Here is a 139534-nt window from a genome sequence, read left to right as displayed (position 1 = left end):
TCCTGGAGAGCTTGCAGAGCACTGGGGAAAGGCAGGCAGAGAATTCCCTTCTAGCACCTTCTCTGTGCCTGGGAAGCAGAAGTGTTCACATTGCTTCGCAGAATCGCTTTTGTGCAGAAAACATTAACACTTGTTCAGAACGAAAGAAAGCACAGAGCCCCAGATTTGCTGTTGTTCTGGAGAGCTTGCAGAGCACTGGGGAAAGGCAGGCAGAGAATTCCCTGCTAGCACCTTCTCTGTGCCTGGGAAGCAGAAGTGTTCACATTGCTTCGCAGAATCGCTTTTCTGCAGAAAACACTAACACTTGTGCAGAACGAAAGAAAGCACAGAGCCCCAGATTTGCTGTTGTCCTGGAGAGCTTGCAGAGCACTGGGGAAAGGCAGGCAGAGAATTCCCTGCTAGCACCTTCTCTGTGTCTGGGAAGCAGAAGTGTTCACATTGCTTCGCAGAATCGCTTTTCTGCAGAAAACACTAACACTTGTTCAGAACAAAAGAAAGCACAGAGCCCCAGATTTGCTGTTGTTCTGGAGAGCTTGCAGAGCACTGGGGAAAGGCAGGCAGAGAATTCCCTGCTAGCACCTTCTCTGTGCCTGGGAAGCAGAAGTGTTCACATTGCTTCGCAGAATCGCTTTTGTGCAGAAAACACTAACAGTTGTTCAGAACAAAAGAAAGCACAGAGCCCCAGATTTTATGTTGTCCTGGAGAGCTTGCAGAGCACTGGGGAAAGGCAGGCAGAGAATTCCCTGCTAGCACCTTCTCTGTGCCTGGGAAGCAGAAGTGTTCACATTGCTTCGCAGAATCGCCTTTGTGCAGAAAACACTAACACTTGTTCAGAACAAAAGAAAGCACAGAGCCCCAGATTCTATGTTGTCCTGGAGAGCTTGCAGAGCACTGGGGAAAGGCAGGCAGAGAATTCCCTGCTAGCACCTTCTCTGTGTCTGGGAAGCAGAAGTGTTCACATTGCTTCGCAGAATCGCTTTTCTGCAGAAAACACTAACAATTGTTCAGAACAAAAGAAAGCACAGAGCCCCAGATTTGCTGTTGTTCTGGAGAGCTTGCAGAGCACTGGGGAAAGGCAGGCAGAGAATTTCCTGCTAGCACCTTCTCTGTGCCTGGGAAGCAGAAGTGTTCACATTAGTTCGCAGAATCGCCTTTGTGCAGAAAACACTAACACTTGTTCAGAACAAAAGAAAGCACAGAGCCCCAGATTTGCTGTTGTCCTGGAGAGCTTGCAGAGCACTGGGGAAAGGCAGGCAGAGAATTCCCTGCTAGCACCTTCTCTGTGCCTGGGAAGCAGAAGTGTTCACATTGCTTCGCAGAATCGCCTTTGTGCAGAAAACACTAACACTTGTTCAGAACAAAAGAAAGCACAGAGCCCCAGATTTGCTGTTGTTCTGGAGAGCTTGCAGAGCACTGGGGAAAGGCAGGCAGAGAATTCCCTGCTAGCACCTTCTCTGTGTCTGGGAAGCAGAAGTGTTTACATTGCTTCGCAGAATCGCTTTTCTGCAGAAAACACTAACACTTGTGCAGAACAATAGAAAGCACAGAGCCCCAGATTTGCTGTTGTCCTGGAGAGCTTGCAGAGCACTGAGGAAAGGCAGGCAGAGAATTCCCTGCTAGCACCTTCTCTGTGCCTGGGAAGCAGAAGTGTTCACATTGCTTCGCAGAATCGCCTTTGTGCAGAAAACACTAACACTTGTTCAGAACAAAAGAAAGCACAGAGCCCCAGATTTGCTGTTGTTCTGGAGAGCTTGCAGAGCACTGGGGAAAGGCAGGCAGAGAATTCCCTGCTAGCACCTTCTCTGTGCCTGGGAAGCAGAAGTGTTTACGTTGCTTCGCAGAATCGCTTTTGTGCAGAAAACACTAACACTTGTTCAGAACGAAAGAAAGCACAGAGCCCCAGATTTGCTGTTGTTCTGGAGAGCTTGCAGAGCACTGGGGAAAGACAGGCAGAGAATTCCCTGCTAGCACCTTCTCTGTGCCTGGGAAGCAGAAGTGTTTACGTTGCTTCACAGAATCGCTTTTGTGCAGAAAACAGTAACACTTGTTCAGAACGAAAGAAAGCACAGAGCCCCAGATTTGATGTTGTCCTGGAGAGCTTGCAGAGCACTGGGGAAAGGCAGGCAGAGAATTCCCTGCTAGCCCCTTCTCTGTGCCTGGGAAGCAGAAGTGTTCACATTGCTTCGCAGAATCGCTTTTCTGCAGAAAACACTAACACTTGTTCAGAACAAAAGAAAGCACAGAGCCCCAGATTTTATGTTGTCCTGGAGAGCTTGCAGAGCACTGGGGAAAGGCAGGCAGAGAGTTCCCTGCTAGCACCTTCTCTGTGCCTGGGAAGCAGAAGTGTTCACATTGCTTCGCAGAATCGCCTTTGTGCAGAAAACACTAACACTTGTTCAGAACAAAAGAAAGCACAGAGCCCCAGATTTGCTGTTGTTCTGGAGAGCTTGCAGAGCACTGGGGAAAGGCAGGCAGAGAATTCCCTGCTAGCACCTTCTCTGTGCCTGGGAAGCAGAAGTGTTTACGTTGCTTCGCAGAATCGCTTTTGTGCAGAAAACACTAACACTTGTTCAGAACGAAAGAAAGCACAGAGCCCCAGATTTTATGTTGTCCTGGAGAGCTTGCAGAGCACTGGGGAAAGGCAGGCAGAGAATTCCCTGCTAGCACCTTCTCTGTGCCTGGGAAGCAGAAGTGTTCACATTGCTTCGCAGAATCGCTTTTCTGCAGAAAACACTAACACTTGTTCAGAACAAAAGAAAGCACAGAGCCCCAGATTTGCTGTTGTTCTGGAGAGCTTGCAGAGCACTGGGGAAAGGCAGGCAGAGAATTCCCTGCTAGCACCTTCTCTGTGCCTGGGAAGCAGAAGTGTTCACATTACTTCGCAGAATCGCCTTTGTGCAGAAAACACTAACACTTGTTCAGAACAAAAGAAAGCACAGAGCCCCAGATTTTATGTCCTCCTGGAGAGCTTGCAGAGCACTGGGGAAAGGCAGGCAGAGAATTCCCTGCTAGCCCCTTCTCTGTGCCTGGGAAGCAGAAGTGTTCACATTGCTTCGCAGAATCGCTTTTGTGCAGAAAACACTAACACTTGTTCAGAACAAAAGAAAGCACAGAGCCCCAGATTCTATGTTGTCCTGGAGAGCTTGCAGAGCACTGGGGAAAGGCAGGCAGAGAATTCCCTGCTAGCACCTTCTATGTGCCTGGGAAGCAGAAGTGTTCACATTGCTTCGCAGAATCGCTTTTGTGCAGAAAGCACTAACACTTGTTCAGAACAAAAGAAAGCACAGAGCCCCAGAATTGCTGTTGTCCTGGAGAGCTTACAGAACACTGGGGAAAGGCAGGCAGAGAATTCCCTGCTAGCACCTTCTCTGTGCCTGGGAAGCAGAAGTGTTCACATTGCTTCGCAGAATCGCTTTTCTGCAGAAAACACTAACACTTGTTCAGAACGAAAGAAAGCACAGAGCCCCAGATTTGCTGTTGTTCTGGAGAGCTTGCAGAGCACTGGGGAAAGGCAGGCAGAGAATTCCCTGCTAGCACCTTCTCTGTGCCTGGGAAGCAGAAGTGTTTACGTTGCTTCACAGAATCGCTTTTGTGCAGAAAACACTAACACTTGTTCAGAACGAAAGAAAGCACAGAGCCCCAGATTCTATGTTGTCCTGGAGAGCTTGCAGAGCACTGGGGAAAGGCAGGCAGAGAATTCCCTGCTAGCACCTTCTCTGTGCCTGGGAAGCAGAAGTGTTCACATTACTTCGCAGAATCGATTTGTGCAGAAAACAGTAACACTTGTTCAGAACGAAAGAAAGCACAGAGCCCCAGATTTGCTGTTGTTCTGGAGAGCTTGCAGAGCACTGGGGAAAGGCAGGCAGAGAATTCCCTGCTAGCACCTTCTCTGTGCCTGGGAAGCAGAAGTGTTCACATTGCTTCGCAGAATCGCTTTTCTGCAGAAAACACTAACACTTGTTCAGAACAAAAGAAAGCACAGAGCCCCAGATTTGCTGTTGTTCTGGAGAGCTTGCAGAGCACTGGGGAAAGGCAGGCAGAGAATTCCCTGCTAGCACCTTCTCTGTGTCTGGGAAGCAGAAGTGTTTACGTTGCTTCGCAGAATCGCTTTTGTGCAGAAAACACTAACACTTGTTCAGAACGAAAGAAAGCACAGAGCCCCAGATTTGCTGTTGTCCTGGAGAGCTTGCAGAGCACTGGGGAAAGGCAGGCAGAGAATTCCCTGCTAGCACCTTCTCTGTGTCTGGGAAGCAGAAGTGTTCACATTGCTTCGCAGAATCGCTTTTCTGCAGAAAACACTAACACTTGTTCAGAACAAAAGAAAGCACAGAGCCCCAGATTTGCTGTTGTTCTGGAGAGCTTGCAGAGCACTGGGGAAAGGCAGGCAGAGAATTCCCTGCTAGCACCTTCTCTGTGCCTGGGAAGCAGAAGTGTTCACATTAGTTCGCAGAATCGCCTTTGTGCAGAAAACACTAACACTTGTTCAGAACAAAAGAAAGCACAGAGCCCCAGATTTGCTGTTGTTCTGGAGAGCTTGCAGAGCACTGGGGAAAGGCAGGCAGAGAATTCCCTGCTAGCACCTTCTCTGTGCCTGGGAAGCAGAAGTGTTCACATTGCTTCGCAGAATCACCTTTGTGCAGAAAACACTAACACTTGTTCAGAACGAAAGAAAGCACAGAGCCCCAGATTTGCTGTTGTCCTGGAGAGCTTGCAGAGCACTGGGGAAAGGCAGGCAGAGAATTCCCTGCTAGCACCTTCTCTGTGCCTGGGAAGCAGAAGTGTTTACGTTGCTTCGCAGAATCGCCTTTGTGCAGAAAACACTAACACTTGTTCAGAACAAAAGAAAGCACAGAGCCCCAGATTCTATGTTGTCCTGGAGAGCTTGCAGAGCACTGGGGAAAGGCAGGCAGAGAATTCCCTGCTAGCACCTTCTCTGTGCCTGGGAAGCAGAAGTGTTTACGTTGCTTCGCAGAATCGCTTTTGTGCAGAAAACACTAACACTTGTTCAGAACGAAAGAAAGCACAGAGCCCCAGATTTGCTGTTGTTCTGGAGAGCTTGCAGAGCACTGGGGAAAGGCAGGCAGAGAATTCCCTGCTAGCACCTTCTCTGTGCCTGGGAAGCAGAAGTGTTTACGTTGCTTCGCAGAATCGCTTTTGTGCAGAAAACACTAACACTTGTTCAGAACGAAAGAAAGCACAGAGCCCCAGATTTTATGTTGTCCTGGAGAGCTTGCAGAGCACTGGGGAAAGGCAGGCAGAGAATTCCCTGCTAGCACCTTCTCTGTGCCTGGGAAGCAGAAGTGTTCACATTGCTTCGCAGAATCGCTTTTCTGCAGAAAACACTAACACTTGTTCAGAACAAAAGAAAGCACAGAGCCCCAGATTTGCTGTTGTTCTGGAGAGCTTGCAGAGCACTGGGGAAAGGCAGGCAGAGAATTCCCTGCTAGCACCTTCTCTGTGCCTGGGAAGCAGAAGTGTTCACATTAGTTCGCAGAATCGCCTTTGTGCAGAAAACACTAACACTTGTTCAGAACAAAAGAAAGCACAGAGCCCCAGATTTTATGTCCTCCTGGAGAGCTTGCAGAGCACTGGGGAAAGGCAGGCAGAGAATTCCCTGCTAGCACCTTCTCTGTGTCTGGGAAGCAGAAGTGTTCACATTGCTTCGCAGAATCGCTTTTCTGCAGAAAACACTAACACTTGTTCAGAACAAAAGAAAGCACAGAGCCCCAGATTTGCTGTTGTTCTGGAGAGCTTGCAGAGCACTGGGGAAAGGCAGGCAGAGAATTCCCTGCTAGCACCTTCTCTGTGCCTGGGAAGCAGAAGTGTTCACATTGCTTCGCAGAATCGCTTTTGTGCAGAAAACACTAACAGTTGTTCAGAACAAAAGAAAGCACAGAGCCCCAGATTTTATGTTGTCCTGGAGAGCTTGCAGAGCACTGGGGAAAGGCAGGCAGAGAATTCCCTGCTAGCACCTTCTCTGTGCCTGGGAAGCAGAAGTGTTCACATTGCTTCGCAGAATCGCCTTTGTGCAGAAAACACTAACACTTGTTCAGAACAAAAGAAAGCACAGAGCCCCAGATTCTATGTTGTCCTGGAGAGCTTGCAGAGCACTGGGGAAAGGCAGGCAGAGAATTCCCTGCTAGCACCTTCTCTGTGTCTGGGAAGCAGAAGTGTTTACGTTGCTTCGCAGAATCGCTTTTGTGCAGAAAACACTAACACTTGTTCAGAACGAAAGAAAGCACAGAGCCCCAGATTTGCTGTTGTCCTGGAGAGCTTGCAGAGCACTGGGGAAAGGCAGGCAGAGAATTCCCTGCTAGCACCTTCTCTGTGTCTGGGAAGCAGAAGTGTTCACATTGCTTCGCAGAATCGCTTTTCTGCAGAAAACACTAACAATTGTTCAGAACAAAAGAAAGCACAGAGCCCCAGATTTGCTGTTGTTCTGGAGAGCTTGCAGAGCACTGGGGAAAGGCAGGCAGAGAATTTCCTGCTAGCACCTTCTCTGTGCCTGGGAAGCAGAAGTGTTCACATTAGTTCGCAGAATCGCCTTTGTGCAGAAAACACTAACACTTGTTCAGAACAAAAGAAAGCACAGAGCCCCAGATTTGCTGTTGTCCTGGAGAGCTTGCAGAGCACTGGGGAAAGGCAGGCAGAGAATTCCCTGCTAGCACCTTCTCTGTGCCTGGGAAGCAGAAGTGTTCACATTGCTTCGCAGAATCGCCTTTGTGCAGAAAACACTAACACTTGTTCAGAACAAAAGAAAGCACAGAGCCCCAGATTTGCTGTTGTTCTGGAGAGCTTGCAGAGCACTGGGGAAAGGCAGGCAGAGAATTCCCTGCTAGCACCTTCTCTGTGTCTGGGAAGCAGAAGTGTTTACATTGCTTCGCAGAATCGCTTTTCTGCAGAAAACACTAACACTTGTGCAGAACAATAGAAAGCACAGAGCCCCAGATTTGCTGTTGTCCTGGAGAGCTTGCAGAGCACTGAGGAAAGGCAGGCAGAGAATTCCCTGCTAGCACCTTCTCTGTGCCTGGGAAGCAGAAGTGTTCACATTGCTTCGCAGAATCGCCTTTGTGCAGAAAACACTAACACTTGTTCAGAACAAAAGAAAGCACAGAGCCCCAGATTTGCTGTTGTTCTGGAGAGCTTGCAGAGCACTGGGGAAAGGCAGGCAGAGAATTCCCTGCTAGCACCTTCTCTGTGCCTGGGAAGCAGAAGTGTTTACGTTGCTTCGCAGAATCGCTTTTGTGCAGAAAACACTAACACTTGTTCAGAACGAAAGAAAGCACAGAGCCCCAGATTTGCTGTTGTTCTGGAGAGCTTGCAGAGCACTGGGGAAAGACAGGCAGAGAATTCCCTGCTAGCACCTTCTCTGTGCCTGGGAAGCAGAAGTGTTTACGTTGCTTCACAGAATCGCTTTTGTGCAGAAAACAGTAACACTTGTTCAGAACGAAAGAAAGCACAGAGCCCCAGATTTGATGTTGTCCTGGAGAGCTTGCAGAGCACTGGGGAAAGGCAGGCAGAGAATTCCCTGCTAGCCCCTTCTCTGTGCCTGGGAAGCAGAAGTGTTCACATTGCTTCGCAGAATCGCTTTTCTGCAGAAAACACTAACACTTGTTCAGAACAAAAGAAAGCACAGAGCCCCAGATTTTATGTTGTCCTGGAGAGCTTGCAGAGCACTGGGGAAAGGCAGGCAGAGAGTTCCCTGCTAGCACCTTCTCTGTGCCTGGGAAGCAGAAGTGTTCACATTGCTTCGCAGAATCGCCTTTGTGCAGAAAACACTAACACTTGTTCAGAACAAAAGAAAGCACAGAGCCCCAGATTTGCTGTTGTTCTGGAGAGCTTGCAGAGCACTGGGGAAAGGCAGGCAGAGAATTCCCTGCTAGCACCTTCTCTGTGCCTGGGAAGCAGAAGTGTTTACGTTGCTTCGCAGAATCGCTTTTGTGCAGAAAACACTAACACTTGTTCAGAACGAAAGAAAGCACAGAGCCCCAGATTTTATGTTGTCCTGGAGAGCTTGCAGAGCACTGGGGAAAGGCAGGCAGAGAATTCCCTGCTAGCACCTTCTCTGTGCCTGGGAAGCAGAAGTGTTCACATTGCTTCGCAGAATCGCTTTTCTGCAGAAAACACTAACACTTGTTCAGAACAAAAGAAAGCACAGAGCCCCAGATTTTATGTCCTCCTGGAGAGCTTGCAGAGCACTGGGGAAAGGCAGGCAGAGAATTCCCTGCTAGCCCCTTCTCTGTGCCTGGGAAGCAGAAGTGTTCACATTGCTTCGCAGAATCGCTTTTGTGCAGAAAACACTAACACTTGTTCAGAACAAAAGAAAGCACAGAGCCCCAGATTCTATGTTGTCCTGGAGAGCTTGCAGAGCACTGGGGAAAGGCAGGCAGAGAATTCCCTGCTAGCACCTTCTATGTGCCTGGGAAGCAGAAGTGTTCACATTGCTTCGCAGAATCGCTTTTGTGCAGAAAGCACTAACACTTGTTCAGAACAAAAGAAAGCACAGAGCCCCAGAATTGCTGTTGTCCTGGAGAGCTTACAGAACACTGGGGAAAGGCAGGCAGAGAATTCCCTGCTAGCACCTTCTCTGTGCCTGGGAAGCAGAAGTGTTCACATTGCTTCGCAGAATCGCTTTTCTGCAGAAAACACTAACACTTGTTCAGAACGAAAGAAAGCACAGAGCCCCAGATTTGCTGTTGTTCTGGAGAGCTTGCAGAGCACTGGGGAAAGGCAGGCAGAGAATTCCCTGCTAGCACCTTCTCTGTGCCTGGGAAGCAGAAGTGTTCACATTACTTCGCAGAATCGATTTGTGCAGAAAACAGTAACACTTGTTCAGAACGAAAGAAAGCACAGAGCCCCAGATTTGCTGTTGTTCTGGAGAGCTTGCAGAGCACTGGGGAAAGGCAGGCAGAGAATTCCCTGCTAGCACCTTCTCTGTGCCTGGGAAGCAGAAGTGTTCACATTGCTTCGCAGAATCGCTTTTCTGCAGAAAACACTAACACTTGTTCAGAACAAAAGAAAGCACAGAGCCCCAGATTTGCTGTTGTTCTGGAGAGCTTGCAGAGCACTGGGGAAAGGCAGGCAGAGAATTCCCTGCTAGCACCTTCTCTGTGTCTGGGAAGCAGAAGTGTTTACGTTGCTTCGCAGAATCGCTTTTGTGCAGAAAACACTAACACTTGTTCAGAACGAAAGAAAGCACAGAGCCCCAGATTTGCTGTTGTCCTGGAGAGCTTGCAGAGCACTGGGGAAAGGCAGGCAGAGAATTCCCTGCTAGCACCTTCTCTGTGTCTGGGAAGCAGAAGTGTTCACATTGCTTCGCAGAATCGCTTTTCTGCAGAAAACACTAACACTTGTTCAGAACAAAAGAAAGCACAGAGCCCCAGATTTGCTGTTGTTCTGGAGAGCTTGCAGAGCACTGGGGAAAGGCAGGCAGAGAATTCCCTGCTAGCACCTTCTCTGTGCCTGGGAAGCAGAAGTGTTCACATTAGTTCGCAGAATCGCCTTTGTGCAGAAAACACTAACACTTGTTCAGAACAAAAGAAAGCACAGAGCCCCAGATTTGCTGTTGTTCTGGAGAGCTTGCAGAGCACTGGGGAAAGGCAGGCAGAGAATTCCCTGCTAGCACCTTCTCTGTGCCTGGGAAGCAGAAGTGTTCACATTGCTTCGCAGAATCACCTTTGTGCAGAAAACACTAACACTTGTTCAGAACGAAAGAAAGCACAGAGCCCCAGATTTGCTGTTGTCCTGGAGAGCTTGCAGAGCACTGGGGAAAGGCAGGCAGAGAATTCCCTGCTAGCACCTTCTCTGTGCCTGGGAAGCAGAAGTGTTTACGTTGCTTCGCAGAATCGCCTTTGTGCAGAAAACACTAACACTTGTTCAGAACAAAAGAAAGCACAGAGCCCCAGATTCTATGTTGTCCTGGAGAGCTTGCAGAGCACTGGGGAAAGGCAGGCAGAGAATTCCCTGCTAGCACCTTCTCTGTGCCTGGGAAGCAGAAGTGTTTACGTTGCTTCGCAGAATCGCTTTTGTGCAGAAAACACTAACACTTGTTCAGAACGAAAGAAAGCACAGAGCCCCAGATTTGCTGTTGTTCTGGAGAGCTTGCAGAGCACTGGGGAAAGGCAGGCAGAGAATTCCCTGCTAGCACCTTCTCTGTGCCTGGGAAGCAGAAGTGTTTACGTTGCTTCGCAGAATCGCTTTTGTGCAGAAAACACTAACACTTGTTCAGAACGAAAGAAAGCACAGAGCCCCAGATTTTATGTTGTCCTGGAGAGCTTGCAGAGCACTGGGGAAAGGCAGGCAGAGAATTCCCTGCTAGCACCTTCTCTGTGCCTGGGAAGCAGAAGTGTTCACATTGCTTCGCAGAATCGCTTTTCTGCAGAAAACACTAACACTTGTTCAGAACAAAAGAAAGCACAGAGCCCCAGATTTGCTGTTGTTCTGGAGAGCTTGCAGAGCACTGGGGAAAGGCAGGCAGAGAATTCCCTGCTAGCACCTTCTCTGTGCCTGGGAAGCAGAAGTGTTCACATTAGTTCGCAGAATCGCCTTTGTGCAGAAAACACTAACACTTGTTCAGAACAAAAGAAAGCACAGAGCCCCAGATTTTATGTCCTCCTGGAGAGCTTGCAGAGCACTGGGGAAAGGCAGGCAGAGAATTCCCTGCTAGCCCCTTCTCTGTGCCTGGGAAGCAGAAGTGTTCACATTGCTTCGCAGAATCGCTTTTGTGCAGAAAACACTAACACTTGTTCAGAACGAAAGAAAGCACAGAGCCCCAGATTTGCTGTTGTTCTGGAGAGCTTGCAGAGCACTGGGGAAAGGCAGGCAGAGAATTCCCTGCTAGCTCCTTCTCTGTGCCTGGGAAGCAGAAGTGTTCACATTGCTTCGCAGAATCGCCTTTGTGCAGAAAACACTAACACTTGTTCAGAACGAAAGAAAGCACAGAGCCCCAGATTTGCTGTTGTCCTGGAGAGCTTGCAGAGCACTGGGGAAAGGCAGGCAGAGAATTCCCTGCTAGCACCTTCTCTGTGCCTGGGAAGCAGAAGTGTTTACGTTGCTTCGCAGAATCGCCTTTGTGCAGAAAACACTAACACTTGTTCAGAACAAAAGAAAGCACAGAGCCCCAGCTTCTATGTTGTCCTGGAGAGCTTGCAGAGCACTGGGGAAAGGCAGGCAGAGAATTCCCTGCTAGCACCTTCTCTGTGCCTGGGAAGCAGAAGTGTTCACATTGCTTCGCAGAATCGCCTTTGTGCAGAAAACACTAACACTTGTTCAGAACAAAAGAAAGCACAGAGCCCCAGATTTGCTGTTGTTCTGGAGAGCTTGCAGAGCACTGGGGAAAGGCAGGCAGAGAATTCCCTGCTAGCACCTTCTCTGTGTCTGGGAAGCAGAAGTGTTTACGTTGCTTCGCAGAATCGCTTTTGTGCAGAAAACACTAACACTTGTTCAGAACGAAAGAAAGCACAGAGCCCCAGATTTGCTGTTGTCCTGGAGAGCTTGCAGAGCACTGGGGAAAGGCAGGCAGAGAATTCCCTGCTAGCACCTTCTCTGTGTCTGGGAAGCAGAAGTGTTCACATTGCTTCGCAGAATCGCTTTTCTGCAGAAAACACTAACACTTGTTCAGAACAAAAGAAAGCACAGAGCCCCAGATTTGCTGTTGTTCTGGAGAGCTTGCAGAGCACTGGGGAAAGGCAGGCAGAGAATTCCCTGCTAGCACCTTCTCTGTGCCTGGGAAGCAGAAGTGTTCACATTAGTTCGCAGAATCGCCTTTGTGCAGAAAACACTAACACTTGTTCAGAACGAAAGAAAGCACAGAGCCCCAGATTTGCTGTTGTCCTGGAGAGCTTGCAGAGCACTGGGGAAAGGCAGGCAGAGAATTCCCTGCTAGCACCTTCTCTGTGCCTGGGAAGCAGAAGTGTTTACGTTGCTTCGCAGAATCGCCTTTGTGCAGAAAACACTAACACTTGTTCAGAACAAAAGAAAGCACAGAGCCCCAGCTTCTATGTTGTCCTGGAGAGCTTGCAGAGCACTGGGGAAAGGCAGGCAGAGAATTCCCTGCTAGCACCTTCTCTGTGCCTGGGAAGCAGAAGTGTTTACGTTGCTTCGCAGAATCGCTTTTGTGCAGAAAACACTAACACTTGTTCAGAACGAAAGAAAGCACAGAGCCCCAGATTTGCTGTTGTTCTGGAGAGCTTGCAGAGCACTGGGGAAAGGCAGGCAGAGAATTCCCTGCTAGCACCTTCTCTGTGTCTGGGAAGCAGAAGTGTTCACATTGCTTCGCAGAATCGCTTTTCTGCAGAAAACACTAACACTTGTTCAGAACAAAAGAAAGCACAGAGCCCCAGATTTGCTGTTGTTCTGGAGAGCTTGCAGAGCACTGGGGAAAGGCAGGCAGAGAATTCCCTGCTAGCACCTTCTCTGTGTCTGGGAAGCAGAAGTGTTTACATTGCTTCGCAGAATCGCTTTTGTGCAGAAAACACTAACAATTGTTTAGAACTAAAGAAAGCACAGAGCCCCAGATTTGCTGTTGTTCTGGAGAGCTTGCAGAGCACTGGGGAAAGGCAGGCAGAGAATTCCCTGCTAGCACCTTCTCTGTGTCTGGGAAGCAGAAGTGTTTACATTGCTTCGCAGAATCGCTTTTCTGCAGAAAACACTAACACTTGTTCAGAACAAAAGAAAGCACAGAGCCCCAGATTTGCTGTTGTCCTGGAGAGCTTGCAGAGCACTGGGGAAAGGCAGGCAGAGAATTCCCTGCTAGCACCTTCTCTGTGCCTGGGAAGCAGAAGTGTTTACGTTGCTTCACAGAATCGCTTTTGTGCAGAAAACACTAACACTTGTTCAGAACAAAAGAAAGCACAGAGCCCCAGATTCTATGTTGTCCTGGAGAGCTTGCAGAGCACTGGGGAAAGGCAGGCAGAGAATTCCCTGCTAGCACCTTCTCTGTGCCTGGGAAGCAGAAGTGTTTACGTTGCTTCGCAGAATCGCTTTTGTGCAGAAAACACTAACACTTGTTCAGAACGAAAGAAAGCACAGAGCCCCAGATTTTATGTTGTCCTGGAGAGCTTGCAGAGCACTGGGGAAAGGCAGGCAGAGAATTCCCTGCTAGCACCTTCTCTGTGCCTGGGAAGCAGAAGTGTTCACATTGCTTCGCAGAATCGCTTTTCTGCAGAAAACACTAACACTTGTTCAGAACAAAAGAAAGCACAGAGCCCCAGATTTGCTGTTGTTCTGGAGAGCTTGCAGAGCACTGGGGAAAGGCAGGCAGAGAATTCCCTGCTAGCACCTTCTCTGTGCCTGGGAAGCAGAAGTGTTCACATTAGTTCGCAGAATCGCCTTTGTGCAGAAAACACTAACACTTGTTCAGAACAAAAGAAAGCACAGAGCCCCAGATTTTATGTCCTCCTGGAGAGCTTGCAGAGCACTGGGGAAAGGCAGGCAGAGAATTCCCTGCTAGCCCCTTCTCTGTGCCTGGGAAGCAGAAGTGTTCACATTGCTTCGCAGAATCGCTTTTGTGCAGAAAACACTAACACTTGTTCAGAACGAAAGAAAGCACAGAGCCCCAGATTTGCTGTTGTTCTGGAGAGCTTGCAGAGCACTGGGGAAAGGCAGGCAGAGAATTCCCTGCTAGCACCTTCTCTGTGCCTGGGAAGCAGAAGTGTTCACATTAGTTCGCAGAATCGCCTTTGTGCAGAAAACACTAACACTTGTTCAGAACAAAAGAAAGCACAGAGCCCCAGATTTGCTGTTGTTCTGGAGAGCTTGCAGAGCACTGGGGAAAGGCAGGCAGAGAATTCCCTGCTAGCTCCTTCTCTGTGCCTGGGAAGCAGAAGTGTTCACATTGCTTCGCAGAATCGCCTTTGTGCAGAAAACACTAACACTTGTTCAGAACGAAAGAAAGCACAGAGCCCCAGATTTGCTGTTGTCCTGGAGAGCTTGCAGAGCACTGGGGAAAGGCAGGCAGAGAATTCCCTGCTAGCACCTTCTCTGTGCCTGGGAAGCAGAAGTGTTTACGTTGCTTCGCAGAATCGCCTTTGTGCAGAAAACACTAACACTTGTTCAGAACAAAAGAAAGCACAGAGCCCCAGCTTCTATGTTGTCCTGGAGAGCTTGCAGAGCACTGGGGAAAGGCAGGCAGAGAATTCCCTGCTAGCACCTTCTCTGTGCCTGGGAAGCAGAAGTGTTCACATTGCTTCGCAGAATCGCCTTTGTGCAGAAAACACTAACACTTGTTCAGAACAAAAGAAAGCACAGAGCCCCAGATTTGCTGTTGTTCTGGAGAGCTTGCAGAGCACTGGGGAAAGGCAGGCAGAGAATTCCCTGCTAGCACCTTCTCTGTGTCTGGGAAGCAGAAGTGTTTACGTTGCTTCGCAGAATCGCTTTTGTGCAGAAAACACTAACACTTGTTCAGAACGAAAGAAAGCACAGAGCCCCAGATTTGCTGTTGTCCTGGAGAGCTTGCAGAGCACTGGGGAAAGGCAGGCAGAGAATTCCCTGCTAGCACCTTCTCTGTGTCTGGGAAGCAGAAGTGTTCACATTGCTTCGCAGAATCGCTTTTCTGCAGAAAACACTAACACTTGTTCAGAACAAAAGAAAGCACAGAGCCCCAGATTTGCTGTTGTTCTGGAGAGCTTGCAGAGCACTGGGGAAAGGCAGGCAGAGAATTCCCTGCTAGCACCTTCTCTGTGCCTGGGAAGCAGAAGTGTTCACATTAGTTCGCAGAATCGCCTTTGTGCAGAAAACACTAACACTTGTTCAGAACGAAAGAAAGCACAGAGCCCCAGATTTGCTGTTGTCCTGGAGAGCTTGCAGAGCACTGGGGAAAGGCAGGCAGAGAATTCCCTGCTAGCACCTTCTCTGTGCCTGGGAAGCAGAAGTGTTTACGTTGCTTCGCAGAATCGCCTTTGTGCAGAAAACACTAACACTTGTTCAGAACAAAAGAAAGCACAGAGCCCCAGCTTCTATGTTGTCCTGGAGAGCTTGCAGAGCACTGGGGAAAGGCAGGCAGAGAATTCCCTGCTAGCACCTTCTCTGTGCCTGGGAAGCAGAAGTGTTTACGTTGCTTCGCAGAATCGCTTTTGTGCAGAAAACACTAACACTTGTTCAGAACGAAAGAAAGCACAGAGCCCCAGATTTGCTGTTGTTCTGGAGAGCTTGCAGAGCACTGGGGAAAGGCAGGCAGAGAATTCCCTGCTAGCACCTTCTCTGTGTCTGGGAAGCAGAAGTGTTCACATTGCTTCGCAGAATCGCTTTTCTGCAGAAAACACTAACACTTGTTCAGAACAAAAGAAAGCACAGAGCCCCAGATTTGCTGTTGTTCTGGAGAGCTTGCAGAGCACTGGGGAAAGGCAGGCAGAGAATTCCCTGCTAGCACCTTCTCTGTGTCTGGGAAGCAGAAGTGTTTACATTGCTTCGCAGAATCGCTTTTGTGCAGAAAACACTAACAATTGTTTAGAACTAAAGAAAGCACAGAGCCCCAGATTTGCTGTTGTTCTGGAGAGCTTGCAGAGCACTGGGGAAAGGCAGGCAGAGAATTCCCTGCTAGCACCTTCTCTGTGTCTGGGAAGCAGAAGTGTTTACATTGCTTCGCAGAATCGCTTTTCTGCAGAAAACACTAACACTTGTTCAGAACAAAAGAAAGCACAGAGCCCCAGATTTGCTGTTGTCCTGGAGAGCTTGCAGAGCACTGGGGAAAGGCAGGCAGAGAATTCCCTGCTAGCACCTTCTCTGTGCCTGGGAAGCAGAAGTGTTTACGTTGCTTCACAGAATCGCTTTTGTGCAGAAAACACTAACACTTGTTCAGAACAAAAGAAAGCACAGAGCCCCAGATTCTATGTTGTCCTGGAGAGCTTGCAGAGCACTGGGGAAAGGCAGGCAGAGAATTCCCTGCTAGCACCTTCTCTGTGCCTGGGAAGCAGAAGTGTTCACATTGCTTCGCAGAATCGCTTTTGTGCAGAAAACAGTAACACTTGTTCAGAACGAAAGAAAGCACAGAGCCCCAGATTTGCTGTTGTTCTGGAGAGCTTGCAGAGCACTGGGGAAAGGCAGGCAGAGAATTCCCTGCTAGCACCTTCTCTGTGCCTGGGAAGCAGAAGTGTTCACATTGCTTCGCAGAATCGCTTTTCTGCAGAAAACACTAACACTTGTGCAGAACGAAAGAAAGCACAGAGCCCCAGATTTGCTGTTGTCCTGGAGAGCTTGCAGAGCACTGGGGAAAGGCAGGCAGAGAATTCCCTGCTAGCCCCTTCTCTGTGCCTGGGAAGCAGAAGTGTTCACATTGCTTCGCAGAATCGCTTTTGTGCAGAAAGCACTAACACTTGTTCAGAACAAAAGAAAGCACAGAGCCCCAGATTTGCTGTTGTCCTGGAGAGCTTGCAGAGCACTGGGGAAAGGCAGGCAGAGAATTCCCTGCTAGCCCCTTCTCTGTGCCTGGGAAGCAGAAGTGTTCACATTGCTTCGCAGAATCGCTTTTCTGCAGAAAACACTAACACTTGTTCAGAACGAAAGAAAGCACAGAGCCCCAGATTTGCTGTTGTTCTGGAGAGCTTGCAGAGCACTGGGGAAAGACAGGCAGAGAATTCCCTGCTAGCACCTTCTCTGTGCCTGGGAAGCAGAAGTGTTTACGTTGCTTCGCAGAATCGCTTTTGTGCAGAAAACAGTAACACTTGTTCAGAACGAAAGAAAGCACAGAGCCCCAGATTCTATGTTGTCCTGGAGAGCTTGCAGAGCACTGGGGAAAGGCAGGCAGAGAATTCCCTGCTAGCACCTTCTCTGTGCCTGGGAAGCAGAAGTGTTCACGTTGCTTCGCAGAATCGCTTTTGTGCAGAAAACACTAACACTTGTTCAGAACGAAAGAAAGCACAGAGCCCCAGATTTGCTGTTGTCCTGGAGAGCTTGCAGAGCACTGGGGAAAGGCAGGCAGAGAATTCCCTGCTAGCACCTTCTCTGTGTCTGGGAAGCAGAAGTGTTCACATTGCTTCGCAGAATCGCTTTTCTGCAGAAAACACTAACACTTGTTCAGAACAAAAGAAAGCACAGAGCCCCAGATTTGCTGTTGTTCTGGAGAGCTTGCAGAGCACTGGGGAAAGGCAGGCAGAGAATTCCCTGCTAGCACCTTCTCTGTGCCTGGGAAGCAGAAGTGTTTACGTTGCTTCGCAGAATCGCCTTTGTGCAGAAAACACTAACACTTGTTCAGAACAAAACAAAGCACAGAGCCCCAGCTTCTATGTTGTCCTGGAGAGCTTGCAGAGCACTGGGGAAAGGCAGGCAGAGAATTCCCTGCTAGCACCTTCTCTGTGTCTGGGAAGCAGAAGTGTTTACGTTGCTTCGCAGAATCGCTTTTGTGCAGAAAACACTAACACTTGTTCAGAACGAAAGAAAGCACAGAGCCCCAGATTTGCTGTTGTCCTGGAGAGCTTGCAGAGCACTGGGGAAAGGCAGGCAGAGAATTCCCTGCTAGCACCTTCTCTGTGCCTGGGAAGCAGAAGTGTTCACATTAGTTCGCAGAATCGCCTTTGTGCAGAAAACACTAACACTTGTTCAGAACAAAAGAAAGCACAGAGCCCCAGATTTGCTGTTGTCCTGGAGAGCTTGCAGAGCACTGGGGAAAGGCAGGCAGAGAATTCCCTGCTAGCACCTTCTCTGTGCCTGGGAAGCAGAAGTGTTCACGTTGCTTCGCAGAATCGCCTTTGTGCAGAAAACACTAACACTTGTTCAGAACGAAAGAAAGCACAGAGCCCCAGATTTGCTGTTGTTCTGGAGAGCTTGCAGAGCACTGGGGAAAGGCAGGCAGAGAATTCCCTGCTAGCACCTTCTCTGTGCCTGGGAAGCAGAAGTGTTTACGTTGCTTCGCAGAATCGCCTTTGTGCAGAAAACACTAACACTTGTTCAGAACAAAAGAAAGCACAGAGCCCCAGATTTGCTGTTGTCCTGGAGAGCTTGCAGAGCACTGGGGAAAGGCAGGCAGAGAATTCCCTGCTAGCACCTTCTCTGTGCCTGGGAAGCAGAAGTGTTTACGTTGCTTCGCAGAATCGCTTTTGTGCAGAAAACACTAACACTTGTTCAGAACGAAAGAAAGCACAGAGCCCCAGATTTGCTGTTGTTCTGGAGAGCTTGCTGAGCACTGGGGAAAGGCAGGCAGAGAATTCCCTGCTAGCACCTTCTCTGTGCCTGGGAAGCAGAAGTGTTCACATTGCTTCGCAGAATCGCTTTTGTGCAGAAAACACTAACACTTGTTCAGAACAAAAGAAAGCACAGAGCCCCAGATTTGCTGTTGTTCTGGAGAGCTTGCAGAGCACTGGGGAAAGGCAGGCAGAGAATTCCCTGCTAGCACCTTCTCTGTGTCTGGGAAGCAGAAGTGTTTACATTGCTTCGCAGAATCGCTTTTCTGCAGAAAACACTAACACTTGTGCAGAACAATAGAAAGCACAGAGCCCCAGATTTGCTGTTGTCCTGGAGAGCTTGCAGAGCACTGGGGAAAGGCAGGCAGAGAATTCCCTGCTAGCACCTTCTCTGTGCCTGGGAAGCAGAAGTGTTCACATTGCTTCGCAGAATCGCCTTTGTGCAGAAAACACTAACACTTGTTCAGAACAAAAGAAAGCACAGAGCCCCAGATTTGCTGTTGTTCTGGAGAGCTTGCAGAGCACTGGGGAAAGGCAGGCAGAGAATTCCCTGCTAGCACCTTCTCTGTGCCTGGGAAGCAGAAGTGTTTACGTTGCTTCGCAGAATCGCTTTTGTGCAGAAAACACTAACACTTGTTCAGAACGAAAGAAAGCACAGAGCCCCAGATTTGCTGTTGTCCTGGAGAGCTTGCAGAGCACTGGGGAAAGGCAGGCAGAGAATTCCCTGCTAGCACCTTCTCTGTGCCTGGGAAGCAGAAGTGTTCACATTGCTTCACAGAATCGCTTTTGTGCAGAAAACAGTAACACTTGTTCAGAACGAAAGAAAGCACAGAGCCCCAGATTCTATGTTGTCCTGGAGAGCTTGCAGAGCACTGGGGAAAGGCAGGCAGAGAATTCCCTGCTAGCCCCTTCTCTGTGCCTGGGAAGCAGAAGTGTTCACATTGCTTCGCAGAATCGCTTTTCTGCAGAAAACACTAACAGTTGTTCAGAACAAAAGAAAGCACAGAGCCCCAGATTTTATGTTGTCCTGGAGAGCTTGCAGAGCACTGGGGAAAGGCAGGCAGAGAGTTCCCTGCTAGCACCTTCTCTGTGCCTGGGAAGCAGAAGTGTTCACATTGCTTCGCAGAATCGCCTTTGTGCAGAAAACACTAACACTTGTTCAGAACAAAAGAAAGCACAGAGCCCCAGATTTGCTGTTGTTCTGGAGAGCTTGCAGAGCACTGGGGAAAGGCAGGCAGAGAATTCCCTGCTAGCACCTTCTCTGTGCCTGGGAAGCAGAAGTGTTTACGTTGCTTCGCAGAATCGCTTTTGTGCAGAAAACACTAACACTTGTTCAGAACGAAAGAAAGCACAGAGCCCCAGATTTTATGTTGTCCTGGAGAGCTTGCAGAGCACTGGGGAAAGGCAGGCAGAGAATTCCCTGCTAGCACCTTCTCTGTGCCTGGGAAGCAGAAGTGTTCACATTGCTTCGCAGAATCGCTTTTCTGCAGAAAACACTAACACTTGTTCAGAACAAAAGAAAGCACAGAGCCCCAGATTTGCTGTTGTTCTGGAGAGCTTGCAGAGCACTGGGGAAAGGCAGGCAGAGAATTCCCTGCTAGCACCTTCTCTGTGCCTGGGAAGCAGAAGTGTTCACATTACTTCGCAGAATCGCCTTTGTGCAGAAAACACTAACACTTGTTCAGAACAAAAGAAAGCACAGAGCCCCAGATTCTATGTTGTCCTGGAGAGCTTGCAGAGCACTGGGGAAAGGCAGGCAGAGAATTCCCTGCTAGCACCTTCTATGTGCCTGGGAAGCAGAAGTGTTCACATTGCTTCGCAGAATCGCTTTTCTGCAGAAAACACTAACACTTGTTCAGAACAAAAGAAAGCACAGAGCCCCAGATTTGCTGTTGTTCTGGAGAGCTTGCAGAGCACTGGGGAAAGGCAGGCAGAGAATTCCCTGCTAGCACCTTCTCTGTGCCTGGGAAGCAGAAGTGTTCACATTGCTTCGCAGAATCGCTTTTCTGCAGAAAACACTAACACTTGTTCAGAACGAAAGAAAGCACAGAGCCCCAGATTTGCTGTTGTTCTGGAGAGCTTGCAGAGCACTGGGGAAAGGCAGGCAGAGAATTCCCTGCTAGCACCTTCTCTGTGCCTGGGAAGCAGAAGTGTTTACGTTGCTTCACAGAATCGCTTTTGTGCAGAAAACACTAACACTTGTTCAGAACGAAAGAAAGCACAGAGCCCCAGATTTGCTGTTGTCCTGGAGAGCTTGCAGAGCACTGGGGAAAGGCAGGCAGAGAATTCCCTGCTAGCACCTTCTCTGTGTCTGGGAAGCAGAAGTGTTCACATTGCTTCGCAGAATCGCTTTTCTGCAGAAAACACTAACACTTGTTCAGAACAAAAGAAAGCACAGAGCCCCAGATTTGCTGTTGTTCTGGAGAGCTTGCAGAGCACTGGGGAAAGGCAGGCAGAGAATTCCCTGCTAGCACCTTCTCTGTGCCTGGGAAGCAGAAGTGTTCACATTAGTTCGCAGAATCGCCTTTGTGCTGAAAACACTAACACTTGTTCAGAACAAAAGAAAGCACAGAGCCCCAGATTTGCTGTTGTTCTGGAGAGCTTGCAGAGCACTGGGGAAAGGCAGGCAGAGAATTCCCTGCTAGCACCTTCTCTGTGCCTGGGAAGCAGAAGTGTTCACATTGCTTCGCAGAATCACCTTTGTGCAGAAAACACTAACACTTGTTCAGAACGAAAGAAAGCACAGAGCCCCAGATTTGCTGTTGTCCTGGAGAGCTTGCAGAGCACTGGGGAAAGGCAGGCAGAGAATTCCCTGCTAGCACCTTCTCTGTGCCTGGGAAGCAGAAGTGTTTACGTTGCTTCGCAGAATCGCCTTTGTGCAGAAAACACTAACACTTGTTCAGAACAAAAGAAAGCACAGAGCCCCAGATTCTATGTTGTCCTGGAGAGCTTGCAGAGCACTGGGGAAAGGCAGGCAGAGAATTCCCTGCTAGCACCTTCTCTGTGCCTGGGAAGCAGAAGTGTTTACGTTGCTTCGCAGAATCGCTTTTGTGCAGAAAACACTAACACTTGTTCAGAACGAAAGAAAGCACAGAGCCCCAGATTTGCTGTTGTTCTGGAGAGCTTGCAGAGCACTGGGGAAAGGCAGGCAGAGAATTCCCTGCTAGCACCTTCTCTGTGCCTGGGAAGCAGAAGTGTTTACATTGCTTCGCAGAATCGCTTTTGTGCAGAAAACACTAACAATTGTTTAGAACTAAAGAAAGCACAGAGCCCCAGATTTGCTGTTGTTCTGGAGAGCTTGCATAGCACTGGGGAAAGGCAGGCAGAGAATTCCCTTCTAGCACCTTCTCTGTGTCTGGGAAGCAGAAGTGTTTACATTGCTTCGCAGAATCGCTTTTCTGCAGAAAACACTAACACTTGTGCAGAACAATAGAAAGCACAGAGCCCCAGATTTGCTGTTGTCCTGGAGAGCTTGCAGAGCACTGGGGAAAGGCAGGCAGAGAATTCCCTGCTAGCACCTTCTCTGTGCCTGGGAAGCAGAAGTGTTCACATTGCTTCGCAGAATCGCCTTTGTGCAGAAAACACTAACACTTGTTCAGAACAAAAGAAAGCACAGAGCCCCAGATTTGCTGTTGTTCTGGAGAGCTTGCAGAGCACTGGGGAAAGGCAGGCAGAGAATTCCCTGCTAGCACCTTCTCTGTGCCTGGGAAGCAGAAGTGTTTACGTTGCTTCGCAGAATCGCTTTTGTGCAGAAAACACTAACACTTGTTCAGAACGAAAGAAAGCACAGAGCCCCAGATTTTATGTTGTCCTGGAGAGCTTGCAGAGCACTGGGGAAAGGCAGGCAGAGAATTCCCTGCTAGCACCTTCTCTGTGCCTGGGAAGCAGAAGTGTTTACGTTGCTTCACAGAATCGCTTTTGTGCAGAAAACAGTAACACTTGTTCAGAACGAAAGAAAGCACAGAGCCCCAGATTCTATGTTGTCCTGGAGAGCTTGCAGAGCACTGGGGAAAGGCAGGCAGAGAATTCCCTGCTAGCCCCTTCTCTGTGCCTGGGAAGCAGAAGTGTTCACATTGCTTCGCAGAATCGCTTTTCTGCAGAAAACACTAACACTTGTGCAGAACAAAAGAAAGCACAGAGCCCCAGATTTGCTGTTGTCCTGGAGAGCTTGCAGAGCACTGGGGAAAGGCAGGCAGAGAATTCCCTGCTAGCACCTTCTCTGTGCCTGGGAAGCAGAAGTGTTCACATTGCTTCGCAGAATCGCTTTTCTGCAGAAAACACTAACACTTGTTCAGAACAAAAGAAAGCACAGAGCCCCAGATTTGCTGTTGTTCTGGAGAGCTTGCAGAGCACTGGGGAAAGGCAGGCAGAGAATTCCCTGCTAGCACCTTCTCTGTGCCTGGGAAGCAGAAGTGTTTACGTTGCTTCGCAGAATCGCTTTTGTGCAGAAAACACTAACACTTGTTCAGAACGAAAGAAAGCACAGAGCCCCAGATTTTATGTTGTCCTGGAGAGCTTGCAGAGCACTGGGGAAAGGCAGGCAGAGAATTCCCTGCTAGCACCTTCTCTGTGCCTGGGAAGCAGAAGTATTCACATTGCTTCGCAGAATCGCTTTTCTGCAGAAAACACTAACACTTGTTCAGAACAAAAGAAAGCACAGAGCCCCAGATTTGCTGTTGTTCTGGAGAGCTTGCAGAGCACTGGGGAAAGGCAGGCAGAGAATTCCCTGCTAGCACCTTCTCTGTGCCTGGGAAGCAGAAGTGTTCACATTAGTTCGCAGAATCGCCTTTGTGCAGAAAACACTAACACTTGTTCAGAACAAAAGAAAGCACAGAGCCCCAGATTTTATGTCCTCCTGGAGAGCTTGCAGAGCACTGGGGAAAGGCAGGCAGAGAATTCCCTGCTAGCCCCTTCTCTGTGCCTGGGAAGCAGAAGTGTTCACATTGCTTCGCAGAATCGCTTTTGTGCAGAAAACACTAACACTTGTTCAGAACGAAAGAAAGCACAGAGCCCCAGATTTGCTGTTGTTCTGGAGAGCTTGCAGAGCACTGGGGAAAGGCAGGCAGAGAATTCCCTGCTAGCACCTTCTCTGTGCCTGGGAAGCAGAAGTGTTCACATTAGTTCGCAGAATCGCCTTTGTGCAGAAAACACTAACACTTGTTCAGAACAAAAGAAAGCACAGAGCCCCAGATTTGCTGTTGTTCTGGAGAGCTTGCAGAGCACTGGGGAAAGGCAGGCAGAGAATTCCCTGCTAGCACCTTCTCTGTGCCTGGGAAGCAGAAGTGTTCACATTGCTTCGCAGAATCGCCTTTGTGCAGAAAACACTAACACTTGTTCAGAACGAAAGAAAGCACAGAGCCCCAGATTTGCTGTTGTCCTGGAGAGCTTGCAGAGCACTGGGGAAAGGCAGGCAGAGAATTCCCTGCTAGCACCTTCTCTGTGCCTGGGAAGCAGAAGTGTTTACGTTGCTTCGCAGAATCGCCTTTGTGCAGAAAACACTAACACTTGTTCAGAACAAAAGAAAGCACAGAGCCCCAGCTTCTATGTTGTCCTGGAGAGCTTGCAGAGCACTGGGGAAAGGCAGGCAGAGAATTCCCTGCTAGCACCTTCTCTGTGCCTGGGAAGCAGAAGTGTTCACATTGCTTCGCAGAATCGCCTTTGTGCAGAAAACACTAACACTTGTTCAGAACAAAAGAAAGCACAGAGCCCCAGATTTGCTGTTGTTCTGGAGAGCTTGCAGAGCACTGGGGAAAGGCAGGCAGAGAATTCCCTGCTAGCACCTTCTCTGTGTCTGGGAAGCAGAAGTGTTTACGTTGCTTCGCAGAATCGCTTTTGTGCAGAAAACACTAACACTTGTTCAGAACGAAAGAAAGCACAGAGCCCCAGATTTGCTGTTGTCCTGGAGAGCTTGCAGAGCACTGGGGAAAGGCAGGCAGAGAATTCCCTGCTAGCACCTTCTCTGTGTCTGGGAAGCAGAAGTGTTCACATTGCTTCGCAGAATCGCTTTTCTGCAGAAAACACTAACACTTGTTCAGAACAAAAGAAAGCACAGAGCCCCAGATTTGCTGTTGTTCTGGAGAGCTTGCAGAGCACTGGGGAAAGGCAGGCAGAGAATTCCCTGCTAGCACCTTCTCTGTGCCTGGGAAGCAGAAGTGTTTACGTTGCTTCGCAGAATCGCTTTTGTGCAGAAAACACTAACACTTGTTCAGAACGAAAGAAAGCACAGAGCCCCAGATTTGCTGTTGTCCTGGAGAGCTTGCAGAGCACTGGGGAAAGGCAGGCAGAGAATTCCCTGCTAGCACCTTCTCTGTGTCTGGGAAGCAGAAGTGTTTACATTGCTTCGCAGAATCGCTTTTGTGCAGAAAACACTAACAATTGTTTAGAACTAAAGAAAGCACAGAGCCCCAGATTTGCTGTTGTTCTGGAGAGCTTGCAGAGCACTGGGGAAAGGCAGGCAGAGAATTCCCTGCTAGCACCTTCTCTGTGTCTGGGAAGCAGAAGTGTTTACATTGCTTCGCAGAATCGCTTTTCTGCAGAAAACACTAACACTTGTTCAGAACAAAAGAAAGCACAGAGCCCCAGATTTGCTGTTGTCCTGGAGAGCTTGCAGAGCACTGGGGAAAGGCAGGCAGAGAATTCCCTGCTAGCACCTTCTCTGTGCCTGGGAAGCAGAAGTGTTTACGTTGCTTCACAGAATCGCTTTTGTGCAGAAAACACTAACACTTGTTCAGAACAAAAGAAAGCACAGAGCCCCAGATTCTATGTTGTCCTGGAGAGCTTGCAGAGCACTGGGGAAAGGCAGGCAGAGAATTCCCTGCTAGCACCTTCTCTGTGCCTGGGAAGCAGAAGTGTTTACGTTGCTTCGCAGAATCGCTTTTGTGCAGAAAACACTAACACTTGTTCAGAACGAAAGAAAGCACAGAGCCCCAGATTTTATGTTGTCCTGGAGAGCTTGCAGAGCACTGGGGAAAGGCAGGCAGAGAATTCCCTGCTAGCACCTTCTCTGTGCCTGGGAAGCAGAAGTGTTCACATTGCTTCGCAGAATCGCTTTTCTGCAGAAAACACTAACACTTGTTCAGAACAAAAGAAAGCACAGAGCCCCAGATTTGCTGTTGTTCTGGAGAGCTTGCAGAGCACTGGGGAAAGGCAGGCAGAGAATTCCCTGCTAGCACCTTCTCTGTGCCTGGGAAGCAGAAGTGTTCACATTAGTTCGCAGAATCGCCTTTGTGCAGAAAACACTAACACTTGTTCAGAACAAAAGAAAGCACAGAGCCCCAGATTTTATGTCCTCCTGGAGAGCTTGCAGAGCACTGGGGAAAGGCAGGCAGAGAATTCCCTGCTAGCCCCTTCTCTGTGCCTGGGAAGCAGAAGTGTTCACATTGCTTCGCAGAATCGCTTTTGTGCAGAAAACACTAACACTTGTTCAGAACGAAAGAAAGCACAGAGCCCCAGATTTGCTGTTGTTCTGGAGAGCTTGCAGAGCACTGGGGAAAGGCAGGCAGAGAATTCCCTGCTAGCACCTTCTCTGTGCCTGGGAAGCAGAAGTGTTCACATTAGTTCGCAGAATCGCCTTTGTGCAGAAAACACTAACACTTGTTCAGAACAAAAGAAAGCACAGAGCCCCAGATTTGCTGTTGTTCTGGAGAGCTTGCAGAGCACTGGGGAAAGGCAGGCAGAGAATTCCCTGCTAGCTCCTTCTCTGTGCCTGGGAAGCAGAAGTGTTCACATTGCTTCGCAGAATCGCCTTTGTGCAGAAAACACTAACACTTGTTCAGAACGAAAGAAAGCACAGAGCCCCAGATTTGCTGTTGTCCTGGAGAGCTTGCAGAGCACTGGGGAAAGGCAGGCAGAGAATTCCCTGCTAGCACCTTCTCTGTGCCTGGGAAGCAGAAGTGTTTACGTTGCTTCGCAGAATCGCCTTTGTGCAGAAAACACTAACACTTGTTCAGAACAAAAGAAAGCACAGAGCCCCAGCTTCTATGTTGTCCTGGAGAGCTTGCAGAGCACTGGGGAAAGGCAGGCAGAGAATTCCCTGCTAGCACCTTCTCTGTGCCTGGGAAGCAGAAGTGTTCACATTGCTTCGCAGAATCGCCTTTGTGCAGAAAACACTAACACTTGTTCAGAACAAAAGAAAGCACAGAGCCCCAGATTTGCTGTTGTTCTGGAGAGCTTGCAGAGCACTGGGGAAAGGCAGGCAGAGAATTCCCTGCTAGCACCTTCTCTGTGTCTGGGAAGCAGAAGTGTTTACGTTGCTTCGCAGAATCGCTTTTGTGCAGAAAACACTAACACTTGTTCAGAACGAAAGAAAGCACAGAGCCCCAGATTTGCTGTTGTCCTGGAGAGCTTGCAGAGCACTGGGGAAAGGCAGGCAGAGAATTCCCTGCTAGCACCTTCTCTGTGTCTGGGAAGCAGAAGTGTTCACATTGCTTCGCAGAATCGCTTTTCTGCAGAAAACACTAACACTTGTTCAGAACAAAAGAAAGCACAGAGCCCCAGATTTGCTGTTGTTCTGGAGAGCTTGCAGAGCACTGGGGAAAGGCAGGCAGAGAATTCCCTGCTAGCACCTTCTCTGTGCCTGGGAAGCAGAAGTGTTCACATTAGTTCGCAGAATCGCCTTTGTGCAGAAAACACTAACACTTGTTCAGAACGAAAGAAAGCACAGAGCCCCAGATTTGCTGTTGTCCTGGAGAGCTTGCAGAGCACTGGGGAAAGGCAGGCAGAGAATTCCCTGCTAGCACCTTCTCTGTGCCTGGGAAGCAGAAGTGTTTACGTTGCTTCGCAGAATCGCCTTTGTGCAGAAAACACTAACACTTGTTCAGAACAAAAGAAAGCACAGAGCCCCAGCTTCTATGTTGTCCTGGAGAGCTTGCAGAGCACTGGGGAAAGGCAGGCAGAGAATTCCCTGCTAGCACCTTCTCTGTGCCTGGGAAGCAGAAGTGTTTACGTTGCTTCGCAGAATCGCTTTTGTGCAGAAAACACTAACACTTGTTCAGAACGAAAGAAAGCACAGAGCCCCAGATTTGCTGTTGTTCTGGAGAGCTTGCAGAGCACTGGGGAAAGGCAGGCAGAGAATTCCCTGCTAGCACCTTCTCTGTGTCTGGGAAGCAGAAGTGTTCACATTGCTTCGCAGAATCGCTTTTCTGCAGAAAACACTAACACTTGTTCAGAACAAAAGAAAGCACAGAGCCCCAGATTTGCTGTTGTTCTGGAGAGCTTGCAGAGCACTGGGGAAAGGCAGGCAGAGAATTCCCTGCTAGCACCTTCTCTGTGTCTGGGAAGCAGAAGTGTTTACATTGCTTCGCAGAATCGCTTTTGTGCAGAAAACACTAACAATTGTTTAGAACTAAAGAAAGCACAGAGCCCCAGATTTGCTGTTGTTCTGGAGAGCTTGCAGAGCACTGGGGAAAGGCAGGCAGAGAATTCCCTGCTAGCACCTTCTCTGTGTCTGGGAAGCAGAAGTGTTTACATTGCTTCGCAGAATCGCTTTTCTGCAGAAAACACTAACACTTGTTCAGAACAAAAGAAAGCACAGAGCCCCAGATTTGCTGTTGTCCTGGAGAGCTTGCAGAGCACTGGGGAAAGGCAGGCAGAGAATTCCCTGCTAGCACCTTCTCTGTGCCTGGGAAGCAGAAGTGTTTACGTTGCTTCACAGAATCGCTTTTGTGCAGAAAACACTAACACTTGTTCAGAACAAAAGAAAGCACAGAGCCCCAGATTCTATGTTGTCCTGGAGAGCTTGCAGAGCACTGGGGAAAGGCAGGCAGAGAATTCCCTGCTAGCACCTTCTCTGTGCCTGGGAAGCAGAAGTGTTCACATTGCTTCGCAGAATCGCTTTTGTGCAGAAAACAGTAACACTTGTTCAGAACGAAAGAAAGCACAGAGCCCCAGATTTGCTGTTGTTCTGGAGAGCTTGCAGAGCACTGGGGAAAGGCAGGCAGAGAATTCCCTGCTAGCACCTTCTCTGTGCCTGGGAAGCAGAAGTGTTCACATTGCTTCGCAGAATCGCTTTTCTGCAGAAAACACTAACACTTGTGCAGAACGAAAGAAAGCACAGAGCCCCAGATTTGCTGTTGTCCTGGAGAGCTTGCAGAGCACTGGGGAAAGGCAGGCAGAGAATTCCCTGCTAGCCCCTTCTCTGTGCCTGGGAAGCAGAAGTGTTCACATTGCTTCGCAGAATCGCTTTTGTGCAGAAAGCACTAACACTTGTTCAGAACAAAAGAAAGCACAGAGCCCCAGATTTGCTGTTGTCCTGGAGAGCTTGCAGAGCACTGGGGAAAGGCAGGCAGAGAATTCCCTGCTAGCCCCTTCTCTGTGCCTGGGAAGCAGAAGTGTTCACATTGCTTCGCAGAATCGCTTTTCTGCAGAAAACACTAACACTTGTTCAGAACGAAAGAAAGCACAGAGCCCCAGATTTGCTGTTGTTCTGGAGAGCTTGCAGAGCACTGGGGAAAGACAGGCAGAGAATTCCCTGCTAGCACCTTCTCTGTGCCTGGGAAGCAGAAGTGTTTACGTTGCTTCGCAGAATCGCTTTTGTGCAGAAAACAGTAACACTTGTTCAGAACGAAAGAAAGCACAGAGCCCCAGATTCTATGTTGTCCTGGAGAGCTTGCAGAGCACTGGGGAAAGGCAGGCAGAGAATTCCCTGCTAGCACCTTCTCTGTGCCTGGGAAGCAGAAGTGTTCACGTTGCTTCGCAGAATCGCTTTTGTGCAGAAAACACTAACACTTGTTCAGAACGAAAGAAAGCACAGAGCCCCAGATTTGCTGTTGTCCTGGAGAGCTTGCAGAGCACTGGGGAAAGGCAGGCAGAGAATTCCCTGCTAGCCCCTTCTCTGTGTCTGGGAAGCAGAAGTGTTCACATTGCTTCGCAGAATCGCTTTTCTGCAGAAAACACTAACACTTGTTCAGAACAAAAGAAAGCACAGAGCCCCAGATTCTATGTTGTCCTGGAGAGCTTGCAGAGCACTGGGGAAAGGCAGGCAGAGAATTCCCTGCTAGCACCTTCTCTGTGTCTGGGAAGCAGAAGTGTTTACGTTGCTTCGCAGAATCGCTTTTGTGCAGAAAACACTAACACTTGTTCAGAACGAAAGAAAGCACAGAGCCCCAGATTTGCTGTTGTCCTGGAGAGCTTGCAGAGCACTGGGGAAAGGCAGGCAGAGAATTCCCTGCTAGCACCTTCTCTGTGTCTGGGAAGCAGAAGTGTTCACGTTGCTTCGCAGAATCGCTTTTCTGCAGAAAACACTAACACTTGTTCAGAACAAAAGAAAGCACAGAGCCCCAGATTTGCTGTTGTTCTGGAGAGCTTGCAGAGCACTGGGGAAAGGCAGGCAGAGAATTCCCTGCTAGCACCTTCTCTGTGCCTGGGAAGCAGAAGTGTTCACATTAGTTCGCAGAATCGCCTTTGTGCAGAAAACACTAACACTTGTTCAGAACAAAAGAAAGCACAGAGCCCCAGATTTGCTGTTGTCCTGGAGAGCTTGCAGAGCACTGGGGAAAGGCAGGCAGAGAATTCCCTGCTAGCACCTTCTCTGTGCCTGGGAAGCAGAAGTGTTCACGTTGCTTCGCAGAATCGCCTTTGTGCAGAAAACACTAACACTTGTTCAGAACGAAAGAAAGCACAGAGCCCCAGATTTGCTGTTGTTCTGGAGAGCTTGCAGAGCACTGGGGAAAGGCAGGCAGAGAATTCCCTGCTAGCACCTTCTCTGTGCCTGGGAAGCAGAAGTGTTTACGTTGCTTCGCAGAATCGCCTTTGTGCAGAAAACACTAACACTTGTTCAGAACAAAAGAAAGCACAGAGCCCCAGCTTCTATGTTGTCCTGGAGAGCTTGCAGAGCACTGGGGAAAGGCAGGCAGAGAATTCCCTGCTAGCACCTTCTCTGTGCCTGGGAAGCAGAAGTGTTTACGTTGCTTCGCAGAATCGCTTTTGTGCAGAAAACACTAACACTTGTTCAGAACGAAAGAAAGCACAGAGCCCCAGATTTGCTGTTGTTCTGGAGAGCTTGCAGAGCACTGGGGAAAGGCAGGCAGAGAATTCCCTGCTAGCACCTTCTCTGTGCCTGGGAAGCAGAAGTGTTCACATTGCTTCGCAGAATCGCTTTTGTGCAGAAAACACTAACACTTGTTCAGAACAAAAGAAAGCACAGAGCCCCAGATTTGCTGTTGTTCTGGAGAGCTTGCAGAGCACTGGGGAAAGGCAGGCAGAGAATTCCCTGCTAGCACCTTCTCTGTGTCTGGGAAGCAGAAGTGTTTACATTGCTTCGCAGAATCGCTTTTCTGCAGAAAACACTAACACTTGTGCAGAACAATAGAAAGCACAGAGCCCCAGATTTGCTGTTGTCCTGGAGAGCTTGCAGAGCACTGGGGAAAGGCAGGCAGAGAATTCCCTGCTAGCACCTTCTCTGTGCCTGGGAAGCAGAAGTGTTCACATTGCTTCGCAGAATCGCCTTTGTGCAGAAAACACTAACACTTGTTCAGAACAAAAGAAAGCACAGAGCCCCAGATTTGCTGTTGTTCTGGAGAGCTTGCAGAGCACTGGGGAAAGGCAGGCAGAGAATTCCCTGCTAGCACCTTCTCTGTGCCTGGGAAGCAGAAGTGTTTACGTTGCTTCGCAGAATCGCTTTTGTGCAGAAAACACTAACACTTGTTCAGAACGAAAGAAAGCACAGAGCCCCAGATTTGCTGTTGTCCTGGAGAGCTTGCAGAGCACTGGGGAAAGGCAGGCAGAGAATTCCCTGCTAGCACCTTCTCTGTGCCTGGGAAGCAGAAGTGTTCACATTGCTTCACAGAATCGCTTTTGTGCAGAAAACAGTAACACTTGTTCAGAACGAAAGAAAGCACAGAGCCCCAGATTCTATGTTGTCCTGGAGAGCTTGCAGAGCACTGGGGAAAGGCAGGCAGAGAATTCCCTGCTAGCCCCTTCTCTGTGCCTGGGAAGCAGAAGTGTTCACATTGCTTCGCAGAATCGCTTTTCTGCAGAAAACACTAACAGTTGTTCAGAACAAAAGAAAGCACAGAGCCCCAGATTTTATGTTGTCCTGGAGAGCTTGCAGAGCACTGGGGAAAGGCAGGCAGAGAGTTCCCTGCTAGCACCTTCTCTGTGCCTGGGAAGCAGAAGTGTTCACATTGCTTCGCAGAATCGCCTTTGTGCAGAAAACACTAACACTTGTTCAGAACAAAAGAAAGCACAGAGCCCCAGATTTGCTGTTGTTCTGGAGAGCTTGCAGAGCACTGGGGAAAGGCAGGCAGAGAATTCCCTGCTAGCACCTTCTCTGTGCCTGGGAAGCAGAAGTGTTTACGTTGCTTCGCAGAATCGCTTTTGTGCAGAAAACACTAACACTTGTTCAGAACGAAAGAAAGCACAGAGCCCCAGATTTTATGTTGTCCTGGAGAGCTTGCAGAGCACTGGGGAAAGGCAGGCAGAGAATTCCCTGCTAGCACCTTCTCTGTGCCTGGGAAGCAGAAGTGTTCACATTGCTTCGCAGAATCGCTTTTCTGCAGAAAACACTAACACTTGTTCAGAACAAAAGAAAGCACAGAGCCCCAGATTTGCTGTTGTTCTGGAGAGCTTGCAGAGCACTGGGGAAAGGCAGGCAGAGAATTCCCTGCTAGCACCTTCTCTGTGCCTGGGAAGCAGAAGTGTTCACATTACTTCGCAGAATCGCCTTTGTGCAGAAAACACTAACACTTGTTCAGAACAAAAGAAAGCACAGAGCCCCAGATTCTATGTTGTCCTGGAGAGCTTGCAGAGCACTGGGGAAAGGCAGGCAGAGAATTCCCTGCTAGCACCTTCTATGTGCCTGGGAAGCAGAAGTGTTCACATTGCTTCGCAGAATCGCTTTTGTGCAGAAAGCACTAACACTTGTTCAGAACAAAAGAAAGCACAGAGCCCCAGATTTGCTGTTGTTCTGGAGAGCTTGCAGAGCACTGGGGAAAGGCAGGCAGAGAATTCCCTGCTAGCACCTTCTCTGTGCCTGGGAAGCAGAAGTGTTCACATTGCTTCGCAGAATCGCTTTTCTGCAGAAAACACTAACACTTGTTCAGAACGAAAGAAAGCACAGAGCCCCAGATTTGCTGTTGTTCTGGAGAGCTTGCAGAGCACTGGGGAAAGGCAGGCAGAGAATTCCCTGCTAGCACCTTCTCTGTGCCTGGGAAGCAGAAGTGTTTACGTTGCTTCACAGAATCGCTTTTGTGCAGAAAACACTAACACTTGTTCAGAACGAAAGAAAGCACAGAGCCCCAGATTTGCTGTTGTCCTGGAGAGCTTGCAGAGCACTGGGGAAAGGCAGGCAGAGAATTCCCTGCTAGCACCTTCTCTGTGTCTGGGAAGCAGAAGTGTTCACATTGCTTCGCAGAATCGCTTTTCTGCAGAAAACACTAACACTTGTTCAGAACAAAAGAAAGCACAGAGCCCCAGATTTGCTGTTGTTCTGGAGAGCTTGCAGAGCACTGGGGAAAGGCAGGCAGAGAATTCCCTGCTAGCACCTTCTCTGTGCCTGGGAAGCAGAAGTGTTCACATTAGTTCGCAGAATCGCCTTTGTGCTGAAAACACTAACACTTGTTCAGAACAAAAGAAAGCACAGAGCCCCAGATTTGCTGTTGTTCTGGAGAGCTTGCAGAGCACTGGGGAAAGGCAGGCAGAGAATTCCCTGCTAGCACCTTCTCTGTGCCTGGGAAGCAGAAGTGTTCACATTGCTTCGCAGAATCACCTTTGTGCAGAAAACACTAACACTTGTTCAGAACGAAAGAAAGCACAGAGCCCCAGATTTGCTGTTGTCCTGGAGAGCTTGCAGAGCACTGGGGAAAGGCAGGCAGAGAATTCCCTGCTAGCACCTTCTCTGTGCCTGGGAAGCAGAAGTGTTTACGTTGCTTCGCAGAATCGCCTTTGTGCAGAAAACACTAACACTTGTTCAGAACAAAAGAAAGCACAGAGCCCCAGATTCTATGTTGTCCTGGAGAGCTTGCAGAGCACTGGGGAAAGGCAGGCAGAGAATTCCCTGCTAGCACCTTCTCTGTGCCTGGGAAGCAGAAGTGTTTACGTTGCTTCGCAGAATCGCTTTTGTGCAGAAAACACTAACACTTGTTCAGAACGAAAGAAAGCACAGAGCCCCAGATTTGCTGTTGTTCTGGAGAGCTTGCAGAGCACTGGGGAAAGGCAGGCAGAGAATTCCCTGCTAGCACCTTCTCTGTGCCTGGGAAGCAGAAGTGTTTACATTGCTTCGCAGAATCGCTTTTGTGCAGAAAACACTAACAATTGTTTAGAACTAAAGAAAGCACAGAGCCCCAGATTTGCTGTTGTTCTGGAGAGCTTGCATAGCACTGGGGAAAGGCAGGCAGAGAATTCCCTTCTAGCACCTTCTCTGTGTCTGGGAAGCAGAAGTGTTTACATTGCTTCGCAGAATCGCTTTTCTGCAGAAAACACTAACACTTGTGCAGAACAATAGAAAGCACAGAGCCCCAGATTTGCTGTTGTCCTGGAGAGCTTGCAGAGCACTGGGGAAAGGCAGGCAGAGAATTCCCTGCTAGCACCTTCTCTGTGCCTGGGAAGCAGAAGTGTTCACATTGCTTCGCAGAATCGCCTTTGTGCAGAAAACACTAACACTTGTTCAGAACAAAAGAAAGCACAGAGCCCCAGATTTGCTGTTGTTCTGGAGAGCTTGCAGAGCACTGGGGAAAGGCAGGCAGAGAATTCCCTGCTAGCACCTTCTCTGTGCCTGGGAAGCAGAAGTGTTTACGTTGCTTCGCAGAATCGCTTTTGTGCAGAAAACACTAACACTTGTTCAGAACGAAAGAAAGCACAGAGCCCCAGATTTTATGTTGTCCTGGAGAGCTTGCAGAGCACTGGGGAAAGGCAGGCAGAGAATTCCCTGCTAGCACCTTCTCTGTGCCTGGGAAGCAGAAGTGTTTACGTTGCTTCACAGAATCGCTTTTGTGCAGAAAACAGTAACACTTGTTCAGAACAAAAGAAAGCACAGAGCCCCAGATTCTATGTTGTCCTGGAGAGCTTGCAGAGCACTGGGGAAAGGCAGGCAGAGAATTCCCTGCTAGCCCCTTCTCTGTGCCTGGGAAGCAGAAGTGTTCACATTGCTTCGCAGAATCGCTTTTCTGCAGAAAACACTAACACTTGTGCAGAACAAAAGAAAGCACAGAGCCCCAGATTTGCTGTTGTCCTGGAGAGCTTGCAGAGCACTGGGGAAAGGCAGGCAGAGAATTCCCTGCTAGCACCTTCTCTGTGCCTGGGAAGCAGAAGTGTTCACATTGCTTCGCAGAATCGCTTTTCTGCAGAAAACACTAACACTTGTTCAGAACAAAAGAAAGCACAGAGCCCCAGATTTGCTGTTGTTCTGGAGAGCTTGCAGAGCACTGGGGAAAGGCAGGCAGAGAATTCCCTGCTAGCACCTTCTCTGTGCCTGGGAAGCAGAAGTGTTTACGTTGCTTCGCAGAATCGCTTTTGTGCAGAAAACACTAACACTTGTTCAGAACGAAAGAAAGCACAGAGCCCCAGATTTTATGTTGTCCTGGAGAGCTTGCAGAGCACTGGGGAAAGGCAGGCAGAGAATTCCCTGCTAGCACCTTCTCTGTGCCTGGGAAGCAGAAGTGTTCACATTGCTTCGCAGAATCGCTTTTCTGCAGAAAACACTAACACTTGTTCAGAACAAAAGAAAGCACAGAGCCCCAGATTTGCTGTTGTTCTGGAGAGCTTGCAGAGCACTGGGGAAAGGCAGGCAGAGAATTCCCTGCTAGCACCTTCTCTGTGCCTGGGAAGCAGAAGTGTTCACATTAGTTCGCAGAATCGCCTTTGTGCAGAAAACACTAACACTTGTTCAGAACAAAAGAAAGCACAGAGCCCCAGATTTTATGTCCTCCTGGAGAGCTTGCAGAGCACTGGGGAAAGGCAGGCAGAGAATTCCCTGCTAGCCCCTTCTCTGTGCCTGGGAAGCAGAAGTGTTCACATTGCTTCGCAGAATCGCTTTTGTGCAGAAAACACTAACACTTGTTCAGAACGAAAGAAAGCACAGAGCCCCAGATTTGCTGTTGTTCTGGAGAGCTTGCAGAGCACTGGGGAAAGGCAGGCAGAGAATTCCCTGCTAGCACCTTCTCTGTGCCTGGGAAGCAGAAGTGTTCACATTAGTTCGCAGAATCGCCTTTGTGCAGAAAACACTAACACTTGTTCAGAACAAAAGAAAGCACAGAGCCCCAGATTTGCTGTTGTTCTGGAGAGCTTGCAGAGCACTGGGGAAAGGCAGGCAGAGAATTCCCTGCTAGCACCTTCTCTGTGCCTGGGAAGCAGAAGTGTTCACATTGCTTCGCAGAATCGCCTTTGTGCAGAAAACACTAACACTTGTTCAGAACGAAAGAAAGCACAGAGCCCCAGATTTGCTGTTGTCCTGGAGAGCTTGCAGAGCACTGGGGAAAGGCAGGCAGAGAATTCCCTGCTAGCACCTTCTCTGTGCCTGGGAAGCAGAAGTGTTTACGTTGCTTCGCAGAATCGCCTTTGTGCAGAAAACACTAACACTTGTTCAGAACAAAAGAAAGCACAGAGCCCCAGCTTCTATGTTGTCCTGGAGAGCTTGCAGAGCACTGGGGAAAGGCAGGCAGAGAATTCCCTGCTAGCACCTTCTCTGTGCCTGGGAAGCAGAAGTGTTCACATTGCTTCGCAGAATCGCCTTTGTGCAGAAAACACTAACACTTGTTCAGAACAAAAGAAAGCACAGAGCCCCAGATTTGCTGTTGTTCTGGAGAGCTTGCAGAGCACTGGGGAAAGGCAGGCAGAGAATTCCCTGCTAGCACCTTCTCTGTGTCTGGGAAGCAGAAGTGTTTACGTTGCTTCGCAGAATCGCTTTTGTGCAGAAAACACTAACACTTGTTCAGAACGAAAGAAAGCACAGAGCCCCAGATTTGCTGTTGTCCTGGAGAGCTTGCAGAGCACTGGGGAAAGGCAGGCAGAGAATTCCCTGCTAGCACCTTCTCTGTGTCTGGGAAGCAGAAGTGTTCACATTGCTTCGCAGAATCGCTTTTCTGCAGAAAACACTAACACTTGTTCAGAACAAAAGAAAGCACAGAGCCCCAGATTTGCTGTTGTTCTGGAGAGCTTGCAGAGCACTGGGGAAAGGCAGGCAGAGAATTCCCTGCTAGCACCTTCTCTGTGCCTGGGAAGCAGAAGTGTTCACATTAGTTCGCAGAATCGCCTTTGTGCAGAAAACACTAACACTTGTTCAGAACAAAAGAAAGCACAGAGCCCCAGATTTGCTGTTGTTCTGGAGAGCTTGCAGAGCACTGGGGAAAGGCAGGCAGAGAATTCCCTGCTAGCACCTTCTCTGTGCCTGGGAAGCAGAAGTGTTTACGTTGCTTCGCAGAATCGCTTTTGTGCAGAAAACACTAACACTTGTTCAGAACGAAAGAAAGCACAGAGCCCCAGATTTGCTGTTGTCCTGGAGAGCTTGCAGAGCACTGGGGAAAGGCAGGCAGAGAATTCCCTGCTAGCACCTTCTCTGTGCCTGGGAAGCAGAAGTGTTTACGTTGCTTCGCAGAATCGCCTTTGTGCAGAAAACACTAACACTTGTTCAGAACAAAAGAAAGCACAGAGCCCCAGCTTCTATGTTGTCCTGGAGAGCTTGCAGAGCACTGGGGAAAGGCAGGCAGAGAATTCCCTGCTAGCACCTTCTCTGTGCCTGGGAAGCAGAAGTGTTTACGTTGCTTCGCAGAATCGCTTTTGTGCAGAAAACACTAACACTTGTTAAGAACGAAAGAAAGCACAGAGCCCCAGATTTGCTGTTGTTCTGGAGAGCTTGCAGAGCACTGGGGAAAGGCAGGCAGAGAATTCCCTGCTAGCACCTTCTCTGTGCCTGGGAAGCAGAAGTGTTCACATTGCTTCGCAGAATCGCTTTTGTGCAGAAAACACTAACACTTGTTCAGAACAAAAGAAAGCACAGAGCCCCAGATTTGCTGTTGTTCTGGAGAGCTTGCAGAGCACTGGGGAAAGGCAGGCAGAGAATTCCCTGCTAGCACCTTCTCTGTGCCTGGGAAGCAGAAGTGTTCACATTGCTTCGCAGAATCGCTTTTGTGCAGAAAACACTAACAATTGTTTAGAACTAAAGAAAGCACAGAGCCCCAGATTTGCTGTTGTTCTGGAGAGCTTGCAGAGCACTGGGGAAAGGCAGGCAGAGAATTCCCTGCTAGCACCTTCTCTGTGTCTGGGAAGCAGAAGTGTTTACATTGCTTCGCAGAATCGCTTTTCTGCAGAAAACACTAACACTTGTTCAGAACAAAAGAAAGCACAGAGCCCCAGATTTGCTGTTGTCCTGGAGAGCTTGCAGAGCACTGGGGAAAGGCAGGCAGAGAATTCCCTGCTAGCACCTTCTCTGTTCCTGGGAAGCAGAAGTGTTTACGTTGCTTCACAGAATCGCTTTTGTGCAGAAAACACTAACACTTGTTCAGAACAAAAGAAAGCACAGAGCCCCAGATTCTATGTTGTCCTGGAGAGCTTGCAGAGCACTGGGGAAAGGCAGGCAGAGAATTCCCTTCTAGCACCTTCTCTGTGCCTGGGAAGCAGAAGTGTTCACATTGCTTCGCAGAATCGCTTTTGTGCAGAAAACAGTAACACTTGTTCAGAACGAAAGAAAGCACAGAGCCCCAGATTTGCTGTTGTTCTGGAGAGCTTGCAGAGCACTGGGGAAAGGCAGGCAGAGAATTCCCTGCTAGCACCTTCTCTGTGCCTGGGAAGCAGAAGTGTTCACATTGCTTCGCAGAATCGCTTTTCTGCAGAAAACACTAACACTTGTGCAGAACGAAAGAAAGCACAGAGCCCCAGATTTGCTGTTGTCCTGGAGAGCTTGCAGAGCACTGGGGAAAGGCAGGCAGAGAATTCCCTGCTAGCACCTTCTCTGTGTCTGGGAAGCAGAAGTGTTCACATTGCTTCGCAGAATCGCTTTTCTGCAGAAAACACTAACACTTGTTCAGAACAAAAGAAAGCACAGAGCCCCAGATTTGCTGTTGTTCTGGAGAGCTTGCAGAGCACTGGGGAAAGGCAGGCAGAGAATTCCCTGCTAGCACCTTCTCTGTGCCTGGGAAGCAGAAGTGTTCACATTGCTTCGCAGAATCGCTTTTGTGCAGAAAACACTAACACTTGTTCAGAACAAAAGAAAGCACAGAGCCCCAGATTTTATGTTGTCCTGGAGAGCTTGCAGAGCACTGGGGAAAGGCAGGCAGAGAATTCCCTGCTAGCACCTTCTCTGTGCCTGGGAAGCAGAAGTGTTCACATTGCTTCGCAGAATCGCCTTTGTGCAGAAAACACTAACACTTGTTCAGAACAAAAGAAAGCACAGAGCCCCAGATTCTATGTTGTCCTGGAGAGCTTGCAGAGCACTGGGGAAAGGCAGGCAGAGAATTCCCTGCTAGCACCTTCTCTGTGCCTGGGAAGCAGAAGTGTTTACGTTGCTTCGCAGAATCGCTTTTGTGCAGAAAACACTAACACTTGTTCAGAACGAAAGAAAGCACAGAGCCCCAGATTTGCTGTTGTTCTGGAGAGCTTGCAGAGCACTGGGGAAAGGCAGGCAGAGAATTCCCTGCTAGCACCTTCTCTGTGTCTGGGAAGCAGAAGTGTTCACATTGCTTCGCAGAATCGCTTTTCTGCAGAAAACACTAACAATTGTTCAGAACAAAAGAAAGCACAGAGCCCCAGATTTGCTGTTGTTCTGGAGAGCTTGCAGAGCACTGGGGAAAGGCAGGCAGAGAATTTCCTGCTAGCACCTTCTCTGTGCCTGGGAAGCAGAAGTGTTCACATTAGTTCGCAGAATCGCCTTTGTGCAGAAAACACTAACACTTGTTCAGAACAAAAGAAAGCACAGAGCCCCAGATTTGCTGTTGTTCTGGAGAGCTTGCAGAGCACTGGGGAAAGGCAGGCAGAGAATTCCCTGCTAGCACCTTCTCTGTGCCTGGGAAGCAGAAGTGTTCACATTGCTTCGCAGAATCGCCTTTGTGCAGAAAACACTAACACTTGTTCAGAACAAAAGAAAGCACAGAGCCCCAGATTTGCTGTTGTTCTGGAGAGCTTGCAGAGCACTGGGGAAAGGCAGGCAGAGAATTCCCTGCTAGCACCTTCTCTGTGTCTGGGAAGCAGAAGTGTTTACATTGCTTCGCAGGATCGCTTTTGTGCAGAAAACACTAACAATTGTTTAGAACTAAAGAAAGCACAGAGCCCCAGATTTGCTGTTGTTCTGGAGAGATTGCATAGCACTGGGGAAAGGCAGGCAGAGAATTCCCTGCTAGAACCTTCTCTGTGTCTGGGAAGCAGAAGTGTTTACATTGCTTCGCAGAATCGCTTTTCTGCAGAAAACACTAACACTTGTGCAGAACAATAGAAAGCACAGAGCCCCAGATTTGCTGTTGTCCTGGAGAGCTTGCAGAGCACTGAGGAAAGGCAGGCAGAGAATTCCCTGCTAGCACCTTCTCTGTGCCTGGGAAGCAGAAGTGTTCACATTGCTTCGCAGAATCGCCTTTGTGCAGAAAACACTAACACTTGTTCAGAACAAAAGAAAGCACAGAGCCCCAGATTTGCTGTTGTTCTGGAGAGCTTGCAGAGCACTGGGGAAAGGCAGGCAGAGAATTCCCTGCTAGCACCTTCTCTGTGCCTGGGAAGCAGAAGTGTTTACGTTGCTTCGCAGAATCGCTTTTGTGCAGAAAACACTAACACTTGTTCAGAACGAAAGAAAGCACAGAGCCCCAGATTTGCTGTTGTTCTGGAGAGCTTGCAGAGCACTGGGGAAAGACAGGCAGAGAATTCCCTGCTAGCACCTTCTCTGTGCCTGGGAAGCAGAAGTGTTTACGTTGCTTCACAGAATCGCTTTTGTGCAGAAAACAGTAACACTTGTTCAGAACGAAAGAAAGCACAGAGCCCCAGATTCTATGTTGTCCTGGAGAGCTTGCAGAGCACTGGGGAAAGGCAGGCAGAGAATTCCCTGCTAGCCCCTTCTCTGTGCCTGGGAAGCAGAAGTGTTCACATTGCTTCGCAGAATCGCTTTTCTGCAGAAAACACTAACACTTGTTCAGAACAAAAGAAAGCACAGAGCCCCAGATTTTATGTTGTCCTGGAGAGCTTGCAGAGCACTGGGGAAAGGCAGGCAGAGAGTTCCCTGCTAGCACCTTCTCTGTGCCTGGGAAGCAGAAGTGTTCACATTGCTTCGCAGAATCGCCTTTGTGCAGAAAACACTAACACTTGTTCAGAACAAAAGAAAGCACAGAGCCCCAGATTTGCTGTTGTTCTGGAGAGCTTGCAGAGCACTGGGGAAAGGCAGGCAGAGAATTCCCTGCTAGCACCTTCTCTGTGCCTGGGAAGCAGAAGTGTTTACGTTGCTTCGCAGAATCGCTTTTGTGCAGAAAACACTAACACTTGTTCAGAACGAAAGAAAGCACAGAGCCCCAGATTTTATGTTGTCCTGGAGAGCTTGCAGAGCACTGGGGAAAGGCAGGCAGAGAATTCCCTGCTAGCACCTTCTCTGTGCCTGGGAAGCAGAAGTGTTCACATTGCTTCGCAGAATCGCTTTTCTGCAGAAAACACTAACACTTGTTCAGAACAAAAGAAAGCACAGAGCCCCAGATTTGCTGTTGTTCTGGAGAGCTTGCAGAGCACTGGGGAAAGGCAGGCAGAGAATTCCCTGCTAGCACCTTCTCTGTGTCTGGGAAGCAGAAGTGTTCACATTACTTCGCAGAATCGCCTTTGTGCAGAAAACACTAACACTTGTTCAGAACAAAAGAAAGCACAGAGCCCCAGATTTTATGTCCTCCTGGAGAGCTTGCAGAGCACTGGGGAAAGGCAGGCAGAGAATTCCCTGCTAGCCCCTTCTCTGTGCCTGGGAAGCAGAAGTGTTCACATTGCTTCGCAGAATCGCTTTTGTGCAGAAAACACTAACACTTGTTCAGAACAAAAGAAAGCACAGAGCCCCAGATTCTATGTTGTCCTGGAGAGCTTGCAGAGCACTGGGGAAAGGCAGGCAGAGAATTCCCTGCTAGCACCTTCTATGTGCCTGGGAAGCAGAAGTGTTCACATTGCTTCGCAGAATCGCTTTTGTGCAGAAAGCACTAACACTTGTTCAGAACAAAAGAAAGCACAGAGCCCCAGAATTGCTGTTGTCCTGGAGAGCTTACAGAACACTGGGGAAAGGCAGGCAGAGAATTCCCTGCTAGCACCTTCTCTGTGCCTGGGAAGCAGAAGTGTTCACATTGCTTCGCAGAATCGCTTTTCTGCAGAAAACACTAACACTTGTTCAGAACGAAAGAAAGCACAGAGCCCCAGATTTGCTGTTGTTCTGGAGAGCTTGCAGAGCACTGGGGAAAGGCAGGCAGAGAATTCCCTGCTAGCACCTTCTCTGTGCCTGGGAAGCAGAAGTGTTTACGTTGCTTCACAGAATCGCTTTTGTGCAGAAAACACTAACACTTGTTCAGAACGAAAGAAAGCACAGAGCCCCAGATTCTATGTTGTCCTGGAGAGCTTGCAGAGCACTGGGGAAAGGCAGGCAGAGAATTCCCTGCTAGCACCTTCTCTGTGCCTGGGAAGCAGAAGTGTTCACATTACTTCGCAGAATCGATTTGTGCAGAAAACAGTAACACTTGTTCAGAACGAAAGAAAGCACAGAGCCCCAGATTTGCTGTTGTTCTGGAGAGCTTGCAGAGCACTGGGGAAAGGCAGGCAGAGAATTCCCTGCTAGCACCTTCTCTGTGCCTGGGAAGCAGAAGTGTTCACATTGCTTCGCAGAATCGCTTTTCTGCAGAAAACACTAACACTTGTTCAGAACAAAAGAAAGCACAGAGCCCCAGATTTGCTGTTGTTCTGGAGAGCTTGCAGAGCACTGGGGAAAGGCAGGCAGAGAATTCCCTGCTAGCACCTTCTCTGTGTCTGGGAAGCAGAAGTGTTTACGTTGCTTCGCAGAATCGCTTTTGTGCAGAAAACACTAACACTTGTTCAGAACGAAAGAAAGCACAGAGCCCCAGATTTGCTGTTGTCCTGGAGAGCTTGCAGAGCACTGGGGAAAGGCAGGCAGAGAATTCCCTGCTAGCACCTTCTCTGTGTCTGGGAAGCAGAAGTGTTCACATTGCTTCGCAGAATCGCTTTTCTGCAGAAAACACTAACACTTGTTCAGAACAAAAGAAAGCACAGAGCCCCAGATTTGCTGTTGTTCTGGAGAGCTTGCAGAGCACTGGGGAAAGGCAGGCAGAGAATTCCCTGCTAGCACCTTCTCTGTGCCTGGGAAGCAGAAGTGTTCACATTAGTTCGCAGAATCGCCTTTGTGCAGAAAACACTAACACTTGTTCAGAACAAAAGAAAGCACAGAGCCCCAGATTTGCTGTTGTTCTGGAGAGCTTGCAGAGCACTGGGGAAAGGCAGGCAGAGAATTCCCTGCTAGCACCTTCTCTGTGCCTGGGAAGCAGAAGTGTTCACATTGCTTCGCAGAATCACCTTTGTGCAGAAAACACTAACACTTGTTCAGAACGAAAGAAAGCACAGAGCCCCAGATTTGCTGTTGTCCTGGAGAGCTTGCAGAGCACTGGGGAAAGGCAGGCAGAGAATTCCCTGCTAGCACCTTCTCTGTGCCTGGGAAGCAGAAGTGTTTACGTTGCTTCGCAGAATCGCCTTTGTGCAGAAAACACTAACACTTGTTCAGAACAAAAGAAAGCACAGAGCCCCAGATTCTATGTTGTCCTGGAGAGCTTGCAGAGCACTGGGGAAAGGCAGGCAGAGAATTCCCTGCTAGCACCTTCTCTGTGCCTGGGAAGCAGAAGTGTTTACGTTGCTTCGCAGAATCGCTTTTGTGCAGAAAACACTAACACTTGTTCAGAACGAAAGAAAGCACAGAGCCCCAGATTTGCTGTTGTTCTGGAGAGCTTGCAGAGCACTGGGGAAAGGCAGGCAGAGAATTCCCTGCTAGCACCTTCTCTGTGCCTGGGAAGCAGAAGTGTTTACGTTGCTTCGCAGAATCGCTTTTGTGCAGAAAACACTAACACTTGTTCAGAACGAAAGAAAGCACAGAGCCCCAGATTTTATGTTGTCCTGGAGAGCTTGCAGAGCACTGGGGAAAGGCAGGCAGAGAATTCCCTGCTAGCACCTTCTCTGTGCCTGGGAAGCAGAAGTGTTCACATTGCTTCGCAGAATCGCTTTTCTGCAGAAAACACTAACACTTGTTCAGAACAAAAGAAAGCACAGAGCCCCAGATTTGCTGTTGTTCTGGAGAGCTTGCAGAGCACTGGGGAAAGGCAGGCAGAGAATTCCCTGCTAGCACCTTCTCTGTGCCTGGGAAGCAGAAGTGTTCACATTAGTTCGCAGAATCGCCTTTGTGCAGAAAACACTAACACTTGTTCAGAACAAAAGAAAGCACAGAGCCCCAGATTTTATGTCCTCCTGGAGAGCTTGCAGAGCACTGGGGAAAGGCAGGCAGAGAATTCCCTGCTAGCCCCTTCTCTGTGCCTGGGAAGCAGAAGTGTTCACATTGCTTCGCAGAATCGCTTTTGTGCAGAAAACACTAACACTTGTTCAGAACGAAAGAAAGCACAGAGCCCCAGATTTGCTGTTGTTCTGGAGAGCTTGCAGAGCACTGGGGAAAGGCAGGCAGAGAATTCCCTGCTAGCACCTTCTCTGTGCCTGGGAAGCAGAAGTGTTCACATTAGTTCGCAGAATCGCCTTTGTGCAGAAAACACTAACACTTGTTCAGAACAAAAGAAAGCACAGAGCCCCAGATTTGCTGTTGTTCTGGAGAGCTTGCAGAGCACTGGGGAAAGGCAGGCAGAGAATTCCCTGCTAGCACCTTCTCTGTGCCTGGGAAGCAGAAGTGTTCACATTGCTTCGCAGAATCGCCTTTGTGCAGAAAACACTAACACTTGTTCAGAACGAAAGAAAGCACAGAGCCCCAGATTTGCTGTTGTCCTGGAGAGCTTGCAGAGCACTGGGGAAAGGCAGGCAGAGAATTCCCTGCTAGCACCTTCTCTGTGCCTGGGAAGCAGAAGTGTTTACGTTGCTTCGCAGAATCGCCTTTGTGCAGAAAACACTAACACTTGTTCAGAACAAAAGAAAGCACAGAGCCCCAGCTTCTATGTTGTCCTGGAGAGCTTGCAGAGCACTGGGGAAAGGCAGGCAGAGAATTCCCTGCTAGCACCTTCTCTGTGCCTGGGAAGCAGAAGTGTTCACATTGCTTCGCAGAATCGCCTTTGTGCAGAAAACACTAACACTTGTTCAGAACAAAAGAAAGCACAGAGCCCCAGATTTGCTGTTGTTCTGGAGAGCTTGCAGAGCACTGGGGAAAGGCAGGCAGAGAATTCCCTGCTAGCACCTTCTCTGTGTCTGGGAAGCAGAAGTGTTTACGTTGCTTCGCAGAATCGCTTTTGTGCAGAAAACACTAACACTTGTTCAGAACGAAAGAAAGCACAGAGCCCCAGATTTGCTGTTGTCCTGGAGAGCTTGCAGAGCACTGGGGAAAGGCAGGCAGAGAATTCCCTGCTAGCACCTTCTCTGTGTCTGGGAAGCAGAAGTGTTCACATTGCTTCGCAGAATCGCTTTTCTGCAGAAAACACTAACACTTGTTCAGAACAAAAGAAAGCACAGAGCCCCAGATTTGCTGTTGTTCTGGAGAGCTTGCAGAGCACTGGGGAAAGGCAGGCAGAGAATTCCCTGCTAGCACCTTCTCTGTGCCTGGGAAGCAGAAGTGTTCACATTAGTTCGCAGAATCGCCTTTGTGCAGAAAACACTAACACTTGTTCAGAACGAAAGAAAGCACAGAGCCCCAGATTTGCTGTTGTCCTGGAGAGCTTGCAGAGCACTGGGGAAAGGCAGGCAGAGAATTCCCTGCTAGCACCTTCTCTGTGCCTGGGAAGCAGAAGTGTTTACGTTGCTTCGCAGAATCGCCTTTGTGCAGAAAACACTAACACTTGTTCAGAACAAAAGAAAGCACAGAGCCCCAGCTTCTATGTTGTCCTGGAGAGCTTGCAGAGCACTGGGGAAAGGCAGGCAGAGAATTCCCTGCTAGCACCTTCTCTGTGCCTGGGAAGCAGAAGTGTTTACGTTGCTTCGCAGAATCGCTTTTGTGCAGAAAACACTAACACTTGTTCAGAACGAAAGAAAGCACAGAGCCCCAGATTTGCTGTTGTTCTGGAGAGCTTGCAGAGCACTGGGGAAAGGCAGGCAGAGAATTCCCTGCTAGCACCTTCTCTGTGCCTGGGAAGCAGAAGTGTTCACATTGCTTCGCAGAATCGCTTTTCTGCAGAAAACACTAACACTTGTTCAGAACAAAAGAAAGCACAGAGCCCCAGATTTGCTGTTGTTCTGGAGAGCTTGCAGAGCACTGGGGAAAGGCAGGCAGAGAATTCCCTGCTAGCACCTTCTCTGTGTCTGGGAAGCAGAAGTGTTTACATTGCTTCGCAGAATCGCTTTTGTGCAGAAAACACTAACAATTGTTTAGAACTAAAGAAAGCACAGAGCCCCAGATTTGCTGTTGTTCTGGAGAGCTTGCAGAGCACTGGGGAAAGGCAGGCAGAGAATTCCCTGCTAGCACCTTCTCTGTGTCTGGGAAGCAGAAGTGTTTACATTGCTTCGCAGAATCGCTTTTCTGCAGAAAACACTAACACTTGTTCAGAACAAAAGAAAGCACAGAGCCCCAGATTTGCTGTTGTCCTGGAGAGCTTGCAGAGCACTGGGGAAAGGCAGGCAGAGAATTCCCTGCTAGCACCTTCTCTGTGCCTGGGAAGCAGAAGTGTTTACGTTGCTTCACAGAATCGCTTTTGTGCAGAAAACACTAACACTTGTTCAGAACAAAAGAAAGCACAGAGCCCCAGATTCTATGTTGTCCTGGAGAGCTTGCAGAGCACTGGGGAAAGGCAGGCAGAGAATTCCCTGCTAGCACCTTCTCTGTGCCTGGGAAGCAGAAGTGTTCACATTGCTTCGCAGAATCGCTTTTGTGCAGAAAACAGTAACACTTGTTCAGAACGAAAGAAAGCACAGAGCCCCAGATTTGCTGTTGTTCTGGAGAGCTTGCAGAGCACTGGGGAAAGGCAGGCAGAGAATTCCCTGCTAGCACCTTCTCTGTGCCTGGGAAGCAGAAGTGTTCACATTGCTTCGCAGAATCGCTTTTGTGCAGAAAACACTAACACTTGTTCAGAACGAAAGAAAGCACAGAGCCCCAGATTTGCTGTTGTCCTGGAGAGCTTGCAGAGCACTGGGGAAAGGCAGGCAGAGAATTCCCTGCTAGCCCCTTCTCTGTGCCTGGGAAGCAGAAGTGTTCACATTGCTTCGCAGAATCGCTTTTGTGCAGAAAGCACTAACACTTGTTCAGAACAAAAGAAAGCACAGAGCCCCAGATTTGCTGTTGTCCTGGAGAGCTTGCAGAGCACTGGGGAAAGGCAGGCAGAGAATTCCCTGCTAGCCCCTTCTCTGTGCCTGGGAAGCAGAAGTGTTCACATTGCTTCGCAGAATCGCTTTTCTGCAGAAAACACTAACACTTGTTCAGAACGAAAGAAAGCACAGAGCCCCAGATTTGCTGTTGTTCTGGAGAGCTTGCAGAGCACTGGGGAAAGACAGGCAGAGAATTCCCTGCTAGCACCTTCTCTGTGCCTGGGAAGCAGAAGTGTTTACGTTGCTTCGCAGAATCGCTTTTGTGCAGAAAACAGTAACACTTGTTCAGAACGAAAGAAAGCACAGAGCCCCAGATTCTATGTTGTCCTGGAGAGCTTGCAGAGCACTGGGGAAAGGCAGGCAGAGAATTCCCTGCTAGCACCTTCTCTGTGCCTGGGAAGCAGAAGTGTTCACGTTGCTTCGCAGAATCGCTTTTGTGCAGAAAACACTAACACTTGTTCAGAACGAAAGAAAGCACAGAGCCCCAGATTTGCTGTTGTCCTGGAGAGCTTGCAGAGCACTGGGGAAAGGCAGGCAGAGAATTCCCTGCTAGCACCTTCTCTGTGTCTGGGAAGCAGAAGTGTTCACATTGCTTCGCAGAATCGCTTTTCTGCAGAAAACACTAACACTTGTTCAGAACAAAAGAAAGCACAGAGCCCCAGATTTGCTGTTGTTCTGGAGAGCTTGCAGAGCACTGGGGAAAGGCAGGCAGAGAATTCCCTGCTAGCACCTTCTCTGTGCCTGGGAAGCAGAAGTGTTCACATTGCTTCGCAGAATCGCCTTTGTGCATAAAACACTAACACTTGTTCAGAACAAAAGAAAGCACAGAGCCCCAGATTCTATGTTGTCCTGGAGAGCTTGCAGAGCACTGGGGAAAGGCAGGCAGAGAATTCCCTGCTAGCACCTTCTCTGTGTCTGGGAAGCAGAAGTGTTTACGTTGCTTCGCAGAATCGCTTTTGTGCAGAAAACACTAACACTTGTTCAGAACGAAAGAAAGCACAGAGCCCCAGATTTGCTGTTGTCCTGGAGAGCTTGCAGAGCACTGGGGAAAGGCAGGCAGAGAATTCCCTGCTAGCACCTTCTCTGTGTCTGGGAAGCAGAAGTGTTCACGTTGCTTCGCAGAATCGCTTTTCTGCAGAAAACACTAACACTTGTTCAGAACAAAAGAAAGCACAGAGCCCCAGATTTGCTGTTGTTCTGGAGAGCTTGCAGAGCACTGGGGAAAGGCAGGCAGAGAATTCCCTGCTAGCACCTTCTCTGTGCCTGGGAAGCAGAAGTGTTCACATTAGTTCGCAGAATCGCCTTTGTGCAGAAAACACTAACACTTGTTCAGAACAAAAGAAAGCACAGAGCCCCAGCTTCTATGTTGTCCTGGAGAGCTTGCAGAGCACTGGGGAAAGGCAGGCAGAGAATTCCCTGCTAGCACCTTCTCTGTGCCTGGGAAGCAGAAGTGTTTACGTTGCTTCGCAGAATCGCTTTTGTGCAGAAAACACTAACACTTGTTCAGAACGAAAGAAAGCACAGAGCCCCAGATTTGCTGTTGTCCTGGAGAGCTTGCAGAGCACTGGGGAAAGGCAGGCAGAGAATTCCCTGCTAGCACCTTCTCTGTGCCTGGGAAGCAGAAGTGTTCACATTGCTTCACAGAATCGCTTTTGTGCAGAAAACACTAACACTTGTGCAGAACAATAGAAAGCACAGAGCCCCAGATTCTATGTTGTCCTGGAGAGCTTGCAGAGCACTGGGGAAAGGCAGGCAGAGAATTCCCTGCTAGCCCCTTCTCTGTGCCTGGGAAGCAGCAGTGTTCACATTGCTTCGCAGAATCGCTTTTCTGCAGAAAACACTAACAGTTGTTCAGAACAAAAGAAAGCACAGAGCCCCAGATTTTATGTTGTCCTGGAGAGCTTGCAGAGCACTGGGGAAAGGCAGGCAGAGAGTTCCCTGCTAGCACCTTCTCTGTGCCTGGGAAGCAGAAGTGTTCACATTGCTTCGCAGAATCGCCTTTGTGCAGAAAACACTAACACTTGTTCAGAACAAAAGAAAGCACAGAGCCCCAGATTTGCTGTTGTTCTGGAGAGCTTGCAGAGCACTGGGGAAAGGCAGGCAGAGAATTCCCTGCTAGCACCTTCTCTGTGCCTGGGAAGCAGAAGTGTTTACGTTGCTTCGCAGAATCGCTTTTGTGCAGAAAACACTAACACTTGTTCAGAACGAAAGAAAGCACAGAGCCCCAGATTTTATGTTGTCCTGGAGAGCTTGCAGAGCACTGGGGAAAGACAGGCAGAGAATTCCCTGCTAGCACCTTCTCTGTGCCTGGGAAGCAGAAGTGTTCACATTACTTCGCAGAATCGATTTGTGCAGAAAACAGTAACACTTGTTCAGAACGAAAGAAAGCACAGAGCCCCAGATTTGCTGTTGTTCTGGAGAGCTTGCAGAGCACTGGGGAAAGGCAGGCAGAGAATTCCCTGCTAGCACCTTCTCTGTGCCTGGGAAGCAGAAGTGTTCACATTGCTTCGCAGAATCGCTTTTCTGCAGAAAACACTAACACTTGTTCAGAACAAAAGAAAGCACAGAGCCCCAGATTTGCTGTTGTTCTGGAGAGCTTGCAGAGCACTGGGGAAAGGCAGGCAGAGAATTCCCTGCTAGCACCTTCTCTGTGTCTGGGAAGCAGAAGTGTTTACGTTGCTTCGCAGAATCGCTTTTGTGCAGAAAACACTAACACTTGTTCAGAACGAAAGAAAGCACAGAGCCCCAGATTTGCTGTTGTCCTGGAGAGCTTGCAGAGCACTGGGGAAAGGCAGGCAGAGAATTCCCTGCTAGCACCTTCTCTGTGTCTGGGAAGCAGAAGCGTTCACATTGCTTCGCAGAATCGCTTTTCTGCAGAAAACACTAACACTTGTTCAGAACAAAAGAAAGCACAGAGCCCCAGATTTGCTGTTGTTCTGGAGAGCTTGCAGAGCACTGGGGAAAGGCAGGCAGAGAATTCCCTGCTAGCACCTTCTCTGTGCCTGGGAAGCAGAAGTGTTCACATTAGTTCGCAGAATCGCCTTTGTGCAGAAAACACTAACACTTGTTCAGAACAAAAGAAAGCACAGAGCCCCAGATTTGCTGTTGTTCTGGAGAGCTTGCAGAGCACTGGGGAAAGGCAGGCAGAGAATTCCCTGCTAGCACCTTCTCTGTGCCTGGGAAGCAGAAGTGTTCACATTGCTTCGCAGAATCACCTTTGTGCAGAAAACACTAACACTTGTTCAGAACGAAAGAAAGCACAGAGCCCCAGATTTGCTGTTGTCCTGGAGAGCTTGCAGAGCACTGGGGAAAGGCAGGCAGAGAATTCCCTGCTAGCACCTTCTCTGTGCCTGGGAAGCAGAAGTGTTTACGTTGCTTCGCAGAATCGCCTTTGTGCAGAAAACACTAACACTTGTTCAGAACAAAAGAAAGCACAGAGCCCCAGATTCTATGTTGTCCTGGAGAGCTTGCAGAGCACTGGGGAAAGGCAGGCAGAGAATTCCCTGCTAGCACCTTCTCTGTGCCTGGGAAGCAGAAGTGTTTACGTTGCTTCGCAGAATCGCTTTTGTGCAGAAAGCACTAACACTTGTTCAGAACAAAAGAAAGCACAGAGCCCCAGATTTGCTGTTGTTCTGGAGAGCTTGCAGAGCACTGGGGAAAGGCAGGCAGAGAATTCCCTGCTAGCACCTTCTCTGTGCCTGGGAAGCAGAAGTGTTCACATTGCTTCGCAGAATCGCTTTTCTGCAGAAAACACTAACACTTGTTCAGAACGAAAGAAAGCACAGAGCCCCAGATTTGCTGTTGTTCTGGAGAGCTTGCAGAGCACTGGGGAAAGGCAGGCAGAGAATTCCCTGCTAGCACCTTCTCTGTGCCTGGGAAGCAGAAGTGTTTACGTTGCTTCACAGAATCGCTTTTGTGCAGAAAACACTAACACTTGTTCAGAACGAAAGAAAGCACAGAGCCCCAGAATCTATGTTGTCCTGGAGAGCTTGCAGAGCACTGGGGAAAGGCAGGCAGAGAATTCCCTTCTAGCACCTTCTCTGTGCCTGGGAAGCAGAAGTGTTCACATTACTTCGCAGAATCGATTTGTGCAGAAAACAGTAACACTTGTTCAGAACGAAAGAAAGCACAGAGCCCCAGATTTGCTGTTGTTCTGGAGAGCTTGCAGAGCACTGGGGAAAGGCAGGCAGAGAATTCCCTGCTAGCACCTTCTCTGTGCCTGGGAAGCAGAAGTGTTCACATTGCTTCGCAGAATCGCTTTTCTGCAGAAAACACTAACACTTGTTCAGAACAAAAGAAAGCACAGAGCCCCAGATTTGCTGTTGTTCTGGAGAGCTTGCAGAGCACTGGGGAAAGGCAGGCAGAGAATTCCCTGCTAGCACCTTCTCTGTGTCTGGGAAGCAGAAGTGTTTACGTTGCTTCGCAGAATCGCTTTTGTGCAGAAAACACTAACACTTGTTCAGAACGAAAGAAAGCACAGAGCCCCAGATTTGCTGTTGTCCTGGAGAGCTTGCAGAGCACTGGGGAAAGGCAGGCAGAGAATTCCCTGCTAGCACCTTCTCTGTGTCTGGGAAGCAGAAGTGTTCACATTGCTTCGCAGAATCGCTTTTCTGCAGAAAACACTAACACTTGTTCAGAACAAAAGAAAGCACAGAGCCCCAGATTTGCTGTTGTTCTGGAGAGCTTGCAGAGCACTGGGGAAAGGCAGGCAGAGAATTCCCTGCTAGCACCTTCTCTGTGCCTGGGAAGCAGAAGTGTTCACATTAGTTCGCAGAATCGCCTTTGTGCAGAAAACACTAACACTTGTTCAGAACAAAAGAAAGCACAGAGCCCCAGATTTGCTGTTGTTCTGGAGAGCTTGCAGAGCACTGGGGAAAGGCAGGCAGAGAATTCCCTGCTAGCACCTTCTCTGTGCCTGGGAAGCAGAAGTGTTCACATTGCTTCGCAGAATCACCTTTGTGCAGAAAACACTAACACTTGTTCAGAACGAAAGAAAGCACAGAGCCCCAGATTTGCTGTTGTCCTGGAGAGCTTGCAGAGCACTGGGGAAAGGCAGGCAGAGAATTCCCTGCTAGCACCTTCTCTGTGCCTGGGAAGCAGAAGTGTTTACGTTGCTTCGCAGAATCGCCTTTGTGCAGAAAACACTAACACTTGTTCAGAACAAAAGAAAGCACAGAGCCCCAGATTCTATGTTGTCCTGGAGAGCTTGCAGAGCACTGGGGAAAGGCAGGCAGAGAATTCCCTGCTAGCACCTTCTCTGTGCCTGGGAAGCAGAAGTGTTTACGTTGCTTCGCAGAATCGCTTTTGTGCAGAAAACACTAACACTTGTTCAGAACGAAAGAAAGCACAGAGCCCCAGATTTGCTGTTGTTCTGGAGAGCTTGCAGAGCACTGGGGAAAGGCAGGCAGAGAATTCCCTGCTAGCACCTTCTCTGTGCCTGGGAAGCAGAAGTGTTCACATTGCTTCGCAGAATCGCTTTTGTGCAGAAAACACTAACAATTGTTTAGAACTAAAGAAAGCACAGAGCCCCAGATTTTATGTTGTTCTGGAGAGCTTGCATAGCACTGGGGAAAGGCAGGCAGAGAATTCCCTTCTAGCACCTTCTCTGTGTCTGGGAAGCAGAAGTGTTTACATTGCTTCGCAGAATCGCTTTTCTGCAGAAAACACTAACACTTGTGCAGAACAATAGAAAGCACAGAGCCCCAGATTTGCTGTTGTCCTGGAGAGCTTGCAGAGCACTGGGGAAAGGCAGGCAGAGAATTCCCTGCTAGCACCTTCTCTGTGCCTGGGAAGCAGAAGTGTTCACATTGCTTCGCAGAATCGCCTTTGTGCAGAAAACACTAACACTTGTTCAGAACAAAAGAAAGCACAGAGCCCCAGATTTGCTGTTGTTCTGGAGAGCTTGCAGAGCACTGGGGAAAGGCAGGCAGAGAATTCCCTGCTAGCACCTTCTCTGTGCCTGGGAAGCAGAAGTGTTTACGTTGCTTCGCAGAATCGCTTTTGTGCAGAAAACACTAACACTTGTTCAGAACGAAAGAAAGCACAGAGCCCCAGATTTTATGTTGTCCTGGAGAGCTTGCAGAGCACTGGGGAAAGGCAGGCAGAGAATTCCCTGCTAGCACCTTCTCTGTGCCTGGGAAGCAGAAGTGTTTACGTTGCTTCACAGAATCGCTTTTGTGCAGAAAACAGTAACACTTGTTCAGAAGGAAAGAAAGCACAGAGCCCCAGATTCTATGTTGTCCTGGAGAGCTTGCAGAGCACTGGGGAAAGGCAGGCAGATAATTCCCTGCTAGCCCCTTCTCTGTGCCTGGGAAGCAGAAGTGTTCACATTGCTTCGCAGAATCGCTTTTGTGCAGAAAACACTAACACTTGTGCAGAACAAAAGAAAGCACAGAGCCCCAGATTTGCTGTTGTCCTGGAGAGCTTGCAGAGCACTGGGGAAAGGCAGGCAGAGAATTCCCTGCTAGCACCTTCTCTGTGCCTGGGAAGCAGAAGTGTTCACATTGCTTCGCAGAATCGCTTTTCTGCAGAAAACACTAACACTTGTTCAGAACAAAAGAAAGCACAGAGCCCCAGATTTTATGTCCTTCTGGAGAGCTTGCAGAGCACTGGGGAAAGGCAGGCAGAGAATTCCCTGCTAGCACCTTCTCTGTGCCTGGGAAGCAGAAGTGTTTACGTTGCTTCGCAGAATCGCTTTTGTGCAGAAAACACTAACACTTGTTCAGAACGAAAGAAAGCACAGAGCCCCAGATTTTATGTTGTCCTGGAGAGCTTGCAGAGCACTGGGGAAAGGCAGGCAGAGAATTCCCTGCTAGCACCTTCTCTGTGCCTGGGAAGCAGAAGTGTTCACATTGCTTCGCAGAATCGCTTTTCTGCAGAAAACACTAACACTTGTTCAGAACAAAAGAAAGCACAGAGCCCCAGATTTGCTGTTGTTCTGGAGAGCTTGCAGAGCACTGGGGAAAGGCAGGCAGAGAATTCCCTGCTAGCACCTTCTCTGTGCCTGGGAAGCAGAAGTGTTCACATTAGTTCGCAGAATCGCCTTTGTGCAGAAAACACTAACACTTGTTCAGAACAAAAGAAAGCACAGAGCCCCAGATTTTATGTCCTGCTGGAGAGCTTGCAGAGCACTGGGGAAAGGCAGGCAGAGAATTCCCTTCTAGCACCTTCTCTGTGTCTGGGAAGCAGAAGTGTTTACATTGCTTCGCAGAATCGCTTTTCTGCAGAAAACACTAACACTTGTGCAGAACAATAGAAAGCACAGAGCCCCAGATTTGCTGTTGTCCTGGAGAGCTTGCAGAGCACTGGGGAAAGGCAGGCAGAGAATTCCCTGCTAGCACCTTCTCTGTGCCTGGGAAGCAGAAGTGTTCACATTGCTTCGCAGAATCGCCTTTGTGCAGAAAACACTAACACTTGTTCAGAACAAAAGAAAGCACAGAGCCCCAGATTTGCTGTTGTTCTGGAGAGCTTGCAGAGCACTGGGGAAAGGCAGGCAGAGAATTCCCTGCTAGCACCTTCTCTGTGCCTGGGAAGCAGAAGTGTTTACGTTGCTTCGCAGAATCGCTTTTGTGCAGAAAACACTAACACTTGTTCAGAACGAAAGAAAGCACAGAGCCCCAGATTTGCTGTTGTTCTGGAGAGCTTGCAGAGCACTGGGGAAAGGCAGGCAGAGAATTCCCTGCTAGCACCTTCTCTGTGCCTGGGAAGCAGAAGTGTTCACATTGCTTCGCAGAATCGCTTTTCTGCAGAAAACACTAACACTTGTTCAGAACAAAAGAAAGCACAGAGCCCCAGATTTGCTGTTGTTCTGGAGAGCTTGCAGAGCACTGGGGAAAGGCAGGCAGAGAATTCCCTGCTAGCACCTTCTCTGTGTCTGGGAAGCAGAAGTGTTTACGTTGCTTCGCAGAATCGCTTTTGTGCAGAAAACACTAACACTTGTTCAGAACGAAAGAAAGCACAGAGCCCCAGATTTGCTGTTGTCCTGGAGAGCTTGCAGAGCACTGGGGAAAGGCAGGCAGAGAATTCCCTGCTAGCACCTTCTCTGTGTCTGGGAAGCAGAAGTGTTCACATTGCTTCGCAGAATCGCTTTTCTGCAGAAAACACTAACACTTGTTCAGAACAAAAGAAAGCACAGAGCCCCAGATTTGCTGTTGTTCTGGAGAGCTTGCAGAGCACTGGGGAAAGGCAGGCAGAGAATTCCCTGCTAGCACCTTCTCTGTGCCTGGGAAGCAGAAGTGTTCACATTAGTTCGCAGAATCGCCTTTGTGCAGAAAACACTAACACTTGTTCAGAACAAAAGAAAGCACAGAGCCCCAGATTTGCTGTTGTTCTGGAGAGCTTGCAGAGCACTGGGGAAAGGCAGGCAGAGAATTCCCTGCTAGCACCTTCTCTGTGCCTGGGAAGCAGAAGTGTTCACATTGCTTCGCAGAATCACCTTTGTGCAGAAAACACTAACACTTGTTCAGAACGAAAGAAAGCACAGAGCCCCAGATTTGCTGTTGTCCTGGAGAGCTTGCAGAGCACTGGGGAAAGGCAGGCAGAGAATTCCCTGCTAGCACCTTCTCTGTGCCTGGGAAGCAGAAGTGTTTACGTTGCTTCGCAGAATCGCCTTTGTGCAGAAAACACTAACACTTGTTCAGAACAAAAGAAAGCACAGAGCCCCAGATTCTATGTTGTCCTGGAGAGCTTGCAGAGCACTGGGGAAAGGCAGGCAGAGAATTCCCTGCTAGCACCTTCTCTGTGCCTGGGAAGCAGAAGTGTTTACGTTGCTTCGCAGAATCGCTTTTGTGCAGAAAACACTAACACTTGTTCAGAACGAAAGAAAGCACAGAGCCCCAGATTTGCTGTTGTTCTGGAGAGCTTGCAGAGCACTGGGGAAAGGCAGGCAGAGAATTCCCTGCTAGCACCTTCTCTGTGCCTGGGAAGCAGAAGTGTTTACATTGCTTCGCAGAATCGCTTTTGTGCAGAAAACACTAACAATTGTTTAGAACTAAAGAAAGCACAGAGCCCCAGATTTTATGTTGTTCTGGAGAGCTTGCATAGCACTGGGGAAAGGCAGGCAGAGAATTCCCTTCTAGCACCTTCTCTGTGTCTGGGAAGCAGAAGTGTTTACATTGCTTCGCAGAATCGCTTTTCTGCAGAAAACACTAACACTTGTGCAGAACAATAGAAAGCACAGAGCCCCAGATTTGCTGTTGTCCTGGAGAGCTTGCAGAGCACTGGGGAAAGGCAGGCAGAGAATTCCCTGCTAGCACCTTCTCTGTGCCTGGGAAGCAGAAGTGTTCACATTGCTTCGCAGAATCGCCTTTGTGCAGAAAACACTAACACTTGTTCAGAACAAAAGAAAGCACAGAGCCCCAGATTTGCTGTTGTTCTGGAGAGCTTGCAGAGCACTGGGGAAAGGCAGGCAGAGAATTCCCTGCTAGCACCTTCTCTGTGCCTGGGAAGCAGAAGTGTTTACGTTGCTTCGCAGAATCGCTTTTGTGCAGAAAACACTAACACTTGTTCAGAACGAAAGAAAGCACAGAGCCCCAGATTTTATGTTGTCCTGGAGAGCTTGCAGAGCACTGGGGAAAGGCAGGCAGAGAATTCCCTGCTAGCACCTTCTCTGTGCCTGGGAAGCAGAAGTGTTTACGTTGCTTCACAGAATCGCTTTTGTGCAGAAAACAGTAACACTTGTTCAGAAGGAAAGAAAGCACAGAGCCCCAGATTCTATGTTGTCCTGGAGAGCTTGCAGAGCACTGGGGAAAGGCAGGCAGAGAATTCCCTGCTAGCCCCTTCTCTGTGCCTGGGAAGCAGAAGTGTTCACATTGCTTCGCAGAATCGCTTTTCTGCAGAAAACACTAACACTTGTGCAGAACAAAAGAAAGCACAGAGCCCCAGATTTGCTGTTGTCCTGGAGAGCTTGCAGAGCACTGGGGAAAGGCAGGCAGAGAATTCCCTGCTAGCACCTTCTCTGTGCCTGGGAAGCAGAAGTGTTCACATTGCTTCGCAGAATCGCTTTTCTGCAGAAAACACTAACACTTGTTCAGAACAAAAGAAAGCACAGAGCCCCAGATTTGCTGTTGTTCTGGAGAGCTTGCAGAGCACTGGGGAAAGGCAGGCAGAGAATTCCCTGCTAGCACCTTCTCTGTGCCTGGGAAGCAGAAGTGTTTACGTTGCTTCGCAGAATCGCTTTTGTGCAGAAAACACTAACACTTGTTCAGAACGAAAGAAAGCACAGAGCCCCAGATTTTATGTTGTCCTGGAGAGCTTGCAGAGCACTGGGGAAAGGCAGGCAGAGAATTCCCTGCTAGCACCTTCTCTGTGCCTGGGAAGCAGAAGTGTTCACATTGCTTCGCAGAATCGCTTTTCTGCAGAAAACACTAACACTTGTTCAGAACAAAAGAAAGCACAGAGCCCCAGATTTGCTGTTGTTCTGGAGAGCTTGCAGAGCACTGGGGAAAGGCAGGCAGAGAATTCCCTGCTAGCACCTTCTCTGTGCCTGGGAAGCAGAAGTGTTCACATTAGTTCGCAGAATCGCCTTTGTGCAGAAAACACTAACACTTGTTCAGAACAAAAGAAAGCACAGAGCCCCAGATTTTATGTCCTCCTGGAGAGCTTGCAGAGCACTGGGGAAAGGCAGGCAGAGAATTCCCTTCTAGCACCTTCTCTGTGTCTGGGAAGCAGAAATGTTTACATTGCTTCGCAGAATCGCTTTTCTGCAGAAAACACTAACACTTGTGCAGAACAATAGAAAGCACAGAGCCCCAGATTTGCTGTTGTCCTGGAGAGCTTGCAGAGCACTGGGGAAAGGCAGGCAGAGAATTCCCTGCTAGCACCTTCTCTGTGCCTGGGAAGCAGAAGTGTTCACATTGCTTCGCAGAATCGCCTTTGTGCAGAAAACACTAACACTTGTTCAGAACAAAAGAAAGCACAGAGCCCCAGATTTGCTGTTGTTCTGGAGAGCTTGCAGAGCACTGGGGAAAGGCAGGCAGAGAATTCCCTGCTAGCACCTTCTCTGTGCCTGGGAAGCAGAAGTGTTTACGTTGCTTCGCAGAATCGCTTTTGTGCAGAAAACACTAACACTTGTTCAGAACGAAAGAAAGCACAGAGCCCCAGATTTGCTGTTGTTCTGGAGAGCTTGCAGAGCACTGGGGAAAGACAGGCAGAGAATTCCCTGCTAGCACCTTCTCTGTGCCTGGGAAGCAGAAGTGTTTACGTTGCTTCACAGAATCGCTTTTGTGCAGAAAACAGTAACACTTGTTCAGAACGAAAGAAAGCACAGAGCCCCAGATTCTATGTTGTCCTGGAGAGCTTGCAGAGCACTGGGGAAAGGCAGGCAGAGAATTCCCTGCTAGCCCCTTCTCTGTGCCTGGGAAGCAGAAGTGTTCACATTGCTTCGCAGAATCGCTTTTCTGCAGAAAACACTAACACTTGTTCAGAACAAAAGAAAGCACAGAGCCCCAGATTTTATGTTGTCCTGGAGAGCTTGCAGAGCACTGGGGAAAGGCAGGCAGAGAGTTCCCTGCTAGCACCTTCTCTGTGCCTGGGAAGCAGAAGTGTTCACATTGCTTCGCAGAATCGCCTTTGTGCAGAAAACACTAACACTTGTTCAGAACAAAAGAAAGCACAGAGCCCCAGATTTGCTGTTGTTCTGGAGAGCTTGCAGAGCACTGGGGAAAGGCAGGCAGAGAATTCCCTGCTAGCACCTTCTCTGTGCCTGGGAAGCAGAAGTGTTTACGTTGCTTCGCAGAATCGCTTTTGTGCAGAAAACACTAACACTTGTTCAGAACGAAAGAAAGCACAGAGCCCCAGATTTTATGTTGTCCTGGAGAGCTTGCAGAGCACTGGGGAAAGGCAGGCAGAGAATTCCCTGCTAGCACCTTCTCTGTGCCTGGGAAGCAGAAGTGTTCACATTGCTTCGCAGAATCGCTTTTCTGCAGAAAACACTAACACTTGTTCAGAACAAAAGAAAGCACAGAGCCCCAGATTTGCTGTTGTTCTGGAGAGCTTGCAGAGCACTGGGGAAAGGCAGGCAGAGAATTCCCTGCTAGCACCTTCTCTGTGCCTGGGAAGCAGAAGTGTTCACATTGCTTCGCAGAATCGCCTTTGTGCAGAAAACACTAACACTTGTTCAGAACAAAAGAAAGCACAGAGCCCCAGATTTTATGTCCTCCTGGAGAGCTTGCAGAGCACTGGGGAAAGGCAGGCAGAGAATTCCCTGCTAGCCCCTTCTCTGTGCCTGGGAAGCAGAAGTGTTCACATTGCTTCGCACAATCGCTTTTGTGCAGAAAACACTAACACTTGTTCAGAACAAAAGAAAGCACAGAGCCCCAGATTCTATGTTGTCCTGGAGAGCTTGCAGAGCACTGGGGAAAGGCAGGCAGAGAATTCCCTGCTAGCACCTTCTATGTGCCTGGGAAGCAGAAGTGTTCACATTGCTTCGCAGAATCGCTTTTGTGCAGAAAGCACTAACACTTGTTCAGAACAAAAGAAAGCACAGAGCCCCAGATTTGCTGTTGTCCTGGAGAGCTTACAGAACACTGGGGAAAGGCAGGCAGAGAATTCCCTGCTAGCACCTTCTCTGTGCCTGGGAAGCAGAAGTGTTCACATTGCTTCGCAGAATCGCTTTTCTGCAGAAAACACTAACACTTGTTCAGAACGAAAGAAAGCACAGAGCCCCAGATTTGCTGTTGTTCTGGAGAGCTTGCAGAGCACTGGGGAAAGGCAGGCAGAGAATTCCCTGCTAGCACCTTCTCTGTGCCTGGGAAGCAGAAGTGTTCACATTAGTTCGCAGAATCGCCTTTGTGCAGAAAACACTAACACTTGTTCAGAACGAAAGAAAGCACAGAGCCCCAGATTCTATGTTGTCCTGGAGAGCTTGCAGAGCACTGGGGAAAGGCAGACAGAGAATTCCCTTCTAGCACCTTCTCTGTGCCTGGGAAGCAGAAGTGTTCACATTGCTTCGCAGAATCGCTTTTCTGCAGAAAACACTAACACTTGTTCAGAACAAAAGAAAGCACAGAGCCCCAGATTTGCTGTTGTTCTGGAGAGCTTGCAGAGCACTGGGGAAAGGCAGGCAGAGAATTCCCTGCTAGCACCTTCTCTGTGCCTGGGAAGCAGAAGTGTTCACATTGCTTCGCAGAATCGCTTTTGTGCAGAAAACACTAACAATTGTTTAGAACTAAAGAAAGCACAGAGCCCCAGATTTGCTGTTGTTCTGGAGAGCTTGCAGAGCACTGGGGAAAGGCAGGCAGAGAATTCCCTGCTAGCACCTTCTCTGTGTCTGGGAAGCAGAAGTGTTTACATTGCTTCGCAGAATCGCTTTTCTGCAGAAAACACTAACACTTGTTCAGAACAAAAGAAAGCACAGAGCCCCAGATTTGCTGTTGTCCTGGAGAGCTTGCAGAGCACTGGGGAAAGGCAGGCAGAGAATTCCCTGCTAGCACCTTCTCTGTGCCTGGGAAGCAGAAGTGTTTACGTTGCTTCGCAGAATCGCTTTTGTGCAGAAAACACTAACACTTGTTCAGAACGAAAGAAAGCACAGAGCCCCAGATTTTATGTTGTCCTGGAGAGCTTGCAGAGCACTGGGGAAAGGCAGGCAGAGAATTCCCTGCTAGCACCTTCTCTGTGCCTGGGAAGCAGAAGTGTTTACGTTGCTTCACAGAATCGCTTTTGTGCAGAAAACAGTAACACTTGTTCAGAAGGAAAGAAAGCACAGAGCCCCAGATTCTATGTTGTCCTGGAGAGCTTGCAGAGCACTGGGGAAAGGCAGGCAGAGAATTCCCTGCTAGCCCCTTCTCTGTGCCTGGGAAGCAGAAGTGTTCACATTGCTTCGCAGAATCGCTTTTCTGCAGAAAACACTAACACTTGTGCAGAACAAAAGAAAGCACAGAGCCCCAGATTTGCTGTTGTCCTGGAGAGCTTGCAGAGCACTGGGGAAAGGCAGGCAGAGAATTCCCTGCTAGCACCTTCTCTGTGCCTGGGAAGCAGAAGTGTTCACATTGCTTCGCAGAATCGCTTTTCTGCAGAAAACACTAACACTTGTTCAGAACAAAAGAAAGCACAGAGCCCCAGATTTGCTGTTGTTCTGGAGAGCTTGCAGAGCACTGGGGAAAGGCAGGCAGAGAATTCCCTGCTAGCACCTTCTCTGTGCCTGGGAAGCAGAAGTGTTTACGTTGCTTCGCAGAATCGCTTTTGTGCAGAAAACACTAACACTTGTTCAGAACGAAAGAAAGCACAGAGCCCCAGATTTTATGTTGTCCTGGAGAGCTTGCAGAGCACTGGGGAAAGGCAGGCAGAGAATTCCCTGCTAGCACCTTCTCTGTGCCTGGGAAGCAGAAGTGTTCACATTGCTTCGCAGAATCGCTTTTCTGCAGAAAACACTAACACTTGTTCAGAACAAAAGAAAGCACAGAGCCCCAGATTTGCTGTTGTTCTGGAGAGCTTGCAGAGCACTGGGGAAAGGCAGGCAGAGAATTCCCTGCTAGCACCTTCTCTGTGCCTGGGAAGCAGAAGTGTTCACATTAGTTCGCAGAATCGCCTTTGTGCAGAAAACACTAACACTTGTTCAGAACAAAAGAAAGCACAGAGCCCCAGATTTTATGTCCTCCTGGAGAGCTTGCAGAGCACTGGGGAAAGGCAGGCAGAGAATTCCCTTCTAGCACCTTCTCTGTGTCTGGGAAGCAGAAGTGTTTACATTGCTTCGCAGAATCGCTTTTCTGCAGAAAACACTAACACTTGTGCAGAACAATAGAAAGCACAGAGCCCCAGATTTGCTGTTGTCCTGGAGAGCTTGCAGAGCACTGGGGAAAGGCAGGCAGAGAATTCCCTGCTAGCACCTTCTCTGTGCCTGGGAAGCAGAAGTGTTCACATTGCTTCGCAGAATCGCCTTTGTGCAGAAAACACTAACACTTGTTCAGAACAAAAGAAAGCACAGAGCCCCAGATTTGCTGTTGTTCTGGAGAGCTTGCAGAGCACTGGGGAAAGGCAGGCAGAGAATTCCCTGCTAGCACCTTCTCTGTGCCTGGGAAGCAGAAGTGTTTACGTTGCTTCGCAGAATCGCTTTTGTGCAGAAAACACTAACACTTGTTCAGAACGAAAGAAAGCACAGAGCCCCAGATTTGCTGTTGTTCTGGAGAGCTTGCAGAGCACTGGGGAAAGACAGGCAGAGAATTCCCTGCTAGCACCTTCTCTGTGCCTGGGAAGCAGAAGTGTTTACGTTGCTTCACAGAATCGCTTTTGTGCAGAAAACAGTAACACTTGTTCAGAACGAAAGAAAGCACAGAGCCCCAGATTCTATGTTGTCCTGGAGAGCTTGCAGAGCACTGGGGAAAGGCAGGCAGAGAATTCCCTGCTAGCCCCTTCTCTGTGCCTGGGAAGCAGAAGTGTTCACATTGCTTCGCAGAATCGCTTTTCTGCAGAAAACACTAACACTTGTTCAGAACAAAAGAAAGCACAGAGCCCCAGATTTTATGTTGTCCTGGAGAGCTTGCAGAGCACTGGGGAAAGGCAGGCAGAGAGTTCCCTGCTAGCACCTTCTCTGTGCCTGGGAAGCAGAAGTGTTCACATTGCTTCGCAGAATCGCCTTTGTGCAGAAAACACTAACACTTGTTCAGAACAAAAGAAAGCACAGAGCCCCAGATTTGCTGTTGTTCTGGAGAGCTTGCAGAGCACTGGGGAAAGGCAGGCAGAGAATTCCCTGCTAGCACCTTCTCTGTGCCTGGGAAGCAGAAGTGTTTACGTTGCTTCGCAGAATCGCTTTTGTGCAGAAAACACTAACACTTGTTCAGAACGAAAGAAAGCACAGAGCCCCAGATTTTATGTTGTCCTGGAGAGCTTGCAGAGCACTGGGGAAAGGCAGGCAGAGAATTCCCTGCTAGCACCTTCTCTGTGCCTGGGAAGCAGAAGTGTTCACATTGCTTCGCAGAATCGCTTTTCTGCAGAAAACACTAACACTTGTTCAGAACAAAAGAAAGCACAGAGCCCCAGATTTGCTGTTGTTCTGGAGAGCTTGCAGAGCACTGGGGAAAGGCAGGCAGAGAATTCCCTGCTAGCACCTTCTCTGTGCCTGGGAAGCAGAAGTGTTCACATTGCTTCGCAGAATCGCCTTTGTGCAGAAAACACTAACACTTGTTCAGAACAAAAGAAAGCACAGAGCCCCAGATTTTATGTCCTCCTGGAGAGCTTGCAGAGCACTGGGGAAAGGCAGGCAGAGAATTCCCTGCTAGCCCCTTCTCTGTGCCTGGGAAGCAGAAGTGTTCACATTGCTTCGCACAATCGCTTTTGTGCAGAAAACACTAACACTTGTTCAGAACAAAAGAAAGCACAGAGCCCCAGATTCTATGTTGTCCTGGAGAGCTTGCAGAGCACTGGGGAAAGGCAGGCAGAGAATTCCCTGCTAGCACCTTCTATGTGCCTGGGAAGCAGAAGTGTTCACATTGCTTCGCAGAATCGCTTTTGTGCAGAAAGCACTAACACTTGTTCAGAACAAAAGAAAGCACAGAGCCCCAGATTTGCTGTTGTCCTGGAGAGCTTACAGAACACTGGGGAAAGGCAGGCAGAGAATTCCCTGCTAGCACCTTCTCTGTGCCTGGGAAGCAGAAGTGTTCACATTGCTTCGCAGAATCGCTTTTCTGCAGAAAACACTAACACTTGTTCAGAACGAAAGAAAGCACAGAGCCCCAGATTTGCTGTTGTTCTGGAGAGCTTGCAGAGCACTGGGGAAAGGCAGGCAGAGAATTCCCTGCTAGCACCTTCTCTGTGCCTGGGAAGCAGAAGTGTTCACATTAGTTCGCAGAATCGCCTTTGTGCAGAAAACACTAACACTTGTTCAGAACGAAAGAAAGCACAGAGCCCCAGATTCTATGTTGTCCTGGAGAGCTTGCAGAGCACTGGGGAAAGGCAGACAGAGAATTCCCTTCTAGCACCTTCTCTGTGCCTGGGAAGCAGAAGTGTTCACATTACTTCGCAGAATCGATTTGTGCAGAAAACAGTAACACTTGTTCAGAACGAAAGAAAGCACAGAGCCCCAGATTTGCTGTTGTTCTGGAGAGCTTGCAGAGCACTGGGGAAAGGCAGGCAGAGAATTCCCTGCTAGCACCTTCTCTGTGCCTGGGAAGCAGAAGTGTTCACATTGCTTCGCAGAATCGCTTTTCTGCAGAAAACACTAACACTTGTTCAGAACAAAAGAAAGCACAGAGCCCCAGATTTGCTGTTGTTCTGGAGAGCTTGCAGAGCACTGGGGAAAGGCAGGCAGAGAATTCCCTGCTAGCACCTTCTCTGTGCCTGGGAAGCAGAAGTGTTCACATTGCTTCGCAGAATCGCTTTTCTGCAGAAAACACTAACACTTGTTCAGAACAAAAGAAAGCACAGAGCCCCAGATTTGCTGTTGTTCTGGAGAGCTTGCAGAGCACTGGGGAAAGGCAGGCAGAGAATTCCCTGCTAGCACCTTCTCTGTGCCTGGGAAGCAGAAGTGTTCACATTAGTTCGCAGAATCGCCTTTGTGCTGAAAACACTAACACTTGTTCAGAACAAAAGAAAGCACAGAGCCCCAGATTTGCTGTTGTTCTGGAGAGCTTGCAGAGCACTGGGGAAAGGCAGGCAGAGAATTCCCTGCTAGCACCTTCTCTGTGCCTGGGAAGCAGAAGTGTTCACATTGCTTCGCAGAATCACCTTTGTGCAGAAAACACTAACACTTGTTCAGAACGAAAGAAAGCACATAGCCCCAGATTTGCTGTTGTCCTGGAGAGCTTGCAGAGCACTGGGGAAAGGCAGGCAGAGAATTCCCTGCTAGCACCTTCTCTGTGCCTGGGAAGCAGAAGTGTTTACGTTGCTTCGCAGAATCGCCTTTGTGCAGAAAACACTAACACTTGTTCAGAACAAAAGAAAGCACAGAGCCCCAGATTCTATGTTGTCCTGGAGAGCTTGCAGAGCACTGGGGAAAGGCAGGCAGAGAATTCCCTGCTAGCACCTTCTCTGTGCCTGGGAAGCAGAAGTGTTTACGTTGCTTCGCAGAATCGCTTTTGTGCAGAAAACACTAACACTTGTTCAGAACGAAAGAAAGCACAGAGCCCCAGATTTGCTGTTGTTCTGGAGAGCTTGCAGAGCACTGGGGAAAGGCAGGCAGAGAATTCCCTGCTAGCACCTTCTCTGTGCCTGGGAAGCAGAAGTGTTTACATTGCTTCGCAGAATCGCTTTTGTGCAGAAAACACTAACAATTGTTTAGAACTAAAGAAAGCACAGAGCCCCAGATTTGCTGTTGTCCTGGAGAGCTTGCAGAGCACTGGGGAAAGGCAGGCAGAGAATTCCCTGCTAGCACCTTCTCTGTGCCTGGGAAGCAGAAGTGTTCACATTGCTTCGCAGAATCGCCTTTGTGCAGAAAACACTAACACTTGTTCAGAACAAAAGAAAGCACAGAGCCCCAGATTTGCTGTTGTTCTGGAGAGCTTGCAGAGCACTGGGGAAAGGCAGGCAGAGAATTCCCTGCTAGCACCTTCTCTGTGCCTGGGAAGCAGAAGTGTTTACGTTGCTTCGCAGAATCGCTTTTGTGCAGAAAACACTAACACTTGTTCAGAACGAAAGAAAGCACAGAGCCCCAGATTTTATGTTGTCCTGGAGAGCTTGCAGAGCACTGGGGAAAGGCAGGCAGAGAATTCCCTGCTAGCACCTTCTCTGTGCCTGGGAAGCAGAAGTGTTTACGTTGCTTCACAGAATCGCTTTTGTGCAGAAAACAGTAACACTTGTTCAGAACGAAAGAAAGCACAGAGCCCCAGATTCTATGTTGTCCTGGAGAGCTTGCAGAGCACTGGGGAAAGGCAGGCAGAGAATTCCCTGCTAGCCCCTTCTCTGTGCCTGGGAAGCAGAAGTGTTCACATTGCTTCGCAGAATCGCTTTTCTGCAGAAAACACTAACACTTGTGCAGAACAAAAGAAAGCACAGAGCCCCAGATTTGCTGTTGTCCTGGAGAGCTTGCAGAGCACTGAGGAAAGGCAGGCAGAGAATTCCCTGCTAGCACCTTCTCTGTGCCTGGGAAGCAGAAGTGTTCACATTGCTTCGCAGAATCGCTTTTCTGCAGAAAACACTAACACTTGTTCAGAACAAAAGAAAGCACAGAGCCCCAGATTTGCTGTTGTTCTGGAGAGCTTGCAGAGCACTGGGGAAAGGCAGGCAGAGAATTCCCTGCTAGCACCTTCTCTGTGCCTGGGAAGCAGAAGTGTTTACGTTGCTTCGCAGAATCGCTTTTGTGCAGAAAACACTAACACTTGTTCAGAACGAAAGAAAGCACAGAGCCCCAGATTTTATGTTGTCCTGGAGAGCTTGCAGAGCACTGGGGAAAGGCAGGCAGAGAATTCCCTGCTAGCACCTTCTCTGTGCCTGGGAAGCAGAAGTGTTCACATTGCTTCGCAGAATCGCTTTTCTGCAGAAAACACTAACACTTGTTCAGAACAAAAGAAAGCACAGAGCCCCAGATTTGCTGTTGTTCTGGAGAGCTTGCAGAGCACTGGGGAAAGGCAGGCAGAGAATTCCCTGCTAGCACCTTCTCTGTGCCTGGGAAGCAGAAGTGTTCACATTAGTTCGCAGAATCGCCTTTGTGCAGAAAACACTAACACTTGTTCAGAACAAAAGAAAGCACAGAGCCCCAGATTTTATGTCCTCCTGGAGAGCTTGCAGAGCACTGGGGAAAGGCAGGCAGAGAATTCCCTGCTAGCCCCTTCTCTGTGCCTGGGAAGCAGAAGTGTTCACATTGCTTCGCAGAATCGCTTTTGTGCAGAAAACACTAACACTTGTTCAGAACGAAAGAAAGCACAGAGCCCCAGATTTGCTGTTGTTCTGGAGAGCTTGCAGAGCACTGGGGAAAGGCAGGCAGAGAATTCCCTGCTAGCACCTTCTCTGTGCCTGGGAAGCAGAAGTGTTCACATTAGTTCGCAGAATCGCCTTTGTGCAGAAAACACTAACACTTGTTCAGAACAAAAGAAAGCACAGAGCCCCAGATTTGCTGTTGTTCTGGAGAGCTTGCAGAGCACTGGGGAAAGGCAGGCAGAGAATTCCCTGCTAGCACCTTCTCTGCGCCTGGGAAGCAGAAGTGTTCACATTGCTTCGCAGAATCGCCTTTGTGCAGAAAACACTAACACTTGTTCAGAACGAAAGAAAGCACAGAGCCCCAGATTTGCTGTTGTCCTGGAGAGCTTGCAGAGCACTGGGGAAAGGCAGGCAGAGAATTCCCTGCTAGCACCTTCTCTGTGCCTGGGAAGCAGAAGTGTTCACATTAGTTCGCAGAATCGCCTTTGTGCAGAAAACACTAACACTTGTTCAGAACGAAAGAAAGCACAGAGCCCCAGATTTGCTGTTGTTCTGGAGAGCTTGCAGAGCACTGGGGAAAGGCAGGCAGAGAATTCCCTGCTAGCACCTTCTCTGTGCCTGGGAAGCAGAAGTGTTCACATTGCTTCGCAGAATCGCCTTTGTGCAGAAAACACTAACACTTGTTCAGAACAAAAGAAAGCACAGAGCCCCAGATTTGCTGTTGTTCTGGAGAGCTTGCAGAGCACTGGGGAAAGGCAGGCAGAGAATTCCCTGCTAGCACCTTCTCTGTGCCTGGGAAGCAGAAGTGTTTACGTTGCTTCGCAGAATCGCTTTTGTGCAGAAAACACTAACACTTGTTCAGAACGAAAGAAAGCACAGAGCCCCAGATTTGCTGTTGTTCTGGAGAGCTTGCAGAGCACTGGGGAAAGGCAGGCAGAGAATTCCCTGCTAGCACCTTCTCTGTGTCTGGGAAGCAGAAGTGTTCACATTGCTTCGCAGAATCGCTTTTCTGCAGAAAACACTAACACTTGTTCAGAACAAAAGAAAGCACAGAGCCCCAGATTTGCTGTTGTTCTGGAGAGCTTGCAGAGCACTGGGGAAAGGCAGGCAGAGAATTCCCTGCTAGCACCTTCTCTGTGCCTGGGAAGCAGAAGTGTTCACATTAGTTCGCAGAATCGCCTTTGTGCAGAAAACACTAACACTTGTTCAGAACAAAAGAAAGCACAGAGCCCCAGATTTGCTGTTGTTCTGGAGAGCTTGCAGAGCACTGGGGAAAGGCAGGCAGAGAATTCCCTGCTAGCACCTTCTCTGTGCCTGGGAAGCAGAAGTGTTTACGTTGCTTCGCAGAATCGCTTTTGTGCAGAAAACACTAACACTTGTTCAGAACGAAAGAAAGCACAGAGCCCCAGATTTGCTGTTGTCCTGGAGAGCTTGCAGAGCACTGGGGAAAGGCAGGCAGAGAATTCCCTGCTAGCACCTTCTCTGTGCCTGGGAAGCAGAAGTGTTTACGTTGCTTCGCAGAATCGCCTTTGTGCAGAAAACACTAACACTTGTTCAGAACAAAAGAAAGCACAGAGCCCCAGCTTCTATGTTGTCCTGGAGAGCTTGCAGAGCACTGGGGAAAGGCAGGCAGAGAATTCCCTGCTAGCACCTTCTCTGTGCCTGGGAAGCAGAAGTGTTTACGTTGCTTCGCAGAATCGCTTTTGTGCAGAAAACACTAACACTTGTTCAGAACGAAAGAAAGCACAGAGCCCCAGATTTGCTGTTGTTCTGGAGAGCTTGCAGAGCACTGGGGAAAGGCAGGCAGAGAATTCCCTGCTAGCACCTTCTCTGTGCCTGGGAAGCAGAAGTGTTCACATTGCTTCGCAGAATCGCTTTTGTGCAGAAAACACTAACACTTGTTCAGAACAAAAGAAAGCACAGAGCCCCAGATTTGCTGTTGTTCTTGAGAGCTTGCAGAGCACTGGGGAAAGGCAGGCAGAGAATTCCCTGCTAGCACCTTCTCTGTGCCTGGGAAGCAGAAGTGTTCACATTGCTTCGCAGAATCGCTTTTGTGCAGAAAACACTAACAATTGTTTAGAACTAAAGAAAGCACAGAGCCCCAGATTTGCTGTTGTTCTGGAGAGCTTGCAGAGCACTGGGGAAAGGCAGGCAGAGAATTCCCTGCTAGCACCTTCTCTGTGCCTGGGAAGCAGAAGTGTTTACATTGCTTCGCAGAATCGCCTTTGTGCAGAAAACACTAACACTTGTTCAGAACAAAAGAAAGCACAGAGCCCCAGATTCTATGTTGTCCTGGAGAGCTTGCAGAGCACTGGGGAAAGGCAGGCAGAGAATTCCCTGCTAGCACCTTCTCTGTGCCTGGGAAGCAGAAGTGTTTACGTTGCTTCACAGAATCGCTTTTGTGCAGAAAACACTAACACTTGTTCAGAACAAAAGAAAGCACAGAGCCCCAGATTCTATGTTGTCCTGGAGAGCTTGCAGAGCACTGGGGAAAGGCAGGCAGAGAATTCCCTTCTAGCACCTTCTCTGTGCCTGGGAAGCAGAAGTGTTCACATTGCTTCGCAGAATCGCTTTTGTGCAGAAAACAGTAACACTTGTTCAGAACGAAAGAAAGCACAGAGCCCCAGATTTGCTGTTGTTCTGGAGAGCTTGCAGAGCACTGGGGAAAGGCAGGCAGAGAATTCCCTGCTAGCACCTTCTCTGTGCCTGGGAAGCAGAAGTGTTCACATTGCTTCGCAGAATCGCTTTTCTGCAGAAAACACTAACACTTGTGCAGAACGAAAGAAAGCACAGAGCCCCAGATTTGCTGTTGTCCTGGAGAGCTTGCAGAGCACTGGGGAAAGGCAGGCAGAGAATTCCCTGCTAGCACCTTCTCTGTGTCTGGGAAGCAGAAGTGTTCACATTGCTTCGCAGAATCGCTTTTCTGCAGAAAACACTAACACTTGTTCAGAACAAAAGAAAGCACAGAGCCCCAGATTTGCTGTTGTTCTGGAGAGCTTGCAGAGCACTGGGGAAAGGCAGGCAGAGAATTCCCTGCTAGCACCTTCTCTGTGCCTGGGAAGCAGAAGTGTTCACATTGCTTCGCAGAATCGCTTTTGTGCAGAAAACACTAACAGTTGTTCAGAACAAAAGAAAGCACAGAGCCCCAGATTTTATGTTGTCCTGGAGAGCTTGCAGAGCACTGGGGAAAGGCAGGCAGAGAATTCCCTGCTAGCACCTTCTCTGTGCCTGGGAAGCAGAAGTGTTCACATTGCTTCGCAGAATCGCCTTTGTGCAGAAAACACTAACACTTGTTCAGAACAAAAGAAAGCACAGAGCCCCAGATTCTATGTTGTCCTGGAGAGCTTGCAGAGCACTGGGGAAAGGCAGGCAGAGAATTCCCTGCTAGCACCTTCTCTGTGTCTGGGAAGCAGAAGTGTTTACGTTGCTTCGCAGAATCGCTTTTGTGCAGAAAACACTAACACTTGTTCAGAACGAAAGAAAGCACAGAGCCCCAGATTTGCTGTTGTTCTGGAGAGCTTGCAGAGCACTGGGGAAAGGCAGGCAGAGAATTTCCTGCTAGCACCTTCTCTGTGCCTGGGAAGCAGAAGTGTTCACATTAGTTCGCAGAATCGCCTTTGTGCAGAAAACACTAACACTTGTTCAGAACAAAAGAAAGCACAGAGCCCCAGATTTGCTGTTGTCCTGGAGAGCTTGCAGAGCACTGGGGAAAGGCAGGCAGAGAATTCCCTGCTAGCACCTTCTCTGTGCCTGGGAAGCAGAAGTGTTCACATTGCTTCGCAGAATCGCCTTTGTGCAGAAAACACTAACACTTGTTCAGAACAAAAGAAAGCACAGAGCCCCAGATTTGCTGTTGTTCTGGAGAGCTTGCAGAGCACTGGGGAAAGGCAGGCAGAGAATTCCCTGCTAGCACCTTCTCTGTGCCTGGGAAGCAGAAGTGTTCACATTGCTTCGCAGAATCGCCTTTGTGCAGAAAACACTAACACTTGTTCAGAACAAAAGAAAGCACAGAGCCCCAGATTTGCTGTTGTTCTGGAGAGCTTGCAGAGCACTGGGGAAAGGCAGGCAGAGAATTCCCTGCTAGCACCTTCTCTGTGCCTGGGAAGCAGAAGTGTTTACGTTGCTTCGCAGAATCGCTTTTGTGCAGAAAACACTAACACTTGTTCAGAACGAAAGAAAGCACAGAGCCCCAGATTTTATGTTGTCCTGGAGAGCTTGCAGAGCACTGGGGAAAGGCAGGCAGAGAATTCCCTGCTAGCACCTTCTCTGTGCCTGGGAAGCAGAAGTGTTTACGTTGCTTCACAGAATCGCTTTTGTGCAGAAAACACTAACACTTGTTCAGAACAAAAGAAAGCACAGAGCCCCAGATTCTATGTTGTCCTGGAGAGCTTGCAGAGCACTGGGGAAAGGCAGGCAGAGAATTCCCTGCTAGCCCCTTCTCTGTGCCTGGGAAGCAGAAGTGTTCACATTGCTTCGCAGAATCGCTTTTCTGCAGAAAACACTAACACTTGTGCAGAACAAAAGAAAGCACAGAGCCCCAGATTTGCTGTTGTCCTGGAGAGCTTACAGAACACTAGGGAAAGGCAGGCAGAGAATTCCCTGCTAGCACCTTCTCTGTGCCTGGGAAGCAGAAGTGTTCACATTGCTTCGCAGAATCGCTTTTCTGCAGAAAACACTAACACTTGTTCAGAACAAAAGAAAGCACAGAGCCCCAGATTTGCTGTTGTTCTGGAGAGCTTGCAGAGCACTGGGGAAAGGCAGGCAGAGAATTCCCTGCTAGCACCTTCTCTGTGCCTGGGAAGCAGAAGTGTTTACGTTGCTTCGCAGAATCGCTTTTGTGCAGAAAACACTAACACTTGTTCAGAACGAAAGAAAGCACAGAGCCCCAGATTTTATGTTGTCCTGGAGAGCTTGCAGAGCACTGGGGAAAGGCAGGCAGAGAATTCCCTGCTAGCACCTTCTCTGTGCCTGGGAAGCAGAAGTGTTCACATTGCTTCGCAGAATCGCTTTTCTGCAGAAAACACTAACACTTGTTCAGAACAAAAGAAAGCACAGAGCCCCAGATTTGCTGTTGTTCTGGAGAGCTTGCAGAGCACTGGGGAAAGGCAGGCAGAGAATTCCCTGCTAGCACCTTCTCTGTGCCTGGGAAGCAGAAGTGTTCACATTAGTTCGCAGAATCGCCTTTGTGCAGAAAACACTAACACTTGTTCAGAACAAAAGAAAGCACAGAGCCCCAGATTTTATGTCCTCCTGGAGAGCTTGCAGAGCACTGGGGAAAGGCAGGCAGAGAATTCCCTGCTAGCCCCTTCTCTGTGCCTGGGAAGCAGAAGTGTTCACATTAGTTCGCAGAATCGCCTTTGTGCAGAAAACACTAACACTTGTTCAGAACGAAAGAAAGCACAGAGCCCCAGATTTGCTGTTGTCCTGGAGAGCTTGCAGAGCACTGGGGAAAGGCAGGCAGAGAATTCCCTGCTAGCACCTTCTCTGTGCCTGGGAAGCAGAAGTGTTTACGTTGCTTCGCAGAATCGCCTTTGTGCAGAAAACACTAACACTTGTTCAGAACAAAAGAAAGCAGAGAGCCCCAGCTTCTATGTTGTCCTGGAGAGCTTGCAGAGCACTGGGGAAAGGCAGGCAGAGAATTCCCTGCTAGCACCTTCTCTGTGCCTGGGAAGCAGAAGTGTTCACATTGCTTCGCAGAATCGCCTTTGTGCAGAAAACACTAACAGTTGTTCAGAACAAAAGAAAGCACAGAGCCCCAGATTTGCTGTTGTTCTGGAGAGCTTGCAGAGCACTGGGGAAAGGCAGGCAGAGAATTCCCTGCTAGCACCTTCTCTGTGCCTGGGAAGCAGAAGTGTTTACGTTGCTTCGCAGAATCGCTTTTGTGCAGAAAACACTAACACTTGTTCAGAACGAAAGAAAGCACAGAGCCCCAGATTTGCTGTTGTCCTGGAGAGCTTGCAGAGCACTGGGGAAAGGCAGGCAGAGAATTCCCTGCTAGCACCTTCTCTGTGTCTGGGAAGCAGAAGTGTTCACATTGCTTCGCAGAATCGCTTTTCTGCAGAAAACACTAACACTTGTTCAGAACAAAAGAAAGCACAGAGCCCCAGATTTGCTGTTGTTCTGGAGAGCTTGCAGAGCACTGGGGAAAGGCAGGCAGAGAATTCCCTGCTAGCACCTTCTCTGTGCCTGGGAAGCAGAAGTGTTCACATTAGTTCGCAGAATCGCCTTTGTGCAGAAAACACTAACACTTGTTCAGAACAAAAGAAAGCACAGAGCCCCAGATTTGCTGTTGTTCTGGAGAGCTTGCAGAGCACTGGGGAAAGGCAGGCAGAGAATTCCCTGCTAGCACCTTCTCTGTGCCTGGGAAGCAGAAGTGTTTACGTTGCTTCGCAGAATCGCTTTTGTGCAGAAAACACTAACACTTGTTCAGAACGAAAGAAAGCACAGAGCCCCAGATTTGCTGTTGTCCTGGAGAGCTTGCAGAGCACTGGGGAAAGGCAGGCAGAGAATTCCCTGCTAGCACCTTCTCTGTGCCTGGGAAGCAGAAGTGTTTACGTTGCTTCGCAGAATCGCCTTTGTGCAGAAAACACTAACACTTGTTCAGAACAAAAGAAAGCACAGAGCCCCAGCTTCTATGTTGTCCTGGAGAGCTTGCAGAGCACTGGGGAAAGGCAGGCAGAGAATTCCCTGCTAGCACCTTCTCTGTGCCTGGGAAGCAGAAGTGTTTACGTTGCTTCGCAGAATCGCTTTTGTGCAGAAAACACTAACACTTGTTCAGAACGAAAGAAAGCACAGAGCCCCAGATTTGCTGTTGTTCTGGAGAGCTTGCAGAGCACTGGGGAAAGGCAGGCAGAGAATTCCCTGCTAGCACCTTCTCTGTGCCTGGGAAGCAGAAGTGTTCACATTGCTTCGCAGAATCGCTTTTGTGCAGAAAACACTAACACTTGTTCAGAACAAAAGAAAGCACAGAGCCCCAGATTTGCTGTTGTTCTTGAGAGCTTGCAGAGCACTGGGGAAAGGCAGGCAGAGAATTCCCTGCTAGCACCTTCTCTGTGCCTGGGAAGCAGAAGTGTTCACATTGCTTCGCAGAATCGCTTTTGTGCAGAAAACACTAACAATTGTTTAGAACTAAAGAAAGCACAGAGCCCCAGATTTGCTGTTGTTCTGGAGAGCTTGCAGAGCACTGGGGAAAGGCAGGCAGAGAATTCCCTGCTAGCACCTTCTCTGTGTCTGGGAAGCAGAAGTGTTTACATTGCTTCGCAGAATCGCTTTTCTGCAGAAAACACTAACACTTGTTCAGAACAAAAGAAAGCACAGAGCCCCAGATTTGCTGTTGTCCTGGAGAGCTTGCAGAGCACTGGGGAAAGGCAGGCAGAGAATTCCCTGCTAGCACCTTCTCTGTGCCTGGGAAGCAGAAGTGTTTACGTTGCTTCACAGAATCGCTTTTGTGCAGAAAACACTAACACTTGTTCAGAACAAAAGAAAGCACAGAGCCCCAGATTCTATGTTGTCCTGGAGAGCTTGCAGAGCACTGGGGAAAGGCAGGCAGAGAATTCCCTTCTAGCACCTTCTCTGTGCCTGGGAAGCAGAAGTGTTCACATTGCTTCGCAGAATCGCTTTTGTGCAGAAAACAGTAACACTTGTTCAGAACGAAAGAAAGCACAGAGCCCCAGATTTGCTGTTGTTCTGGAGAGCTTGCAGAGCACTGGGGAAAGGCAGGCAGAGAATTCCCTGCTAGCACCTTCTCTGTGCCTGGGAAGCAGAAGTGTTCACATTGCTTCGCAGAATCGCTTTTCTGCAGAAAACACTAACACTTGTTCAGAACGAAAGAAAGCACAGAGCCCCAGATTTGCTGTTGTTCTGGAGAGCTTGCAGAGCACTGGGGAAAGGCAGGCAGAGAATTCCCTGCTAGCACCTTCTCTGTGTCTGGGAAGCAGAAGTGTTCACATTGCTTCGCAGAATCGCTTTTCTGCAGAAAACACTAACACTTGTTCAGAACAAAAGAAAGCACAGAGCCCCAGATTTGCTGTTGTTCTGGAGAGCTTGCAGAGCACTGGGGAAAGGCAGGCAGAGAATTCCCTGCTAGCACCTTCTCTGTGCCTGGGAAGCAGAAGTGTTCACATTGCTTCGCAGAATCGCTTTTGTGCAGAAAACACTAACAGTTGTTCAGAACAAAAGAAAGCACAGAGCCCCAGATTTTATGTTGTCCTGGAGAGCTTGCAGAGCACTGGGGAAAGGCAGGCAGAGAATTCCCTGCTAGCACCTTCTCTGTGCCTGGGAAGCAGAAGTGTTCACATTGCTTCGCAGAATCGCCTTTGTGCAGAAAACACTAACACTTGTTCAGAACAAAAGAAAGCACAGAGCCCCAGATTCTATGTTGTCCTGGAGAGCTTGCAGAGCACTGGGGAAAGGCAGGCAGAGAATTCCCTGCTAGCACCTTCTCTGTGCCTGGGAAGCAGAAGTGTTTACGTTGCTTCGCAGAATCGCTTTTGTGCAGAAAACACTAACACTTGTTCAGAACGAAAGAAAGCACAGAGCCCCAGATTTGCTGTTGTTCTGGAGAGCTTGCAGAGCACTGGGGAAAGGCAGGCAGAGAATTTCCTGCTAGCACCTTCTCTGTGCCTGGGAAGCAGAAGTGTTCACATTAGTTCGCAGAATCGCCTTTGTGCAGAAAACACTAACACTTGTTCAGAACAAAAGAAAGCACAGAGCCCCAGATTTGCTGTTGTCCTGGAGAGCTTGCAGAGCACTGGGGAAAGGCAGGCAGAGAATTCCCTGCTAGCACCTTCTCTGTGCCTGGGAAGCAGAAGTGTTCACATTGCTTCGCAGAATCGCCTTTGTGCAGAAAACACTAACACTTGTTCAGAACAAAAGAAAGCACAGAGCCCCAGATTTGCTGTTGTTCTGGAGAGCTTGCAGAGCACTGGGGAAAGGCAGGCAGAGAATTCCCTGCTAGCACCTTCTCTGTGTCTGGGAAGCAGAAGTGTTTACATTGCTTCGCAGGATCGCTTTTGTGCAGAAAACACTAACAATTGTTTAGAACTAAAGAAAGCACAGAGCCCCAGATTTGCTGTTGTTCTGGAGAGCTTGCATAGCACTGGGGAAAGGCAGGCAGAGAATTCCCTGCTAGCACCTTCTCTGTGTCTGGGAAGCAGAAGTGTTTACATTGCTTCGCAGAATCGCTTTTCTGCAGAAAACACTAACACTTGTGCAGAACAATAGAAAGCACAGAGCCCCAGATTTGCTGTTGTCCTGGAGAGCTTGCAGAGCACTGAGGAAAGGCAGGCAGAGAATTCCCTGCTAGCACCTTCTCTGTGCCTGGGAAGCAGAAGTGTTCACATTGCTTCGCAGAATCGCCTTTGTGCAGAAAACACTAACACTTGTTCAGAACAAAAGAAAGCACAGAGCCCCAGATTTGCTGTTGTTCTGGAGAGCTTGCAGAGCACTGGGGAAAGGCAGGCAGAGAATTCCCTGCTAGCACCTTCTCTGTGTCTGGGAAGCAGAAGTGTTTACATTGCTTCGCAGAATCGCTTTTCTGCAGAAAACACTAACACTTGTTCAGAACAAAAGAAAGCACAGAGCCCCAGATTTGCTGTTGTCCTGGAGAGCTTGCAGAGCACTGGGGAAAGGCAGGCAGAGAATTCCCTGCTAGCACCTTCTCTGTGCCTGGGAAGCAGAAGTGTTTACGTTGCTTCACAGAATCGCTTTTGTGCAGAAAACACTAACACTTGTTCAGAACAAAAGAAAGCACAGAGCCCCAGATTCTATGTTGTCCTGGAGAGCTTGCAGAGCACTGGGGAAAGGCAGGCAGAGAATTCCCTTCTAGCACCTTCTCTGTGCCTGGGAAGCAGAAGTGTTCACATTGCTTCGCAGAATCGCTTTTGTGCAGAAAACAGTAACACTTGTTCAGAACGAAAGAAAGCACAGAGCCCCAGATTTGCTGTTGTTCTGGAGAGCTTGCAGAGCACTGGGGAAAGGCAGGCAGAGAATTCCCTGCTAGCACCTTCTCTGTGCCTGGGAAGCAGAAGTGTTCACATTGCTTCGCAGAATCGCTTTTCTGCAGAAAACACTAACACTTGTTCAGAACGAAAGAAAGCACAGAGCCCCAGATTTGCTGTTGTTCTGGAGAGCTTGCAGAGCACTGGGGAAAGGCAGGCAGAGAATTCCCTGCTAGCACCTTCTCTGTGTCTGGGAAGCAGAAGTGTTCACATTGCTTCGCAGAATCGCTTTTCTGCAGAAAACACTAACACTTGTTCAGAACAAAAGAAAGCACAGAGCCCCAGATTTGCTGTTGTTCTGGAGAGCTTGCAGAGCACTGGGGAAAGGCAGGCAGAGAATTCCCTGCTAGCACCTTCTCTGTGCCTGGGAAGCAGAAGTGTTCACATTGCTTCGCAGAATCGCTTTTGTGCAGAAAACACTAACAGTTGTTCAGAACAAAAGAAAGCACAGAGCCCCAGATTTTATGTTGTCCTGGAGAGCTTGCAGAGCACTGGGGAAAGGCAGGCAGAGAATTCCCTGCTAGCACCTTCTCTGTGCCTGGGAAGCAGAAGTGTTCACATTGCTTCGCAGAATCGCCTTTGTGCAGAAAACACTAACACTTGTTCAGAACAAAAGAAAGCACAGAGCCCCAGATTCTATGTTGTCCTGGAGAGCTTGCAGAGCACTGGGGAAAGGCAGGCAGAGAATTCCCTGCTAGCACCTTCTCTGTGCCTGGGAAGCAGAAGTGTTTACGTTGCTTCGCAGAATCGCTTTTGTGCAGAAAACACTAACACTTGTTCAGAACGAAAGAAAGCACAGAGCCCCAGATTTGCTGTTGTTCTGGAGAGCTTGCAGAGCACTGGGGAAAGGCAGGCAGAGAATTTCCTGCTAGCACCTTCTCTGTGCCTGGGAAGCAGAAGTGTTCACATTAGTTCGCAGAATCGCCTTTGTGCAGAAAACACTAACACTTGTTCAGAACAAAAGAAAGCACAGAGCCCCAGATTTGCTGTTGTCCTGGAGAGCTTGCAGAGCACTGGGGAAAGGCAGGCAGAGAATTCCCTGCTAGCACCTTCTCTGTGCCTGGGAAGCAGAAGTGTTCACATTGCTTCGCAGAATCGCCTTTGTGCAGAAAACACTAACACTTGTTCAGAACAAAAGAAAGCACAGAGCCCCAGATTTGCTGTTGTTCTGGAGAGCTTGCAGAGCACTGGGGAAAGGCAGGCAGAGAATTCCCTGCTAGCACCTTCTCTGTGTCTGGGAAGCAGAAGTGTTTACATTGCTTCGCAGGATCGCTTTTGTGCAGAAAACACTAACAATTGTTTAGAACTAAAGAAAGCACAGAGCCCCAGATTTGCTGTTGTTCTGGAGAGCTTGCATAGCACTGGGGAAAGGCAGGCAGAGAATTCCCTGCTAGCACCTTCTCTGTGTCTGGGAAGCAGAAGTGTTTACATTGCTTCGCAGAATCGCTTTTCTGCAGAAAACACTAACACTTGTGCAGAACAATAGAAAGCACAGAGCCCCAGATTTGCTGTTGTCCTGGAGAGCTTGCAGAGCACTGAGGAAAGGCAGGCAGAGAATTCCCTGCTAGCACCTTCTCTGTGCCTGGGAAGCAGAAGTGTTCACATTGCTTCGCAGAATCGCCTTTGTGCAGAAAACACTAACACTTGTTCAGAACAAAAGAAAGCACAGAGCCCCAGATTTGCTGTTGTTCTGGAGAGCTTGCAGAGCACTGGGGAAAGGCAGGCAGAGAATTCCCTGCTAGCACCTTCTCTGTGCCTGGGAAGCAGAAGTGTTTACGTTGCTTCGCAGAATCGCTTTTGTGCAGAAAACACTAACACTTGTTCAGAACGAAAGAAAGCACAGAGCCCCAGATTTGCTGTTGTTCTGGAGAGCTTGCAGAGCACTGGGGAAAGACAGGCAGAGAATTCCCTGCTAGCACCTTCTCTGTGCCTGGGAAGCAGAAGTGTTTACGTTGCTTCACAGAATCGCTTTTGTGCAGAAAACAGTAACACTTGTTCAGAACGAAAGAAAGCACAGAGCCCCAGATTCTATGTTGTCCTGGAGAGCTTGCAGAGCACTGGGGAAAGGCAGGCAGAGAATTCCCTGCTAGCCCCTTCTCTGTGCCTGGGAAGCAGAAGTGTTCACATTGCTTCGCAGAATCGCTTTTCTGCAGAAAACACTAACACTTGTTCAGAACAAAAGAAAGCACAGAGCCCCAGATTTTATGTTGTCCTGGAGAGCTTTCAGAGCACTGGGGAAAGGCAGGCAGAGAGTTCCCTGCTAGCACCTTCTCTGTGCCTGGGAAGCAGAAGTGTTCACATTGCTTCGCAGAATCGCCTTTGTGCAGAAAACACTAACACTTGTTCAGAACAAAAGAAAGCACAGAGCCCCAGATTTGCTGTTGTTCTGGAGAGCTTGCAGAGCACTGGGGAAAGGCAGGCAGAGAATTCCCTGCTAGCACCTTCTCTGTGCCTGGGAAGCAGAAGTGTTTACGTTGCTTCGCAGAATCGCTTTTGTGCAGAAAACACTAACACTTGTTCAGAACGAAAGAAAGCACAGAGCCCCAGATTTTATGTTGTCCTGGAGAGCTTGCAGAGCACTGGGGAAAGGCAGGCAGAGAATTCCCTGCTAGCACCTTCTCTGTGCCTGGGAAGCAGAAGTGTTCACATTGCTTCGCAGAATCGCTTTTCTGCAGAAAACACTAACACTTGTTCAGAACAAAAGAAAGCACAGAGCCCCAGATTTGCTGTTGTTCTGGAGAGCTTGCAGAGCACTGGGGAAAGGCAGGCAGAGAATTCCCTGCTAGCACCTTCTCTGTGCCTGGGAAGCAGAAGTGTTCACATTACTTCGCAGAATCGCCTTTGTGCAGAAAACACTAACACTTGTTCAGAACAAAAGAAAGCACAGAGCCCCAGATTTTATGTCCTCCTGGAGAGCTTGCAGAGCACTGGGGAAAGGCAGGCAGAGAATTCCCTGCTAGCCCCTTCTCTGTGCCTGGGAAGCAGAAGTGTTCACATTGCTTCGCAGAATCGCTTTTGTGCAGAAAACACTAACACTTGTTCAGAACAAAAGAAAGCACAGAGCCCCAGATTCTATGTTGTCCTGGAGAGCTTGCAGAGCACTGGGGAAAGGCAGGCAGAGAATTCCCTGCTAGCACCTTCTCTGTGCCTGGGAAGCAGAAGTGTTTACGTTGCTTCACAGAATCGCTTTTGTGCAGAAAACACTAACACTTGTTCAGAACGAAAGAAAGCACAGAGCCCCAGATTCTATGTTGTCCTGGAGAGCTTGCAGAGCACTGGGGAAAGGCAGGCAGAGAATTCCCTGCTAGCACCTTCTCTGTGCCTGGGAAGCAGAAGTGTTCACATTACTTCGCAGAATCGATTTGTGCAGAAAACAGTAACACTTGTTCAGAACGAAAGAAAGCACAGAGCCCCAGATTTGCTGTTGTTCTGGAGAGCTTGCAGAGCACTGGGGAAAGGCAGGCAGAGAATTCCCTGCTAGCACCTTCTCTGTGCCTGGGAAGCAGAAGTGTTCACATTGCTTCGCAGAATCGCTTTTCTGCAGAAAACACTAACACTTGTTCAGAACAAAAGAAAGCACAGAGCCCCAGATTTGCTGTTGTTCTGGAGAGCTTGCAGAGCACTGGGGAAAGGCAGGCAGAGAATTCCCTGCTAGCACCTTCTCTGTGTCTGGGAAGCAGAAGTGTTTACGTTGCTTCGCAGAATCGCTTTTGTGCAGAAAACACTAACACTTGTTCAGAACGAAAGAAAGCACAGAGCCCCAGATTTGCTGTTGTCCTGGAGAGCTTGCAGAGCACTGGGGAAAGGCAGGCAGAGAATTCCCTGCTAGCACCTTCTCTGTGTCTGGGAAGCAGAAGTGTTCACATTGCTTCGCAGAATCGCTTTTCTGCAGAAAACACTAACACTTGTTCAGAACAAAAGAAAGCACAGAGCCCCAGATTTGCTGTTGTTCTGGAGAGCTTGCAGAGCACTGGGGAAAGGCAGGCAGAGAATTCCCTGCTAGCACCTTCTCTGTGCCTGGGAAGCAGAAGTGTTCACATTAGTTCGCAGAATCGCCTTTGTGCAGAAAACACTAACACTTGTTCAGAACAAAAGAAAGCACAGAGCCCCAGATTTGCTGTTGTTCTGGAGAGCTTGCAGAGCACTGGGGAAAGGCAGGCAGAGAATTCCCTGCTAGCACCTTCTCTGTGCCTGGGAAGCAGAAGTGTTCACATTGCTTCGCAGAATCACCTTTGTGCAGAAAACACTAACACTTGTTCAGAACGAAAGAAAGCACAGAGCCCCAGATTTGCTGTTGTCCTGGAGAGCTTGCAGAGCACTGGGGAAAGGCAGGCAGAGAATTCCCTGCTAGCACCTTCTCTGTGCCTGGGAAGCAGAAGTGTTTACGTTGCTTCGCAGAATCGCCTTTGTGCAGAAAACACTAACACTTGTTCAGAACAAAAGAAAGCACAGAGCCCCAGATTCTATGTTGTCCTGGAGAGCTTGCAGAGCACTGGGGAAAGGCAGGCAGAGAATTCCCTGCTAGCACCTTCTCTGTGCCTGGGAAGCAGAAGTGTTTACGTTGCTTCGCAGAATCGCTTTTGTGCAGAAAACACTAACACTTGTTCAGAACGAAAGAAAGCACAGAGCCCCAGATTTGCTGTTGTTCTGGAGAGCTTGCAGAGCACTGGGGAAAGGCAGGCAGAGAATTCCCTGCTAGCACCTTCTCTGTGCCTGGGAAGCAGAAGTGTTTACGTTGCTTCGCAGAATCGCTTTTGTGCAGAAAACACTAACACTTGTTCAGAACGAAAGAAAGCACAGAGCCCCAGATTTTATGTTGTCCTGGAGAGCTTGCAGAGCACTGGGGAAAGGCAGGCAGAGAATTCCCTGCTAGCACCTTCTCTGTGCCTGGGAAGCAGAAGTGTTCACATTGCTTCGCAGAATCGCTTTTCTGCAGAAAACACTAACACTTGTTCAGAACAAAAGAAAGCACAGAGCCCCAGATTTGCTGTTGTTCTGGAGAGCTTGCAGAGCACTGGGGAAAGGCAGGCAGAGAATTCCCTGCTAGCACCTTCTCTGTGCCTGGGAAGCAGAAGTGTTCACATTAGTTCGCAGAATCGCCTTTGTGCAGAAAACACTAACACTTGTTCAGAACAAAAGAAAGCACAGAGCCCCAGATTTTATGTCCTCCTGGAGAGCTTGCAGAGCACTGGGGAAAGGCAGGCAGAGAATTCCCTGCTAGCCCCTTCTCTGTGCCTGGGAAGCAGAAGTGTTCACATTGCTTCGCAGAATCGCTTTTGTGCAGAAAACACTAACACTTGTTCAGAACGAAAGAAAGCACAGAGCCCCAGATTTGCTGTTGTTCTGGAGAGCTTGCAGAGCACTGGGGAAAGGCAGGCAGAGAATTCCCTGCTAGCACCTTCTCTGTGCCTGGGAAGCAGAAGTGTTCACATTAGTTCGCAGAATCGCCTTTGTGCAGAAAACACTAACACTTGTTCAGAACAAAAGAAAGCACAGAGCCCCAGATTTGCTGTTGTTCTGGAGAGCTTGCAGAGCACTGGGGAAAGGCAGGCAGAGAATTCCCTGCTAGCACCTTCTCTGTGCCTGGGAAGCAGAAGTGTTCACATTGCTTCGCAGAATCGCCTTTGTGCAGAAAACACTAACACTTGTTCAGAACGAAAGAAAGCACAGAGCCCCAGATTTGCTGTTGTCCTGGAGAGCTTGCAGAGCACTGGGGAAAGGCAGGCAGAGAATTCCCTGCTAGCACCTTCTCTGTGCCTGGGAAGCAGAAGTGTTTACGTTGCTTCGCAGAATCGCCTTTGTGCAGAAAACACTAACACTTGTTCAGAACAAAAGAAAGCACAGAGCCCCAGCTTCTATGTTGTCCTGGAGAGCTTGCAGAGCACTGGGGAAAGGCAGGCAGAGAATTCCCTGCTAGCACCTTCTCTGTGCCTGGGAAGCAGAAGTGTTCACATTGCTTCGCAGAATCGCCTTTGTGCAGAAAACACTAACACTTGTTCAGAACAAAAGAAAGCACAGAGCCCCAGATTTGCTGTTGTTCTGGAGAGCTTGCAGAGCACTGGGGAAAGGCAGGCAGAGAATTCCCTGCTAGCACCTTCTCTGTGTCTGGGAAGCAGAAGTGTTTACGTTGCTTCGCAGAATCGCTTTTGTGCAGAAAACACTAACACTTGTTCAGAACGAAAGAAAGCACAGAGCCCCAGATTTGCTGTTGTCCTGGAGAGCTTGCAGAGCACTGGGGAAAGGCAGGCAGAGAATTCCCTGCTAGCACCTTCTCTGTGTCTGGGAAGCAGAAGTGTTCACATTGCTTCGCAGAATCGCTTTTCTGCAGAAAACACTAACACTTGTTCAGAACAAAAGAAAGCACAGAGCCCCAGATTTGCTGTTGTTCTGGAGAGCTTGCAGAGCACTGGGGAAAGGCAGGCAGAGAATTCCCTGCTAGCACCTTCTCTGTGCCTGGGAAGCAGAAGTGTTCACATTAGTTCGCAGAATCGCCTTTGTGCAGAAAACACTAACACTTGTTCAGAACGAAAGAAAGCACAGAGCCCCAGATTTGCTGTTGTCCTGGAGAGCTTGCAGAGCACTGGGGAAAGGCAGGCAGAGAATTCCCTGCTAGCACCTTCTCTGTGCCTGGGAAGCAGAAGTGTTTACGTTGCTTCGCAGAATCGCCTTTGTGCAGAAAACACTAACACTTGTTCAGAACAAAAGAAAGCACAGAGCCCCAGCTTCTATGTTGTCCTGGAGAGCTTGCAGAGCACTGGGGAAAGGCAGGCAGAGAATTCCCTGCTAGCACCTTCTCTGTGCCTGGGAAGCAGAAGTGTTTACGTTGCTTCGCAGAATCGCTTTTGTGCAGAAAACACTAACACTTGTTCAGAACGAAAGAAAGCACAGAGCCCCAGATTTGCTGTTGTTCTGGAGAGCTTGCAGAGCACTGGGGAAAGGCAGGCAGAGAATTCCCTGCTAGCACCTTCTCTGTGCCTGGGAAGCAGAAGTGTTCACATTGCTTCGCAGAATCGCTTTTCTGCAGAAAACACTAACACTTGTTCAGAACAAAAGAAAGCACAGAGCCCCAGATTTGCTGTTGTTCTGGAGAGCTTGCAGAGCACTGGGGAAAGGCAGGCAGAGAATTCCCTGCTAGCACCTTCTCTGTGCCTGGGAAGCAGAAGTGTTTACATTGCTTCGCAGAATCGCTTTTGTGCAGAAAACACTAACAATTGTTTAGAACTAAAGAAAGCACAGAGCCCCAGATTTGCTGTTGTTCTGGAGAGCTTGCAGAGCACTGGGGAAAGGCAGGCAGAGAATTCCCTGCTAGCACCTTCTCTGTGTCTGGGAAGCAGAAGTGTTTACATTGCTTCGCAGAATCGCTTTTCTGCAGAAAACACTAACACTTGTTCAGAACAAAAGAAAGCACAGAGCCCCAGATTTGCTGTTGTCCTGGAGAGCTTGCAGAGCACTGGGGAAAGGCAGGCAGAGAATTCCCTGCTAGCACCTTCTCTGTGCCTGGGAAGCAGAAGTGTTTACGTTGCTTCACAGAATCGCTTTTGTGCAGAAAACACTAACACTTGTTCAGAACAAAAGAAAGCACAGAGCCCCAGATTCTATGTTGTCCTGGAGAGCTTGCAGAGCACTGGGGAAAGGCAGGCAGAGAATTCCCTGCTAGCACCTTCTCTGTGCCTGGGAAGCAGAAGTGTTCACATTAGTTCGCAGAATCGCCTTTGTGCAGAAAACACTAACACTTGTTCAGAACAAAAGAAAGCACAGAGCCCCAGATTTGCTGTTGTTCTGGAGAGCTTGCAGAGCACTGGGGAAAGGCAGGCAGAGAATTCCCTGCTAGCACCTTCTCTGTGCCTGGGAAGCAGAAGTGTTTACGTTGCTTCGCAGAATCGCTTTTGTGCAGAAAACACTAACACTTGTTCAGAACGAAAGAAAGCACAGAGCCCCAGATTTGCTGTTGTCCTGGAGAGCTTGCAGAGCACTGGGGAAAGGCAGGCAGAGAATTCCCTGCTAGCACCTTCTCTGTGCCTGGGAAGCAGAAGTGTTTACGTTGCTTCGCAGAATCGCCTTTGTGCAGAAAACACTAACACTTGTTCAGAACAAAAGAAAGCACAGAGCCCCAGCTTCTATGTTGTCCTGGAGAGCTTGCAGAGCACTGGGGAAAGGCAGGCAGAGAATTCCCTGCTAGCACCTTCTCTGTGCCTGGGAAGCAGAAGTGTTTACGTTGCTTCGCAGAATCGCTTTTGTGCAGAAAACACTAACACTTGTTCAGAACGAAAGAAAGCACAGAGCCCCAGATTTGCTGTTGTTCTGGAGAGCTTGCAGAGCACTGGGGAAAGGCAGGCAGAGAATTCCCTGCTAGCACCTTCTCTGTGCCTGGGAAGCAGAAGTGTTCACATTGCTTCGCAGAATCGCTTTTGTGCAGAAAACACTAACACTTGTTCAGAACAAAAGAAAGCACAGAGCCCCAGATTTGCTGTTGTTCTTGAGAGCTTGCAGAGCACTGGGGAAAGGCAGGCAGAGAATTCCCTGCTAGCACCTTCTCTGTGCCTGGGAAGCAGAAGTGTTCACATTGCTTCGCAGAATCGCTTTTGTGCAGAAAACACTAACAATTGTTTAGAACTAAAGAAAGCACAGAGCCCCAGATTTGCTGTTGTTCTGGAGAGCTTGCAGAGCACTGGGGAAAGGCAGGCAGAGAATTCCCTGCTAGCACCTTCTCTGTGTCTGGGAAGCAGAAGTGTTTACATTGCTTCGCAGAATCGCTTTTCTGCAGAAAACACTAACACTTGTTCAGAACAAAAGAAAGCACAGAGCCCCAGATTTGCTGTTGTCCTGGAGAGCTTGCAGAGCACTGGGGAAAGGCAGGCAGAGAATTCCCTGCTAGCACCTTCTCTGTGCCTGGGAAGCAGAAGTGTTTACGTTGCTTCACAGAATCGCTTTTGTGCAGAAAACACTAACACTTGTTCAGAACAAAAGAAAGCACAGAGCCCCAGATTCTATGTTGTCCTGGAGAGCTTGCAGAGCACTGGGGAAAGGCAGGCAGAGAATTCCCTTCTAGCACCTTCTCTGTGCCTGGGAAGCAGAAGTGTTCACATTGCTTCGCAGAATCGCTTTTGTGCAGAAAACAGTAACACTTGTTCAGAACGAAAGAAAGCACAGAGCCCCAGATTTGCTGTTGTTCTGGAGAGCTTGCAGAGCACTGGGGAAAGGCAGGCAGAGAATTCCCTGCTAGCACCTTCTCTGTGCCTGGGAAGCAGAAGTGTTCACATTGCTTCGCAGAATCGCTTTTCTGCAGAAAACACTAACACTTGTGCAGAACGAAAGAAAGCACAGAGCCCCAGATTTGCTGTTGTCCTGGAGAGCTTGCAGAGCACTGGGGAAAGGCAGGCAGAGAATTCCCTGCTAGCACCTTCTCTGTGTCTGGGAAGCAGAAGTGTTCACATTGCTTCGCAGAATCGCTTTTCTGCAGAAAACACTAACACTTGTTCAGAACAAAAGAAAGCACAGAGCCCCAGATTTGCTGTTGTTCTGGAGAGCTTGCAGAGCACTGGGGAAAGGCAGGCAGAGAATTCCCTGCTAGCACCTTCTCTGTGCCTGGGAAGCAGAAGTGTTCACATTGCTTCGCAGAATCGCTTTTGTGCAGAAAACACTAACAGTTGTTCAGAACAAAAGAAAGCACAGAGCCCCAGATTTTATGTTGTCCTGGAGAGCTTGCAGAGCACTGGGGAAAGGCAGGCAGAGAATTCCCTGCTAGCACCTTCTCTGTGCCTGGGAAGCAGAAGTGTTCACATTGCTTCGCAGAATCGCCTTTGTGCAGAAAACACTAACACTTGTTCAGAACAAAAGAAAGCACAGAGCCCCAGATTTGCTGTTGTTCTGGAGAGCTTGCAGAGCACTGGGGAAAGGCAGGCAGAGAATTCCCTGCTAGCACCTTCTCTGTGTCTGGGAAGCAGAAGTGTTTACATTGCTTCGCAGGATCGCTTTTGTGCAGAAAACACTAACAATTGTTTAGAACTAAAGAAAGCACAGAGCCCCAGATTTGCTGTTGTTCTGGAGAGCTTGCATAGCACTGGGGAAAGGCAGGCAGAGAATTCCCTGCTAGCACCTTCTCTGTGTCTGGGAAGCAGAAGTGTTTACATTGCTTCGCAGAATCGCTTTTCTGCAGAAAACACTAACACTTGTGCAGAACAATAGAAAGCACAGAGCCCCAGATTTGCTGTTGTCCTGGAGAGCTTGCAGAGCACTGAGGAAAGGCAGGCAGAGAATTCCCTGCTAGCACCTTCTCTGTGCCTGGGAAGCAGAAGTGTTCACATTGCTTCGCAGAATCGCCTTTGTGCAGAAAACACTAACACTTGTTCAGAACAAAAGAAAGCACAGAGCCCCAGATTTGCTGTTGTTCTGGAGAGCTTGCAGAGCACTGGGGAAAGGCAGGCAGAGAATTCCCTGCTAGCACCTTCTCTGTGCCTGGGAAGCAGAAGTGTTTACGTTGCTTCGCAGAATCGCTTTTGTGCAGAAAACACTAACACTTGTTCAGAACGAAAGAAAGCACAGAGCCCCAGATTTGCTGTTGTTCTGGAGAGCTTGCAGAGCACTGGGGAAAGACAGGCAGAGAATTCCCTGCTAGCACCTTCTCTGTGCCTGGGAAGCAGAAGTGTTTACGTTGCTTCACAGAATCGCTTTTGTGCAGAAAACAGTAACACTTGTTCAGAACGAAAGAAAGCACAGAGCCCCAGATTCTATGTTGTCCTGGAGAGCTTGCAGAGCACTGGGGAAAGGCAGGCAGAGAATTCCCTGCTAGCCCCTTCTCTGTGCCTGGGAAGCAGAAGTGTTCACATTGCTTCGCAGAATCGCTTTTCTGCAGAAAACACTAACACTTGTTCAGAACAAAAGAAAGCACAGAGCCCCAGATTTTATGTTGTCCTGGAGAGCTTTCAGAGCACTGGGGAAAGGCAGGCAGAGAGTTCCCTGCTAGCACCTTCTCTGTGCCTGGGAAGCAGAAGTGTTCACATTGCTTCGCAGAATCGCCTTTGTGCAGAAAACACTAACACTTGTTCAGAACAAAAGAAAGCACAGAGCCCCAGATTTGCTGTTGTTCTGGAGAGCTTGCAGAGCACTGGGGAAAGGCAGGCAGAGAATTCCCTGCTAGCACCTTCTCTGTGCCTGGGAAGCAGAAGTGTTTACGTTGCTTCGCAGAATCGCTTTTGTGCAGAAAACACTAACACTTGTTCAGAACGAAAGAAAGCACAGAGCCCCAGATTTTATGTTGTCCTGGAGAGCTTGCAGAGCACTGGGGAAAGGCAGGCAGAGAATTCCCTGCTAGCACCTTCTCTGTGCCTGGGAAGCAGAAGTGTTCACATTGCTTCGCAGAATCGCTTTTCTGCAGAAAACACTAACACTTGTTCAGAACAAAAGAAAGCACAGAGCCCCAGATTTGCTGTTGTTCTGGAGAGCTTGCAGAGCACTGGGGAAAGGCAGGCAGAGAATTCCCTGCTAGCACCTTCTCTGTGCCTGGGAAGCAGAAGTGTTCACATTACTTCGCAGAATCGCCTTTGTGCAGAAAACACTAACACTTGTTCAGAACAAAAGAAAGCACAGAGCCCCAGATTTTATGTCCTCCTGGAGAGCTTGCAGAGCACTGGGGAAAGGCAGGCAGAGAATTCCCTGCTAGCCCCTTCTCTGTGCCTGGGAAGCAGAAGTGTTCACATTGCTTCGCAGAATCGCTTTTGTGCAGAAAACACTAACACTTGTTCAGAACAAAAGAAAGCACAGAGCCCCAGATTCTATGTTGTCCTGGAGAGCTTGCAGAGCACTGGGGAAAGGCAGGCAGAGAATTCCCTGCTAGCCCCTTCTCTGTGCCTGGGAAGCAGAAGTGTTCACATTGCTTCGCAGAATCGCTTTTGTGCAGAAAGCACTAACACTTGTTCAGAACAAAAGAAAGCACAGAGCCCCAGAATTGCTGTTGTCCTGGAGAGCTTACAGAACACTGGGGAAAGGCAGGCAGAGAATTCCCTGCTAGCACCTTCTCTGTGCCTGGGAAGCAGAAGTGTTCACATTGCTTCGCAGAATCGCTTTTCTGCAGAAAACACTAACACTTGTTCAGAACGAAAGAAAGCACAGAGCCCCAGATTTGCTGTTGTTCTGGAGAGCTTGCAGAGCACTGGGGAAAGGCAGGCAGAGAATTCCCTGCTAGCACCTTCTCTGTGCCTGGGAAGCAGAAGTGTTTACGTTGCTTCACAGAATCGCTTTTGTGCAGAAAACACTAACACTTGTTCAGAACGAAAGAAAGCACAGAGCCCCAGATTCTATGTTGTCCTGGAGAGCTTGCAGAGCACTGGGGAAAGGCAGGCAGAGAATTCCCTGCTAGCACCTTCTCTGTGCCTGGGAAGCAGAAGTGTTCACATTACTTCGCAGAATCGATTTGTGCAGAAAACAGTAACACTTGTTCAGAACGAAAGAAAGCACAGAGCCCCAGATTTGCTGTTGTTCTGGAGAGCTTGCAGAGCACTGGGGAAAGGCAGGCAGAGAATTCCCTGCTAGCACCTTCTCTGTGCCTGGGAAGCAGAAGTGTTCACATTGCTTCGCAGAATCGCTTTTCTGCAGAAAACACTAACACTTGTTCAGAACAAAAGAAAGCACAGAGCCCCAGATTTGCTGTTGTTCTGGAGAGCTTGCAGAGCACTGGGGAAAGGCAGGCAGAGAATTCCCTGCTAGCACCTTCTCTGTGTCTGGGAAGCAGAAGTGTTTACGTTGCTTCGCAGAATCGCTTTTGTGCAGAAAACACTAACACTTGTTCAGAACGAAAGAAAGCACAGAGCCCCAGATTTGCTGTTGTCCTGGAGAGCTTGCAGAGCACTGGGGAAAGGCAGGCAGAGAATTCCCTGCTAGCACCTTCTCTGTGTCTGGGAAGCAGAAGTGTTCACATTGCTTCGCAGAATCGCTTTTCTGCAGAAAACACTAACACTTGTTCAGAACAAAAGAAAGCACAGAGCCCCAGATTTGCTGTTGTTCTGGAGAGCTTGCAGAGCACTGGGGAAAGGCAGGCAGAGAATTCCCTGCTAGCACCTTCTCTGTGCCTGGGAAGCAGAAGTGTTCACATTAGTTCGCAGAATCGCCTTTGTGCAGAAAACACTAACACTTGTTCAGAACAAAAGAAAGCACAGAGCCCCAGATTTGCTGTTGTTCTGGAGAGCTTGCAGAGCACTGGGGAAAGGCAGGCAGAGAATTCCCTGCTAGCACCTTCTCTGTGCCTGGGAAGCAGAAGTGTTCACATTGCTTCGCAGAATCACCTTTGTGCAGAAAACACTAACACTTGTTCAGAACGAAAGAAAGCACAGAGCCCCAGATTTGCTGTTGTCCTGGAGAGCTTGCAGAGCACTGGGGAAAGGCAGGCAGAGAATTCCCTGCTAGCACCTTCTCTGTGCCTGGGAAGCAGAAGTGTTTACGTTGCTTCGCAGAATCGCCTTTGTGCAGAAAACACTAACACTTGTTCAGAACAAAAGAAAGCACAGAGCCCCAGATTCTATGTTGTCCTGGAGAGCTTGCAGAGCACTGGGGAAAGGCAGGCAGAGAATTCCCTGCTAGCACCTTCTCTGTGCCTGGGAAGCAGAAGTGTTTACGTTGCTTCGCAGAATCGCTTTTGTGCAGAAAACACTAACACTTGTTCAGAACGAAAGAAAGCACAGAGCCCCAGATTTGCTGTTGTTCTGGAGAGCTTGCAGAGCACTGGGGAAAGGCAGGCAGAGAATTCCCTGCTAGCACCTTCTCTGTGCCTGGGAAGCAGAAGTGTTTACGTTGCTTCGCAGAATCGCTTTTGTGCAGAAAACACTAACACTTGTTCAGAACGAAAGAAAGCACAGAGCCCCAGATTTTATGTTGTCCTGGAGAGCTTGCAGAGCACTGGGGAAAGGCAGGCAGAGAATTCCCTGCTAGCACCTTCTCTGTGCCTGGGAAGCAGAAGTGTTCACATTGCTTCGCAGAATCGCTTTTCTGCAGAAAACACTAACACTTGTTCAGAACAAAAGAAAGCACAGAGCCCCAGATTTGCTGTTGTTCTGGAGAGCTTGCAGAGCACTGGGGAAAGGCAGGCAGAGAATTCCCTGCTAGCACCTTCTCTGTGCCTGGGAAGCAGAAGTGTTCACATTAGTTCGCAGAATCGCCTTTGTGCAGAAAACACTAACACTTGTTCAGAACAAAAGAAAGCACAGAGCCCCAGATTTTATGTCCTCCTGGAGAGCTTGCAGAGCACTGGGGAAAGGCAGGCAGAGAATTCCCTGCTAGCCCCTTCTCTGTGCCTGGGAAGCAGAAGTGTTCACATTGCTTCGCAGAATCGCTTTTGTGCAGAAAACACTAACACTTGTTCAGAACGAAAGAAAGCACAGAGCCCCAGATTTGCTGTTGTTCTGGAGAGCTTGCAGAGCACTGGGGAAAGGCAGGCAGAGAATTCCCTGCTAGCACCTTCTCTGTGCCTGGGAAGCAGAAGTGTTCACATTAGTTCGCAGAATCGCCTTTGTGCAGAAAACACTAACACTTGTTCAGAACAAAAGAAAGCACAGAGCCCCAGATTTGCTGTTGTTCTGGAGAGCTTGCAGAGCACTGGGGAAAGGCAGGCAGAGAATTCCCTGCTAGCACCTTCTCTGTGCCTGGGAAGCAGAAGTGTTCACATTGCTTCGCAGAATCGCCTTTGTGCAGAAAACACTAACACTTGTTCAGAACGAAAGAAAGCACAGAGCCCCAGATTTGCTGTTGTCCTGGAGAGCTTGCAGAGCACTGGGGAAAGGCAGGCAGAGAATTCCCTGCTAGCACCTTCTCTGTGCCTGGGAAGCAGAAGTGTTTACGTTGCTTCGCAGAATCGCCTTTGTGCAGAAAACACTAACACTTGTTCAGAACAAAAGAAAGCACAGAGCCCCAGCTTCTATGTTGTCCTGGAGAGCTTGCAGAGCACTGGGGAAAGGCAGGCAGAGAATTCCCTGCTAGCACCTTCTCTGTGCCTGGGAAGCAGAAGTGTTCACATTGCTTCGCAGAATCGCCTTTGTGCAGAAAACACTAACACTTGTTCAGAACAAAAGAAAGCACAGAGCCCCAGATTTGCTGTTGTTCTGGAGAGCTTGCAGAGCACTGGGGAAAGGCAGGCAGAGAATTCCCTGCTAGCACCTTCTCTGTGTCTGGGAAGCAGAAGTGTTTACGTTGCTTCGCAGGATCGCTTTTGTGCAGAAAACACTAACACTTGTTCAGAACGAAAGAAAGCACAGAGCCCCAGATTTGCTGTTGTCCTGGAGAGCTTGCAGAGCACTGGGGAAAGGCAGGCAGAGAATTCCCTGCTAGCACCTTCTCTGTGTCTGGGAAGCAGAAGTGTTCACATTGCTTCGCAGAATCGCTTTTCTGCAGAAAACACTAACACTTGTTCAGAACAAAAGAAAGCACAGAGCCCCAGATTTGCTGTTGTTCTGGAGAGCTTGCAGAGCACTGGGGAAAGGCAGGCAGAGAATTCCCTGCTAGCACCTTCTCTGTGCCTGGGAAGCAGAAGTGTTCACATTAGTTCGCAGAATCGCCTTTGTGCAGAAAACACTAACACTTGTTCAGAACGAAAGAAAGCACAGAGCCCCAGATTTGCTGTTGTCCTGGAGAGCTTGCAGAGCACTGGGGAAAGGCAGGCAGAGAATTCCCTGCTAGCACCTTCTCTGTGCCTGGGAAGCAGAAGTGTTTACGTTGCTTCGCAGAATCGCCTTTGTGCAGAAAACACTAACACTTGTTCAGAACAAAAGAAAGCACAGAGCCCCAGCTTCTATGTTGTCCTGGAGAGCTTGCAGAGCACTGGGGAAAGGCAGGCAGAGAATTCCCTGCTAGCACCTTCTCTGTGCCTGGGAAGCAGAAGTGTTTACGTTGCTTCGCAGAATCGCTTTTGTGCAGAAAACACTAACACTTGTTCAGAACGAAAGAAAGCACAGAGCCCCAGATTTGCTGTTGTTCTGGAGAGCTTGCAGAGCACTGGGGAAAGGCAGGCAGAGAATTCCCTGCTAGCACCTTCTCTGTGCCTGGGAAGCAGAAGTGTTCACATTGCTTCGCAGAATCGCTTTTCTGCAGAAAACACTAACACTTGTTCAGAACAAAAGAAAGCACAGAGCCCCAGATTTGCTGTTGTTCTGGAGAGCTTGCAGAGCACTGGGGAAAGGCAGGCAGAGAATTCCCTGCTAGCACCTTCTCTGTGTCTGGGAAGCAGAAGTGTTTACATTGCTTCGCAGAATCGCTTTTGTGCAGAAAACACTAACAATTGTTTAGAACTAAAGAAAGCACAGAGCCCCAGATTTGCTGTTGTTCTGGAGAGCTTGCAGAGCACTGGGGAAAGGCAGGCAGAGAATTCCCTGCTAGCACCTTCTCTGTGTCTGGGAAGCAGAAGTGTTTACATTGCTTCGCAGAATCGCTTTTCTGCAGAAAACACTAACACTTGTTCAGAACAAAAGAAAGCACAGAGCCCCAGATTTGCTGTTGTCCTGGAGAGCTTGCAGAGCACTGGGGAAAGGCAGGCAGAGAATTCCCTGCTAGCACCTTCTCTGTGCCTGGGAAGCAGAAGTGTTTACGTTGCTTCACAGAATCGCTTTTGTGCAGAAAACACTAACACTTGTTCAGAACAAAAGAAAGCACAGAGCCCCAGATTCTATGTTGTCCTGGAGAGCTTGCAGAGCACTGGGGAAAGGCAGGCAGAGAATTCCCTGCTAGCACCTTCTCTGTGCCTGGGAAGCAGAAGTGTTCACATTGCTTCGCAGAATCGCTTTTGTGCAGAAAACAGTAACACTTGTTCAGAACGAAAGAAAGCACAGAGCCCCAGATTTGCTGTTGTTCTGGAGAGCTTGCAGAGCACTGGGGAAAGGCAGGCAGAGAATTCCCTGCTAGCACCTTCTCTGTGCCTGGGAAGCAGAAGTGTTCACATTGCTTCGCAGAATCGCTTTTCTGCAGAAAACACTAACACTTGTGCAGAACGAAAGAAAGCACAGAGCCCCAGATTTGCTGTTGTCCTGGAGAGCTTGCAGAGCACTGGGGAAAGGCAGGCAGAGAATTCCCTGCTAGCACCTTCTCTGTGTCTGGGAAGCAGAAGTGTTCACATTGCTTCGCAGAATCGCTTTTCTGCAGAAAACACTAACACTTGTTCAGAACAAAAGAAAGCACAGAGCCCCAGATTTGCTGTTGTTCTGGAGAGCTTGCAGAGCACTGGGGAAAGGCAGGCAGAGAATTCCCTGCTAGCACCTTCTCTGTGCCTGGGAAGCAGAAGTGTTCACATTGCTTCGCAGAATCGCTTTTGTGCAGAAAACACTAACAGTTGTTCAGAACAAAAGAAAGCACAGAGCCCCAGATTTTATGTTGTCCTGGAGAGCTTGCAGAGCACTGGGGAAAGGCAGGCAGAGAATTCCCTGCTAGCACCTTCTCTGTGCCTGGGAAGCAGAAGTGTTCACATTGCTTCGCAGAATCGCCTTTGTGCAGAAAACACTAACACTTGTTCAGAACAAAAGAAAGCACAGAGCCCCAGATTCTATGTTGTCCTGGAGAGCTTGCAGAGCACTGGGGAAAGGCAGGCAGAGAATTCCCTGCTAGCACCTTCTCTGTGTCTGGGAAGCAGAAGTGTTTACGTTGCTTCGCAGAATCGCTTTTGTGCAGAAAACACTAACACTTGTTCAGAACGAAAGAAAGCACAGAGCCCCAGATTTGCTGTTGTCCTGGAGAGCTTGCAGAGCACTGGGGAAAGGCAGGCAGAGAATTCCCTGCTAGCACCTTCTCTGTGTCTGGGAAGCAGAAGTGTTCACATTGCTTCGCAGAATCGCTTTTCTGCAGAAAACACTAACACTTGTTCAGAACAAAAGAAAGCACAGAGCCCCAGATTTGCTGTTGTTCTGGAGAGCTTGCAGAGCACTGGGGAAAGGCAGGCAGAGAATTCCCTGCTAGCACCTTCTCTGTGCCTGGGAAGCAGAAGTGTTCACATTAGTTCGCAGAATCGCCTTTGTGCAGAAAACACTAACACTTGTTCAGAACAAAAGAAAGCACAGAGCCCCAGATTTGCTGTTGTCCTGGAGAGCTTGCAGAGCACTGGGGAAAGGCAGGCAGAGAATTCCCTGCTAGCACCTTCTCTGTGCCTGGGAAGCAGAAGTGTTCACATTGCTTCGCAGAATCGCCTTTGTGCAGAAAACACTAACACTTGTTCAGAACAAAAGAAAGCACAGAGCCCCAGATTTGCTGTTGTTCTGGAGAGCTTGCAGAGCACTGGGGAAAGGCAGGCAGAGAATTCCCTGCTAGCACCTTCTCTGTGTCTGGGAAGCAGAAGTGTTTACATTGCTTCGCAGGATCGCTTTTGTGCAGAAAACACTAACAATTGTTTAGAACTAAAGAAAGCACAGAGCCCCAGATTTGCTGTTGTTCTGGAGAGCTTGCATAGCACTGGGGAAAGGCAGGCAGAGAATTCCCTGCTAGCACCTTCTCTGTGTCTGGGAAGCAGAAGTGTTTACATTGCTTCGCAGAATCGCTTTTGTGCAGAAAACACTAACACTTGTGCAGAACAATAGAAAGCACAGAGCCCCAGATTTGCTGTTGTCCTGGAGAGCTTGCAGAGCACTGGGGAAAGGCAGGCAGAGAATTCCCTGCTAGCACCTTCTCTGTGCCTGGGAAGCAGAAGTGTTTACGTTGCTTCGCAGAATCGCTTTTGTGCAGAAAACACTAACACTTGTTCAGAACGAAAGAAAGCACAGAGCCCCAGATTTGCTGTTGTTCTGGAGAGCTTGCAGAGCACTGGGGAAAGACAGGCAGAGAATTCCCTGCTAGCACCTTCTCTGTGCCTGGGAAGCAGAAGTGTTTACGTTGCTTCACAGAATCGCTTTTGTGCAGAAAACAGTAACACTTGTTCAGAACGAAAGAAAGCACAGAGCCCCAGATTCTATGTTGTCCTGGAGAGCTTGCAGAGCACTGGGGAAAGGCAGGCAGAGAATTCCCTGCTAGCCCCTTCTCTGTGCCTGGGAAGCAGAAGTGTTCACATTGCTTCGCAGAATCGCTTTTCTGCAGAAAACACTAACACTTGTTCAGAACAAAAGAAAGCACAGAGCCCCAGATTTGCTGTTGTTCTGGAGAGCTTGCAGAGCACTGGGGAAAGGCAGGCAGAGAATTCCCTGCTAGCACCTTCTCTGTGTCTGGGAAGCAGAAGTGTTTACATTGCTTCGCAGAATCGCTTTTCTGCAGAAAACACTAACACTTGTGCAGAACAATAGAAAGCACAGAGCCCCAGATTTGCTGTTGTCCTGGAGAGCTTGCAGAGCACTGGGGAAAGGCAGGCAGAGAATTCCCTGCTAGCACCTTCTCTGTGCCTGGGAAGCAGAAGTGTTCACATTGCTTCGCAGAATCGCCTTTGTGCAGAAAACACTAACACTTGTTCAGAACAAAAGAAAGCACAGAGCCCCAGATTTGCTGTTGTTCTGGAGAGCTTGCAGAGCACTGGGGAAAGGCAGGCAGAGAATTCCCTGCTAGCACCTTCTCTGTGCCTGGGAAGCAGAAGTGTTTACGTTGCTTCGCAGAATCGCTTTTGTGCAGAAAACACTAACACTTGTTCAGAACGAAAGAAAGCACAGAGCCCCAGATTTGCTGTTGTTCTGGAGAGCTTGCAGAGCACTGGGGAAAGACAGGCAGAGAATTCCCTGCTAGCACCTTCTCTGTGCCTGGGAAGCAGAAGTGTTTACGTTGCTTCACAGAATCGCTTTTGTGCAGAAAACAGTAACACTTGTTCAGAACGAAAGAAAGCACAGAGCCCCAGATTCTATGTTGTCCTGGAGAGCTTGCAGAGCACTGGGGAAAGGCAGGCAGAGAATTCCCTGCTAGCCCCTTCTCTGTGCCTGGGAAGCAGAAGTGTTCACATTGCTTCGCAGAATCGCTTTTCTGCAGAAAACACTAACACTTGTTCAGAACAAAAGAAAGCACAGAGCCCCAGATTTTATGTTGTCCTGGAGAGCTTGCAGAGCACTGGGGAAAGGCAGGCAGAGAGTTCCCTGCTAGCACCTTCTCTGTGCCTGGGAAGCAGAAGTGTTCACATTGCTTCGCAGAATCGCCTTTGTGCAGAAAACACTAACACTTGTTCAGAACAAAAGAAAGCACAGAGCCCCAGATTTGCTGTTGTTCTGGAGAGCTTGCAGAGCACTGGGGAAAGGCAGGCAGAGAATTCCCTGCTAGCACCTTCTCTGTGCCTGGGAAGCAGAAGTGTTTACGTTGCTTCGCAGAATCGCTTTTGTGCAGAAAAAACTAACACTTGTTCAGAACGAAAGAAAGCACAGAGCCCCAGATTTTATGTTGTCCTGGAGAGCTTGCAGAGCACTGGGGAAAGGCAGGCAGAGAATTCCCTGCTAGCACCTTCTCTGTGCCTGGGAAGCAGAAGTGTTCACATTGCTTCGCAGAATCGCTTTTCTGCAGAAAACACTAACACTTGTTCAGAACAAAAGAAAGCACAGAGCCCCAGATTTGCTGTTGTTCTGGAGAGCTTGCAGAGCACTGGGGAAAGGCAGGCAGAGAATTCCCTGCTAGCACCTTCTCTGTGCCTGGGAAGCAGAAGTGTTCACATTACTTCGCAGAATCGCCTTTGTGCAGAAAACACTAACACTTGTTCAGAACAAAAGAAAGCACAGAGCCCCAGATTTTATGTCCTCCTGGAGAGCTTGCAGAGCACTGGGGAAAGGCAGGCAGAGAATTCCCTGCTAGCCCCTTCTCTGAGCCTGGGAAGCAGAAGTGTTCACATTGCTTCGCAGAATCGCTTTTGTGCAGAAAACACTAACACTTGTTCAGAACAAAAGAAAGCACAGAGCCCCAGATTCTATGTTGTCCTGGAGAGCTTGCAGAGCACTGGGGAAAGGCAGGCAGAGAATTCCCTGCTAGCACCTTCTATGTGCCTGGGAAGCAGAAGTGTTCACATTGCTTCGCAGAATCGCTTTTGTGCAGAAAGCACTAACACTTGTTCAGAACAAAAGAAAGCACAGAGCCCCAGAATTGCTGTTGTCCTGGAGAGCTTACAGAACACTGGGGAAAGGCAGGCAGAGAATTCCCTGCTAGCACCTTCTCTGTGCCTGGGAAGCAGAAGTGTTCACATTGCTTCGCAGAATCGCTTTTCTGCAGAAAACACTAACACTTGTTCAGAACGAAAGAAAGCACAGAGCCCCAGATTTGCTGTTGTTCTGGAGAGCTTGCAGAGCACTGGGGAAAGGCAGGCAGAGAATTCCCTGCTAGCACCTTCTCTGTGCCTGGGAAGCAGAAGTGTTTACGTTGCTTCACAGAATCGCTTTTGTGCAGAAAACACTAACACTTGTTCAGAACGAAAGAAAGCACAGAGCCCCAGATTCTATGTTGTCCTGGAGAGCTTGCAGAGCACTGGGGAAAGGCAGGCAGAGAATTCCCTGCTAGCACCTTCTCTGTGCCTGGGAAGCAGAAGTGTTCACATTGCTTCGCAGAATCGCCTTTGTGCAGAAAACACTAACACTTGTTCAGAACAAAAGAAAGCACAGAGCCCCAGATTTGCTGTTGTTCTGGAGAGCTTGCAGAGCACTGGGGAAAGGCAGGCAGAGAATTCCCTGCTAGCACCTTCTCTGTGCCTGGGAAGCAGAAGTGTTTACGTTGCTTCGCAGAATCGCTTTTGTGCAGAAAACACTAACACTTGTTCAGAACGAAAGAAAGCACAGAGCCCCAGATTTGCTGTTGTTCTGGAGAGCTTGCAGAGCACTGGGGAAAGACAGGCAGAGAATTCCCTGCTAGCACCTTCTCTGTGCCTGGGAAGCAGAAGTGTTTACGTTGCTTCACAGAATCGCTTTTGTGCAGAAAACAGTAACACTTGTTCAGAACGAAAGAAAGCACAGAGCCCCAGATTCTATGTTGTCCTGGAGAGCTTGCAGAGCACTGGGGAAAGGCAGGCAGAGAATTCCCTGCTAGCCCCTTCTCTGTGCCTGGGAAGCAGAAGTGTTCACATTGCTTCGCAGAATCGCTTTTCTGCAGAAAACACTAACACTTGTTCAGAACAAAAGAAAGCACAGAGCCCCAGATTTTATGTTGTCCTGGAGAGCTTGCAGAGCACTGGGGAAAGGCAGGCAGAGAGTTCCCTGCTAGCACCTTCTCTGTGCCTGGGAAGCAGAAGTGTTCACATTGCTTCGCAGAATCGCCTTTGTGCAGAAAACACTAACACTTGTTCAGAACAAAAGAAAGCACAGAGCCCCAGATTTGCTGTTGTTCTGGAGAGCTTGCAGAGCACTGGGGAAAGGCAGGCAGAGAATTCCCTGCTAGCACCTTCTCTGTGCCTGGGAAGCAGAAGTGTTTACGTTGCTTCGCAGAATCGCTTTTGTGCAGAAAACACTAACACTTGTTCAGAACGAAAGAAAGCACAGAGCCCCAGATTTTATGTTGTCCTGGAGAGCTTGCAGAGCACTGGGGAAAGGCAGGCAGAGAATTCCCTGCTAGCACCTTCTCTGTGCCTGGGAAGCAGAAGTGTTCACATTGCTTCGCAGAATCGCTTTTCTGCAGAAAACACTAACACTTGTTCAGAACAAAAGAAAGCACAGAGCCCCAGATTTGCTGTTGTTCTGGAGAGCTTGCAGAGCACTGGGGAAAGGCAGGCAGAGAATTCCCTGCTAGCACCTTCTCTGTGCCTGGGAAGCAGAAGTGTTCACATTACTTCGCAGAATCGCCTTTGTGCAGAAAACACTAACACTTGTTCAGAACAAAAGAAAGCACAGAGCCCCAGATTTTATGTCCTCCTGGAGAGCTTGCAGAGCACTGGGGAAAGGCAGGCAGAGAATTCCCTGCTAGCCCCTTCTCTGTGCCTGGGAAGCAGAAGTGTTCACATTGCTTCGCAGAATCGCTTTTGTGCAGAAAACACTAACACTTGTTCAGAACAAAAGAAAGCACAGAGCCCCAGATTCTATGTTGTCCTGGAGAGCTTGCAGAGCACTGGGGAAAGGCAGGCAGAGAATTCCCTGCTAGCACCTTCTATGTGCCTGGGAAGCAGAAGTGTTCACATTGCTTCGCAGAATCGCTTTTGTGCAGAAAGCACTAACACTTGTTCAGAACAAAAGAAAGCACAGAGCCCCAGAATTGCTGTTGTCCTGGAGAGCTTACAGAACACTGGGGAAAGGCAGGCAGAGAATTCCCTGCTAGCACCTTCTCTGTGCCTGGGAAGCAGAAGTGTTCACATTGCTTCGCAGAATCGCTTTTCTGCAGAAAACACTAACACTTGTTCAGAACGAAAGAAAGCATAGAGCCCCAGATTTGCTGTTGTTCTGGAGAGCTTGCAGAGCACTGGGGAAAGGCAGGCAGAGAATTCCCTGCTAGCACCTTCTCTGTGCCTGGGAAGCAGAAGTGTTTACGTTGCTTCACAGAATCGCTTTTGTGCAGAAAACACTAACACTTGTTCAGAACGAAAGAAAGCACAGAGCCCCAGATTCTATGTTGTCCTGGAGAGCTTGCAGAGCACTGGGGAAAGGCAGGCAGAGAATTCCCTGCTAGCACCTTCTCTGTGCCTGGGAAGCAGAAGTGTTCACATTACTTCGCAGAATCGATTTGTGCAGAAAACAGTAACACTTGTTCAGAACGAAAGAAAGCACAGAGCCCCAGATTTGCTGTTGTTCTGGAGAGCTTGCAGAGCACTGGGGAAAGGCAGGCAGAGAATTCCCTGCTAGCACCTTCTCTGTGCCTGGGAAGCAGAAGTGTTCACATTGCTTCGCAGAATCGCTTTTCTGCAGAAAACACTAACACTTGTTCAGAACAAAAGAAAGCACAGAGCCCCAGATTTGCTGTTGTTCTGGAGAGCTTGCAGAGCACTGGGGAAAGGCAGGCAGAGAATTCCCTGCTAGCACCTTCTCTGTGTCTGGGAAGCAGAAGTGTTTACGTTGCTTCGCAGAATCGCTTTTGTGCAGAAAACACTAACACTTGTTCAGAACGAAAGAAAGCACAGAGCCCCAGATTTGCTGTTGTCCTGGAGAGCTTGCAGAGCACTGGGGAAAGGCAGGCAGAGAATTCCCTGCTAGCACCTTCTCTGTGTCTGGGAAGCAGAAGTGTTCACATTGCTTCGCAGAATCGCTTTTCTGCAGAAAACACTAACACTTGTTCAGAACAAAAGAAAGCACAGAGCCCCAGATTTGCTGTTGTTCTGGAGAGCTTGCAGAGCACTGGGGAAAGGCAGGCAGAGAATTCCCTGCTAGCACCTTCTCTGTGCCTGGGAAGCAGAAGTGTTCACATTAGTTCGCAGAATCGCCTTTGTGCAGAAAACACTAACACTTGTTCAGAACAAAAGAAAGCACAGAGCCCCAGATTTGCTGTTGTTCTGGAGAGCTTGCAGAGCACTGGGGAAAGGCAGGCAGAGAATTCCCTGCTAGCACCTTCTCTGTGCCTGGGAAGCAGAAGTGTTCACATTGCTTCGCAGAATCACCTTTGTGCAGAAAACACTAACACTTGTTCAGAACGAAAGAAAGCACAGAGCCCCAGATTTGCTGTTGTCCTGGAGAGCTTGCAGAGCACTGGGGAAAGGCAGGCAGAGAATTCCCTGCTAGCACCTTCTCTGTGCCTGGGAAGCAGAAGTGTTTACGTTGCTTCGCAGAATCGCCTTTGTGCAGAAAACACTAACACTTGTTCAGAACAAAAGAAAGCACAGAGCCCCAGATTCTATGTTGTCCTGGAGAGCTTGCAGAGCACTGGGGAAAGGCAGGCAGAGAATTCCCTGCTAGCACCTTCTCTGTGCCTGGGAAGCAGAAGTGTTTACGTTGCTTCGCAGAATCGCTTTTGTGCAGAAAACACTAACACTTGTTCAGAACGAAAGAAAGCACAGAGCACCAGATTTGCTGTTGTTCTGGAGAGCTTGCAGAGCACTGGGGAAAGGCAGGCAGAGAATTCCCTGCTAGCACCTTCTCTGTGCCTGGGAAGCAGAAGTGTTTACATTGCTTCGCAGAATCGCTTTTGTGCAGAAAACACTAACAATTGTTTAGAACTAAAGAAAGCACAGAGCCCCAGATTTGCTGTTGTTCTGGAGAGCTTGCATAGCACTGGGGAAAGGCAGGCAGAGAATTCCCTTCTAGCACCTTCTCTGTGTCTGGGAAGCAGAAGTGTTTACATTGCTTCGCAGAATCGCTTTTCTGCAGAAAACACTAACACTTGTGCAGAACAATAGAAAGCACAGAGCCCCAGATTTGCTGTTGTCCTGGAGAGCTTGCAGAGCACTGGGGAAAGGCAGGCAGAGAATTCCCTGCTAGCACCTTCTCTGTGCCTGGGAAGCAGAAGTGTTCACATTGCTTCGCAGAATCGCCTTTGTGCAGAAAACACTAACACTTGTTCAGAACAAAAGAAAGCACAGAGCCCCAGATTTGCTGTTGTTCTGGAGAGCTTGCAGAGCACTGGGGAAAGGCAGGCAGAGAATTCCCTGCTAGCCCCTTCTCTGTGCCTGGGAAGCAGAAGTGTTTACGTTGCTTCGCAGAATCGCTTTTGTGCAGAAAACACTAACACTTGTTCAGAACGAAAGAAAGCACAGAGCCCCAGATTTTATGTTGTCCTGGAGAGCTTGCAGAGCACTGGGGAAAGGCAGGCAGAGAATTCCCTGCTAGCACCTTCTCTGTGCCTGGGAAGCAGAAGTGTTTACGTTGCTTCACAGAATCGCTTTTGTGCAGAAAACAGTAACACTTGTTCAGAACGAAAGAAAGCACAGAGCCCCAGATTTGCTGTTGTCCTGGAGAGCTTGCAGAGCACTGGGGAAAGGCAGGCAGAGAATTCCCTGCTAGCCCCTTCTCTGTGCCTGGGAAGCAGAAGTGTTTACATTGCTTCGCAGAATCGCTTTTCTGCAGAAAACACTAACACTTGTGCAGAACAAAAGAAAGCACAGAGCCCCAGATTTGCTGTTGTCCTGGAGAGCTTGCAGAGCACTGGGGAAAGGCAGGCAGAGAATTCCCTGCTAGCACCTTCTCTGTGCCTGGGAAGCAGAAGTGTTCACATTGCTTCGCAGAATCGCTTTTCTGCAGAAAACACTAACACTTGTTCAGAACAAAAGAAAGCACAGAGCCCCAGATTTGCTGTTGTTCTGGAGAGCTTGCAGAGCACTGGGGAAAGGCAGGCAGAGAATTCCCTGCTAGCACCTTCTCTGTGCCTGGGAAGCAGAAGTGTTTACGTTGCTTCGCAGAATCGCTTTTGTGCAGAAAACACTAACACTTGTTCAGAACGAAAGAAAGCACAGAGCCCCAGATTTTATGTTGTCCTGGAGAGCTTGCAGAGCACTGGGGAAAGGCAGGCAGAGAATTCCCTGCTAGCACCTTCTCTGTGCCTGGGAAGCAGAAGTGTTCACATTGCTTCGCAGAATCGCTTTTCTGCAGAAAACACTAACACTTGTTCAGAACAAAAGAAAGCACAGAGCCCCAGATTTGCTGTTGTTCTGGAGAGCTTGCAGAGCACTGGGGAAAGGCAGGCAGAGAATTCCCTGCTAGCACCTTCTCTGTGCCTGGGAAGCAGAAGTGTTCACATTAGTTCGCAGAATCGCCTTTGTGCAGAAAACACTAACACTTGTTCAGAACAAAAGAAAGCACAGAGCCCCAGATTTTATGTCCTCCTGGAGAGCTTGCAGAGCACTGGGGAAAGGCAGGCAGAGAATTCCCTTCTAGCACCTTCTCTGTGTCTGGGAAGCAGAAGTGTTTACATTGCTTCGCAGAATCGCTTTTCTGCAGAAAACACTAACACTTGTGCAGAACAATAGAAAGCACAGAGCCCCAGATTTGCTGTTGTCCTGGAGAGCTTGCAGAGCACTGGGGAAAGGCAGGCAGAGAATTCCCTGCTAGCACCTTCTCTGTGCCTGGGAAGCAGAAGTGTTCACATTGCTTCGCAGAATCGCCTTTGTGCAGAAAACACTAACACTTGTTCAGAACAAAAGAAAGCACAGAGCCCCAGATTTGCTGTTGTTCTGGAGAGCTTGCAGAGCACTGGGGAAAGGCAGGCAGAGAATTCCCTGCTAGCACCTTCTCTGTGCCTGGGAAGCAGAAGTGTTTACGTTGCTTCGCAGAATCGCTTTTGTGCAGAAAACACTAACACTTGTTCAGAACGAAAGAAAGCACAGAGCCCCAGATTTGCTGTTGTTCTGGAGAGCTTGCAGAGCACTGGGGAAAGACAGGCAGAGAATTCCCTGCTAGCACCTTCTCTGTGCCTGGGAAGCAGAAGTGTTTACGTTGCTTCACAGAATCGCTTTTGTGCAGAAAACAGTAACACTTGTTCAGAACGAAAGAAAGCACAGAGCCCCAGATTCTATGTTGTCCTGGAGAGCTTGCAGAGCACTGGGGAAAGGCAGGCAGAGAATTCCCTGCTAGCCCCTTCTCTGTGCCTGGGAAGCAGAAGTGTTCACATTGCTTCGCAGAATCGCTTTTCTGCAGAAAACACTAACACTTGTTCAGAACAAAAGAAAGCACAGAGCCCCAGATTTTATGTTGTCCTGGAGAGCTTGCAGAGCACTGGGGAAAGGCAGGCAGAGAGTTCCCTGCTAGCACCTTCTCTGTGCCTGGGAAGCAGAAGTGTTCACATTGCTTCGCAGAATCGCCTTTGTGCAGAAAACACTAACACTTGTTCAGAACAAAAGAAAGCACAGAGCCCCAGATTTGCTGTTGTTCTGGAGAGCTTGCAGAGCACTGGGGAAAGGCAGGCAGAGAATTCCCTGCTAGCACCTTCTCTGTGCCTGGGAAGCAGAAGTGTTTACGTTGCTTCGCAGAATCGCTTTTGTGCAGAAAACACTAACACTTGTTCAGAACGAAAGAAAGCACAGAGCCCCAGATTTGCTGTTGTCCTGGAGAGCTTGCAGAGCACTGGGGAAAGGCAGGCAGAGAATTCCCTGCTAGCACCTTCTCTGTGCCTGGGAAGCAGAAGTGTTCACATTGCTTCGCAGAATCGCTTTTCTGCAGAAAACACTAACACTTGTTCAGAACAAAAGAAAGCACAGAGCCCCAGATTTTATGTCCTCCTGGAGAGCTTGCAGAGCACTGGGGAAAGGCAGGCAGAGAATTCCCTGCTAGCACCTTCTCTGTGCCTGGGAAGCAGAAGTGTTCACATTGCTTCGCAGAATCGCCTTTGTGCAGAAAACACTAACACTTGTTCAGAACAAAAGAAAGCACAGAGCCCCAGATTTTATGTCCTCCTGGAGAGCTTGCAGAGCACTGGGGAAAGGCAGGCAGAGAATTCCCTGCTAGCCCCTTCTCTGTGCCTGGGAAGCAGAAGTGTTCACATTGCTTCGCAGAATCGCTTTTGTGCAGAAAACACTAACACTTGTTCAGAACAAAAGAAAGCACAGAGCCCCAGATTCTATGTTGTCCTGGAGAGCTTGCAGAGCACTGGGGAAAGGCAGGCAGAGAATTCCCTGCTAGCAACTTCTATGTGCCTGGGAAGCAGAAGTGTTCACATTGCTTCGCAGAATCGCTTTTGTGCAGAAAGCACTAACACTTGTTCAGAACAAAAGAAAGCACAGAGCCCCAGATTTGCTGTTGTCCTGGAGAGCTTACAGAACACTGGGGAAAGGCAGACAGAGAATTCCCTGCTAGCACCTTCTCTGTGCCTGGGAAGCAGAAGTGTTCACATTGCTTCGCAGAATCGCTTTTCTGCAGAAAACACTAACACTTGTTCAGAACGAAAGAAAGCACAGAGCCCCAGATTTGCTGTTGTTCTGGAGAGCTTGCAGAGCACTGGGGAAAGGCAGGCAGAGAATTCCCTGCTAGCACCTTCTCTGTGCCTGGGAAGCAGAAGTGTTTACGTTGCTTCACAGAATCGCTTTTGTGCAGAAAACACTAACACTTGTTCAGAACGAAAGAAAGCACAGAGCCCCAGATTCTATGTTGTCCTGGAGAGCTTGCAGAGCACTGGGGAAAGGCAGGCAGAGAATTCCCTTCTAGCACCTTCTCTGTGCCTGGGAAGCAGAAGTGTTCACATTACTTCGCAGAATCGATTTGTGCAGAAAACAGTAACACTTGTTCAGAACGAAAGAAAGCACAGAGCCCCAGATTTGCTGTTGTTCTGGAGAGCTTGCAGAGCACTGGGGAAAGGCAGGCAGAGAATTCCCTGCTAGCACCTTCTCTGTGCCTGGGAAGCAGAAGTGTTCACATTGCTTCGCAGAATCGCTTTTCTGCAGAAAACACTAACACTTGTTCAGAACAAAAGAAAGCACAGAGCCCCAGATTTGCTGTTGTTCTGGAGAGCTTGCAGAGCACTGGGGAAAGGCAGGCAGAGAATTCCCTGCTAGCACCTTCTCTGTGTCTGGGAAGCAGAAGTGTTTACGTTGCTTCGCAGAATCGCTTTTGTGCAGAAAACACTAACACTTGTTCAGAACGAAAGAAAGCACAGAGCCCCAGATTTGCTGTTGTCCTGGAGAGCTTGCAGAGCACTGGGGAAAGGCAGGCAGAGAATTCCCTGCTAGCACCTTCTCTGTGTCTGGGAAGCAGAAGTGTTCACATTGCTTCGCAGAATCGCTTTTCTGCAGAAAACACTAACACTTGTTCAGAACAAAAGAAAGCACAGAGCCCCAGATTTGCTGTTGTTCTGGAGAGCTTGCAGAGCACTGGGGAAAGGCAGGCAGAGAATTCCCTGCTAGCACCTTCTCTGTGCCTGGGAAGCAGAAGTGTTCACATTAGTTCGCAGAATCGCCTTTGTGCAGAAAACACTAACACTTGTTCAGAACAAAAGAAAGCACAGAGCCCCAGATTTGCTGTTGTTCTGGAGAGCTTGCAGAGCACTGGGGAAAGGCAGGCAGAGAATTCCCTGCTAGCACCTTCTCTGTGCCTGGGAAGCAGAAGTGTTCACATTGCTTCGCAGAATCACCTTTGTGCAGAAAACACTAACACTTGTTCAGAACGAAAGAAAGCACAGAGCCCCAGATTTGCTGTTGTCCTGGAGAGCTTGCAGAGCACTGGGGAAAGGCAGGCAGAGAATTCCCTGCTAGCACCTTCTCTGTGCCTGGGAAGCAGAAGTGTTTACGTTGCTTCGCAGAATCGCCTTTGTGCAGAAAACACTAACACTTGTTCAGAACAAAAGAAAGCACAGAGCCCCAGATTCTATGTTGTCCTGGAGAGCTTGCAGAGCACTGGGGAAAGGCAGGCAGAGAATTCCCTGCTAGCACCTTCTCTGTGCCTGGGAAGCAGAAGTGTTTACGTTGCTTCGCAGAATCGCTTTTGTGCAGAAAACACTAACACTTGTTCAGAACGAAAGAAAGCACAGAGCCCCAGATTTGCTGTTGTTCTGGAGAGCTTGCAGAGCACTGGGGAAAGGCAGGCAGAGAATTCCCTGCTAGCACCTTCTCTGTGTCTGGGAAGCAGAAGTGTTTACATTGCTTCGCAGGATCGCTTTTGTGCAGAAAACACTAACAATTGTTTAGAACTAAAGAAAGCACAGAGCCCCAGATTTGCTGTTGTTCTGGAGAGCTTGCATAGCACTGGGGAAAGGCAGGCAGAGAATTCCCTGCTAGCACCTTCTCTGTGTCTGGGAAGCAGAAGTGTTTACATTGCTTCGCAGAATCGCTTTTCTGCAGAAAACACTAACACTTGTGCAGAACAATAGAAAGCACAGAGCCCCAGATTTGCTGTTGTCCTGGAGAGCTTGCAGAGCACTGGGGAAAGGCAGGCAGAGAATTCCCTGCTAGCACCTTCTCTGTGCCTGGGAAGCAGAGGTGTTCACATTGCTTCGCAGAATCGCCTTTGTGCAGAAAACACTAACACTTGTTCAGAACAAAAGAAAGCACAGAGCCCCAGATTTGCTGTTGTTCTGGAGAGCTTGCAGAGCACTGGGGAAAGGCAGGCAGAGAATTCCCTGCTAGCACCTTCTCTGTGCCTGGGAAGCAGAAGTGTTTACGTTGCTTCGCAGAATCGCTTTTGTGCAGAAAACACTAACACTTGTTCAGAACGAAAGAAAGCACAGAGCCCCAGATTTGCTGTTGTCCTGGAGAGCTTGCAGAGCACTGGGGAAAGGCAGGCAGAGAATTCCCTGCTAGCACCTTCTCTGTGCCTGGGAAGCAGAAGTGTTTACGTTGCTTCACAGAATCGCTTTTGTGCAGAAAACAGTAACACTTGTTCAGAACGAAAGAAAGCACAGAGCCCCAGATTCTATGTTGTCCTGGAGAGCTTGCAGAGCACTGGGGAAAGGCAGGCAGAGAATTCCCTGCTAGCCCCTTCTCTGTGCCTGGGAAGCAGAAGTGTTCACATTGCTTCGCAGAATCGCTTTTCTGCAGAAAACACTAACACTTGTGCAGAACAAAAGAAAGCACAGAGCCCCAGATTTGCTGTTGTCCTGGAGAGCTTGCAGAGCACTGGGGAAAGGCAGGCAGAGAATTCCCTGCTAGCACCTTCTCTGTGCCTGGGAAGCAGAAGTGTTCACATTGCTTCGCAGAATCGCTTTTCTGCAGAAAACACTAACACTTGTTCAGAACAAAAGAAAGCACAGAGCCCCAGATTTGCTGTTGTTCTGGAGAGCTTGCAGAGCACTGGGGAAAGGCAGGCAGAGAATTCCCTGCTAGCACCTTCTCTGTGCCTGGGAAGCAGAAGTGTTTACGTTGTTTCGCAGAATCGCTTTTGTGCAGAAAACACTAACACTTGTTCAGAACGAAAGAAAGCACAGAGCCCCAGATTTTATGTTGTCCTGGAGAGCTTGCAGAGCACTGGGGAAAGGCAGGCAGAGAATTCCCTGCTAGCACCTTCTCTGTGCCTGGGAAGCAGAAGTGTTCACATTGCTTCGCAGAATCGCTTTTCTGCAGAAAACACTAACACTTGTTCAGAACAAAAGAAAGCACAGAGCCCCAGATTTGCTGTTGTTCTGGAGAGCTTGCAGAGCACTGGGGAAAGGCAGGCAGAGAATTCCCTGCTAGCACCTTCTCTGTGCCTGGGAAGCAGAAGTGTTCACATTAGTTCGCAGAATCGCCTTTGTGCAGAAAACACTAACACTTGTTCAGAACAAAAGAAAGCACAGAGCCCCAGATTTTATGTTGTCCTGGAGAGCTTGCAGAGCACTGGGGAAAGGCAGGCAGAGAATTCCCTGCTAGCCCCTTCTCTGTGCCTGGGAAGCAGAAGTGTTTACGTTGCTTCGCAGAATCGCCTTTGTGCAGAAAACACTAACACTTGTTCAGAACAAAAGAAAGCACAGAGCCCCAGATTTGCTGTTGTTCTGGAGAGCTTGCAGAGCACTGGGGAAAGGCAGGCAGAGAATTCCCTGCTAGCACCTTCTCTGTGTCTGGGAAGCAGAAGTGTTTACGTTGCTTCGCAGAATCGCTTTTGTGCAGAAAACACTAACACTTGTTCAGAACGAAAGAAAGCACAGAGCCCCAGATTTGCTGTTGTCCTGGAGAGCTTGCAGAGCACTGGGGAAAGGCAGGCAGAGAATTCCCTGCTAGCACCTTCTCTGTGTCTGGGAAGCAGAAGTGTTCACATTGCTTCGCAGAATCGCTTTTCTGCAGAAAACACTAACACTTGTTCAGAACAAAAGAAAGCACAGAGCCCCAGATTTGCTGTTGTTCTGGAGAGCTTGCAGAGCACTGGGGAAAGGCAGGCAGAGAATTCCCTGCTAGCACCTTCTCTGTGCCTGGGAAGCAGAAGTGTTCACATTGCTTCGCAGAATCGCTTTTGTGCAGAAAACAGTAACACTTGTTCAGAACAAAAGAAAGCACAGAGCCCCAGATTCTATGTTGTCCTGGAGAGCTTGCAGAGCACTGGGGAAAGGCAGGCAGAGAATTCCCTGCTAGCACCTTCTCTGTGCCTGGGAAGCAGAAGTGTTTACGTTGCTTCGCAGAATCGCCTTTGTGCAGAAAACACTAACACTTGTTCAGAACAAAAGAAAGCACAGAGCCCCAGCTTCTATGTTGTCCTGGAGAGCTTGCAGAGCACTGGGGAAAGGCAGGCAGAGAATTCCCTGCTAGCACCTTCTCTGTGCCTGGGAAGCAGAAGTGTTTACGTTGCTTCGCAGAATCGCTTTTGTGCAGAAAACACTAACACTTGTTCAGAACGAAAGAAAGCACAGAGCCCCAGATTTGCTGTTGTCCTGGAGAGCTTGCAGAGCACTGGGGAAAGGCAGGCAGAGAATTCCCTGCTAGCACCTTCTCTGTGCCTGGGAAGCAAAAGTGTTCACATTAGTTCGCAGAATCGCTTTTGTGCAGAAAACACTAACACTTGTTCAGAACGAAAGAAAGCACAGAGCCCCAGATTTTATGTCCTCCTGGAGAGCTTGCAGAGCACTGGGGAAAGGCAGGCAGAGAATTCCCTTCTAGCACCTTCTCTGTGTCTGGGAAGCAGAAGTGTTTACATTGCTTCGCAGAATCGCTTTTCTGCAGAAAACACTAACACTTGTGCAGAACAATAGAAAGCACAGAGCCCCAGATTTGCTGTTGTCCTGGAGAGCTTGCAGAGCACTGGGGAAAGGCAGGCAGAGAATTCCCTGCTAGCACCTTCTCTGTGCCTGGGAAGCAGAAGTGTTCACATTGCTTCGCAGAATCGCCTTTGTGCAGAAAACACTAACACTTGTTCAGAACAAAAGAAAGCACAGAGCCCCAGATTTGCTGTTGTTCTGGAGAGCTTGCAGAGCACTGGGGAAAGGCAGGCAGAGAATTCCCTGCTAGCACCTTCTCTGTGCCTGGGAAGCAGAAGTGTTTACGTTGCTTCGCAGAATCGCTTTTGTGCAGAAAACACTAACACTTGTTCAGAACGAAAGAAAGCACAGAGCCCCAGATTTGCTGTTGTTCTGGAGAGCTTGCAGAGCACTGGGGAAAGGCAGGCAGAGAATTCCCTGCTAGCACCTTCTCTGTGCCTGGGAAGCAGAAGTGTTCACATTAGTTCGCAGAATCGCCTTTGTGCAGAAAACACTAACACTTGTTCAGAACAAAAGAAAGCACAGAGCCCCAGATTTGCTGTTGTTCTGGAGAGCTTGCAGAGCACTGGGGAAAGGCAGGCAGAGAATTCCCTGCTAGCACCTTCTCTGTGCCTGGGAAGCAGAAGTGTTTACGTTGCTTCGCAGAATCGCTTTTGTGCAGAAAACACTAACACTTGTTCAGAACGAAAGAAAGCACAGAGCCCCAGATTCTATGTTGTCCTGGAGAGCTTGCAGAGCACTGGGGAAAGGCAGGCAGAGAATTCCCTGCTAGCACCTTCTCTGTGCCTGGGAAGCAGAAGTGTTTACGTTGCTTCGCAGAATCGCCTTTGTGCAGAAAACACTAACACTTGTTCAGAACAAAAGAAAGCACAGAGCCCCAGCTTCTATGTTGTCCTGGAGAGCTTGCAGAGCACTGGGGAAAGGCAGGCAGAGAATTCCCTGCTAGCACCTTCTCTGTGCCTGGGAAGCAGAAGTGTTTACGTTGCTTCGCAGAATCGCTTTTGTGCAGAAAACACTAACACTTGTTCAGAACGAAAGAAAGCACAGAGCCCCAGATTTGCTGTTGTCCTGGAGAGCTTGCAGAGCACTGGGGAAAGGCAGGCAGAGAATTCCCTGCTAGCACCTTCTCTGTGCCTGGGAAGCAGAAGTGTTCACATTAGTTCGCAGAATCGCTTTTGTGCAGAAAACACTAACACTTGTTCAGAACGAAAGAAAGCACAGAGCCCCAGATTTTATGTCCTCCTGGAGAGCTTGCAGAGCACTGGGGAAAGGCAGGCAGAGAATTCCCTGCTAGCACCTTCTCTGTGCCTGGGAAGCAGAAGTGTTCACATTGCTTCGCAGAATCGCTTTTGTGCAGAAAACACTAACACTTGTTCAGAACAAAAGAAAGCACAGAGCCCCAGATTTTATGTTGTCCTGGAGAGCTTGCAGAGCACTGGGGAAAGGCAGGCAGAGAGTTCCCTGCTAGCACCTTCTCTGTGCCTGGGAAGCAGAAGTGTTCACATTGCTTCGCAGAATCGCTTTTGTGCAGAAAGCACTAACACTTGTTCAGAACAAAAGAAAGCACAGAGCCCCAGATTTGCTGTTGTCCTGGAGAGCTTACAGAACACTGGGGAAAGGCAGGCAGAGAATTCCCTGCTAGCACCTTCTCTGTGCCTGGGAAGCAGAAGTGTTCACATTGCTTCGCAGAATCGCTTTTCTGCAGAAAACACTAACACTTGTTCAGAACGAAAGAAAGCACAGAGCCCCAGATTTGCTGTTGTTCTGGAGAGCTTGCAGAGCACTGGGGAAAGGCAGGCAGAGAATTCCCTGCTAGCACCTTCTCTGTGCCTGGGAAGCAGAAGTGTTTACGTTGCTTCGCAGAATCGCTTTTGTGCAGAAAACACTAACACTTGTTCAGAACGAAAGAAAGCACAGAGCCCCAGATTTGCTGTTGTCCTGGAGAGCTTGCAGAGCACTGGGGAAAGGCAGGCAGAGAATTCCCTGCTAGCACCTTCTCTGTGCCTGGGAAGCAGAAGTGTTTACGTTGCTTCACAGAATCGCTTTTGTGCAGAAAACAGTAACACTTGTTCAGAACGAAAGAAAGCACAGAGCCCCAGATTCTATGTTGTCCTGGAGAGCTTGCAGAGCACTGGGGAAAGGCAGGCAGAGAATTCCCTGCTAGCCCCTTCTCTGTGCCTGGGAAGCAGAAGTGTTCACATTGCTTCGCAGAATCGCTTTTCTGCAGAAAACACTAACACTTGTGCAGAACAAAAGAAAGCACAGAGCCCCAGATTTGCTGTTGTCCTGGAGAGCTTGCAGAGCACTGGGGAAAGGCAGGCAGAGAATTCCCTGCTAGCACCTTCTCTGTGCCTGGGAAGCAGAAGTGTTCACATTGCTTCGCAGAATCGCTTTTCTGCAGAAAACACTAACACTTGTTCAGAACAAAAGAAAGCACAGAGCCCCAGATTTGCTGTTGTTCTGGAGAGCTTGCAGAGCACTGGGGAAAGGCAGGCAGAGAATTCCCTGCTAGCACCTTCTCTGTGCCTGGGAAGCAGAAGTGTTTACGTTGCTTCGCAGAATCGCTTTTGTGCAGAAAACACTAACACTTGTTCAGAACGAAAGAAAGCACAGAGCCCCAGATTTTATGTTGTCCTGGAGAGCTTGCAGAGCACTGGGGAAAGGCAGGCAGAGAATTCCCTGCTAGCACCTTCTCTGTGCCTGGGAAGCAGAAGTGTTCACATTGCTTCGCAGAATCGCTTTTCTGCAGAAAACACTAACACTTGTTCAGAACAAAAGAAAGCACAGAGCCCCAGATTTGCTGTTGTTCTGGAGAGCTTGCAGAGCACTGGGGAAAGGCAGGCAGAGAATTCCCTGCTAGCACCTTCTCTGTGCCTGGGAAGCAGAAGTGTTCACATTAGTTCGCAGAATCGCCTTTGTGCAGAAAACACTAACACTTGTTCAGAACAAAAGAAAGCACAGAGCCCCAGATTTTATGTCCTCCTGGAGAGCTTGCAGAGCACTGGGGAAAGGCAGGCAGAGAATTCCCTGCTAGCCCCTTCTCTGTGCCTGGGAAGCAGAAGTGTTTACGTTGCTTCGCAGAATCGCCTTTGTGCAGAAAACACTAACACTTGTTCAGAACAAAAGAAAGCACAGAGCCCCAGCTTCTATGTTGTCCTGGAGAGCTTGCAGAGCACTGGGGAAAGGCAGGCAGAGAATTCCCTGCTAGCACCTTCTCTGTGCCTGGGAAGCAGAAGTGTTCACATTGCTTCGCAGAATCGCCTTTGTGCAGAAAACACTAACACTTGTTCAGAACAAAAGAAAGCACAGAGCCCCAGATTTGCTGTTGTTCTGGAGAGCTTGCAGAGCACTGGGGAAAGGCAGGCAGAGAATTCCCTGCTAGCACCTTCTCTGTGTCTGGGAAGCAGAAGTGTTTACGTTGCTTCGCAGAATCGCTTTTGTGCAGAAAACACTAACACTTGTTCAGAACGAAAGAAAGCACAGAGCCCCAGCTTCTATGTTGTCCTGGAGAGCTTGCAGAGCACTGGGGAAAGGCAGGCAGAGAATTCCCTGCTAGCACCTTCTCTGTGCCTGGGAAGCAGAAGTGTTCACATTGCTTCGCAGAATCGCCTTTGTGCAGAAAACACTAACACTTGTTCAGAACAAAAGAAAGCACAGAGCCCCAGATTTGCTGTTGTTCTGGAGAGCTTGCAGAGCACTGGGGAAAGGCAGGCAGAGAATTCCCTGCTAGCACCTTCTCTGTGTCTGGGAAGCAGAAGTGTTTACGTTGCTTCGCAGAATCGCTTTTGTGCAGAAAACACTAACACTTGTTCAGAACGAAAGAAAGCACAGAGCCCCAGATTTGCTGTTGTCCTGGAGAGCTTGCAGAGCACTGGGGAAAGGCAGGCAGAGAATTCCCTGCTAGCACCTTCTCTGTGTCTGGGAAGCAGAAGTGTTCACATTGCTTCGCAGAATCGCTTTTCTGCAGAAAACACTAACACTTGTTCAGAACAAAAGAAAGCACAGAGCCCCAGATTTGCTGTTGTTCTGGAGAGCTTGCAGAGCACTGGGGAAAGGCAGGCAGAGAATTCCCTGCTAGCACCTTCTCTGTGCCTGGGAAGCAGAAGTGTTCACATTAGTTCGCAGAATCGCCTTTGTGCAGAAAACACTAACACTTGTTCAGAACAAAAGAAAGCACAGAGCCCCAGATTTGCTGTTGTTCTGGAGAGCTTGCAGAGCACTGGGGAAAGGCAGGCAGAGAATTCCCTGCTAGCACCTTCTCTGTGCCTGGGAAGCAGAAGTGTTTACGTTGCTTCGCAGAATCGCTTTTGTGCAGAAAACACTAACACTTGTTCAGAACGAAAGAAAGCACAGAGCCCCAGATTCTATGTTGTCCTGGAGAGCTTGCAGAGCACTGGGGAAAGGCAGGCAGAGAATTCCCTGCTAGCACCTTCTCTGTGCCTGGGAAGCAGAAGTGTTTACGTTGCTTCGCAGAATCGCCTTTGTGCAGAAAACACTAACACTTGTTCAGAACAAAAGAAAGCACAGAGCCCCAGCTTCTATGTTGTCCTGGAGAGCTTGCAGAGCACTGGGGAAAGGCAGGCAGAGAATTCCCTGCTAGCACCTTCTCTGTGCCTGGGAAGCAGAAGTGTTTACGTTGCTTCGCAGAATCGCTTTTGTGCAGAAAACACTAACACTTGTTCAGAACGAAAGAAAGCACAGAGCCCCAGATTTGCTGTTGTCCTGGAGAGCTTGCAGAGCACTGGGGAAAGGCAGGCAGAGAATTCCCTGCTAGCACCTTCTCTGTGCCTGGGAAGCAGAAGTGTTCACATTAGTTCGCAGAATCGCTTTTGTGCAGAAAACACTAACACTTGTTCAGAACGAAAGAAAGCACAGAGCCCCAGATTTTATGTCCTCCTGGAGAGCTTGCAGAGCACTGGGGAAAGGCAGGCAGAGAATTCCCTTCTAGCACCTTCTCTGTGTCTGGGAAGCAGAAGTGTTTACATTGCTTCGCAGAATCGCTTTTCTGCAGAAAACACTAACACTTGTGCAGAACAATAGAAAGCACAGAGCCCCAGATTTGCTGTTGTCCTGGAGAGCTTGCAGAGCACTGGGGAAAGGCAGGCAGAGAATTCCCTGCTAGCACCTTCTCTGTGCCTGGGAAGCAGAAGTGTTCACATTGCTTCGCAGAATCGCCTTTGTGCAGAAAACACTAACACTTGTTCAGAACAAAAGAAAGCACAGAGCCCCAGATTTGCTGTTGTTCTGGAGAGCTTGCAGAGCACTGGGGAAAGGCAGGCAGAGAATTCCCTGCTAGCACCTTCTCTGTGCCTGGGAAGCAGAAGTGTTTACGTTGCTTCGCAGAATCGCTTTTGTGCAGAAAACACTAACACTTGTTCAGAACGAAAGAAAGCACAGAGCCCCAGATTTGCTGTTGTTCTGGAGAGCTTGCAGAGCACTGGGGAAAGGCAGGCAGAGAATTCCCTGCTAGCACCTTCTCTGTGCCTGGGAAGCAGAAGTGTTCACATTAGTTCGCAGAATCGCCTTTGTGCAGAAAACACTAACACTTGTTCAGAACAAAAGAAAGCACAGAGCCCCAGATTTGCTGTTGTTCTGGAGAGCTTGCAGAGCACTGGGGAAAGGCAGGCAGAGAATTCCCTGCTAGCACCTTCTCTGTGCCTGGGAAGCAGAAGTGTTTACGTTGCTTCGCAGAATCGCTTTTGTGCAGAAAACACTAACACTTGTTCAGAACGAAAGAAAGCACAGAGCCCCAGATTCTATGTTGTCCTGGAGAGCTTGCAGAGCACTGGGGAAAGGCAGGCAGAGAATTCCCTGCTAGCACCTTCTCTGTGCCTGGGAAGCAGAAGTGTTTACGTTGCTTCGCAGAATCGCCTTTGTGCAGAAAACACTAACACTTGTTCAGAACAAAAGAAAGCACAGAGCCCCAGCTTCTATGTTGTCCTGGAGAGCTTGCAGAGCACTGGGGAAAGGCAGGCAGAGAATTCCCTGCTAGCACCTTCTCTGTGCCTGGGAAGCAGAAGTGTTTACGTTGCTTCGCAGAATCGCTTTTGTGCAGAAAACACTAACACTTGTTCAGAACGAAAGAAAGCACAGAGCCCCAGATTCTATGTTGTCCTGGAGAGCTTGCAGAGCACTGGGGAAAGGCAGGCAGAGAATTCCCTGCTAGCACCTTCTCTGTGCCTGGGAAGCAGAAGTGTTCACATTAGTTCGCAGAATCGCTTTTGTGCAGAAAACACTAACACTTGTTCAGAACGAAAGAAAGCACAGAGCCCCAGATTTTATGTCCTCCTGGAGAGCTTGCAGAGCACTGGGGAAAGGCAGGCAGAGAATTCCCTGCTAGCACCTTCTCTGTGCCTGGGAAGCAGAAGTGTTCACATTGCTTCGCAGAATCGCTTTTGTGCAGAAAACACTAACACTTGTTCAGAACAAAAGAAAGCACAGAGCCCCAGATTTTATGTTGTCCTGGAGAGCTTGCAGAGCACTGGGGAAAGGCAGGCAGAGAGTTCCCTGCTAGCACCTTCTCTGTGCCTGGGAAGCAGAAGTGTTCACATTGCTTCGCAGAATCGCTTTTGTGCAGAAAGCACTAACACTTGTTCAGAACAAAAGAAAGCACAGAGCCCCAGATTTGCTGTTGTCCTGGAGAGCTTACAGAACACTGGGGAAAGGCAGGCAGAGAATTCCCTGCTAGCACCTTCTCTGTGCCTGGGAAGCAGAAGTGTTCACATTGCTTCGCAGAATCGCTTTTCTGCAGAAAACACTAACACTTGTTCAGAACGAAAGAAAGCACAGAGCCCCAGATTTGCTGTTGTTCTGGAGAGCTTGCAGAGCACTGGGGAAAGGCAGGCAGAGAATTCCCTGCTAGCACCTTCTCTGTGCCTGGGAAGCAGAAGTGTTTACGTTGCTTCACAGAATCGCTTTTGTGCAGAAAACACTAACACTTGTTCAGAACGAAAGAAAGCACAGAGCCCCAGATTCTATGTTGTCCTGGAGAGCTTGCAGAGCACTGGGGAAAGGCAGGCAGAGAATTCCCTTCTAGCACCTTCTCTGTGCCTGGGAAGCAGAAGTGTTCACATTACTTCGCAGAATCGATTTGTGCAGAAAACAGTAACACTTGTTCAGAACGAAAGAAAGCACAGAGCCCCAGATTTGCTGTTGTTCTGGAGAGCTTGCAGAGCACTGGGGAAAGGCAGGCAGAGAATTCCCTGCTAGCACCTTCTCTGTGCCTGGGAAGCAGAAGTGTTTACGTTGCTTCGCAGAATCGCTTTTGTGCAGAAAACACTAACACTTGTTCAGAACGAAAGAAAGCACAGAGCCCCAGATTTGCTGTTGTCCTGGAGAGCTTGCAGAGCACTGGGGAAAGGCAGGCAGAGAATTCCCTGCTAGCACCTTCTCTGTGCCTGGGAAGCAGAAGTGTTTACGTTGCTTCACAGAATCGCTTTTGTGCAGAAAACAGTAACACTTGTTCAGAACGAAAGAAAGCACAGAGCCCCAGATTCTATGTTGTCCTGGAGAGCTTGCAGAGCACTGGGGAAAGGCAGGCAGAGAATTCCCTGCTAGCCCCTTCTCTGTGCCTGGGAAGCAGAAGTGTTCACATTGCTTCGCAGAATCGCTTTTCTGCAGAAAACACTAACACTTGTGCAGAACAAAAGAAAGCACAGAGCCCCAGATTTGCTGTTGTCCTGGAGAGCTTGCAGAGCACTGGGGAAAGGCAGGCAGAGAATTCCCTGCTAGCACCTTCTCTGTGCCTGGGAAGCAGAAGTGTTCACATTGCTTCGCAGAATCGCTTTTCTGCAGAAAACACTAACACTTGTTCAGAACAAAAGAAAGCACAGAGCCCCAGATTTGCTGTTGTTCTGGAGAGCTTGCAGAGCACTGGGGAAAGGCAGGCAGAGAATTCCCTGCTAGCACCTTCTCTGTGCCTGGGAAGCAGAAGTGTTTACGTTGCTTCGCAGAATCGCTTTTGTGCAGAAAACACTAACACTTGTTCAGAACGAAAGAAAGCACAGAGCCCCAGATTTTATGTTGTCCTGGAGAGCTTGCAGAGCACTGGGGAAAGGCAGGCAGAGAATTCCCTGCTAGCACCTTCTCTGTGCCTGGGAAGCAGAAGTGTTCACATTGCTTCGCAGAATCGCTTTTCTGCAGAAAACACTAACACTTGTTCAGAACAAAAGAAAGCACAGAGCCCCAGATTTGCTGTTGTTCTGGAGAGCTTGCAGAGCACTGGGGAAAGGCAGGCAGAGAATTCCCTGCTAGCACCTTCTCTGTGCCTGGGAAGCAGAAGTGTTCACATTAGTTCGCAGAATCGCCTTTGTGCAGAAAACACTAACACTTGTTCAGAACAAAAGAAAGCACAGAGCCCCAGATTTTATGTCCTCCTGGAGAGCTTGCAGAGCACTGGGGAAAGGCAGGCAGAGAATTCCCTGCTAGCCCCTTCTCTGTGCCTGGGAAGCAGAAGTGTTTACGTTGCTTCGCAGAATCGCCTTTGTGCAGAAAACACTAACACTTGTTCAGAACAAAAGAAAGCACAGAGCCCCAGCTTCTATGTTGTCCTGGAGAGCTTGCAGAGCACTGGGGAAAGGCAGGCAGAGAATTCCCTGCTAGCACCTTCTCTGTGCCTGGGAAGCAGAAGTGTTCACATTGCTTCGCAGAATCGCCTTTGTGCAGAAAACACTAACACTTGTTCAGAACAAAAGAAAGCACAGAGCCCCAGATTTGCTGTTGTTCTGGAGAGCTTGCAGAGCACTGGGGAAAGGCAGGCAGAGAATTCCCTGCTAGCACCTTCTCTGTGTCTGGGAAGCAGAAGTGTTTACGTTGCTTCGCAGAATCGCTTTTGTGCAGAAAACACTAACACTTGTTCAGAACGAAAGAAAGCACAGAGCCCCAGCTTCTATGTTGTCCTGGAGAGCTTGCAGAGCACTGGGGAAAGGCAGGCAGAGAATTCCCTGCTAGCACCTTCTCTGTGCCTGGGAAGCAGAAGTGTTCACATTGCTTCGCAGAATCGCCTTTGTGCAGAAAACACTAACACTTGTTCAGAACAAAAGAAAGCACAGAGCCCCAGATTTGCTGTTGTTCTGGAGAGCTTGCAGAGCACTGGGGAAAGGCAGGCAGAGAATTCCCTGCTAGCACCTTCTCTGTGTCTGGGAAGCAGAAGTGTTTACGTTGCTTCGCAGAATCGCTTTTGTGCAGAAAACACTAACACTTGTTCAGAACGAAAGAAAGCACAGAGCCCCAGATTTGCTGTTGTCCTGGAGAGCTTGCAGAGCACTGGGGAAAGGCAGGCAGAGAATTCCCTGCTAGCACCTTCTCTGTGTCTGGGAAGCAGAAGTGTTCACATTGCTTCGCAGAATCGCTTTTCTGCAGAAAACACTAACACTTGTTCAGAACAAAAGAAAGCACAGAGCCCCAGATTTGCTGTTGTTCTGGAGAGCTTGCAGAGCACTGGGGAAAGGCAGGCAGAGAATTCCCTGCTAGCACCTTCTCTGTGCCTGGGAAGCAGAAGTGTTCACATTAGTTCGCAGAATCGCCTTTGTGCAGAAAACACTAACACTTGTTCAGAACAAAAGAAAGCACAGAGCCCCAGATTTGCTGTTGTTCTGGAGAGCTTGCAGAGCACTGGGGAAAGGCAGGCAGAGAATTCCCTGCTAGCACCTTCTCTGTGCCTGGGAAGCAGAAGTGTTTACGTTGCTTCGCAGAATCGCTTTTGTGCAGAAAACACTAACACTTGTTCAGAACGAAAGAAAGCACAGAGCCCCAGATTCTATGTTGTCCTGGAGAGCTTGCAGAGCACTGGGGAAAGGCAGGCAGAGAATTCCCTGCTAGCACCTTCTCTGTGCCTGGGAAGCAGAAGTGTTTACGTTGCTTCGCAGAATCGCCTTTGTGCAGAAAACACTAACACTTGTTCAGAACAAAAGAAAGCACAGAGCCCCAGCTTCTATGTTGTCCTGGAGAGCTTGCAGAGCACTGGGGAAAGGCAGGCAGAGAATTCCCTGCTAGCACCTTCTCTGTGCCTGGGAAGCAGAAGTGTTTACGTTGCTTCGCAGAATCGCTTTTGTGCAGAAAACACTAACACTTGTTCAGAACGAAAGAAAGCACAGAGCCCCAGATTTGCTGTTGTCCTGGAGAGCTTGCAGAGCACTGGGGAAAGGCAGGCAGAGAATTCCCTGCTAGCACCTTCTCTGTGCCTGGGAAGCAGAAGTGTTCACATTAGTTCGCAGAATCGCTTTTGTGCAGAAAACACTAACACTTGTTCAGAACGAAAGAAAGCACAGAGCCCCAGATTTTATGTCCTCCTGGAGAGCTTGCAGAGCACTGGGGAAAGGCAGGCAGAGAATTCCCTTCTAGCACCTTCTCTGTGTCTGGGAAGCAGAAGTGTTTACATTGCTTCGCAGAATCGCTTTTCTGCAGAAAACACTAACACTTGTGCAGAACAATAGAAAGCACAGAGCCCCAGATTTGCTGTTGTCCTGGAGAGCTTGCAGAGCACTGGGGAAAGGCAGGCAGAGAATTCCCTGCTAGCACCTTCTCTGTGCCTGGGAAGCAGAAGTGTTCACATTGCTTCGCAGAATCGCCTTTGTGCAGAAAACACTAACACTTGTTCAGAACAAAAGAAAGCACAGAGCCCCAGATTTGCTGTTGTTCTGGAGAGCTTGCAGAGCACTGGGGAAAGGCAGGCAGAGAATTCCCTGCTAGCACCTTCTCTGTGCCTGGGAAGCAGAAGTGTTTACGTTGCTTCGCAGAATCGCTTTTGTGCAGAAAACACTAACACTTGTTCAGAACGAAAGAAAGCACAGAGCCCCAGATTTGCTGTTGTTCTGGAGAGCTTGCAGAGCACTGGGGAAAGGCAGGCAGAGAATTCCCTGCTAGCACCTTCTCTGTGCCTGGGAAGCAGAAGTGTTCACATTAGTTCGCAGAATCGCCTTTGTGCAGAAAACACTAACACTTGTTCAGAACAAAAGAAAGCACAGAGCCCCAGATTTGCTGTTGTTCTGGAGAGCTTGCAGAGCACTGGGGAAAGGCAGGCAGAGAATTCCCTGCTAGCACCTTCTCTGTGCCTGGGAAGCAGAAGTGTTTACGTTGCTTCGCAGAATCGCTTTTGTGCAGAAAACACTAACACTTGTTCAGAACGAAAGAAAGCACAGAGCCCCAGATTCTATGTTGTCCTGGAGAGCTTGCAGAGCACTGGGGAAAGGCAGGCAGAGAATTCCCTGCTAGCACCTTCTCTGTGCCTGGGAAGCAGAAGTGTTTACGTTGCTTCGCAGAATCGCCTTTGTGCAGAAAACACTAACACTTGTTCAGAACAAAAGAAAGCACAGAGCCCCAGCTTCTATGTTGTCCTGGAGAGCTTGCAGAGCACTGGGGAAAGGCAGGCAGAGAATTCCCTGCTAGCACCTTCTCTGTGCCTGGGAAGCAGAAGTGTTTACGTTGCTTCGCAGAATCGCTTTTGTGCAGAAAACACTAACACTTGTTCAGAACGAAAGAAAGCACAGAGCCCCAGATTCTATGTTGTCCTGGAGAGCTTGCAGAGCACTGGGGAAAGGCAGGCAGAGAATTCCCTGCTAGCACCTTCTCTGTGCCTGGGAAGCAGAAGTGTTCACATTAGTTCGCAGAATCGCTTTTGTGCAGAAAACACTAACACTTGTTCAGAACGAAAGAAAGCACAGAGCCCCAGATTTTATGTCCTCCTGGAGAGCTTGCAGAGCACTGGGGAAAGGCAGGCAGAGAATTCCCTGCTAGCACCTTCTCTGTGCCTGGGAAGCAGAAGTGTTCACATTGCTTCGCAGAATCGCTTTTGTGCAGAAAACACTAACACTTGTTCAGAACAAAAGAAAGCACAGAGCCCCAGATTTTATGTTGTCCTGGAGAGCTTGCAGAGCACTGGGGAAAGGCAGGCAGAGAGTTCCCTGCTAGCACCTTCTCTGTGCCTGGGAAGCAGAAGTGTTCACATTGCTTCGCAGAATCGCTTTTGTGCAGAAAGCACTAACACTTGTTCAGAACAAAAGAAAGCACAGAGCCCCAGATTTGCTGTTGTCCTGGAGAGCTTACAGAACACTGGGGAAAGGCAGGCAGAGAATTCCCTGCTAGCACCTTCTCTGTGCCTGGGAAGCAGAAGTGTTCACATTGCTTCGCAGAATCGCTTTTCTGCAGAAAACACTAACACTTGTTCAGAACGAAAGAAAGCACAGAGCCCCAGATTTGCTGTTGTTCTGGAGAGCTTGCAGAGCACTGGGGAAAGGCAGGCAGAGAATTCCCTGCTAGCACCTTCTCTGTGCCTGGGAAGCAGAAGTGTTTACGTTGCTTCACAGAATCGCTTTTGTGCAGAAAACACTAACACTTGTTCAGAACGAAAGAAAGCACAGAGCCCCAGATTCTATGTTGTCCTGGAGAGCTTGCAGAGCACTGGGGAAAGGCAGGCAGAGAATTCCCTTCTAGCACCTTCTCTGTGCCTGGGAAGCAGAAGTGTTCACATTACTTCGCAGAATCGATTTGTGCAGAAAACAGTAACACTTGTTCAGAACGAAAGAAAGCACAGAGCCCCAGATTTGCTGTTGTTCTGGAGAGCTTGCAGAGCACTGGGGAAAGGCAGGCAGAGAATTCCCTGCTAGCACCTTCTCTGTGCCTGGGAAGCAGAAGTGTTCACATTGCTTCGCAGAATCGCTTTTCTGCAGAAAACACTAACACTTGTTCAGAACAAAAGAAAGCACAGAGCCCCAGATTTGCTGTTGTTCTGGAGAGCTTGCAGAGCACTGGGGAAAGGCAGGCAGAGAATTCCCTGCTAGCACCTTCTCTGTGTCTGGGAAGCAGAAGTGTTTACGTTGCTTCGCAGAATCGCTTTTCTGCAGAAAACACTAACACTTGTTCAGAACGAAAGAAAGCACAGAGCCCCAGATTTGCTGTTGTCCTGGAGAGCTTGCAGAGCACTGGGGAAAGGCAGGCAGAGAATTCCCTGCTAGCACCTTCTCTGTGTCTGGGAAGCAGAAGTGTTCACATTGCTTCGCAGAATCGCTTTTCTGCAGAAAACACTAACACTTGTGCAGAACAAAAGAAAGCACAGAGCCCCAGATTCTATGTTGTCCTGGAGAGCTTGCAGAGCACTGGGGAAAGGCAGGCAGAGAATTCCCTGCTAGCACCTTCTCTGTGCCTGGGAAGCAGAAGTGTTCACATTGCTTCGCAGAATCGCCTTTGTGCAGAAAACACTAACACTTGTTCAGAACAAAAGAAAGCACAGAGCCCCAGATTTGCTGTTGTTCTGGAGAGCTTGCAGAGCACTGGGGAAAGGCAGGCAGAGAATTCCCTGCTAGCACCTTCTCTGTGCCTGGGAAGCAGAAGTGTTTACGTTGCTTCGCAGAATCGCTTTTGTGCAGAAAACACTAACACTTGTTCAGAACGAAAGAAAGCACAGAGCCCCAGATTTGCTGTTGTTCTGGAGAGCTTGCAGAGCACTGGGGAAAGGCAGGCAGAGAATTCCCTGCTAGCACCTTCTCTGTGCCTGGGAAGCAGAAGTGTTCACATTAGTTCGCAGAATCGCCTTTGTGCAGAAAACACTAACACTTGTTCAGAACAAAAGAAAGCACAGAGCCCCAGATTTGCTGTTGTTCTGGAGAGCTTGCAGAGCACTGGGGAAAGGCAGGCAGAGAATTCCCTGCTAGCACCTTCTCTGTGCCTGGGAAGCAGAAGTGTTTACGTTGCTTCGCAGAATCGCTTTTGTGCAGAAAACACTAACACTTGTTCAGAACGAAAGAAAGCACAGAGCCCCAGATTCTATGTTGTCCTGGAGAGCTTGCAGAGCACTGGGGAAAGGCAGGCAGAGAATTCCCTGCTAGCACCTTCTCTGTGCCTGGGAAGCAGAAGTGTTTACGTTGCTTCGCAGAATCGCCTTTGTGCAGAAAACACTAACACTTGTTCAGAACAAAAGAAAGCACAGAGCCCCAGCTTCTATGTTGTCCTGGAGAGCTTGCAGAGCACTGGGGAAAGGCAGGCAGAGAATTCCCTGCTAGCACCTTCTCTGTGCCTGGGAAGCAGAAGTGTTTACGTTGCTTCGCAGAATCGCTTTTGTGCAGAAAACACTAACACTTGTTCAGAACGAAAGAAAGCACAGAGCCCCAGATTTGCTGTTGTCCTGGAGAGCTTGCAGAGCACTGGGGAAAGGCAGGCAGAGAATTCCCTGCTAGCACCTTCTCTGTGCCTGGGAAGCAGAAGTGTTCACATTAGTTCGCAGAATCGCTTTTGTGCAGAAAACACTAACACTTGTTCAGAACGAAAGAAAGCACAGAGCCCCAGATTTTATGTCCTCCTGGAGAGCTTGCAGAGCACTGGGGAAAGGCAGGCAGAGAATTCCCTGCTAGCACCTTCTCTGTGCCTGGGAAGCAGAAGTGTTCACATTGCTTCGCAGAATCGCTTTTGTGCAGAAAACACTAACACTTGTTCAGAACAAAAGAAAGCACAGAGCCCCAGATTTTATGTTGTCCTGGAGAGCTTGCAGAGCACTGGGGAAAGGCAGGCAGAGAGTTCCCTGCTAGCACCTTCTCTGTGCCTGGGAAGCAGAAGTGTTCACATTGCTTCGCAGAATCGCTTTTGTGCAGAAAGCACTAACACTTGTTCAGAACAAAAGAAAGCACAGAGCCCCAGATTTGCTGTTGTCCTGGAGAGCTTACAGAACACTGGGGAAAGGCAGGCAGAGAATTCCCTGCTAGCACCTTCTCTGTGCCTGGGAAGCAGAAGTGTTCACATTGCTTCGCAGAATCGCTTTTCTGCAGAAAACACTAACACTTGTTCAGAACGAAAGAAAGCACAGAGCCCCAGATTTGCTGTTGTTCTGGAGAGCTTGCAGAGCACTGGGGAAAGGCAGGCAGAGAATTCCCTGCTAGCACCTTCTCTGTGCCTGGGAAGCAGAAGTGTTTACGTTGCTTCGCAGAATCGCTTTTGTGCAGAAAACACTAACACTTGTTCAGAACGAAAGAAAGCACAGAGCCCCAGATTTGCTGTTGTCCTGGAGAGCTTGCAGAGCACTGGGGAAAGGCAGGCAGAGAATTCCCTGCTAGCACCTTCTCTGTGCCTGGGAAGCAGAAGTGTTTACGTTGCTTCACAGAATCGCTTTTGTGCAGAAAACAGTAACACTTGTTCAGAACGAAAGAAAGCACAGAGCCCCAGATTCTATGTTGTCCTGGAGAGCTTGCAGAGCACTGGGGAAAGGCAGGCAGAGAATTCCCTGCTAGCCCCTTCTCTGTGCCTGGGAAGCAGAAGTGTTCACATTGCTTCGCAGAATCGCTTTTCTGCAGAAAACACTAACACTTGTGCAGAACAAAAGAAAGCACAGAGCCCCAGATTTGCTGTTGTCCTGGAGAGCTTGCAGAGCACTGGGGAAAGGCAGGCAGAGAATTCCCTGCTAGCACCTTCTCTGTGCCTGGGAAGCAGAAGTGTTCACATTGCTTCGCAGAATCGCTTTTCTGCAGAAAACACTAACACTTGTTCAGAACAAAAGAAAGCACAGAGCCCCAGATTTGCTGTTGTTCTGGAGAGCTTGCAGAGCACTGGGGAAAGGCAGGCAGAGAATTCCCTGCTAGCACCTTCTCTGTGCCTGGGAAGCAGAAGTGTTTACGTTGCTTCGCAGAATCGCTTTTGTGCAGAAAACACTAACACTTGTTCAGAACGAAAGAAAGCACAGAGCCCCAGATTTTATGTTGTCCTGGAGAGCTTGCAGAGCACTGGGGAAAGGCAGGCAGAGAATTCCCTGCTAGCACCTTCTCTGTGCCTGGGAAGCAGAAGTGTTCACATTGCTTCGCAGAATCGCTTTTCTGCAGAAAACACTAACACTTGTTCAGAACAAAAGAAAGCACAGAGCCCCAGATTTGCTGTTGTTCTGGAGAGCTTGCAGAGCACTGGGGAAAGGCAGGCAGAGAATTCCCTGCTAGCACCTTCTCTGTGCCTGGGAAGCAGAAGTGTTCACATTAGTTCGCAGAATCGCCTTTGTGCAGAAAACACTAACACTTGTTCAGAACAAAAGAAAGCACAGAGCCCCAGATTTTATGTCCTCCTGGAGAGCTTGCAGAGCACTGGGGAAAGGCAGGCAGAGAATTCCCTGCTAGCCCCTTCTCTGTGCCTGGGAAGCAGAAGTGTTTACGTTGCTTCGCAGAATCGCCTTTGTGCAGAAAACACTAACACTTGTTCAGAACAAAAGAAAGCACAGAGCCCCAGCTTCTATGTTGTCCTGGAGAGCTTGCAGAGCACTGGGGAAAGGCAGGCAGAGAATTCCCTGCTAGCACCTTCTCTGTGCCTGGGAAGCAGAAGTGTTCACATTGCTTCGCAGAATCGCCTTTGTGCAGAAAACACTAACACTTGTTCAGAACAAAAGAAAGCACAGAGCCCCAGATTTGCTGTTGTTCTGGAGAGCTTGCAGAGCACTGGGGAAAGGCAGGCAGAGAATTCCCTGCTAGCACCTTCTCTGTGTCTGGGAAGCAGAAGTGTTTACGTTGCTTCGCAGAATCGCTTTTGTGCAGAAAACACTAACACTTGTTCAGAACAAAAGAAAGCACAGAGCCCCAGCTTCTATGTTGTCCTGGAGAGCTTGCAGAGCACTGGGGAAAGGCAGGCAGAGAATTCCCTGCTAGCACCTTCTCTGTGCCTGGGAAGCAGAAGTGTTCACATTGCTTCGCAGAATCGCCTTTGTGCAGAAAACACTAACACTTGTTCAGAACAAAAGAAAGCACAGAGCCCCAGATTTGCTGTTGTTCTGGAGAGCTTGCAGAGCACTGGGGAAAGGCAGGCAGAGAATTCCCTGCTAGCACCTTCTCTGTGTCTGGGAAGCAGAAGTGTTTACGTTGCTTCGCAGAATCGCTTTTGTGCAGAAAACACTAACACTTGTTCAGAACGAAAGAAAGCACAGAGCCCCAGATTTGCTGTTGTCCTGGAGAGCTTGCAGAGCACTGGGGAAAGGCAGGCAGAGAATTCCCTGCTAGCACCTTCTCTGTGTCTGGGAAGCAGAAGTGTTCACATTGCTTCGCAGAATCGCTTTTCTGCAGAAAACACTAACACTTGTTCAGAACAAAAGAAAGCACAGAGCCCCAGATTTGCTGTTGTTCTGGAGAGCTTGCAGAGCACTGGGGAAAGGCAGGCAGAGAATTCCCTGCTAGCACCTTCTCTGTGCCTGGGAAGCAGAAGTGTTCACATTAGTTCGCAGAATCGCCTTTGTGCAGAAAACACTAACACTTGTTCAGAACAAAAGAAAGCACAGAGCCCCAGATTTGCTGTTGTTCTGGAGAGCTTGCAGAGCACTGGGGAAAGGCAGGCAGAGAATTCCCTGCTAGCACCTTCTCTGTGCCTGGGAAGCAGAAGTGTTTACGTTGCTTCGCAGAATCGCTTTTGTGCAGAAAACACTAACACTTGTTCAGAACGAAAGAAAGCACAGAGCCCCAGATTCTATGTTGTCCTGGAGAGCTTGCAGAGCACTGGGGAAAGGCAGGCAGAGAATTCCCTGCTAGCACCTTCTCTGTGCCTGGGAAGCAGAAGTGTTTACGTTGCTTCGCAGAATCGCCTTTGTGCAGAAAACACTAACACTTGTTCAGAACAAAAGAAAGCACAGAGCCCCAGCTTCTATGTTGTCCTGGAGAGCTTGCAGAGCACTGGGGAAAGGCAGGCAGAGAATTCCCTGCTAGCACCTTCTCTGTGCCTGGGAAGCAGAAGTGTTTACGTTGCTTCGCAGAATCGCTTTTGTGCAGAAAACACTAACACTTGTTCAGAACGAAAGAAAGCACAGAGCCCCAGATTTGCTGTTGTCCTGGAGAGCTTGCAGAGCACTGGGGAAAGGCAGGCAGAGAATTCCCTGCTAGCACCTTCTCTGTGCCTGGGAAGCAGAAGTGTTCACATTAGTTCGCAGAATCGCTTTTGTGCAGAAAACACTAACACTTGTTCAGAACGAAAGAAAGCACAGAGCCCCAGATTTTATGTCCTCCTGGAGAGCTTGCAGAGCACTGGGGAAAGGCAGGCAGAGAATTCCCTTCTAGCACCTTCTCTGTGTCTGGGAAGCAGAAGTGTTTACATTGCTTCGCAGAATCGCTTTTCTGCAGAAAACACTAACACTTGTGCAGAACAATAGAAAGCACAGAGCCCCAGATTTGCTGTTGTCCTGGAGAGCTTGCAGAGCACTGGGGAAAGGCAGGCAGAGAGTTCCCTGCTAGCACCTTCTCTGTGCCTGGGAAGCAGAAGTGTTCACATTGCTTCGCAGAATCGCTTTTGTGCAGAAAGCACTAACACTTGTTCAGAACAAAAGAAAGCACAGAGCCCCAGATTTGCTGTTGTCCTGGAGAGCTTACAGAACACTGGGGAAAGGCAGGCAGAGAATTCCCTGCTAGCACCTTCTCTGTGCCTGGGAAGCAGAAGTGTTCACATTGCTTCGCAGAATCGCTTTTCTGCAGAAAACACTAACACTTGTTCAGAACGAAAGAAAGCACAGAGCCCCAGATTTGCTGTTGTTCTGGAGAGCTTGCAGAGCACTGGGGAAAGGCAGGCAGAGAATTCCCTGCTAGCACCTTCTCTGTGCCTGGGAAGCAGAAGTGTTTACGTTGCTTCGCAGAATCGCTTTTGTGCAGAAAACACTAACACTTGTTCAGAACGAAAGAAAGCACAGAGCCCCAGATTTGCTGTTGTCCTGGAGAGCTTGCAGAGCACTGGGGAAAGGCAGGCAGAGAATTCCCTGCTAGCACCTTCTCTGTGCCTGGGAAGCAGAAGTGTTTACGTTGCTTCACAGAATCGCTTTTGTGCAGAAAACAGTAACACTTGTTCAGAACGAAAGAAAGCACAGAGCCCCAGATTCTATGTTGTCCTGGAGAGCTTGCAGAGCACTGGGGAAAGGCAGGCAGAGAATTCCCTGCTAGCCCCTTCTCTGTGCCTGGGAAGCAGAAGTGTTCACATTGCTTCGCAGAATCGCTTTTCTGCAGAAAACACTAACACTTGTGCAGAACAAAAGAAAGCACAGAGCCCCAGATTTGCTGTTGTCCTGGAGAGCTTGCAGAGCACTGGGGAAAGGCAGGCAGAGAATTCCCTGCTAGCACCTTCTCTGTGCCTGGGAAGCAGAAGTGTTCACATTGCTTCGCAGAATCGCTTTTCTGCAGAAAACACTAACACTTGTTCAGAACAAAAGAAAGCACAGAGCCCCAGATTTGCTGTTGTTCTGGAGAGCTTGCAGAGCACTGGGGAAAGGCAGGCAGAGAATTCCCTGCTAGCACCTTCTCTGTGCCTGGGAAGCAGAAGTGTTTACGTTGCTTCGCAGAATCGCTTTTGTGCAGAAAACACTAACACTTGTTCAGAACGAAAGAAAGCACAGAGCCCCAGATTTTATGTTGTCCTGGAGAGCTTGCAGAGCACTGGGGAAAGGCAGGCAGAGAATTCCCTGCTAGCACCTTCTCTGTGCCTGGGAAGCAGAAGTGTTCACATTGCTTCGCAGAATCGCTTTTCTGCAGAAAACACTAACACTTGTTCAGAACAAAAGAAAGCACAGAGCCCCAGATTTGCTGTTGTTCTGGAGAGCTTGCAGAGCACTGGGGAAAGGCAGGCAGAGAATTCCCTGCTAGCACCTTCTCTGTGCCTGGGAAGCAGAAGTGTTCACATTAGTTCGCAGAATCGCCTTTGTGCAGAAAACACTAACACTTGTTCAGAACAAAAGAAAGCACAGAGCCCCAGATTTTATGTCCTCCTGGAGAGCTTGCAGAGCACTGGGGAAAGGCAGGCAGAGAATTCCCTGCTAGCCCCTTCTCTGTGCCTGGGAAGCAGAAGTGTTTACGTTGCTTCGCAGAATCGCCTTTGTGCAGAAAACACTAACACTTGTTCAGAACAAAAGAAAGCACAGAGCCCCAGCTTCTATGTTGTCCTGGAGAGCTTGCAGAGCACTGGGGAAAGGCAGGCAGAGAATTCCCTGCTAGCACCTTCTCTGTGCCTGGGAAGCAGAAGTGTTCACATTGCTTCGCAGAATCGCCTTTGTGCAGAAAACACTAACACTTGTTCAGAACAAAAGAAAGCACAGAGCCCCAGATTTGCTGTTGTTCTGGAGAGCTTGCAGAGCACTGGGGAAAGGCAGGCAGAGAATTCCCTGCTAGCACCTTCTCTGTGTCTGGGAAGCAGAAGTGTTTACGTTGCTTCGCAGAATCGCTTTTGTGCAGAAAACACTAACACTTGTTCAGAACGAAAGAAAGCACAGAGCCCCAGCTTCTATGTTGTCCTGGAGAGCTTGCAGAGCACTGGGGAAAGGCAGGCAGAGAATTCCCTGCTAGCACCTTCTCTGTGCCTGGGAAGCAGAAGTGTTCACATTGCTTCGCAGAATCGCCTTTGTGCAGAAAACACTAACACTTGTTCAGAACAAAAGAAAGCACAGAGCCCCAGATTTGCTGTTGTTCTGGAGAGCTTGCAGAGCACTGGGGAAAGGCAGGCAGAGAATTCCCTGCTAGCACCTTCTCTGTGTCTGGGAAGCAGAAGTGTTTACGTTGCTTCGCAGAATCGCTTTTGTGCAGAAAACACTAACACTTGTTCAGAACGAAAGAAAGCACAGAGCCCCAGATTTGCTGTTGTCCTGGAGAGCTTGCAGAGCACTGGGGAAAGGCAGGCAGAGAATTCCCTGCTAGCACCTTCTCTGTGTCTGGGAAGCAGAAGTGTTCACATTGCTTCGCAGAATCGCTTTTCTGCAGAAAACACTAACACTTGTTCAGAACAAAAGAAAGCACAGAGCCCCAGATTTGCTGTTGTTCTGGAGAGCTTGCAGAGCACTGGGGAAAGGCAGGCAGAGAATTCCCTGCTAGCACCTTCTCTGTGCCTGGGAAGCAGAAGTGTTCACATTAGTTCGCAGAATCGCCTTTGTGCAGAAAACACTAACACTTGTTCAGAACAAAAGAAAGCACAGAGCCCCAGATTTGCTGTTGTTCTGGAGAGCTTGCAGAGCACTGGGGAAAGGCAGGCAGAGAATTCCCTGCTAGCACCTTCTCTGTGCCTGGGAAGCAGAAGTGTTTACGTTGCTTCGCAGAATCGCTTTTGTGCAGAAAACACTAACACTTGTTCAGAACGAAAGAAAGCACAGAGCCCCAGATTCTATGTTGTCCTGGAGAGCTTGCAGAGCACTGGGGAAAGGCAGGCAGAGAATTCCCTGCTAGCACCTTCTCTGTGCCTGGGAAGCAGAAGTGTTTACGTTGCTTCGCAGAATCGCCTTTGTGCAGAAAACACTAACACTTGTTCAGAACAAAAGAAAGCACAGAGCCCCAGCTTCTATGTTGTCCTGGAGAGCTTGCAGAGCACTGGGGAAAGGCAGGCAGAGAATTCCCTGCTAGCACCTTCTCTGTGCCTGGGAAGCAGAAGTGTTTACGTTGCTTCGCAGAATCGCTTTTGTGCAGAAAACACTAACACTTGTTCAGAACGAAAGAAAGCACAGAGCCCCAGATTTGCTGTTGTCCTGGAGAGCTTGCAGAGCACTGGGGAAAGGCAGGCAGAGAATTCCCTGCTAGCACCTTCTCTGTGCCTGGGAAGCAGAAGTGTTCACATTAGTTCGCAGAATCGCTTTTGTGCAGAAAACACTAACACTTGTTCAGAACGAAAGAAAGCACAGAGCCCCAGATTTTATGTCCTCCTGGAGAGCTTGCAGAGCACTGGGGAAAGGCAGGCAGAGAATTCCCTTCTAGCACCTTCTCTGTGTCTGGGAAGCAGAAGTGTTTACATTGCTTCGCAGAATCGCTTTTCTGCAGAAAACACTAACACTTGTGCAGAACAATAGAAAGCACAGAGCCCCAGATTTGCTGTTGTCCTGGAGAGCTTGCAGAGCACTGGGGAAAGGCAGGCAGAGAATTCCCTGCTAGCACCTTCTCTGTGCCTGGGAAGCAGAAGTGTTCACATTGCTTCGCAGAATCGCCTTTGTGCAGAAAACACTAACACTTGTTCAGAACAAAAGAAAGCACAGAGCCCCAGATTTGCTGTTGTTCTGGAGAGCTTGCAGAGCACTGGGGAAAGGCAGGCAGAGAATTCCCTGCTAGCACCTTCTCTGTGCCTGGGAAGCAGAAGTGTTTACGTTGCTTCGCAGAATCGCTTTTGTGCAGAAAACACTAACACTTGTTCAGAACGAAAGAAAGCACAGAGCCCCAGATTTGCTGTTGTTCTGGAGAGCTTGCAGAGCACTGGGGAAAGGCAGGCAGAGAATTCCCTGCTAGCACCTTCTCTGTGCCTGGGAAGCAGAAGTGTTCACATTAGTTCGCAGAATCGCCTTTGTGCAGAAAACACTAACACTTGTTCAGAACAAAAGAAAGCACAGAGCCCCAGATTTGCTGTTGTTCTGGAGAGCTTGCAGAGCACTGGGGAAAGGCAGGCAGAGAATTCCCTGCTAGCACCTTCTCTGTGCCTGGGAAGCAGAAGTGTTTACGTTGCTTCGCAGAATCGCTTTTGTGCAGAAAACACTAACACTTGTTCAGAACGAAAGAAAGCACAGAGCCCCAGATTCTATGTTGTCCTGGAGAGCTTGCAGAGCACTGGGGAAAGGCAGGCAGAGAATTCCCTGCTAGCACCTTCTCTGTGCCTGGGAAGCAGAAGTGTTTACGTTGCTTCGCAGAATCGCCTTTGTGCAGAAAACACTAACACTTGTTCAGAACAAAAGAAAGCACAGAGCCCCAGCTTCTATGTTGTCCTGGAGAGCTTGCAGAGCACTGGGGAAAGGCAGGCAGAGAATTCCCTGCTAGCACCTTCTCTGTGCCTGGGAAGCAGAAGTGTTTACGTTGCTTCGCAGAATCGCTTTTGTGCAGAAAACACTAACACTTGTTCAGAACGAAAGAAAGCACAGAGCCCCAGATTTGCTGTTGTCCTGGAGAGCTTGCAGAGCACTGGGGAAAGGCAGGCAGAGAATTCCCTGCTAGCACCTTCTCTGTGCCTGGGAAGCAGAAGTGTTCACATTAGTTCGCAGAATCGCTTTTGTGCAGAAAACACTAACACTTGTTCAGAACGAAAGAAAGCACAGAGCCCCAGATTTTATGTCCTCCTGGAGAGCTTGCAGAGCACTGGGGAAAGGCAGGCAGAGAATTCCCTGCTAGCACCTTCTCTGTGCCTGGGAAGCAGAAGTGTTCACATTGCTTCGCAGAATCGCTTTTGTGCAGAAAACACTAACACTTGTTCAGAACAAAAGAAAGCACAGAGCCCCAGATTTTATGTTGTCCTGGAGAGCTTGCAGAGCACTGGGGAAAGGCAGGCAGAGAGTTCCCTGCTAGCACCTTCTCTGTGCCTGGGAAGCAGAAGTGTTCACATTGCTTCGCAGAATCGCTTTTGTGCAGAAAGCACTAACACTTGTTCAGAACAAAAGAAAGCACAGAGCCCCAGATTTGCTGTTGTCCTGGAGAGCTTACAGAACACTGGGGAAAGGCAGGCAGAGAATTCCCTGCTAGCACCTTCTCTGTGCCTGGGAAGCAGAAGTGTTCACATTGCTTCGCAGAATCGCTTTTCTGCAGAAAACACTAACACTTGTTCAGAACGAAAGAAAGCACAGAGCCCCAGATTTGCTGTTGTTCTGGAGAGCTTGCAGAGCACTGGGGAAAGGCAGGCAGAGAATTCCCTGCTAGCACCTTCTCTGTGCCTGGGAAGCAGAAGTGTTTACGTTGCTTCACAGAATCGCTTTTGTGCAGAAAACACTAACACTTGTTCAGAACGAAAGAAAGCACAGAGCCCCAGATTCTATGTTGTCCTGGAGAGCTTGCAGAGCACTGGGGAAAGGCAGGCAGAGAATTCCCTTCTAGCACCTTCTCTGTGCCTGGGAAGCAGAAGTGTTCACATTACTTCGCAGAATCGATTTGTGCAGAAAACAGTAACACTTGTTCAGAACGAAAGAAAGCACAGAGCCCCAGATTTGCTGTTGTTCTGGAGAGCTTGCAGAGCACTGGGGAAAGGCAGGCAGAGAATTCCCTGCTAGCACCTTCTCTGTGCCTGGGAAGCAGAAGTGTTCACATTGCTTCGCAGAATCGCTTTTCTGCAGAAAACACTAACACTTGTTCAGAACAAAAGAAAGCACAGAGCCCCAGATTTGCTGTTGTTCTGGAGAGCTTGCAGAGCACTGGGGAAAGGCAGGCAGAGAATTCCCTGCTAGCACCTTCTCTGTGTCTGGGAAGCAGAAGTGTTTACGTTGCTTCGCAGAATCGCTTTTCTGCAGAAAACACTAACACTTGTTCAGAACGAAAGAAAGCACAGAGCCCCAGATTTGCTGTTGTCCTGGAGAGCTTGCAGAGCACTGGGGAAAGGCAGGCAGAGAATTCCCTGCTAGCACCTTCTCTGTGTCTGGGAAGCAGAAGTGTTCACATTGCTTCGCAGAATCGCTTTTCTGCAGAAAACACTAACACTTGTTCAGAACAAAAGAAAGCACAGAGCCCCAGATTTGCTGTTGTTCTGGAGAGCTTGCAGAGCACTGGGGAAAGGCAGGCAGAGAATTCCCTGCTAGCACCTTCTCTGTGCCTGGGAAGCAGAAGTGTTCACATTAGTTCGCAGAATCGCCATTGTGCAGAAAACACTAACACTTGTTCAGAACAAAAGAAAGCACAGAGCCCCAGATTTGCTGTTGTTCTGGAGAGCTTGCAGAGCACTGGGGAAAGGCAGGCAGAGAATTCCCTGCTAGCACCTTCTCTGTGCCTGGGAAGCAGAAGTGTTCACATTGCTTCGCAGAATCACCTTTGTGCAGAAAACACTAACACTTGTTCAGAACGAAAGAAAGCACAGAGCCCCAGATTTGCTGTTGTCCTGGAGAGCTTGCAGAGCACTGGGGAAAGGCAGGCAGAGAATTCCCTGCTAGCACCTTCTCTGTGCCTGGGAAGCAGAAGTGTTTACGTTGCTTCGCAGAATCGCCTTTGTGCAGAAAACACTAACACTTGTTCAGAACAAAAGAAAGCACAGAGCCCCAGATTCTATGTTGTCCTGGAGAGCTTGCAGAGCACTGGGGAAAGGCAGGCAGAGAATTCCCTGCTAGCACCTTCTCTGTGCCTGGGAAGCAGAAGTGTTTACGTTGCTTCGCAGAATCGCTTTTGTGCAGAAAACACTAACACTTGTTCAGAACGAAAGAAAGCACAGAGCCCCAGATTTGCTGTTGTTCTGGAGAGCTTGCAGAGCACTGGGGAAAGGCAGGCAGAGAATTCCCTGCTAGCACCTTCTCTGTGCCTGGGAAGCAGAAGTGTTTACATTGCTTCGCAGAATCGCTTTTGTGCAGAAAACACTAACAATTGTTTAGAACTAAAGAAAGCACAGAGCCCCAGATTTGCTGTTGTTCTGGAGAGCTTGCATAGCACTGGGGAAAGGCAGGCAGAGAATTCCCTTCTAGCACCTTCTCTGTGTCTGGGAAGCAGAAGTGTTTACATTGCTTCGCAGAATCGCTTTTCTGCAGAAAACACTAACACTTGTGCAGAACAATAGAAAGCACAGAGCCCCAGATTTGCTGTTGTCCTGGAGAGCTTGCAGAGCACTGGGGAAAGGCAGGCAGAGAATTCCCTGCTAGCACCTTCTCTGTGCCTGGGAAGCAGAAGTGTTCACATTGCTTCGCAGAATCGCCTTTGTGCAGAAAACACTAACACTTGTTCAGAACAAAAGAAAGCACAGAGCCCCAGATTTGCTGTTGTTCTGGAGAGCTTGCAGAGCACTGGGGAAAGGCAGGCAGAGAATTCCCTGCTAGCACCTTCTCTGTGCCTGGGAAGCAGAAGTGTTTACGTTGCTTCGCAGAATCGCTTTTGTGCAGAAAACACTAACACTTGTTCAGAACGAAAGAAAGCACAGAGCCCCAGATTTTATGTTGTCCTGGAGAGCTTGCAGAGCACTGGGGAAAGGCAGGCAGAGAATTCCCTGCTAGCACCTTCTCTGTGCCTGGGAAGCAGAAGTGTTTACGTTGCTTCACAGAATCGCTTTTGTGCAGAAAACAGTAACACTTGTTCAGAACGAAAGAAAGCACAGAGCCCCAGATTCTATGTTGTCCTGGAGAGCTTGCAGAGCACTGGGGAAAGGCAGGCAGAGAATTCCCTGCTAGCCCCTTCTCTGTGCCTGGGAAGCAGAAGTGTTCACATTGCTTCGCAGAATCGCTTTTCTGCAGAAAACACTAACACTTGTGCAGAACAAAAGAAAGCACAGAGCCCCAGATTCTATGTTGTCCTGGAGAGCTTGCAGAGCACTGGGGAAAGGCAGGCAGAGAATTCCCTGCTAGCACCTTCTCTGTGCCTGGGAAGCAGAAGTGTTCACATTGCTTCGCAGAATCGCCTTTGTGCAGAAAACACTAACACTTGTTCAGAACAAAAGAAAGCACAGAGCCCCAGATTTGCTGTTGTTCTGGAGAGCTTGCAGAGCACTGGGGAAAGGCAGGCAGAGAATTCCCTGCTAGCCCCTTCTCTGTGCCTGGGAAGCAGAAGTGTTCACATTGCTTCGCAGAATCGCTTTTCTGCAGAAAACACTAACACTTGTGCAGAACAAAAGAAAGCACAGAGCCCCAGATTCTATGTTGTCCTGGAGAGCTTGCAGAGCACTGGGGAAAGGCAGGCAGAGAATTCCCTGCTAGCACCTTCTCTGTGCCTGGGAAGCAGAAGTGTTCACATTGCTTCGCAGAATCGCCTTTGTGCAGAAAACACTAACACTTGTTCAGAACAAAAGAAAGCACAGAGCCCCAGATTTGCTGTTGTTCTGGAGAGCTTGCAGAGCACTGGGGAAAGGCAGGCAGAGAATTCCCTGCTAGCACCTTCTCTGTGCCTGGGAAGCAGAAGTGTTTACGTTGCTTCGCAGAATCGCTTTTGTGCAGAAAACACTAACACTTGTTCAGAACGAAAGAAAGCACAGAGCCCCAGATTTGCTGTTGTTCTGGAGAGCTTGCAGAGCACTGGGGAAAGGCAGGCAGAGAATTCCCTGCTAGCACCTTCTCTGTGCCTGGGAAGCAGAAGTGTTCACATTAGTTCGCAGAATCGCCTTTGTGCAGAAAACACTAACACTTGTTCAGAACAAAAGAAAGCACAGAGCCCCAGATTTGCTGTTGTTCTGGAGAGCTTGCAGAGCACTGGGGAAAGGCAGGCAGAGAATTCCCTGCTAGCACCTTCTCTGTGCCTGGGAAGCAGAAGTGTTTACGTTGCTTCGCAGAATCGCTTTTGTGCAGAAAACACTAACACTTGTTCAGAACGAAAGAAAGCACAGAGCCCCAGATTCTATGTTGTCCTGGAGAGCTTGCAGAGCACTGGGGAAAGGCAGGCAGAGAATTCCCTGCTAGCACCTTCTCTGTGCCTGGGAAGCAGAAGTGTTTACGTTGCTTCGCAGAATCGCCTTTGTGCAGAAAACACTAACACTTGTTCAGAACAAAAGAAAGCACAGAGCCCCAGCTTCTATGTTGTCCTGGAGAGCTTGCAGAGCACTGGGGAAAGGCAGGCAGAGAATTCCCTGCTAGCACCTTCTCTGTGCCTGGGAAGCAGAAGTGTTTACGTTGCTTCGCAGAATCGCTTTTGTGCAGAAAACACTAACACTTGTTCAGAACGAAAGAAAGCACAGAGCCCCAGATTTGCTGTTGTCCTGGAGAGCTTGCAGAGCACTGGGGAAAGGCAGGCAGAGAATTCCCTGCTAGCACCTTCTCTGTGCCTGGGAAGCAGAAGTGTTCACATTAGTTCGCAGAATCGCTTTTGTGCAGAAAACACTAACACTTGTGCAGAACGAAAGAAAGCACAGAGCCCCAGATTTTATGTCCTCCTGGAGAGCTTGCAGAGCACTGGGGAAAGGCAGGCAGAGAATTCCCTGCTAGCACCTTCTCTGTGCCTGGGAAGCAGAAGTGTTCACATTGCTTCGCAGAATCGCTTTTGTGCAGAAAACACTAACACTTGTTCAGAACAAAAGAAAGCACAGAGCCCCAGATTTTATGTTGTCCTGGAGAGCTTGCAGAGCACTGGGGAAAGGCAGGCAGAGAGTTCCCTGCTAGCACCTTCTCTGTGCCTGGGAAGCAGAAGTGTTCACATTGCTTCGCAGAATCGCTTTTGTGCAGAAAGCACTAACACTTGTTCAGAACAAAAGAAAGCACAGAGCCCCAGATTTGCTGTTGTCCTGGAGAGCTTACAGAACACTGGGGAAAGGCAGGCAGAGAATTCCCTGCTAGCACCTTCTCTGTGCCTGGGAAGCAGAAGTGTTCACATTGCTTCGCAGAATCGCTTTTCTGCAGAAAACACTAACACTTGTTCAGAACGAAAGAAAGCACAGAGCCCCAGATTTGCTGTTGTTCTGGAGAGCTTGCAGAGCACTGGGGAAAGGCAGGCAGAGAATTCCCTGCTAGCACCTTCTCTGTGCCTGGGAAGCAGAAGTGTTTACGTTGCTTCACAGAATCGCTTTTGTGCAGAAAACACTAACACTTGTTCAGAACGAAAGAAAGCACAGAGCCCCAGATTCTATGTTGTCCTGGAGAGCTTGCAGAGCACTGGGGAAAGGCAGGCAGAGAATTCCCTTCTAGCACCTTCTCTGTGCCTGGGAAGCAGAAGTGTTCACATTACTTCGCAGAATCGATTTGTGCAGAAAACAGTAACACTTGTTCAGAACGAAAGAAAGCACAGAGCCCCAGATTTGCTGTTGTTCTGGAGAGCTTGCAGAGCACTGGGGAAAGGCAGGCAGAGAATTCCCTGCTAGCACCTTCTCTGTGCCTGGGAAGCAGAAGTGTTCACATTAGTTCGCAGAATCGCTTTTGTGCAGAAAACACTAACACTTGTTCAGAACGAAAGAAAGCACAGAGCCCCAGATTTTATGTCCTCCTGGAGAGCTTGCAGAGCACTGGGGAAAGGCAGGCAGAGAATTCCCTTCTAGCACCTTCTCTGTGTCTGGGAAACAGAAGTGTTTACATTGCTTCGCAGAATCGCTTTTCTGCAGAAAACACTAACACTTGTGCAGAACAATAGAAAGCACAGAGCCCCAGATTTGCTGTTGTCCTGGAGAGCTTGCAGAGCACTGGGGAAAGGCAGGCAGACAATTCCCTGCTAGCACCTTCTCTGTGCCTGGGAAGCAGAAGTGTTCACATTAGTTCGCAGAATCGCCTTTGTGCAGAAAACACTAACAATTGTTCAGAACAAAAGAAAGCACAGAGCCCCAGATTTGCTGTTGTTCTGGAGAGCTTGCAGAGCACTGGGGAAAGGCAGGCAGAGAATTCCCTGCTAGCACCTTCTCTGTGCCTGGGAAGCAGAAGTGTTTACGTTGCTTCGCAGAATCGCTTTTGTGCAGAAAACACTAACACTTGTTCAGAACGAAAGAAAGCACAGAGCCCCAGATTTGCTGTTGTTCTGGAGAGCTTGCAGAGCACTGGGGAAAGGCAGGCAGAGAATTCCCTGCTAGCACCTTCTCTGTGCCTGGGAAGCAGAAGTGTTCACATTAGTTCGCAGAATCGCCTTTGTGCAGAAAACACTAACACTTGTTCAGAACAAAAGAAAGCACAGAGCCCCAGATTTGCTGTTGTTCTGGAGAGCTTGCAGAGCACTGGGGAAAGGCAGGCAGAGAATTCCCTGCTAGCACCTTCTCTGTGTCTGGGAAGCAGAAGTGTTTACGTTGCTTCGCAGAATCGCTTTTGTGCAGAAAACACTAACACTTGTTCAGAACGAAAGAAAGCACAGAGCCCCAGCTTCTATGTTGTCCTGGAGAGCTTGCAGAGCACTGGGGAAAGGCAGGCAGAGAATTCCCTGCTAGCACCTTCTCTGTGCCTGGGAAGCAGAAGTGTTCACATTGCTTCGCAGAATCGCCTTTGTGCAGAAAACACTAACACTTGTTCAGAACAAAAGAAAGCACAGAGCCCCAGATTTGCTGTTGTTCTGGAGAGCTTGCAGAGCACTGGGGAAAGGCAGGCAGAGAATTCCCTGCTAGCACCTTCTCTGTGTCTGGGAAGCAGAAGTGTTTACGTTGCTTCGCAGAATCGCTTTTGTGCAGAAAACACTAACACTTGTTCAGAACGAAAGAAAGCACAGAGCCCCAGATTTGCTGTTG

This window comes from Strix aluco, chromosome 17 (genome assembly GCF_031877795.1).
Source record: "Strix aluco isolate bStrAlu1 chromosome 17, bStrAlu1.hap1, whole genome shotgun sequence".
NCBI lineage: Eukaryota > Metazoa > Chordata > Aves > Strigiformes > Strigidae > Strix > Strix aluco.
The sequence above is the reverse complement of the archived record's forward strand: the minus strand, read 5'-3'. Positions refer to the sequence as shown.